At 44.8% G+C, this 128,340-nt stretch overlaps 1 protein-coding gene across 1 annotated transcript; it reads right to left on the bottom strand.

The window, feature by feature from the left end:
* Positions 1-26,235: 26,235 nt before the first annotated feature.
* Positions 26,236-121,915, bottom strand: LOC149433196 (vomeronasal type-2 receptor 26-like). The gene is made up of 8 exons (XM_089664531.1): positions 121,714-121,915; positions 120,253-121,071; positions 87,728-87,935; positions 78,710-79,001; positions 72,108-72,456; positions 46,172-46,482; positions 36,100-36,223; positions 26,236-27,140 (listed from the first exon to the last, which is right to left on the bottom strand). Exons 1-8 carry the CDS (start codon positions 121,913-121,915, stop codon positions 26,236-26,238), a joined length of 3,210 nt encoding a protein of 1,069 aa, XP_089520657.1.
* Positions 121,916-128,340: the final 6,425 nt, after the last annotated feature.

Below are 128,340 nucleotides of genomic sequence, written 5' to 3'. Positions count from 1 at the left end.
TTATTGGAAGTTTGCAAATCATATTTTTTCATTCCCTTTTTTTGTTCTTTTCTGTTTCTATTTTCTGTTATTCTGAAACTCCATTAAAGAATTATTCAAAGTAGAATTTAAAATACAATTTCTGTCATCAGTGTCCAAAAAAATACCCTTTTTTTTAAATGCCTGCTCAAGATATCAAAAATTGTCACCTTTTCAAAAAGGCTCTCTGGTTTTGGTGCAATCCTGTCTTTCCATTTTAGGTGTCCATATGATAATAATGTTTATTCTGTGGCTTTCTTAAAAAGACTTTATAGCTATAGCACAAACCTTAATACTATTGGAATTGCCGGTGACCAAAGAAAGATACTATATTTTTTTTACAGATGCTAATAGCCTGCTCATATTCTCAGAAATTATGCCTTGATCAAAAAGTCTTTCTAGCTGTAATTGTACAGTTGTATGCTATTTCCATCATCAATGTAAAAAAAAAAATACAGTAATATTTTTTTTTACAGATGCTAAATGACTGCTCAGGATTTCAGAAGTTGTGGCGTATTCAGCTGTGCTGCAAACCTGTATGCTATTTGCATCTTCAGTTGACAAAAAAGGAACTTTTTTCTATAGATGCTAAGGCCCTGATTCACTATTGGGCGTGGGCGCATATTTATGGGCTTAAGCCCAATTTTCATGGGCGTCCGTCATTTTTTACCCTGCAACCTAATTCACTATTGAGCAGAGCCCATAAGCAGACGCCCAATCTAATTCACAAAAAGACACACGCCCGAAATCAGACTCACAAAACAGACTTGCTAAGAAGCACGTCTAAAACCATGAAAAATCACTGCAGAGACATGTTCACTTAGAAATTTGCTTTGCCAAATATCAGGACTTCACTTTAAACAATATCTGCTATTTCCAAAAAAAATTAAGAATGTGTTAAAAATCGTTTTTTTCAAGGAAATCGACACAGTAAAAATCTAGAAGCCCATGCAGTGTCTTTGGCAGATACAACTGAGCATGTGCAGAACACATTTTAGACCTCTGCCATGGGCGTTTGCTTTTTAGCCACTGACTAATAGTGAATCTGATTGTGGATTCCTCTGAGAGCCGCCACTCGGTCGCGACTACTGTGTTTAATAAACAGCACTCGGCATATCTTCATGTAATCTAACTAGATTTCCTTAGTTCTAGTGATTCTATTTTTGTTTCTTATCCTTTATAATTATTTCTGTAATGATTTTACTTATTTCAAAGGTCTAGATAATATTTATTTTGACAGCTGAATGTAAAAATAAAGGTCCACAATAAAAAAAAAAAAAAAAAAAAACAGCGTGGGTCCCCCCTCTCATCCTTACCAAGCCCTTCAGGTCTGGTATGGATATTAAGGGGGAACTCCACGCTGAAATTAAAAAAAAATAACAGCGTGGGGTCCCCCTCAATATCCATACCAGACCCTTATCCGAGCATGCAGCCCGGCAGGTCAGGAAAGGGGGGGGACGAGCGAGCGCCCCTCCTGAACCATACCAGGCCACATGCCCTCAACATGGGGGGGTGCTTTGAGGCAGGGGGGCTCCCCCCCCCCAAAGCACCTTGTCCCCATGTTGATGAGGACAAGGGCCTCTTCCCCACAACCCTGGCCGGTGGTTGTGGGGGTCTGCGGGCGGGGGGCTTATCAGAATCTAGAAGCCCCCTTTAACAAGGTTGGCCCCCAGATCCCGGCCCCCCCCCCTACGTGAAGGAGTCTGCGGTAGATGCTCCCGCAGACTCCTTCACAAAAAAAAAAAGTGTGGTGTAAAAAAAACACAGTACAGGGTCTTTGACAAGTCCTTTATTAAAACAATGTCCCCCGAAGTAGATCCAACGTCAATCACGGCGGCGGCGGCAGGGACCCGAAAAAAGAAAAAAAAAAAAGGTTCCGCTCCCGTCGGAGGCTTCCAGCCTTGTGAAGAGGCTAGCTGACAGTTCTTATATAGGTATGGGGCGGGGCCAGCCGGGCACATCATCCCCGCCCCTTACCTATTTGAGAAATGTCACCCTGTCTCTCCGCTGAGGCTAACTTAGCTGAATGCAGGAGACAGTCTGACATTTCTTATATAGCTATGGGGCGGAGCCAGCCGGGGACATCATCCGAGTGACCTGCCCCATGTCACATGCTTGCTGTTCCCGGCTGGCCCCGCCCCATAGCTATATAAGAAATGTCAGACTGTCTCCTGCATTCAGCTAGTTAGCCTCAGTGGAGAGACAGGGTGACATTTCTCAAATAGGTAAGGGGCGGGGATGATGTGCCCGGCTGGCCCCGCCCCATACCTATATAAGAACTGTCAGCTAGCCTCTTCTTCACTAGGCTGGAAGCCTCCGACGGGAGCGGAACCTTTTTTTTTTTTTTTTTTTTTTCGGGTCCCTGCCGCCGCCGCCGTGATTGACGTTGGATCTACTTCGGGGGACATTGTTTTAATAAAGGACTTGTCAAAAACCCTGTACTGTGTTTTTTTTACACCACACTTAGTTTTTTTGTGAAGGAGTCTGCGGGACCATGTACCGCAGACTCGTTCACGTAGGGGGGGGGGCGGGATCTGGGGGCCCCCTTGTTAAAGGGGGCTTCCAGATTCTGATAAGCCCCCCGCCCGCAGACCCCCACAACCACCGGCCAGGGTTGTGGGGAAGAGGCCCTTGTCCTCATCAACATGGGGACAAGGTGCTTTGGGGGGGGAGCCCCCCCTGCCTCAAAGCACCCCCCCATGTTGAGGGCATGTGGCCTGATATGGTTCAGGAGGGGGGGGGCGCTCGCTCGTCCCCCCCCTTTCCTGACCTGCCGGGCTGCATGCTCGGATAAGGGTCTGGTATGGATATTGAGGGGGACCCACGCTGTTTTTTTTTTAAATTTCAGCGTGGAGTTCCCCCTTAATACCCATACCAGACCTGAAGGGCTTGGTATGGATGAGAGGGGGGACCCACGCTGTTTTTTTTATTATTTATTTAATTCACGGAAATAATTTAAAATTCAGCTGTCAGTGGGAAACCCCGATGACAGCTGAAACATTCCTTCTGTCCCTGCAGAGAGCTCCGCTATTATATTTGACATTAAAAAGTATAGAGACTGCAACATTGTATCCATTTGTATCCATTCCGGATATAGATGTTTTTATTCGGATACAAATAGATACAATGTTGCAACCTTTATACTTTTTAATGTCAAATATAATAGCGCAGCTCTCTGCAGGGACAGAAGTAATTACTTCGCTATTATATTTGCAGGCCGTAGATGGGGCGAAAATCGAACAATTTTTTTACCATTGGTGGTAACGTCGGCCCATTGAACAACCAATTTTTTTTTTTTTAAAACGGTCAGTTTTCGCCCCATCTAAGGCCTGCATTTTTCTTTTTCTTATTCTTTTTTTTTATTCTTTTTCTTGCAGGTCATGGCTCATGTGCAGATTTTTTATCTGTTAAAAGATCAGCCAATTTGCCGATCATTGCAGCTAAAATCGGCCGATCTGCAAAATCGGCCAATTTTTATCCAAATTTACCAATTAAAAAAAGTTGCAAAATCCCCAAAAATGGCTGACCAATTAACCCACTAACGGGCTGAAAATCAGCCGATTTTTTTTGCGGACGATTTTAGACCCATGTAAAGCAGGCCATAGATGGGTCTAAAATCGGCCGATTTTTCTGCCGAAAAGAAAATCGAACAATTTTCGGGCCGTTAGTGGGTTAATTGGTCAGCTGTTTTTCGGGATTTTGGCACATTTTTTTTATCAGTAAATTTGGAACAAAAAATTTTCAACTTTACTGGTAAACAAAATATGCTAAAATCCCAAAAAATGGCTGACCAATTATCCCAATAACGGAAGAGGCCCTTGTCCCCATTAACATGGGGACAAGGTGCTTTGGGGGGGAGCCCCCCTTCCCCAAAGCACCCCCCCATGTTGAGGGCAGGTGGCCTGGTATAGTTCAGGAGGGGGGGCGCTCTTTCGTCCCCCCCCTTTCCTGACCTGCCAGGCTGCATGCTCGGATAAGGGTTTGGTATGGATTTTGGGGGGATCCCCAAGCTGTTTTTTTTTATTTCAGCGTGGAGTTCCAACTTAATATCCATACCAGATCCGAAGGGCTTGGTATGGATGGGAGGGGGGACCCCACGCTTTTTTTTTTTTTTTTTACATTCAGCTGTCAGTGGGGAACCCCGCTGACAGTTGAAACATTAACTCATGGCTGTCGCTCCTACAATCCCGCATGAGTTATGTTATCAACTCATGCAGCATTTTAGTAGCGAAAACCAATGCAGCGCTCATGTTTCAGCTGTCGGCGGAGTTCCCCACTGACAGTTGATGTAAAAGTATTGCAGGGAATTATAAACAATTTGTAAAAAACCCGGCGTGGGGTCCCCCCTCCCATCCATACTAAGCCCTTCGGGTCTCATATGGATGTTAAGGGGTAACTCCACACTGAAATTAAATAAAAAACAGCATGGGGTACCCCCCAAAATCCATAACAGATACTTATCTGAGCATGCAGCCCAGCAGGTCAGGAAAGGGGGGGGGGGACAAGCGAGCGCCTCCCCCCCTCCTGAACCATACCAGGCCACATGCCCATACCAAAATATTCAAACATTTGTAAACAGACCAATTAACTGAAATGGTTTGGCATTTGTACCCCAAATATGACGTTCCCTGAGGCGTTGGTAAACCGAGGTACGCCTGTATTAGTATTGCAATCCTTTGTATTGGGATACATAGAACCAACATACATCTGAATTGGCAACATAGCACAACATTTGTGTCACATTGGAGATATCTGGTAGTTATACTGACCATGCCCAGGGACCTAAGATTGATTCACAGCACAGAAATACAGGCTGGATTAGCAATGTAGCTCCGTGGGTTAGTGGTTAGCACTACTGCCTCATAACTCTAGGGTTGTCGGTTTGAATCCCAACCACGGCAAGGAAGTAGTATGATCTCCGTGTGTGGCTGTCTTCAAATAGATGTTCTGTCAACATCTTTGCTTTCTGTCTAAGTGATCCCTAAAATGTGAATTAGAATGAGGCCTTGTCTGTTGAAACACCTTCAAAGCTGCACCTTATGTGAATGTCATACAATGGGGTAAGATAAGAGCCTGGAGCACTAATAGATTTGATAATGATGGTTTACACTCAACCCACTTTTGTGAAGGATTTGGCAAGCAAAGAGCTGACAGAGAGAGAGAAGAGCGAGCCAGTGAGATGAAGAAGAGTGAGAGAGAAAAACATACTGAAGAGTGATAAAGAGAGACATACAGAAGAGTGAGCGAGAGAGAAGAGCGAGCCAGTGAGACAAAGAAGAGTGAGCGAGAGAGAAAAGACTTGGTTGGTGAATCCACACATCAAACTTGTCACAAATACTGGTATGGATTTTTCCACCAAATGCAAAGCAGACCGCACGCCTTCAAAGATTTACTTCCTTTGTTAATTCTCCTGCTTCGTTCACACTATATGCAATTGAAAATTACTGTTTAAGTTGCCAATTTTACTGTGTTTTCTAGAGAATTACTAACTAGTTGTGTTTTCAATTGTGTGTAGCATTGCGATTTCTATTTGAGTCTAGATGTTAAATTGCTAATAAATGGCCAAAATCTTCAAATACCTTTGAACTCTCACTGCAACAAATGGCGTACGTTAATACACTCACATTCACATTCATTATATCCAATATCAGGTACCATGTCAATTCACAAATCGCACCTGAAATTGCACACCCTGGATGCGACTTGTCATGCGATTGGCATGGCCAGCAACTTGCCCTTTGCATGGCAAATTGCACACAATGTTACTGAGGGCTAACACCACTGTCACATCTAATCCGATGCGGCAATTGCCCAACTTACAGTGAAGTTGCACGAGTTCACAATCCAATTGGATGTGAACAGAGCCTACAGTGGCCAATAGGGTGCGACTTGGTCTACGATTTGCAAGTCGCCTGTAATGCCAATTGCATGGCAATCGCAAACAATGTTACTGGGGGCTACCCGGTCACATTAAAGCAGATTTCTAAGTGGTGTTATTGACACCACAGTCACATCATGTGACTTGCATAGAAGTTGCATGATTTCAAAGTCGGGGTACATGGTGATTTCAAGTGCAATTTGCAAGACAATCGACACCGATCTCTCAGCAAATTGCATGAAAAGTAGTGTATTCATTACTCTATTATTACTTGCGGCTCCAACCAAGTTTGAACCACAACAATATGAACGCTCCAATAGCGTGCACATTGAGTGGGACTTGGCATGTGATTTGCACAACATGCAAGTTGTAAATCGTCTGCAAAGTCGCACCCTATTGTCTGCTATTAGAGTGACCACATGGGTGCGTTTCAAACACTGATTTCTATAGTAGTACATGTACTACTTTAGTGGCAATTTGCATAGAGATCTGTGTCAGATGTCTTGAAAATTGCATTAAAATGGTCAACTTTACTGTAAGTCGCAGGATTTGTAAATCAGCTTTGCCCAGAGTGTAATGTTTGGTGATGTTTGATTTCTGGAGTGTTTTGCCAATTGATGGGAAATTCACCATACTAGTCAAATCGATTTGTCATTTTCAGTATTGCAGACAAGATGTGGTCATGTGACTGTCTTAACTCATGGGAGAATCTGGAGGGAATTGTGACCATAGTAGCAATAACGGTTCCAATTGGGGTTCCCTTTCACATCCCTGCTCAATGTTCTGTTGTATGCTGCACACGTACATTTCACTGTATATTTCTTTCTGATTTGTGGGGCCTGTATACCAAGGGTTAATGCAGGTAGGAAGCGGATTCATCAGGTGAAAACACTTTCACTGACCAAATTAAGGTCAGTGGTGGGTGTGGCTTCATTGGGTGTGGGGCCTTGTTTGGCGCGCTCCAAATACAACCTAGCTTATATAAAGATGTGCAGTAGGGAGTGATTTGGCCTGTTACTAGGCCGGGTGGTTTGTGACTAAGTCCTTGCTTGTAGTGGTTTGGGGGAGGAAGAGATTTTGTGCTGAATTGCCCCAGACACCACCCAGGCTGTGTTTGGAAGTGGGCTGGAAATGTTTGCATATTTTTGGCCTTGTAAAGTGTTTGTGTGTTATTGCACAATGATTGTGTTTTTTCTCTTTGCATTGAAAGCCTCACACATGTCAATCGTTTTGTTTAAAATCTGCTCTTGTTTTAATTTTGCTTGCTTATTTAGACTCCAATGCATTTTTCTGACAAACCTGCTGACAAATGTATGTGTAGGGGATTTGTAGAGGTGGGAGGGGATTTGTAGAGGTGGGAGGGGATTTGTAGAGGTGGGAGGGTTTTTTTTCACATGCTTTGTTTTCTTGATATTTTGATCTGAAGACTTTTTTTTTTGAATGGATCTTTATACTAAATGATTGTGTAAGTAAATCCTATGTGCATGAAAATGTTACTTGATTCATCTTCCCCTTTGTTTCCTGCTATAACCTGAGCACACACAGTTCACTAGAAGTATCTTTAGATTGTAAGCTCTTATGAGCAGGAGTGTTTTATTTTTGCCACATCAATCCTATTTTTGTGACTCACCAAGATATTGACTGTACCTACTTGTTCCTGCTGACCAAATAAATGAAGATATATTTGATCAATAAATATTTGACCGATGTTTTTGTGTTTATTTTATGTTCAATATATGAACAACCTTAATAGTTACTTTGTATACTTATATAATCTGCTCAAATGTAGCTTGTAAGAGCGTGAATATGCAAGTGTGTGCAAACTGGCTTTTTCAAAACCAAAAAAAAAAAAACCCACTTGCACCACAATATTATGTACTAATGAATGTCACATTCACTGTGCAGCCAGCTACAGGTTTTCTACAATTCGATTTACAGTAATAAAATAGTCCACACTTTGTTGATTTTTGGCCTTTGGCAACAAATATTAGCCAAGGTTAAAAAAAACAAATCAATAAGAAACACACATTTGCGAAAGCTATCATAGCCGCACATAAAAATGCGCGATTGCAAACAAATAAGCACCAAACAGGTGTCCGCATGGCGCATGAACGGCTATCCTGGAAGTCCGTCATCACGTGCGCACGCACCCGGAAGTGGTTGTGGGGAGTGTAAGTGGATGACAAGTGGTTGGAGGTTTTGTGTTGGTTGAAAATTTTGATAACCTTATTGGCATTTGGACATGGCGAGAGCACAGTTATCAACTGAGGAGATGATCCTTATACAGTCATGGCCGAAATTGTTGGCACCCTTGATATTTTTCCTGAAAATCAAGTATTTCACACAAAAAAGGTATTGCATTAACACATGTTTTGCTATACACATGTTTATTCCCTTTGTATGTATTGGAACAAATATAAAACAGAGGCAGAAAAGCAAATATGACATAATGTCACACAAAACCCCAAAAATGGGCTGGACAAAAGTATTGGCACCCTTAACTTAATATTTGGTTGCACACCCTTTGGAAAACATAACTGAAATCAGTCGCTTCCTATAACCATCAATAAGCTTCTGACACCTCTCACCCGGAATTTTGGACCACTCTTCCTTTGCAAACAGCTCCAGGTCTCTCTTATTGGAAGGACACCTTTTCCCAACAGCAATTTTAAGATCTCTCCACAGGTGTTCAATGGGATTTAGATCTGGGCTCATTGCTGGCCACTTCAGAACTCTCCAGCGCTTCTTTGCCATCCATTTCTGAGTGCTTTTTGACGTATGTTTGGGGTCATTGTCCTGCTGGAAGACCCAGGATCTTGGACGCAAACCCAGCTTTCTGACACTGGGCCCTACAGTGCGACCCAAAATCCTTTGGTAATCCTCAGATTTCATGATGCCTTGCACACAGTCAAGGCACCCAGTGCCAGAGGCAGCAAAACAACCCCAAAACATCATTGAACCTCCACCATATTTTACCGTAGGTACTGTGTTTTGTTCTTTGTAGGCCTCATTCCGTTTTCGGTAAACAGTAGAATGATGTGCTTTACCGAAAAGCTCTATCTTGGTCTCATCTGTCCACAAGACGTTTTCCCAGAAGGCTTTTGGCTTACTCAAGTACATTTTGGCAAACTGTAGTCTTGCTTTTTTATGTCTCTGTGTCAGCAGTGGGGTCCTCCTGGGTCTCCTGCCATAGCGTTTCATTTCATTTAAATGTCGACGGATAGTTCGCGCTGACACTGATGCTCCCTGAGCCTGCAGGACAGCTTGAATGTCTTTGGAACATGTTTGGGGCTGCTTATCCACCATCCGGACTATTCTGCGTTGCAATCTTTCATCAATTTTCCTCATCCGTCCACGACCAGGGAGATTAGCTACAGTGCCATGGGTTGCAAACTTCTTGATAATGTTGCGCACTGTGGACAAAGGCAAATCTAGTTCTCTGGAGATGGACTTGTAACCTTGAGATTGTTGATATTTTGCCACAATTTTGGTTCTCAGGTCCTCAGACAGTTCTCGTCTCCTCTTTCTGTTGTCCATGCTTAGTGTGGCACAGACAGACACACAATGCAAAGGTTAAGTGAACGTCTCTCCTTTTTATCTGCTTTCAGGTGTGATTTCTATATTGCCCACACCTGTTACTTGCCCCAGGTGAGTTTACAGGAGCATCACATGCTTGTAACATTCTTATTTATCCGCAGTTGTGAAAGGGTGCCAATACTTTTGTCCAGCCCATTTTTGGAGGTTTGTGTGACATTATGTCGAATTTGCTTTCTTTCCTCCCTTTTTTTGTTTTGTCCCAATACACACAAAGGGAATAAACATGTGTATAGCAAAACATGTGTTAATGCAATACGTTTCGTGAGAAATACATGATTTCCTGGAGAAATATCAAGGGTGCCAACAATTTCGGCCATGACTGTATGTACAGTAAGTGTGGCCATTGCAAACATGTTTATAACATGTGAGGGACAGGTAATTGCAATTTTGTGGGTGGGGCCTAGCAGAATCTCACTTGGTGCACATGCTACTTATCTGTACATTAGCTCCTGGGTATTGATGGGTCAATTATATTAACCACTTGCCTACTGGGTACTCCTACCCCCTTCCTGTCCTGGCCAATTTTCATCTTTCTGCACTGTTACCCTTTGAATGACAATTGTGCGGTCATGCCACATTGTACCCATCTTAAATTTATATCAGTTTTTTCAGACAAATAGAGCTTTCTTTGGGTGGTATTGACTTGCTGCTGTGTGTTTTACTTTTTGCTCGATAAACCACAAAATAGCTCATAATGAATAAAAGTCTGTTTATATTATAACATTTGGTAAACTGGTAATTTAGCAACACTGATGTGCGTTGATGAGGCAGCACTGGTGGGTGGCACTGCTGGCCACAGGTGGGCGTAACTGTTGGGTGGCACTGGTGGGCACTGATCATCGGGGCCGACCCCTGCTTTGATAACTGCTGGTTCTCGGCAGTACTTTCCACACATTCTGATAGCGTGATGAAAGTGCAGCCAAGACCCGGCAAATGCATTTCCCGGTGATCAGCGTGTCATTGGACATGGCTGATCACATGGTAAAAAGCCGCTGTGATTGGCCTTTACCACATCACGTGATCAGCTGTGTCCTTAGGACACAGCAATCACGGAGAGCGCGTTCTGCCAGGATGTCATATGACACCCTCCCAGAGCTGCCTGGATGCAGTGTAGCGTTATTCGGCTATCTGCGGTCGCCCAATAGGTAACCAGCTAGGCCTTCATGGCTAATCTTTGAATATCTGGACATGTATACTGCGTATAATGCATTACATTCTACAATGTGTTGGTGTACATGGTATTACAGTGTGCAATGCGTTGCTGGATTCTGCATGACAGTGGACAGCGTATCACAGTGTGCAATGCGTAGCTCCAGCCTGCATGACAGTGTACAGTGCATTACAGTCTACAATGTGTGGGTGTACACGGTATCACAGTGTGCAATGCGTAGCTCCAGCCTGCATGACAGAGTACAGTGCATTACAGTCTACAATGTGTGGGTGTACACGGTATTACAGTGTATTACAGTGTGCAATGCGTTGTACACTGCAGTGTGCACTAAAGCATTTTACACTCATGCACTGTACACACTAAAGCATTTTACACTCATGCACTGTACACACTAAAGCATTTTACACTCATGCACTGTACACACTAACGCATTTTACACTCATGCACTGTACACACTAACGTATTTGACATTTTTAGTGTGCAATGCGTTAGTGTGCAATGCCTTGGACAGTACAATACATGTGCATACCCTGAAAAAGGGTCCTGCACATTTTTGGCCCGGATGCGGTGCAATTTGAGGTGTGCAAAATGTTTGTCTCTAATTGCAACGCACACAAATTGCATGTGATTTGCCCAGGAGTGCGGTGTTAGACCACAATGCATGTATGTGAAGCCAGAATAAAAGGATGTGGATTTTGTCTACTTTTACTTGCGCATGTTAACATTATGTAAGTGCATTTTTTTTCTGTTTAACATGCTATAGAAATGCAACATGCATTTGGATGGAGTGTTTTTGTATGTGCATTTTGGAAGTATTCTAAACACACATTGACCCTAGGGCCACACCATATCTTATGCAGGCCATAGATGGGTCGAAAATTGGCCGATTTTTCGTCCGAAAATAAAATCGGCCGATTTTCGGATCGTTAGTGGGCTATTTGTTCGGCCGTTTTTCGGTATTTTGGCAGATTTTTTTTTTCGGTAAAGTTGGAAAAAAAAACGGCCGAATTTGCCGATCGGCCGATTTTCGCGGCAATGATGGGCAAATTGGCCGATTTTTTACTGATAAAAAATCTGCACATGAGCAGTGACCTGCAAGAGGAAGACAAAAAGAAGAAAAAGAAGAAGAGGATGAAGAAGAGGATGATGATGAAGAAGAAGAAGAGGATGATGATGATGAAGAAGAAGAGGATGATGATGAAGAAGAAGAAGAAGAGGATGATGATGATGATGAAGAAGAAGAAGAGGATGATGATGATGAAGAAGAAGAGGATGATGATGATGAAGAAGAAGAAGAAGAAGAGGATGATGATGATGAAGAAGAAGAAGAAGAAGAAGAAGATGAAGAAGAGGATGATGATGAAGAGGATGATGAAGAAGATGATGAAGAAGAAGAGGATGATGATGATGAAGAAGAAGAGGATGATGATGATGATGATGAAGAAGAAGAGGATGATGATGAAGAAGAAGAAGAAGAAGAAGAGGATGATGAAGAAGAAGAAGAAGAAGAAGAGGATGATGATGATGATGAAGAGGATGATGATGAAGAAGAAGAGGATGATGATGAAGAAGAAGAAGAAGAAGAAGAAGAAGAAGATGATGATGAAGAGGAGGATGATGATGAAGAAGAATAAGAGGATGATGATGAAGAAGAAGAAGAAGAGGATGATGATGATCAAGATGATGAAGAAGAAGAGGATGAAGAAGAGGATGAAGATGATGAAGAAGAAGAGGATGAAGAAGAAGAGGATGATGATGAAAAAGAAGAAGAGGATGATGATGAAAAAGAAGAAGAGGATGATGATGAAAAAGAAGAAGAGGAAGAAGGATGAAAAATGAGAGGAATTCCAGTATGGCAAAAAGTGTCCCTGCAGAGAGCTCCGCTATTTCTTTGACAGTTCCTTGACATTTACAGCGGTTGCAACATTGTATCTATTTGTTTCCGAATAAAAACATCTGTATCCTAAATGGATACAAATAGATACATTGTTGCAACCGCTGTAAATGTCAAGGAACTGTCAAAGAAATAGCGGAGCTCTCTGCAGGGACACTTTTTGCCGGCTGTAGACGGGATGAAAATCGGCCGATTTTTTTTTTTACCATTGCTGGCAACGTCGGCCGCTTGAACAACCAATTTTTCATTTTTTAAAAGAAAAATCGGCCGTTTTTCTCCCCGTCTATGGTCTGCATAAGCATTAGTGTGCCTGGGGGAGGGGGGGACCTTTGGCCTTTCCAAACACAGTAGATGCTCCAAGAATGTTTCCTTGAACTCTTGAAATGGTTAAAAAGGAAGACACTCTAGATAGCCTGCACTGAGAATTGACTGTCATGATGACGTGTCAATGATTATTTGCTCTCATTTTTCAGGAGTGGTACTGCTTGCGGTTGAAGCTGGTAGAAATCCACCTTCACGTCCTCCACTCACCTTCACTTGTGGCCAGTGGATATTTTGTGGCCGCAGGCAAGAACTGGCATCGAGGACCTGCATAATGACCCTGGCATGCCAGAGGTGGTTTGGAAGCAGCACAGCAATTTGACCATCCCTTTCCTCTATGTTGGTTTTAGGGGTGCAGAATTGCTTCTCGTTCGTGAACGGACTGTCGCCGGATATCAGAGTCCCCATATTTTCAAGATATGTTTTAGCCATGTTGGCTTATTTTTATGTTATTTTCCAAGTGTGTCGCACCTAACCGCACAGTAGTGTGGTGCCATGCGTATTTGTGGCTGTGAATGGGGCTGTTTTTAATAGACGTGTGTAGGTGCAACAACGTTTTCATCATGGTACCTGCGCACATCTACATAGGGCATTGCATTTCTTTGCTGTGCTGGAAAATGTGTGTTCTTGCATGCGTTTCTGCACCACCAATGGTGTGAACAAGTCCTAAGGGCTGGTTCACACTATAGAAACAGTCTAGATGTGTTCCTGATGGGTTTTTTTCATGCCCTTTTGGCATGCATGTTTAGTGTGTTCCAGTACATTTTGGATGCGTTTTGGACATGTTTACATTGCATTTTTATATCCCTTCCACTTATTTTTTTCTATTTTCTTTGTATTCAATGTAGTTAGGGACATGTGCGTTTTAGTACATTCAAGGACGTTTCAATGTGTTCCAGTACAGTTCTGTGCAGAAACAATGCAGCGTGGTCAACTTTGTTTACAGCACCTGCAATGCACTGAAAATGCAAGTGCTGATGTGAACTATGACATTGACAACCACATAACCTTCTTTCTGTGCGTTTGTGATGCCGAAAAAGCAACTGAAACACATGTAGTGTGAACTGGCCCTAAAGTTTATTAGAGGTCAGGGAACGGGACTGACCAGGAATTGTGAATTCAATCAGACTAGTGGTGAGATACAATCAGCAATTGTATAATAATGTGAGATCTGAGCTGTAGCTGATAGAAAATGAGACACATTCACTTGATCAGTAAATAGATAGTTAAAGAGTGGGGCGGTGATCCATAGATTTGCATATGGGACAGGTGATGGCGGGGTGGGGGAGGGGGTCAAGTTGTATAAGGAGACAGATTTAAAAGAGAAAAATGTTGCAATGAAATATACACGGCATGAAAATGGCACATTTCCTAATTGGCAGAAGAGTACATTCATCCACTTTCTAGTCATTAGGCAAAATCATAATTGTTTGATCAATATTCCTGGCACTGACACAACCCAGAAAATTGATCTCCATTTTTTAGGATGTAGCCATGACCGGGATTAGAACCCATGACCCAAGTGCTGTAAGTTCTGAGCTCTAACCACTAAACCACTGTGGGAGACACAGTTTGAGCTATAATGTAGAATAGTTCCATTGTTTGAAAATGATAGAGCGAGCGCTGGTCACATGATATAGACTACTAAAATGGTATTACACAAGATAAATATAACCACGAACAGTAGTGCATGAACTCGTGAAAGGTCATCCACCCCTGTGACAGTGTACTACACTATTGAGCACCTTTCTGGCTCCTGTGGCTGAGCTAATTCCTCCCCAGGACCATTTGGGCACCCACCCTGATGGATGGATGGATGGAGCTGGATGACTAACCCATAACTGCCAGCATACTGCTGCACCCCCAGATGTGTGGAGTGTATAACCCATACACATTAATACTTTTGTTCTGGTGAGTGTAGACCAGTCCCAAGGGTGGTTTACCTTTCACGAGTTCATGCACTACTGTCCGTCACGGAGAGACCACACGTGCCATTCATAGGCACTCTCTGAGTTGGTACTCTCACACGAAGGACATTCCATTATTCAGGAATGATTCTATGAACTTATTTTAGCACCATTTACAATATTACATCATTGTTGCAATTCTTTGCACTTTTTGGTTTTTACATGCGTTCATTATTGATCACATGCATTTATAGCGCTGCACTTGTCTTTACCATAGAATAGTTACGTGATTAAAGAGAATGAAGATATATAATTATATTGGGAAATTAGAAGTATATAAATTATTTGAGATATAAGTGTGTAAATGTTTAACATTTGAGTACAGAATGTATGACATTCATTAGTAAATGCATTAGTTTCCTGATCATTTTGGAGACACAGCAAGAAAATAAATAGAAGAAAATAGAAAATTCTAATACAGGTGTACAGGTGTATTTATAACATTCTAAGAATTCTTTTGCCATCATGAAAACGCCAATGTAAATAAAGCCCGCGCTTGTGCGCCATCTAGCGAACATATCCGGTATTGCACCTAAAAATGTGCCAGTGATAGCAAAGTAGTCAATAGACGCTCGTCAATGAGCTTGCTAGACGCTGGTCAGACGACTGATTGATTGACCGGAGTCTGCCTGAATGGTCAGTCTCTGCTATTACACTCACATCTTAGTGAATCAGGGCCTTAGCATCTATAGAAAAAAGTTTTTTGTCAACTGAAGATGCAAATAGCATACAGGTTTTCAGCACAGCTGAATACGCCACAACTTCTGAAATCCTGAGCAGTAATTTAGCATCTGTAAAAAAAAATATTACTGGATTTTTTTTTACACTGATGATGGAAATAGCATACAACTGTACAATTACAGCTAAAAAGACTATTTGATCAAGGCATAATTTCTGAGAATATAAGCAGGCAATTAGCATCTGTAAAAAAAATATAGTATCTTTCTTTGGTCACCGGCAATACCAATAGTATTTAGGTTTGTGCTATAGCTATAAAGTCTTTTTAAGAAAGCCACAGAATAAACATTAGTATCATATGGACACCTAAAATGGAAAGACAGGATTGCACCAAAACCAGAGAGCCTTTTTAAAAAGGTGGCAATATTTTAGATCTTGAGCAGGCATTTAGCACTTGTTAAAAAAAAAGGGTATTTTTTTCAACACTGATGACAGAAATTGTATTTTAAATTCTACTTTGAATAATTCTTTATTGGAATTTTAGAATAACAGAAAATAGAAACAGAAAAGAACTAAAAATGGAATGAAAAAATATGATTTGCAAACGTCCAATAATCCAGAGAGTTTTCTGCAGTAACAGGATAGTAACATACCAATAAAAGTAATATACAAGAAGTGTTCAAATCAAACCAGGACTTTTGAGTTTATAAAATGAGGTCAAGGAGTTATTTTTCAACATACTCCCCTGCTACATTCATACACTTATCCCCGGATTTAACATTTTCACAATGTAATGCCTGGAAAACTTTGGCATAGAAAGATTTGTCAGTACGCCTGAACCATCCTCGGACAGCCAGCTGTGTTCACTATTCCCACAGAAAGATTTGTCTTTTAAGCAGTTTCACAACAGGTTATGTGTTGATTATCCAGGATAAGGTGTTCCATACACTGAATGTTCACAAAAATGACTGCTGTGGGCTGGGAACCACCATGGCCAGGATCATCACTGATGGATGTACAGCCATCTATGAAATGTTTACACCATTCAAATGTCTTACTGCTGCTGAGCGTCTCATTACTGCACTGTGAATGAAGTCTTCTGTATATATACAAAGGTTTTACGCCTTGGTTCACAAGAAACATCATCAAAACATGCTGTTCCATACATATACTAACACTATTGTCTGCCATCTTGATTAACAGTCTCTTGACTGGCCCTTTACATGTGCGTCACCTATAAGTAATAGGACAAACTGGCCACTTACTACTGCATGTGGTACCGCCACACAAGCATCCCTTTTTATATCTGTAAAATGAAAAGTCCCACTTGGACTTGAACGCCTCTTGTAGTAAGTATATATGTTTCAAATGCTTAACCAGCAAACAAAAGGTGGATACCAGTGGAGCCTAAGAAGTGTTTTTGAGCTAATTCTCATATAGCCCACTGGTTATGGAAATCTCCTCTTTTTCCATATCTAGAATCTAGATGCTATTATTTTTTTCATACACATAGATCAGGTCAACATGTCTTAAGAACATCAGAAATGTTAGGGACTGCTGAGCTTTTCCAGTTCCTAGTCACCATCAATCTTACTGCAAATAGTACATTCATCACACCAGTCCTAAGTATAAATGGAATGGATTCCATCCCCATAGTCAACAAGGCCAGTTCTGGAGTGGGTGCGTTTGGTTGCCCTGTAATATGGTAACACTGAGTTCCAATAACTCTTTAAGGTTTGAGCAGGACCATAACATATTGTATGGAAAATTGTGCCTACTTGACGGCAGCCTCTCCAGCATGTATTTGAAGCATCGGGGGAGAATTTAGCTACTACATATGGTGTTAAGTGTCACCAAAGTTGGATTTTTTGAGCTGCTTCCCAGTTGTTAATGCAGCGGGAATGAATAGCATTAATAACAAGTGCTTCACACCATTGGTGATCTGTGATGGATATGTTACGGACTCTTTCCAATTTAGTCATTGTGGGCAATTTTGTAAATATTGTTTTGCATTGTAAAAGCTCAAAAAGAGGGAAATGCCTTTTACCTTTGTGGGAATGTCAGTTCAAATTCCTCCAGCTCTTTTTGGGCATAGAAATCTGCAGAATTGAATAAGTTGAAGTTTTTCAAAGGGAAACAATTCACATTTGACTAGTATGGCTGCCAACCAATATACACCTTTTTCTTGCCATTTACCGAAAGAAATGTCATGAATGAGAAACTGAAAAGTCTCCATAGTATGGGAGCATAGAGGGTTTTTTTACCATACATTTTTTATTTATGTTATACAACAAATTACAAGTACAAGTACCAATCATGTTACTATAAAGAATTGAAGACAATAAAAGAGCAAAGAGTTAACTGAAATATAAAGTATGCTCAATATAAGAAAGACAAAGGGTGTACAAGTCAAATGTAGGCCAATAGCCAAAAAATGGTATAAAATGGTATAAAATACCCCAATCCCTACAACAAATGATATCAATCCACGTACAGAAAATCTCCTATTAAAGGCAAAGTAATATCTGTGGAGCAAACCTCATAGCCACAAAAAGGGAGGTTTCCTGCTGGGGTTGTTCGGCTGCAGGAGGCGAATAAGAATATAAATAAAAAAGAGAAAAAAAGAAGAAAAAAAAGGGGGAAAGGAGATGGGGAAGGAAAGTGAAGGGGAAGACCCCGGTATACTGCATCATATTCTGGTCCCCACAACTCCTCCCCCTCTCTAAATGGCCCATACAAGGGATAAATATACAATGTACCCAAGAGTGGGAAATATGATCACAGTACAGTATAGTATTAAGGCCTTCTATTGTATGTATTTCCTGTATTGCTGAGTAGTTAGGCTCCATGCACACCGGGTGTTTTAGTAACGCTGGTAACGCATAAAATCACGTTAAAAACAAGAGTTTTTCAGCTTTTTTAGCATTTTTGCAGTAGCCTTTAGCAGTGTTTTTCTGCATTCACATTTTTAGCATTTTTTTACTTAAAAAAAACAAGCAAAAACACCGGTTTGCGGCGTTTCACCAAGATTTACCTTGTTTTGATGAGTTTTTCATCGTTAGAGCATTTTTACAGCTAAAAAACTCCTCTGGAAACCCACTAATTTTTTATTTTTTTTTTCAGCCAAAAAACGTCCGTGCCAAAAAAACGTTGCATACAGTCTATGTGTGCATGGACACATAGGATAACATGTTGGGGGGCTTACTGGCTGTAGAAAAAAATGTCAAAAGCCAAAAACAGCCGCTGTAAAAACGCCCAGTGGGCATGAGGACTTGAGAAATGAGAGCAGCAAGACCAGACAGTTGTAAATTTGTGTAGTCGATCTTGAGATATATATTGTATATACAGTAGGTATACTTGTCAATCTTTGTCTTGTGCCAAACGTGCCTCAATCAACCAGGTGAAAAACCTGCTCACTCCACTCTTAGACCTCATGAACGGGCAAAAAAATCGCTCATCACATCATAATGTATACACCTGTGTACACCCGGTATAATCTTCATCCAATTTTTACTGATGTGCACTGATAGGTGGCACTGATGAGGTAGCACTGATAAGCTGGCACTGATATGCAACAATGATGGCACTAACAGGCGGCACTGTTGGGCACTGATAGGTGGCACTGATGGGCACTGATAGGTGGCACTGATGAACTGGCACTGATATGCAACAATGATGATCACTGATAGGTGGCACTGATAGGCGCAACTGATGGGTGGCACTGACTTGTGGCACTGCTGGGCACTGACTGGCAGCATTGCTGGGCACTGACTGGCGGCACTGATGGGCACTAATGAGTGGCACTGCTGGGCATCACTGATGTGCGGCACTGCTGAGCACATGTGGGTGGCACTGATGGGCACAGGTGGGTGGCACTCCTGGGCAATTGTGGGAGGCACTGCTGGACACAGATGGGCGGCAATGGTGGGTGGCACTGCTGAGCACATGTGGGTGGCACTGCTGGGCACTGATGGGCACAGGTGGGTGGCACTGCTAGGCAATTGTGGGAGGCACTGCTGGGCACAGATGGGTGGCACTGGTGGGTGGCACTGTTGGGCACTGATGGGCACAGGTGGGTGGCACTGCTAGGCAATTGTGGGAGGCACTGCTGGGCACAGATGGGTGGCACTGGTGGGTGGCACTGCTAGGCACCTTTCATCAGGGCACTGATCATCAGTGCCCTGCTGATTGGTGCCGATCCCTCCTCCGACAATTGACGGTTATCAGCAGTACTTTCCTCACACTGTGACAGCGAGAGGAAAGTGCAGCCAATAACTGGCAACTGCATTTACCGGTGATCTGCTGTGTCATTGGATACGACTGATCACGTGTTAAAAGGCCTCTGTGATTGGCCTTTTTACCACATGACGTGATCAGCCGAGTCCGTAGGACACAGTGATCACAGAGATCGCCGGGTGCAATCTGGCCGGCCACAGAACTGGCCGGCTACAGTGTAGCTGTCATTGGGCTATCTGCGGTTGGCAAGTGGTTAATATGGCCTTATTGTACAGTACGGTATGAAAAAAAGGGGAAGGAGACCCGTATAAACAACGGTCTCTACCTTGTCAATAGGTTGTACTGGTACCGCATCCTTTATTACAGAGACACTAAAAGAAGACAAAACTCTAACCAAGAAAACTAACGGGACTTTTAACCCCCCTGGCGGTATTCCCGAGTGTAGCTCGGAGTAAAGTTTCAGTACCAAAAGCGGTAACCCCCCGAGCTACACTCGGGCTTACCATGCAGCGTTGCATAGGGAGTCCCTGCAGTGCTTACCTTGTCCTTCGCTCCCGCAATGCATCCCCTGCAGTGTCCCCGGCCATCTCCTCCGGCCGATGCCGGCATCCGGCTTCCGTGTTCTGGTCCCTGTGACGTCGGGACGTACGGGCAACGGAACCGGCGGCAAATTTGAAATTTTAAAAAAAATGTCATTTTTTTAAAAATGATTATTACATAGTAAAACATTGCTGTTTCAAACCATTTCACATACATTTTGTCCCGAGTGCTTTGTCCTGTCCCCTGCCTGCATTTTGGCTGTTCTTTCTGCCTGGAAACTGAGAAACGTCCATGGCGTCCAAAAAGCGTCCCTTTAGGTCAAAAGCAGTTTTAGACCGGCTAGAGAACAGCGATAGTAAATCAGAACCACTTGCAGAATTGAGTGATAATGATTCGTGGGGGAAACTCCTCATCAGACACTGAAAACGATTCTGCGACTGAGCTCAGTGATGTGCGAACTTGGCGCTCTATTTCACATTTCAGTGTTTTTGGTTTGATTATATTATTTAATTAAATTTATTATTATTATATTATTATTATTTTTTATGATTATTTATTAAATTATAATTTAAGATTTTGCGTTTCAAGTTTTATCATATCCGGGATGTTTACTAGACTCTTGTCCGGACAGATTTCAGTGAGTTATTTCTAAATTACAGGCCTACAATTAAAAAAAATACATATTTCCATGCAAAAAAATGGTACCGCTTTCAGCACCAAAAATCTGAAATAATCATACCGCCAGGGACGTTAAGGTACCATACTGGGCATCACAGTGGCCAAATGATTAGCAGTTCTGCCTGGCTGGTACTGGGGTCTTCAATTCAAATCCCAACCATTGAACCACCTGCCTGGAGTTTGCATGTTCTCACTGTGACTGTGTGAGTTTTCTCGGGGTACTCCGGTTTCCTCCTACACTTCAAAGACACTGTGAAGCTGGTAAGTTAATTGGCTCCTGTCTAAATTGTCCCTACTATGTGTATGTATGAATGTGAGTTAGGGACCTTAGATTGTACGCCCCTTGAGGGTTAGGGACTGATGTGAATGCACAATATATATGTAAATGCTGCATAAATTGTAGGCACTATATAAGTACCTGTAATAATAATACCAATCATAAATCTTATGTAAAAATTAGCTTTATTATACAATATTAAAAATGCATAATTGCCAGCTTCCTCGGGGAGGTCTGGTATATATTGCTAGGATCATATGCAGAACCATGATAAATAAACAGAAAAAACAAAACAGGATACATTCTACATTGTATGATGATATATCTATATGTCAAAAGAAATAGAATCTGTTTGTTCAAAGTATACAATGCAAAGAAACTCACAGTGATGGAAAACAACAATCACCCATTTTGAAGGAGGACCAATTCATTAAATAGCATATAGAGGAAGCAAATATAGGTTCTATAGAAAAATAAATCTGAAATAAATTGAAAATAAATTGAAATGATCAAAATAAGCAAAGAAAAAAAGTACTTAAGATAGAAGTGACTTGTGGGTCCTCATGTGAATTGTTTGATATCAGTGTTGGGAGTAGGGGTGTAGTTTGGAACTGTTTGGGCCTTTAAGACACTATTGATGGAGTATTTATTACATTTATTTAAGTATCTCATTTTAGAAAGTTACTTCCTTTGTTCCTAATTTTTAAGTACTTCTTTTTTTTCTTTGCCTATTTTGACCATTTCAATGTATTTTTCTATAGGACCTATATTTGCTTCATCTCTATGCTATATATGTTTAAATTTATTTAATGAATTGGTCCTCCTTCAAAATGGTTAATTGCGGTTCTCGTTCGCTGTGAGTTACTTTGCATTGTGAACTTTGAACAATTAGGTACTACGTCTTTGAATATATAGATATACTTTTAGTAAAATGTACAATGTATCCTGGTTTGTCTTTTCTGTTTTTTTCAGTTTGTTTACTATGGTGCTGCTTATGATCCTAGAGATTAATACTAGACCTCCCTGAGGAAGCTGGCTTTGCCCAGTGAAACGTGTCAGTGTTCTATACATCAAAATGTAATCTCTTCATTGACTTAATATACAATCGTGGAGTTATTTACATCCAGCTTAATGTCTCTATTGTTACAAGACGTAGTTGTATATGTTTTCAGAGAGCATGTTTATGCTTAGCTTTTGTACTACAATCATGTCTTGTATTTTGTATAATAAAGCTCTTTTTTACATAATATTTATGATTGTTATTGGTATGGCACCTTTAAATTCCCAGTATTTTTTTTTTTTGGTTAGGGCTTTGTCTTCTTTCAGTGTCTTCTTGTGCTGTACTGTATTGTTCTAAGCTTCTAACCCAGCCCTTTTCAACCTTTTCAACACAGAGGAAGCTTTGAAACAACTTTCCAGGCTCAGGGAACTCCTACTAGAAATCACTATATCTACAACTCATGATACATTAGAATTATATTCAGTGGGAAGAATGCTCCTTTCACTTGTGGTCATTGGGTCATTGTACCTCTTACAAAAAGCTAAAAAGATCAGCGGGACTTTATCTGAAAGCCAGAAATTGCTCATTGCTCAACGAACCCCTAGCAACTTGTGGAGGAAGCCTAGTTGAGAAACCCTGTTCTAAGCAAAGTCTTTTTGTTTTTTACTTTTTTTTCAGATGAGACAGCAGAGCCCAGGAAACATAGTGAGGGAAACCACACTACTGGGGTCCATGGAAGAGATTTAACAGTTGTACAGCTTCCTGATCACTTCCACCTGACAGCCAACAATTGCCTTGTCAGTCAGGAATGAGTGTAAATCCCACCACTGCTGCTGACGTATGCCATGTGGTAGCAAAAGGGTTAAAATGAAGTGATATATCTCTTAAAGTGTGAACTTATTATGAGTATGATTGCATCAACTTGAACTAATATTAAAATACACAATAGCAAACTGCATTTGTTAATATAGCCAGATACATCTACATACAATATATACGGCTCAAAAAAAGTAAAGGAACACTTTGACAACACATCAGATCTCAATGGGGAAAAATCTCCTGCTGGATATCTGTAATGATATGGACTGGGTATAGTGTTGGGAATGTAAGGATGCCCCATTGTTTGCTGGAAATGAAAATTATCAACCTACTGAGGACTCAATGCCTAATGGCAGTCAGGGTGTCATTGTCTAGTATGTAGAGGTCTGTGCGTCCCTCCATGGATATGCCTACCCAGGCCATCACTGATCCACCACCAAAACACTCATGTTGAAGGATGTTACAGGCAGCATAATGTTCTTCATGGCTTCTCCAGACCTTTCCACGTCTGTCACATGTGCTCAGGGGGAACTGATCTCATCTCTGAAAAGCACAGGGCGCCAGTGGTGGACCTGCCAATTCTGGTGTTTAATGGCAAATGCCAATAAAGCTCTATGGTGCCAGGCAGAGAACACAGGGCCCATTAGAGGTTGTTGAACCTTCAGGGCACCTTCATGAAGTCTGTTTCTGATTGTTTGGTCAGAGACATTCACACCCAGTGGCCTGCTGGAGGTCATTTTATAGGGCTCTGGCAGTGCTCATCCTATTCCTCTTTGCACAAATGAGCAGATACCAGTCCTGCTGATGGGTTAAGGATCTTATACAGCCCTGTCCAGCTCTCCTGGAGTAACTGCCTGCTTCCTGGAATGTCCTCCATGCTCTTGAGACTGTGCTGGGAGACACAACAAACCTTCTGACAATGGAATGTATTGATGTGCCATCCTGAAGGAGTTGGACTGCCTGAGCAACCTCTGTAGGGTCCAGGTATCGCCTCATACTACCAGTAGTGACACTGTCCCTAACAAAATGGAAAACTAGTGAAAAACAGAAAAGATGAGCAGGGAAAACAATGTCAGTGGCCTCCACTTGTAAAAAACATTCCTGTTTTGGGAGTCATCTCATTGTTGCCCATCAAGTGCACCTGTTGTTCATTTCATTAACACCAAAGCAGCTGAAACTGATTAACACCCCCTCTGATACATAACTACTGACCAGATCAATATCCCAGGAGTTTCATTGACTTGATGCTATACTTGGATTAAAAAGTGTTCCTTTAATTTTTTTGAGCAGTGTATTTAAAACAATTCTGTCACTAAAACATATATTACAAACAGATTATAAAAGAACATGTTTAATATTTTCTTGTGTGGAAAGTCATAAGTGAAATTTCTCTTTTGAAGACCTATGGGTGGGACTGGTACCTGATACTTGAGGATGCTTTGGATACTTCCCCCAACCCCCCATCTGGTCATTGTGGCTCCTCCCCTCAATAAGTAACTATTGTGCTCTGTAGTGGTGATTTTCAACCTTTTCTAGTCAAGGCACCCTTTAAAATTTTGCACAATCTCAAGGCGCAAATTTCAAAATGTAGAAAATTTAACTAACAATTTCAGACAACGCAACAACATCAGCACATGTGGGGCACTCAACATCAGAGGTGATTTATTTTTTCAAAGCAAATACACCTTTGCACACTGGTACTGGCTAGTATTCCATTGTTTCTCTTCTCCCTCAGTTTCTCTTTCTCACTCAGTTAATGTCTTCATAGCTGACAGAGAGGGGAAGGAGAGGGACAAGCATGGATGCTGTGCAGGGGCCCCATGTCCTTCTTATCAACTGATGACATCATTGGTTGTTTATGTGACATGGATGTCACTCCACTTCCTCAAACTCAAACTTTCCAAACTGAGCTCTTAGTATTCCCCCCAGCCCGTGTCCCCTCCCCCGACTTCTCCATCAAGATCAATAATACAATCATCAGTCCCTCCCCTCATGCCAGGGTACTAGGTGTAATCCTAGACTCCAATCTGTCCTTTCAGCCCCAAATCCAATCACTGTCCAAATCTTGTAGGCTTCACCTCCGCAACATCTCCAAGTTACGACCGTTCCTAACCTCAGAAACCACTAAGCAACTTATTCACTCCCTGGTTATATCTCGCCTTGAGTATTGTAACTCCCTCCTCATTGGCCAGACCTCATCGCAGGCTATCCCCTCTTCAGTCTATAACGAATGCTGCTGCCAGACTCATCCACCTTACTAACTGTTCTGTATCTGCCACCCCTCTCTGCCAATCCCTCCACTGGCTTCCCATCGCCCAATGGATAAAATTCAAAACACTAACAATAACGTATAAAACCATTTATAGCTCTGCCCCAAATTACATAACCGATCTTGTCTCTAAATATCACCCAAACCGTACTTTCCAATCCTAGCAAAAACTCCTACTCTCTAGCTCCCTTGTCTCCTCCCCCGATACTCATCTCCAGGACTTCTCCAGAGATTCCCCCATCCTCTGGAACTCTCTACCCCAATTTATCAGACTATCGCCTACTCTGCTCACTTTAGGCGATCTCTGAAAACCTCTCTCTTCAGGGAAACCTATCCTGCCCTCAGCTAATAATGCAATCTTCTACTCTTCCAACCAGTCCATCCCCCACAGTTACTACCATTTGTACCCCTACCCCCTCCCTCCTAGATTGTAAGCTCCAAGGAGCAGGGCCCTCAAATCCCTCTTGTATTGAACTGTATTGTTACTGTATTGTCTCCCATTATATTGTAAAGCGCTGAGCAAACTGTTGGTGCTATATAAATCCTGTATAATAATAATAATGTTGTCAGCGGCTAGAAAGTTGGGCACCCTGGATGAAAAAGGCTGTTCTGTAGTGATGTGGCTGCCAGTAAGAGGAACCTCTAAACCCAACAGGGAAAAAGGTTTTGAACAAATTCAAAGTGTCAGATATCAGAGATGTCCATAGCTTTTCAGGAGAGCAATAAATAAATGCATGGACCTTTGTAAAAGCCTGAAATATGAAAATGTAACAGAGATCATTCTCAATACACTGAGAAAATAACATTTGCACTGTTATAGATGAAACTGTAACATTAACAAAGTAATTTTCTATCTCTTTCTTTATATTATATAAAACACTAAAAATATATATTATCCTCTGTTTTCAAGCAAACCTGTTTTTGTATTCAGGTCAGGTCTGAACAGAATTATGTAACATTTTTGGAAAAATATACAACCAAGAAGTCCAATGCTTGATGCCGTTATAGCAAAAATTTCCACAGCCACCATGTTTTTCCCTTTAGTGCTCAGATAGGCCGGGATCATGGCAATCCAGACACTGCAGAACACCAGCATGCTGAAGGTGATGTACTTGGCCTCATTAAAACTGTCCGGTAATGTCCTGGCTAAGAAAGCTATAATGAAGCTCACAGCTGCCAGAAGCCCCATATATCCCAGGACAGAGTAGAAGCCGATAACTGAACCCTCATTACACTGAAGGATGATCTTTCCCTGATAAGAGTGAGTGTCCTGATCCTGGAAGGGAGGAGAAATAGACAACCAAGTGACACAGATTATGACCTGAACAAGTGAGAACACACAGATTATAAGATTGGGTAGTTTGGCTCCCATCCATTTCCTCCAGGGACTTCCAGGTTTGGTGGCTTTAAAAGCAATACACACCATGATACTTTTGGCAAGTAGAGAAGAGATGGCAACTGAGAAGATGACACCAAAAGAGGTTACACGCAGCATGCAGGTCACATCTACTGGACGGCCGAGGAACAAGAAGACACAGAGGAAGCTCAGCATGATGGAGACCAGGAGGAGATAGCTCAGGTTCCGGTTATTAGCTTTAACAATGGGGGTGTCCTGGTAATGTACAAATATCCCCAATATTATACCAGTCAGAAGACAACAGAAGATGGAGACAGCTGAGAATACTGCAACAATTGTATCCTCAGTGTAGGAGAGAAATTCCACCAATTTTGGAACACACCGATCCTTCTTCTCATTTGGCCATTCATCATCAGGACATTTCATGCAGTTTTCACTGTCTGCAGGAAGATCAATACAAACACAATGAGCATCTGTGTCAAAGTTTCTAAGAACAAAAACATATGTACTGTTTTGCCTCACAGCTAGCAATTCGATTTCCAGTTCATTGTGGGAGAGTGAATAGTATTTAAATGTCAATGTAAGTTGTATTATAGATTGATCTTTTGTTTTATTTTTTCTCTGGTTCTATAGCTATCATGTAACATAAAAATAGGGTTTCTGGACCTCCTTGTATGTAGAGACTGGCTATGGCCAGTATTAAATATGAAAACATGATTGATGCTTTTAAGAAATTGCAAAGTATGTGAAAAAAGAAAAAAGAAAAAACAAAAATGTAGAGAAAATTTGTTATAAGCAGAAAAAGTAATAAAGGTGGAGCATTAATCCAAAGTGTATGTAAACCTGATAATGAAATTCCCTTATCTGCTACCTTTTGATCTCCTCCAAATATCATCAAAAGAGAAGCGTGGGCTTGTTTTTTTTAAAAAAAAACATACTTACCTAGGTGGATGCAGCATCGGTCCGAAGCTACATCTGTCCCCACCTACTCTAAGTGTAAGAACTCAGCGATCACATGATCACCGATCACTGAGTTCTCACAGCTGGTCTGATCATTGTCAGTCACCGCTGTTTTCTCGCGCCCCCCCCCCCCCCCCCACACACACACACTCACTGGAGCGCTGAGCTGTGGAGGGGTGGGAGCGGCTGGTTCAGGCTCTCAGTGCATTGCAGAGAGGATGAGCCAGGAGTTGCTCCAGACTGGATCTTTCCCCAGTCTGGACCAGGTGAGTAAATTCAGCCAACAGTGGGCTTCAGCCGGCTGTCAGCTGAAAACTGGTCAAAGGAGTGCAGAATGAACTGCACCCCGTGATCCACAGGAGAAGTATTATTATTATTATACAGTATTTATATAGCAACAAAAGGTATGCTCAGCGCTGTACATTATAGTGGGGGACAGTACATGGGACAATACAGTAACAATACAATACACGAGGGGTTCAAGGGCCCTGCTCTTTCGAGCTTACAATCTAGGAGGGAGGGGGTAGAGGTACAGGAGGAAGTGGCTGAGGGGGATGGAGTGGTAGGAGGAGTGGAGGAGAACGGATGTTAGGTGAGGGTGGGGTAGGCTTGCCTGAAGAGATGGGTTTTCAGGGTGCGCCTAAAGGTGAGGAGGGTAGGTGACAGTCTGATGGATTGCGGTAGGGAGTTCCAGAGGATGGGAGAAGTCCTGGAGAAGTCCTGCAGTCGGGCGTGGGAGGAGCGAAGGGCAGGGGTAGGGTGGTATTTGGGTATCAGGTCAGTGAGGTAGTTTGGGGCAGCATTATGAATGGCTTTGTATGTCAGAGTTAGTAATTTGAATTTAATGCATTGGGCAATTGGGAGCCAGTGAAGGGATTGGCAGAGGGGGGTGGCAGAAGTGGAGCGGTTGGTGAGGTGGATGAGTCTAGCCGCTGAGTTCAGGATAGACTGGAGCGGGGATAGCGTGTTTCGGTGTAGGCCGGTGAGAAGGGAGTTGCAGTAGTCTAGGCGTGAGATAATAAGGGAGTGTACGAGTTGTTTAGTGGTGTCTGGGGTGAGGAACATACGTATCTTGGAGATGTTGCAGAGGTGGAGCCTGTCTCAAACTTGCGCATCAGAGATGGACGCAGTGCAACCATTTTGTAGGCATCTCCATCTTCCTACTTATCCTTCTCCCCCCCCTCCCTTCCTGAGAGGCACAGTGACAGATGTGTGTGTGTTGGTTATGGGTCAATGGCAGGGCAAGGCATCCCTAGTTCGGTGCCGAGCAGTCTGCGAAAGTGTAGCCTTTCTCACCTAGGCCAGGATAAGGCCAGTGTTCCCAAGAGAGACAGACCCTCTCTGCCCAAGAACCTGTGTAATTTCTCACCTCGTAACAGAGATAAGGCAGCTTTCCCAGGAATTGAAAGAGGTTTTAACCTCATAAAACCTAGCAGCATAGGTGGCAGAATTAAATGAACATTCCTCAAATCAATTTTTATCCTATGTCTCATATCTTGGAATATGAGAGACATACATAAAAGCAGGACATATCATCGGATGAACAATGAGCAGGCAAATCGTTTAATAGGTTACTCAACTTGTCTTGCACGCTCAAGGAAGCAGAAACATAGATCTCATGAACTGTGCAGCATATAATTTCATAATTCATATCTAAATAATCCTCAGACTTGTCTGTGTAATAATATACCCGCAAGGGGACTATCACTCGTGCAGCTGAGAAGTTATAGACCAGAATATGAATTATGAAAGATGTTGGTTCTAATTTAGGGTTCCGCCCGACAATCCCTCCCTAAACAGAGTATTGGTCAGTTACTCAGAGCGACCCCCCCTGCTGGGACATTTTAAAAACAGGCTAGTAGGCCTCAGTAATTTAAGTTAAAGACATCTCCCATTTTAACATCAATACCACCTGGGGAGACCCTTTCGCTTTGTAACTTGGATCTGCTTACAAGCCAAGGCGTACTGGCAAGTAACTTAACCCTTTAACTTCCTTCCTATTATCTCTTTGCTGTGCTATAGTCTTTATATATGTATATATATATATATTTTAGTTACATATTTTTCTGTAAATATTTTTATTGCACCCGTTTCACCTCTTAGTAATAAATCTTTCCTTCTGAAAGTATTGAACTGTTTCTATAAGCTCTCAATTGCAATTTACGAATCCCTGCCTTTTAAGAGAACGCTACTGTTTGTTTTAACCTCTGTATAACCGGCCTGCAGACCGTTTTATACAGACAATTACTTCAATCATAATAGTGTTATAGCTGAACCCCGGGTTTCCTCTTTCTCTGATAAAAAGGAGGTGATGGCAGTGTGAAGAAGGGTTAGTTGCGTAGTTAACCTGACCCAGTACCAATCGATTCGACGGCTGGTACATCGATCGTTTTCCATTAGCTGGAAAATCGTTGTGCAGGGGGCAGCTGGGTGTGGCATTATTACGCACGTCACATCGCGGTTTTAGATTGGCCAGTCCTTCGGTCACAAGTTTGGTGAGAAGGTCTGGGGTCTGACGCTGCGATCGTGACGTATTTGGTGGTCGCGATCGTGAGATTGTTGCATGTTGGTGGCAGCGATCTTGCGATCCGTGACAGAGCCTGCATGAATTTGATAGTGATTGGACATGAGGTTGGAAGGAAAGGTTTGAGTCCAGGGTGACACCTAAGACTTTGACGTGTGGGGTTGGATTGATGGTGGCGTTGTTAGTCGTGATAGAGAGGATGGGGGGGGGGGGCGCAGACTGGGGGGAAAACTAGGAGCTCGGTTTTGGAAAGGTTTAATTTGAGGAAATGGAGAGACATCCAGTCTGATATGTCGTTTAGGAGGTGGGTGATGCGGAGAGTGAGGGGGTTAGGTGAGGGGTGGAGAGGTAAATTTGTGTGTCATCGGCATAGAGGTGATAGTTGAAGCCGTGGGACTGTATCAGTTTGCCAAGGGAGATGGAGAAGAGAAGGGGTCCGAGGACAGAGCCTTGGAGGACCCCAACAGAGAGGGGGAGAGAGGGGGAGGTGGCAGCGTTATAGGTAACGCTGAAGAAGCGTTGGAATAGGTAAGAGGAGAACCAGGAGAGAGCAGAGTCCCTGATGCCAAGGGAGTGTAGTTTAGTAAGGAGGAGAGGGTGGTCGAATGTGTCGAAGGCCGCGGAGAGGTCGAGGAGTAGGAGGACTGAGTAGTGGCCATTAGCTTTGGAGGTTAGCAGGTCGTTAGTGATTTTAAGTAGGGCGGTTTCGATGGAGTGTAGGGGACAGAAGCCAGACTGTAGTGGATCAAGGAGGTTGTTGTCAGTGAGGTGGGCGCTTATGTGATTGTAGACTAAGCACTCAAGGAGCTTAGAAGTGAGTGGCAGCAGGGAGATGGGTCTAAGGTTGTTCAGGTCAGTGGGGTCCAGGGAGTGTTTTTTGAGTATGGGGGTGATGTGCGCATGCTTTAGGGGGGAGGGGAATGCACCAGTAGAGAGGGAGAGATTGAAGATGTGGGTGAGGGAGAGAATGATGGAGGAGGGGGGTGACCGGAGAAGATGAGAGGGGATAGGGTTCAGGGGGCAAGAGGTGAGGTGGGCTTCAGTGAAGACCTTAGTGACCTCCTCAGTGGTAGCAAGGCTGAAGGAGCGGAGTGTTGGGGAGGTTATAGTGTGCAGGACGTTAGGTGTGGTGGGGGGCAGTGCGGTTGCGAGGTCAGAGGAGGGGAGAGTTGAAGGGGTGATGGAGGGAGGGAGGCTAGGTGCAGAGGTAGATTGTGAATTGACAATGTCCTTACGGATTGCGTCAATCTTGTTTTGGAAATGATTGGCAATCTCGTGGGCAGTGAGTGAGGTACTGAGTGGAGGTGGGGGGGGAGAGAGCAGGGAGTTGAATGTGGAGAAGAGCTGGCGAAGACAGGTGGAGAGGGTGTTAATGAGGGTTACGAAGTAGGCTTGCTTGGCGGCGTGGAGGGAGGAGGTGTAGGTGAGGAATGCGGATTTGTAGAGGGAGAACGCTCGAGGGGATCTGGTTTTGCGCCATAATCGCTCCAGCGTGTGACTGCGTTGTTTGAGACATTTTGTATGGTCATTCTGCCAGGGTTGAAGCGGTCGGGGTCTGATGTAACGTGTGGTTAGGGGTGCCAGGGAGTCTAGGGCAGCCGACAGTGAGTCGTTGTACGCAGTAGTGTCCAGGTCAGGGCATGACAGGGGAAGGATACTGTGGTACAGACGGTCAGCTGCCAAGTGGAGAGGGGCCGGGTTCAGGTTGCGGAGGTTATGGCTGGTGATGGTTTTACGCTTTGGGGGGAGTTAGAGGAGGGGGAGACAGAGAACGTGAGGAGGTGGTGGTCAGAGAGAGGGAAGGGGGTGTTAGTGAAGTTGTGGAGGGTACAGAGGTGGGAGAAAACGAGGTCCAGGGTGTTCCCATTGGTGTGGGTGGAGGACTGTGTGCACTGTGTGAGAGCGAAAGAGGAGGTTAGAAGGAGGAGTTGGGAAGTAGCCGGGTTGTTGACATTGATGGGGATATTGAAGTCCCCAAGGATGATGGTCGGTAGCTCAGAGGAGAGGAAGAAGGGAAGCCAGGCGGCAAAGTCGTCCAGGAAGTGGGATATGGGTCCAGGAGGCTGATAGATTACTGCAATCCTCAGAGGGGTGGGAGAGAAGAGCTGGATGCAGTGGGCCTCGAAGGAGGAAAAGGATATTTATATCCTCACTATACAAGTTACAAGTTTGAAGTGTGATATAATTTTATTATTAAAGTTCTAGGTTTCTCATGTAGTGATGAGCTGAATGTACTTGATTTCCATTCGTTGTACATTCTGTAAACTTTTCGGATTCTGAAAGTGCTACTTAGACTTCAGCTTTCAAGCTACCATAAGGACTGTGACACGTGTCCACTGGGGAGCTGGATGAAGACCATTGGGGGAGCTGAGCCTCATGATCCATGGGAAACCAAGCCTTATTGACTCACTTGTTAATGCAAGGGATCAGAGTTGTCTGATGAATGAGGTGTGAAATCCCTGTTGTCCCTCATTGGATGAACCCCAACCTGAAAACACATCCTTGGAGCACTCTACACTCATCGGCCTCTTTATTAGGTACACCTGTTCAATTGCTTGGTAACATAAACTGGTAATAAGCCAATCACATGGTAGCAACTCAATGCATTTAGACATCTAGACGTGGTGAAGACAACTTGCTGAAGTTCAAATCGAGCATCAGAATGGGGAAGAAAGGGGATTTAAGTGACTCTTAATGTGGCATGGTTGTTGGTGCCAGATAAGCTGGTCTGAGTATTTAAAAAATGGCTGATCTACTGGGATTTTTACATACAACCATCTCTAGGGTTTACGAGAATGGTCTGAAAAAAGAAAAAAAAATATCCAGTGAATGGCAGTTGTGTGGACTAAAATGCCTTGTTGATGTCAGAGACCAGAGGAGAATTGGCAGACTGGTTGCAGCAACATTCAGATGGTAGGGTCCAAATTTGGCCTAAACATCATGAAAGCATGGATCCATCCTGCCTTGTATCAATGGTTCAGGCTGGTGGTGTAATGGTGGGGGGGAGATTTTTAGGCTCTAGCAAAGTGTACCTAATAAGGTGGCCAGTGAGTGTATTTGGCACTATTCATTGGTGTAAAAACTATCACAGAGCACTCACACATTATTGGATGAATCTTTTATTGTGGACTATTCTATGGATATAAGACTTTGATTCATTCTGATTCATTTTATTTTATTTTTTGTCACCTAAATAGAGGGTAAGGTAGCATTGTTGCCCATGGTGGGGGGAGGGGTTACACTGAATGCATTGAGGTGTTGTAACACTTTATAACAGCAGCTTCCTTTATCATCTGTGTTTTTATGTGAGTTGTATTGTTGGCTTACATAGGCAGTGCGGGTTATTTTATGATATCATGTTAGCTATATGGATTGATGTGGAGTTACATTTCTGGGTCTCTACTCCACGCAGGAAGCTTGGAAGGAGGAAAGCTTGGGACTTCACCGGCCCCTTTAGAGAGGGCCACTTGTTAGGCACTTGTTAGGCAGGGAAGGAGCAGCACAGCTAGCAGGCCAGATAGCAGCCACCAACCCATCATCAACACAGGAGAAGGGCTGAGTGAGTAGACCTTCACCCTATGGGCCAGATAGGGGAAGGAGCACTCTGGTGGGAAACCAGATTAGCAACTACCCAAGACTGTCTTACTTTAAAGTGACAGACACTGGATCCCCTGCTCAGGGATTCCCCCAGAACAGCTGGATAAGGAGTATCTAGGGTCTGGGGTGGTACAAGCGGGATGCTGGCTAGCTCTCCAAGAAGAGAATTTTTTTTTGCTGTAAAGACTTGTATAGTTCCAGAAAGCTGACCTCAGTTCCATTGGGCATCCCATACAACCCTAACCCTATCCCAGTTAAAATCTCCTAATAAAACTTCAAAACAAAGCTCAGGGACTGGTCAATGTCTCCTGGATGCAAGTCTGACTGAGGAAATGTGTGTTGCCTGTCTGTACTGGACTATAGGGACTATAAAACTGGACTATAAAAACTTCAGCAGCTCCTAAGTAGGCAGTGTTACATTTTTCTTTGTAAATGCCAGGTTGGTTGCAGTAGCTTGCATACATAGTACAGGGGCATTGCTTCACAGGCAGTTTAGGGAACCCCAGGCTCGGTATTTAAGGAAATGTTGCATTTGTTTAATATTGTTCTTAAAGCATGTCATGCCTGCCAAACAGACATTTTTCAACTTTTTTTTTTGCTTAGGTACATTTCTCGGGCAGTACCCTGCAGCACCCCCTCATGCCACTTACTTGACAATCCCTTGTCTATTAGTCTAGAAAATGGCCACGACAGACTTCTAATTTTTGTCTCCCATGATTTCAATAGGATTATATTTTGGCATCCAAATGTAGTTAAAGTTTGCAGAGCGCACAATGGACCGAACTCAAGTGGGTATGGCTCATCATTACTTGAGAAATCGAGAATTTTAATAGAATTTGTGACAGAATTTCAGATTCGGCACCAGAACTTAGCCATGTTCTTAGATCCTGCTTCAGACTGAACCTAGGTACGTTCACCCCTACCCACATAAATCCATTGCCAGTCACATTATCCAATGCACACAGTCCACCAACATGTACCATTCACAATGACTGCTCGGCACGAATAATGTTTTTGAAAAGTGCAAAAAATACCTTTTGATTCCGCAGGAAATAAAGAGCTGTCCTATCCCAGTGTTGTCTCAACCCTCCCAGTTCTTATCTAAGATTACAGAACAATTGCTCTCTATATTTAAAAGATGGGGAGGGATTTGGTTGTTCAGTACAGTAGCAGTAGTAAAAGATGATTGGGCAGAGCTGACACCATTTATTGTTATTGCGGTGTACAAATCCTGTGAAAATGAGCTTACCTTGTAGTAATGTACTGAGTCATTTTTTTTACCTTCATACACTTTAACTGCTTTCCCACCACCCTATAGTAGAACTACTGCTACAAGGTGGTAGGGCTGCGCAAAATGACGTATGTATACGTGATTTGCATATCCAGGCAGGGGGCGCGCACTTTCACCCTACCCACACCATCATTGGCGGCTAGGGATGTCAATCACCGGGTTTCCACCGGAGATTCCCCACCGACACCTGGAGACTGCCAAGTATCACTGACAGGGGAGAGACCTGTGTGTAAGCAACACAGATCTCTCTCCTTCAGCAAGGACATGCTGCTGTGTATTACTCTGCACATAGGAGAAATACACAGCAGCATGTCTCCCTAGTAAAAACACACTGCACATCATGTAAAACAGCACACAACACACTGTTAACCCTTTGATTGCACCACTCCTTCCTGCCCAGTGTCATTAGTACAGTGTTAGTGCTTTTTATTAGCACTGATCACTGTATTAGTGTCATTGGGATGTCAGTGGCAGTTAGTCAGTTCCCACCCAGTGTCAGAATGCCCACCACAGTCTCGCTATAAGTCGCTGATCGCCGCTATTACTAGTATAAAAAAATTTAAATCTCAGTATATATACCGCCATTTGTAGATGCTATAACTTTCACGTAAACCAAATAATTTACACGTATTGAGATTGACATGTAAAGACATGGAGCAGAATACATTCTGGCCTAAATTTATGAAGAAATTTGACTTTTTTAATTTTTTTACTGGATATGTTTTATAGCAAAAAGTCAAAAATATATATATTTTTTCAGAGTTGTCAGTCTTTTTTTGTTTATAGCGCAAAAAATGAAAAACGCACAGGTGATTAATACCACAGAAAGAAAGCTCTATTTGTGGGAAAAAAGGGCATATATTTAATTTATGTACAGCGTTGCATGACCGCGCAATTGTCAGTTAAAGTAACGCAGTGCCGTAACGCAAAAAATGGCCTGGTCAGGAAGGGAGGGGGGGGGGGGGGGGAATCCTCTGGAGGGCAATAGTGGTAATCTCTATACAGACCAAAAAAACCCACAAACTACCGGAAATGTTGGATATCTCTTCTTCTGGACATGGGACACACTCATAGCAGCATTTGTGAACAGAAGATCCAACCTTTTTTCTGCAGCCAGGTAAGCAGGGTTCTGAGCATCGAGATACTGGGACCTGAAATTCAGATATTATTATTAGTAGTATTTTGTATAGGTCTATCACATCCCATGAGACTATTATCCCATGGTAATTACACTGTGTGCAGCCCGAACAAACGATCCTGTGTGTGGAGGAGCTCTGCACTGACAGGAGGACACAGCACAGCCTTTCTCCTGTGGGGGTGGGGGGGGATTTACAGGTGGGGAACATAATGTGAGGGGTTGGAGGGTAACTTGTGCTCGTAATTCGTGCTTGGAATGAAAGGTAGAGGGATTGGTGAATATCTGTGTTGGGGAGGGTAATTGGGGGGGTATAGTTGCTAAAAGGGGGGATTGGGGTGGAAGGATATGTGCTATTAGGAGGAATGAGGGGGATATGTGCTAGGAGGGGGGATGGGGGGATATGCTATAACTAGAAGGGGGCATTGGGGGAGATATGTGTTTGTAGGGGAATTGGGGGGATATGTGTTTGTAGGGGGGATTGGGGGGAGGAGGAATATGCTAGGACTAGGAGGGGGGATTGGGGGAGATATGTGTTTGGAGGGGGGATTGGAGGGATATGTGTTAGGAGGGGGGAACATATTAGGAGTGGAGATTGGAGGGGGGGATATGTGCTAGGTGGGGGATTGAGAAGGAATATGTGCAAAGAGGGAGTTTGGTTGGATATGTGCTGGGAGGGGGGATTGGGAGTGGAGGGATTTGAGCTAAGAGTGGGATTTTTTCATGCGGGGGGTGCAGGGGGTGGGGGTTTGTGCTAGGAGGGGATGGGGGAATTTGGATTAAGAGGATAGGGCTGGAGAGGATTTGTGCGGGGAAGAGTAATTTGGAGGGGGTTGTGCTAGGAGGGGGAATGAGAGGGGATTGTGCTAGGAGGGGGGATTTGGGGGATAGGATTTGTACTGGGAGAGGGGTTTGGCAGGGAGGATTTCTTCCAAAATGGGAAATTTGAGGATAATATAATGTGTGCTGGGAGGGATGATTTTATGGGGGTGCTGAGACATGATATGAGGGCACTTAACAGATCCTCATAGCCCATAGCTGGATTTGCTTGAATTTCCTTACAGACACAGCTTCTATCTGTAGCCAGCCACACACTGTGCAGATGGATGCTGTGTCTGTAAGGGAATCCAATCTTAGCTATGTGCTGTGGTGTGGAGGAGCTATGAGGCTGTTTACAGTGTGGGGGAGGGAGGAGGAGATCTGAGTGCTCTGCCAGCAATGACCTTGTCCTCTTTTCTGCTGACCATTGTCTTCTGCCCTGCTGACCCCTGTCCTTTGCCCTGATGACCCCTGCCCTCTGCACTGATGACCCCTGCCCTCTGCACTACTGACCCCTGTCTCCTGCACTACTGACCCCTGCCCTCTGTACTAGTGACCCCTGCCCTCTGCACTGATGACCCCTGTCTCCTGCACTACTGACCCTTGCCCTCTGTACTACTGACCCCTGCCCTCTGCCCTGCTGACCCCTGCCCTCTGCACTGATGACCCCTGCTCTCTGCACTGATGACCCCTGTCCTCCATCCTGGTGACCTGATAACCCCTTTTCTCCACCCTGCTGATCCTTGTCATATGCTCTGTTGCCCCTTATTGTCTGCTCTGCTGACCCCCTGTACACTACCATACTGACTCTTGTACATTGTCCAGCTGCACACTGCCCTCTTCTCTGATAACTCCATGTACACTGTCCTACAAACTAATGGCTTCTATAGACTGCCCTATAAACTGCTGATCCTATCCTCTGCCCTGCTGACCCCCTGTATACTACCCTACTGATCTCACATCCTCTGCCCCCCTGCACCCCCACATCAGACAGGCTAGATCAGGCCCTGCTTGACAAGTACACACACTCACACTAAAATGTTAAATGAACTCTCCACAATACCATACACTCTTATTTATTCCTAGAAAACTTTTGCATAAAAAACAGGAATTTTTGGTTCATGTACATTGCAATACATGTTCAAGTTATCCAACTGCATCAAAGTGATTCTTTTTTTTCATTCTTGAGGTTTCCTTCCTTTAGCATCTCATGTGTTGTATATTTGTAAGCCATTAAGATCTGAACACAGACATACACTATATGCCAAAAGTATTGGTTGGCCGGCCTTTACACACACATGAACTTTATTGGCCTCCCAGTCTTAGTCCGTAGGGTTCAATATTGAGTTGGCCCCGCCCTTTGCAGCTATAACAGCTTCAACTCTTCTGGGAAGGCCGTCCACAAGGTTTAGGAGGGTGTCTATGGGAAGGTTGGACCATTCTTCCAGAAGCACATTTGTCAGGTCAGGCACTGATGTCGGGGGAGGAGGCCTGGCTCGCAGTCTCTGCTCTAATTCATCCCAAAGGTGTTCTATGGGGTTGAGGTCAGGACTCTGTGCAGGCCAGTCAAGTTCCTCCACCCCAAACTCGCTCATCCATGTCTTTATGGATCTTGCTGCGTGCACTGGTGCACAGTCATGTTGGAACAGGAAGAGGCCATCCCCAAAATCTTCCCACAAAGTTGGGAGCATGAAATAGTCCAAAATGTCTTAGTGTTCTAATGTCTTAAAAGTTCCTTTCACTGGAACTAGGGGGCCAAGCTCAACCCCTGAAAAACAACTACAGACCATAAACCCCCCACCACCAAACTTTACATTTGGCACAATGCAGTCAGGCAAGTACCATTCTCCTGGCAACCACCAAATGCAGACACATGCATCAGATTTCCAGACAGAGAAGCGTGATTTGTCACTCCAGAGAACACATGTCCAATGCTCTAGAGTCTAGTGGCAGCGTGCTTTACACCACTGCATCTGACGCTTTGCATTGCACTTGGTGATGTAAGACTTGGATGCAGCTGCTCGGCCATGGAAACCCTTTTTATGAAGCTCTCTACGCACTGTTGTTGTGCTAATCTGAAGGCCACACAAAGTTTGGAGGTCTTTAGCTATTGACTCTGCAGACAGTTGGCAACTACTGCGCTCTGTGCGCTTCAGCATGCGCTGACCCCGCTCTATCATTTTACGTGGCCTACCACTTGCTGGCTGAGTTGCTGTTGTTCCCAGTTACTTCCACTTTGTTATAATCCCACTAACAGTTGAGCGTATTTAGTAGCCAGGAAATGTCACGGATGGACTTATTGCACAGGTGGCAACCTATCACGGGACCACGCTTGGAGTCACTGAGCTCCTGAGAGCGACCCATTCTTTCACAAATGTTTGTAGAAGCAGTCTGCATGCCTAGGGGCTTGATTGAATACACCTGTGCCCATGAAGATGATTGGAACAAGTGAATCTGGAGATTTGGAGGGCTGGCCCAATACGTTTGGCAATATTGGGGCGGGCGGACAACTCATGGGGTCCCCGGGCAATAGGGGATCATGGGGCCCCTGTGTCTTCGCCCACACTCAAACCACACCCAAAAAAGCCTATGAAAGGTACCAGGGACATCTCATGGGGCCCCCTACTGACCTCGGGCCCTCGGGCAGTGCCCGAGTTCCCCAATGGTCAGTCCGTCCCTGTGTATCTTTATTTCTACTGCATTGTGCAGGTCAGTGATTATAAGGGCAGAGATATCTCAAGTGACTGGATTCTTTTTTAACTAATAGGAGCAATGCATTAAGCGCTCTGTGCTGTAATCTCCTTGTATTCTGTTTGTTTTGGGGGGTTTTTTGGGGGGCATACCTGGTTGCGAGCTAAGATTCCTGCTGCTGCTGTCCACCCTATATATACAATATATAAATATATTTATATTATAACGTGCTGTGTAACTGTTGGCACTATATAAACTCTCTCTCTCCTGGCTTTTAGTAATATGACAGCTGAGGATTGCACCTCATGCACCCCATGGGCCACTCTTCAGCATGATCTGTCACTTGTTATATCCACTGGACATAGTCACCCAGACTGTCCCCCTGTAGTCTTCTGGGACATGTGACAGGTGTTGCGCATGCGTAGTGGGCACCCGGCTGTAAAGTCACAAGCTGTCACAGCCGGGTGTCCACACTGAAGATGCCGGAGCCAGGAACACGGGGCGGACAGTGAAACCAGTTGCATAGAGGACACCAAAGGATCAAGGGACAGGTAAGTGGCTGTTTTTTAAAAGTCAGCAGATACAGTTTTTGTAGCAGCCGACTTTTATTTTTTTACAGTTTCACTGGAATTTAACAAATAAACAGGCCCATAGCAAAAATGTAAAAATGACTCTGCTTCCTAAGTGTAGGCTTGAGACATCAAATTAATATTTGTACATACAATCTCAGCACATATAATATTGTAATCCAAGACTGTAATAGCAATGTATCTCTACACAGTTCCGATTTTTCTAATTAATCCCAAATTCTTCATCTTTATTGTTATTCCAAGTTTACACTCACTGGTCACTTTATTAGGTACATTTGTTCAATTGCTTGGTAACACAAATTGCTAATTAGCCAATCACATGGCAGCAACTCAATGCATTTAGGCATCTAGACATAATGAAGATGACTTGGTGAAGTTCCGAGCATCAGAATGGGGAAGAAAGGGAATTTAAATGACTTTGAATGTGACATGGTTGTTGGTACCAGACGGGCTAGTCTGAGTATTTCAAAAACTGCTGATCTACTGGGATTTTCCCACACAACCATCTCTAGTGTTTACAGAGAATGGTCCGAAAAAGAGAAAATATCCAGTGAGAGTCAGTTGTGTGGACAAAAATGCTTTGCTGATGTCAGTGGTCAGAGGAGAATGGGCAGACTGGTTCGAGATGATAGAAAGGCAACAGTAACTCAAACAACCACTCATTACAACTAGAGATGAGCGAAGTATTCAAAAATTCGATTCGGCTGATTCGGCGAATTTCAGGAAGAAATTCGATTCGATGCGAATTTATTCGCTACGAAGATAACTTATAAAAAGGGTTTCTAGGCTTCAGAGAGCCTTTAAATTAGTGCAGAACACTGTACCTTTAATTTAAATGCCCTTGGAGATGAGGAAGGAGAAGGAGAAGGAGAAGGATGAGAAGAAGGAGAAGGATGAGAAGAAGGAGAAGGATGAGAAGAAGGAGAAGGAGAAGGATGAGAAGAAGGAGAAGGAGAAGGATGAGAAGAAAGAGAAGGATGAGAAGAAGGAGAAGGATGAGAAGAAGGAGAAGGAGAAGGATGAGAAGAAGGAGAAGGAGAAGGATGAGAAGATGGAGAAGGAGAAGGATGAGAAGAAGGAGAAGGAGAAGGATGAGAAGAAGGAGAAGGAGAAGGATGAGAAGAAGGAGAAGGAGAAGGATGAGAAGAAAGAGAAGGATGAGAAGAAGGAGAAGGAGAAGGATGAGCAGAAGGAGAAGGATGAGAAGAAGGAGAAGGATGAGAAGAAGGATGAGAAGAAGGAGAAGGATGAGAAGAAGGATGAGAAGAAGGAGAAGGATGAGAAGAAGGAGAAGGATGAGAAGAAGGAGAAGGAGAAGGATGAGAAGAAGGAGAAGGATGAGAAGAAGGAGAAGCATGAGAAGAAGGATGAGAAGAAGGATGAGAAGAAGGAGAAGGATGAGAAGAAGGATGAGAAGAAGGAGAAGGATGAGAAGAAGGATGAGAAGAAGGAGAAGGATGAGAAGAAGGAGAAGGATGAGAAGAAGGATGAGAAGAAGGATGAGAAGAAGGAGAAGGATGAGAAGAAGGATGAGAAGAAGGAGAAGGATGAGAAGAAGGATGAGAAGAAGGAGAAGGATGAGAAGAAGGAGAAGGATGAGAAGAAGGATGAGAAGAAGGAGAAGGATGAGAAGAAGGATGAGAAGAAGGAGAAGGATGAGAAGAAGGAGAAGGATGAGAAGAAGGAGAAGGATGAGAAGAAGGAGAAGGAGAAGGATGAGAAGAAGGAGAAGGATGAGAAGATGGAGAAGGATGAGAAGAAGGAGAAGGAGAAGGATGAGAAGAAGGAGAAGGATGAGAAGAAGGAGAAGGAGAAGGATGAGAAGAAGGAGAAGGATGAGAAGAAGGAGAAGGATGAGAAGAAGGAGAAGGATGAGAAGAAGGATGAGAAGAAGGAGAAGGATGAGAAGAAGGAGAAGGAGAAGGATGAGAAGAAGGAGAAGGATGAGAAGAAGGAGAAGGATGAGAAGAAGGAGAAGGATGAGAAGAAGGATGAGAAGAAGGATGAGAAGAAGGAGAAGGATGAGAAGAAGGATGAGAAGAAGGAGAAGGATGAGAAGAAGGATGAGAAGAAGGAGAAGGATGAGAAGAAGGATGAGAAGAAGGATGAGAAGAAGGAGAAGGATGAGAAGAAGGATGAGAAGAAGGAGAAGGATGAGAAGAAGGATGAGAAGAAGGAGAAGGATGAGAAGAAGGATGAGAAGAAGGAGAAGGATGAGAAGAAGGAGAAGGATGAGAAGAAGGATGAGAAGAAGGAGAAGGATGAGAAGAAGGATGAGAAGAAGGAGAAGGATGAGAAGAAGGAGAAGGATGAGAAGAAGGAGAAGGAGAAGGATGAGAAGAAGGAGAAGGATGAGAAGATGGAGAAGGAGAAGGATGAGAAGAAGGAGAAGGAGAAGGATGAGAAGAAGGAGAAGGATGAGAAGAAGGAGAAGGATGAGAAGAAGGAGAAGGAGAAGGATGAGAAGAAGAAGAAGGGTGAGAAGAAGGAGAAGGAGAAGGATGAGAAGAAGGAGAAGGATGAGAAGAAGGAGAAGGATGAGAAGAAGGAGAAGGATGAGAAGAAGGAGAAGGATGAGAAGAAGGAGAAGGAGAAGGATGAGAAGAAGGAGAAGGATGAGAAGAAGGAGAAGGATGAGAAGAAGGATGAGAAGAAGGATGAGAAGAAGGAGAAGGATGAGAAGAAGGATGAGAAGAAGGAGAAGGATGAGAAGAAGGATGAGAAGAAGGAGAAGGATGAGAAGAAGGAGAAGGATGAGAAGAAGGATGAGAAGAAGGATGAGAAGAAGGAGAAGGATGAGAAGAAGGATGAGAAGAAGGAGAAGGATGAGAAGAAGGATGAGAAGAAGGAGAAGGATGAGAAGAAGGAGAAGGATGAGAAGAAGGATGAGAAGAAGGAGAAGGATGAGAAGAAGGATGAGAAGAAGGAGAAGGATGAGAAGAAGGAGAAGGATGAGAAGAAGGAGAAGGATGAGAAGAAGGAGAAGGATGAGAAGAAGGAGAAGGAGAAGGATGAGAAGAAGGAGAAGGATGAGAAGATGGAGAAGGATGAGAAGAAGGAGAAGGAGAAGGATGAGAAGAAGGAGAAGGATGAGAAGAAGGAGAAGGAGAAGGATGAGAAGAAGGAGAAGGATGAGAAGAAGGAGAAGGAGAAGGATGAGAAGAAGGAGAAGGATGAGAAGTAGGATGAGAAGAGGGAGAAGGATGAGAAGAAGGAGAAGGAGAAGGATGAGAAGAAGGAGAAGGATGAGAAGAAGGAGAAGGATGAGAAGAAGGAGAAGGATGAGAAGAAGGATGAGAAGAAGGATGAGAAGAAGGAGAAGGATGAGAAGAAGGATGAGAAGAAGGAGAAGGATGAGAAGAAGGATGAGAAGAAGGAGAAGGATGAGAAGAAGGAGAAGGATGAGAAGAAGGATGAGAAGAAGGAGAAGGATGAGAAGAAGGATGAGAAGAAGGAGAAGGATGAGAAGAAGGATGAGAAGAAGGAGAAGGATGAGAAGAAGGATGAGAAGAAGGAGAAGGATGAGAAGAAGGAGAAGGATGAGAAGAAGGATGAGAAGAAGGAGAAGGATGAGAAGAAGGATGAGAAGAAGGAGAAGGATGAGAAGAAGGAGAAGGATGAGAAGAAGGAGAAGGATGAGAAGAAGGAGAAGGATGAGAAGAAGGAGAAGGAGAAGGATGAGAAGAAGGAGAAGGATGAGAAGATGGAGAAGGAGAAGGATGAGAAGAAGGAGAAGGAGAAGGATGAGAAGAAGGAGAAGGATGAGAAGAAGGAGAAGGATGAGAAGAAGGAGAAGGAGAAGGATGAGAAGAAGGAGAAGGGTGAGAAGAAGGAGAAGGAGAAGGATGAGAAGAAGGAGAAGGATGAGAAGAAGGAGAAGGATGAGAAGAAGGATGAAAAGAAGGAGAAGGATGAGAAGAAGGAGAAGGAGAAGGATGAGAAGAAGGAGAAGGATGAGAAGAAGGAGAAGGATGAGAAGAAGGATGAGAAGAAGGATGAGAAGAAGGAGAAGGATGAGAAGAAGGACAGTTCTGTGACAGTTTCTGTCTATTTCTGACAGTTCTGTGACATTCACTCCATACAGCGGTTTCAACCGCTGTATGGAGGGAATGTCATAGAACTGTCAGAAATAGTCTATTTCTGACAGTTCTGGGACATTCACTCCATAAAGCGGTTTGAAACATTGTATCTATTTGTTTCCATAAATGGATCCATTTATGGAAACAAATAGATACAATGTTTCAACCGCTGTATGGAGGGAATGTCATAGAACTGTCAGAAATAGTCTATTTCTGACAGTTCTGGGACATTCACTCCATACAGCGGTTGAAACATTGTATCTATTTGTTTCCATAAATCACATTCTGCAGATACACTTAGAGGAGCTCTGCAGATACACTTTTTGCCGGCTTGGAATTATTCTTATTTTCATCCTACTTCTTCTTCTTCTTCATCCTCATCCTCATCCTCTTCTTCTTCTTCTGAGGATGAGGATGAAGAAGAAGAAGAAGAAGTAGGATGAAAATAAGATTAATTCCAAGCCGGCAAAAAGTGTATCTGCAGAGCTCCTCTAAGTGTATCTGCAGAATAGAGGAGCTCTGCAGATACACTTTTTGCCGGCTTGGAATTATTCTTATTTTCATCCTACTTCTTCTTCTTCTTCATCTTCATCCTCATCCTCTTCTTCTTCTTCTTCTGAGGATGAGGATGAAGAAGAATAAGAAGAAGTAGGATGAAAATAAGAATTCCAAACCGGCAAAAAGTGTATGTGCAGATTTCCTCTATTTCTGACAGTTCTCTGACAGCTCCTTCACATGTACAGCGGTTGAAACATCTGTATCCTAAATGGAAACTAATAGATACAATGTTTCAACCGCTGTACATGTGAAGGAACTGTCAGAGAAATGTCAGAAATAGCGGAGCTCTCTGCAGGGACACTTTTGCCGGCTGATTGGGAAAAATCCGATTCGCGCACCCGAAGTAGGCAAATATTCGGATTCGACGCGAATCGAATTTTTCCTGAAATTCGTATCGAATTCCGGTTCGCCTGGTTCGATTCGCTCATCTCTAATTACAACCAAGGTATGCAGAATACCATATCTGAATGCACAACACATCAAACCTTGAAACAGATGGGCTACAGCAGCAGAAGACCACACCAGGTGCCACTCCTGTCAGCTAAGAACAGGAAACGGAGGCTACAATTCAAACAGACTCACCAACATGGGAAAATAGGAGATTGGAAAAACATTGCCTGGTCTGATGAGCCTCGATTTACGCTGCAACATTCAGATGGTAGGGTCCGAATTTGGTGTAAACAACATGAAATCATGGATCCATCCTGCCTTGTATCAACAGTTCAAGCTGGTAATGGCGGTATTTTCTTGGCACACTATGAACCTCCTAGTCCTAACTGAGCATTGTTTAAATGCCATGACATCCCTGATTATTTTTGGTGACTGTGTCAATCCCTTTCTGATTACAATGTCCTCATCTTCTGATGGCTACTTCCAGCAGGATAATGTCACAAAACTCAAATCATCTCATACTGGTTTCTAGAACATGACAATGAGTTCGCTGTACTCCAATGGCCTCCACTGTCACCAGATATCAATCCAATAGAGGATCTTTGGGATGTGGTGGAACGGGAGATTCTCATCATGGATGTGCAGCCGACAAATCTGCAGCAACTGCGTGATGCTATCATGTCAATATGGAACAAAATCTCAGAAGAATGTTTCCAACACCTTGTTGATTCTATACCATGAAGAATGAAGGCAGTTCTGAAGGCAAAAGGGGGTTCAACCCGGTACTAGCAAAGTGGACCTAATAAAGTGGTTGGTGAGTGTATATCATGGACTTACCTCATTGCCAAGCTTCCATGTTATGGCTTTAGTATTCATTTGTAATTGCTGATCTTCTGGTGCCCAGGATGTAAAATTTCCCACATCATTATAAATCATAGTGAGATTATCCTTAAATACCCAATTTGTTATTTTGTAATGATAAACAAATTCTCCGTATTCATTAAAAAATGATCTTGGCTCGAGTAATCCAAATTCATATTTAATTTCTTTTAAAAGATGATACAACTTCAATTCGAATATAGAAAGATAAAACGCATTAAGTAAAGAAAAGCAACCGGACAAAGGGAAATCAATATTTATATCCAGCCCTCAGTGTCCATCAGATTATTTCTAGATCTTGTAAGAAAATACTCAATATACTTAGTTGTCACAAACTGAGCATGGTGGAGTGACCTGGACCCTACTCTGACTATGTCTGGGTTCCCTGAGGAGTGGAGTCTGAAGAACGGGCAATATTCACTAGGGACCCCTCACAGAGGTTTGGACTATTTCCTAAGGTTGCTTCCCCAGATACTAGCAGACTGAGGAGGAAGAAGCCATAGGACCACTAGCAGGGACCACTAGCAGAGACGATCAGAACACTAGAGAGAAAACTGAGATACTGGTGGACAGTCGTATATCATATTAGGGACAGATCAAGCAGTGTTTGCAGGGAGAGCTAGTTGCTGCTGTTGATTGCTGAAATCTTATACTGTATATTTACAGTAAGTCAGACACACCTAAAGGAATTCATAAAGAGTGTTTATGACACCAGACAGCCTTCTTATGGCTATAGAAACTGCCCGATGCCTGATATCAATCAAAAGTAGAAAGTGGACATGTGGGGGAACTAGTATCTCAGCGACTCCATCAGGCTCCATCCACTGTGGCATCATTTCATATCTTTGGCGTTCATTTAATATATGTGTTGGCCCCGGTTTATCTGTTTAAGGCTCTGCTATGGATTTTCCTTTATTTTTTAGTAGCCCCCTTAAAATACCAGACTCAGAGTATGTTTCTTATGGCTTTTTTGTAAAATAACAAGCATATTACACTTAACTGCTCTCTACAATTGCATAGAGCAGCCCCAATCCTCCTTTTCTTGGGTCATTTGCTGCCAAATGCCCCCAGAGCAAGCCACTTGCTCTGGGGGCACTCATGCATGCTCGCTACAGAGCCAGCCCTGTAAGTCTATAAGACACACAGAGTTCAGCTTGGCCCCACCTACAGCTCCTTCCTCGCTGGCTGTGATTGGCAGCAGCAGGATCCAATGGCTCCACCTGCTATGCCTGAGCCAATGAGGAGGGAGATAGCTAGGAGAGCAGCTGCTCTCATGCACATATCTGGATCAAGATTGGGCTCAGGTAAGTATTGGGGGGGGGTAAGGGGGGAGCTGCACACTGCATTTTTCTACCTTCATGCACAAAAAGCGTAAAAGTAAAAGGCCTTCAACCTTTAGAACCAGTTTATTTGCTGAAAAATTACATTTCATTACTGGCTTCCTTAAAAAAAAAAATAAAAAGCACACACCAAACAACAGAAACAACACCCATCCAAAGGGCCATTAAATACATAGCAGATGCTAGGAGGGGTCTGAGAGCTGTTTAACCATTTGCCGCCTGGCCAATGGCCGTTTGGCGGTGGCAAAAGTGCTTCTGCATGCCGGGTGCACGCCATTTGGCGTGCTCCCGCACATGCTCAGTTTGCGCAACTGCAGAGCGGCGCAGCAGCGCGTTCTGTCACCGGCCGTGTACCTCGGACACGGCCGATGACAGATCCGAGTACCGGCTCCCGTTGCTGGTACCATGTGACCTGCTGTGACCAATCACAGCAGGTCACATGACAGTTGTATACAATGGATGGCTTCATTCATGCCATCCATTGTATACTAGTGCCTAGCTGTGAATGGTCACAGCAGGTCACATGCACATGTCATGTGATTAGCTGTGACCAAATCACAGCTAAGCACAAAAAAAAAAAAACTGAATGAATCGATTTCATTCAGGTAAATGCTTGCTTATAGCAAAGTAATTCTTTGCTATAAGCAAATTGTGTAAAAAAAATAAAATAAACAAAATACTGATCACTTCCCCAAAGTAGTACAATGTTACTATGGTAACATTGTACTACTTTGGTCATAGTAAAATATGAAAAAAAATCTTAAAAAAAATAAAAAAAATGTAATAAAAAATTAAAAATAATAAAAAAAGTTTAAAAAAAATGTATATATATTTTTTTTTTATACTGTCACCAGTCAGTGTCCCTGTTCACTGCCATGCCAGTTATATGAAGAGGCTGTACTGCACTGGTGACAGTATGTAAAAAAAAAATTGTGAAAATAATTTTTTTAATTTTTTCATTTTCCAAAAAATTATGACAAAAAAAATACAACTTCAAAAAATTCGCCATTCCTCTTATGAAGTACTTTGGACTGTCTACTCTGCAAAAAGGGGTCATTTGGGGGATATCTGTACTATTCTGACATTCTTGGACCTCAAGAAATTAGATTGGCCGTCAGTACTTCAGGATTGATCAATATTCAGATCTATACCATAGTTTGTGAACTCTATAACTTTCCTACAGACTAAATAATACATCCTAATTTGGGTTATTTCCACCAAAGACATGTAGCAGAATACATCTCGGCCTAAATGTATGAAGAACAATTATTTATTTGTAAACTTTTATAACAGAAACAAAGAAAAACGTGTTTTTTTTCAAAAATTTTGGTCTTTTTTTGTTAATTTAGCAAAAAATAAAAACCCCAGCGGTGATTAAATACCACCAAAAGAAAGCTCTAGTTGTGTGAAGAAAATGATAAAATTTTAGTTTGGGTACAATGTTGTATGACCGCGCAATTGTCATTCAAAGTGTGAGAGCGCTGAAACGTGAAAACTGGCCTGGGCAGGAAGGTGTAAAATTGCCCAGTATTGAAATGGTTAAAAACTGGTACTGAAGTGTAATTTAAAATACTTTTGTAAATGTCAGTGATGCAGCTCATTCTGTACAACACAGAGATGTGCCCCTTAATAGGCAGGATTAGGGCACCCCCCAGGCATGTTATTTAAAGGAAATGGACATTTTTTTAATGTTTCACTTTAAGCATTTAAATAAATTACAGCTTCTGGCTGAATGGAATTTTAAAGATTTTTTTTGTCTTGGTACATGTTCCCCAGGGCAGTGCCCACCTCCCATGCTATTTTGTATACACCCCTTTCCTACAGTATAACCCCATGAAAATGAGCATTTTTAATTTTCTCAGATTTAGGTTTGACCATCTGAACTTCTTTAAAGCTCTCCGAACAACACTTAAACCGAATGACACGCTCTCAACACTTTACATATATTCTACACTATATTGCCAAAAGTATTGGTTGGCCGGCCTTTACACGCACATGAGCTTTAATGGCATCGCAGTCTTAGTCCGTAGGGTTCAATATTGAGTTGGCCCCACCCTTTGCAGCTATAACACCTTCAACTCTTCTAGGAAGGCTGTCCACAAGGTTTAGGAGGGTGTCTATGGGAAGGTTGGACCATTCTTCCAGAAGAACATTTGTCAGGTCAGGCACTGATGTCAGATGAGAAGGCCTGGATTGCAGTCTCCGCTCTAATTCATCCTAAAAGTGTTCCATGGGGTTGAGGGTAGGCCAGTCAAGTTCCTCTACCCCAAACTTTCTCATCCATGTCTTTATGGACCTTGCTTTGTGCACTGGTGAGCAGTCATGATGGAACAGGAAGGGGCCATCCCCAAACTGTTTCCACAAAGTTGGGAGCATGAAATTGTCCAAAATGTCTTGGTATGCTGACGCCTTAAGAGTTTCCTTCACTAGAACTAAGGGGCCAAGCCCAACCCCTGAAAAACAACCCCACCCCATAATTCCCCCACCACCAAACTTTACACTTGGTACAATGCTGTCAGGTAAGTACCATTCTCCTGGCAACTGCCAAACCCAGACATGTCCATCGAATTGCCAGACAGAAAAACGTGATTCATTACTCCACTGCTTTAGAATCCATTGGCGGCGTGCTTTACACCACTGCATCTGACGCTTTGCATTGCACTTGGTGATGTAAAGCTTGGATGCAGCTGCTCGGCCATGGAAACCCATTCCATGAAGATCTCTACGCACTGTTGTTGTGCTAATCTGAAGGCCACACAAGGTTTGAAGGTCTTTAGCTATTGACACTTCAGACATTTGGTGACTTCTGCGCACTGTTCTCTTCAGCATGCTGCGCTGACCCCGCTCTCTCATTTTAAAGGCAAATTTGTCTTTATTACTTTTTATAAGAAGACATATATATAAAGAAAAGGGAAAACAGTGAGTGCAGACATATGGGATCAGAGCACTGGTCTAAGCATGAAGACAATCCAAAAAGAGAAAAACAATCTGAACACCACAACGATAGAATTAGTAAACAACATAAGCATTACAATGACATATGACCCAGGTGTGCACCCTAAGGTAAGGCACAAGGAACATTAATATCTGTCACTGGATAGCTCACTGTAGAAAATGTAGCAAGAAGGAAAAACAAAGGGAAAGAAAAGAAACAAGCACAGGAAGTGAGAAAAGGCAGAGGGGGAGTCGGGAACCGGGAAAGGACAGGGGGCAGGGCCACACCGGTGGTCACCTGGACAAATCCCAAGGGGGGGGGGGACATAACAAGTCATGTCTGAAGCAAGGAAACCAGTACCTAGACAAATGACAGCGAGTCCACTAGTCCAAATGAACAAGGTTTGGGGAGGCACAGCAGGAACACACAATTCCCGAAGGGTCGTGGAGGAGAAATGGAGCCAGACCCACCACAATAGCTTATGTTTGTCATAAGTGTCATTGGCAAATGCCAACATTTCTTCCATGCGCATCATATCCTTAATTGTAATGACCCACAAAGAAAGGGGAGGAGGGGTGGCTGTTTTCCAAAAAAGGGGTATCAGTTGGCGAGCCGCAGATAAGAAGAAACACAGTAGGCATCTCTTTTGTGCCGCCAAGGAACCCGGTAATATACAAAGAAGAGCCATCTCCGGGGAAGAGGTCAAGGACTCGCCATAGATTTTATTATAAACATCAAAGGCTTGGTACCAAAAGGGTCGAATTCTATTGCAATCCCACCAAATGTGGAAATGAGTGCCCACAGCCTCAATACAACGCCAACAAAGGTCGGATTTAGAAGAAATACCCTATGCATGGACAAGGGATCCCTATACTGTACCATCATGAGAGGTGCTTAAAATTTTATTCCTGTGAGTAGCAGGATATAGAAGATGTATAGGTAAAATGGAATGACGTAAGCCATTCCCCATGAGATATGTCCCTACCCGGATACTGGGACCACGCCCTGGTATAGGATGGAAGTTCAGAGTGAATTGCGGAATGTAATAATCTGTAGAGGGAAGCCAAAAGATGTCTGGTAGGTTCAGAAAGGAAACATAACTGCTCAAACTCAGAGAGCAGGCGATGGATATGAGAGGAGGAGTGCAAGTGTTTACAAAATGAAGATAAGTGCAAAGCAGTCAGCCAATCCCTGGGACAACCCGGGAGGAGTGGGAGGCCCGTCTGAGGATGAATTAAGTCATGAGCTACCAGCCAGGAGGCATGGTAGAAGAGACTAAGGATAGAAGAACCCATCCCTTGTGGAAAGGAGAGATTGTCAAATAGAGACAACAGTGGGGATGGATCGACGACAGTAGGGTATTAAGGCCACATCTATACCATACACTCATGACCTCCACAGTTAAGGGCGACAAGCCGGGGAAGTGCTGTAAGTCATGGCCATAACCCCAGGGGAAAGTTTGTAAATCGATCGGAGATAAGTCTTATTCCACCATGGAAGAAGCCTTACGATAGGGTCTGGGGAAACAATCAAGCATATGTGACAGCAAGGCGGCTCTGTAATACAGCTCAAAATCAGGCAAGCCTACTCCACCCAAGAGCTTCGGATAAGCAAGTAACTTGTACTTCAGTCTCAAAAAACCACGATGCCCCTTGAACCTGATCGATATAGAACGCAGGGAGAGGAAGAAACTCCTGGGCACTGAAACCAGGATAGTCTGGAAAACGTAGAGCAATTTAGGTAAAGTGTCCATCTTAAGGGTGTTAATGCGTCCAAACCAGGGCAAAGAGGAAGCTCCCCATGAGGCCAAGTCTTTACGCAGACAAGAAATCAGGGGCAGACAATTAAGGGAGTACAGTTCAGCAAGATTGGAAGGTATCAGTACCCCGAGGTAGGAAATATCCTTCAGATGCCACTGAAAAGAAAAATTGGAGTGAAGATGTAACAACATGTTGTTGGGCAGAGTAGTATTCAGCGCCTCCATTTTTGAGATATTCAGTTTAAAGTTACTGTACTAACCAAGCCTATGAAACTCATGAAGTAGACTAGGGAGTGAGATGAGTGGCTGTTGCATGTAAACCAGAAGGTCATGTGCATAAAGAGAAAGTTTGTGATGAGAGGAAGGGGTATGGATAGCCACAATAGCCCGTAGCCCGTGCCAGGTGTTCCATAACCAAAACAAAAAGTAGAGAAGAAAGAGGGCATTCCTGCCTGATGCCTTTCGAGATAGAGAAGGACGAAGAGGATGTGTCCGGTGCATCCAGAACATCCGGCGGACCGGAAGTGTGGGGGCGAGCTCCTGCACGGCAGCGGACCCTAGCGGGGCCCCCACGACTTCCCGGTCCCTGCTCATCGGCCAGGTAAGGCCACAGGATCTTTTCCCGGAGCTCCGGGACTTGCGGCCTGCCCCGCACCCGAAGCCGCGGCCTTGATTTTAGCCGTGGCCGAACCGGATCGCCGGGCATCGGCCCGGGCCGCCGCTGCTCCGTCCCCCGATCCCCGCTGACCTGCCAGCCTCCCCAGGGCCTTCCTCACCAGCCCTGGGTTCATCCCTGACCACCATGAACCAGCTCAGGCCCACTGATAGCTGCTCCACCGCCCAGCTGCTCCGCCACCCAGCCCGCTGGCCTGCCTGTCTCCCTTGAGCCCTCCCCAATGGCTCTGGGCCCACCTCAGGCCACCCTGCACCCAGCTACCGGCACCCAGCTACCACCCCTGGACACCCTGCACCCAGCTACCAGGCACCCAGCTACCACCTCTGGACACCCAGCTATCGGGCACCCAACTACCACCCCTTTACACCCTGCACCCAGCTACCAGGCACCCAGCTACCACCTCTGGACACGCAACTACCGGGCACCAAGCTACCTGCACCCGGCACCTAGGGGCTGCTTCAGACCACCCAGCGCCCTGCAGCAGCCGGCACCCAGCCTCGGACCAGGGACCTCTCCAGGCCACCAAGCAAATTGAGACGTCGCCGCATCTCCGCAACCTGCACCCGGCCCCCCTCCACTCGGCTGCCGACCACCTACACGACAGCATCCTTCCACTGTCATGTCCTGACCTAGCCACCACCACGTATCAGCTCACTGTCAGCTACCCTAGACTCTCTGGCACCCCTAACCATACGCAACATCAAACCTAGACCGCTCCAACCATGGCAGAACGTCCATACTAAATGCCTCAAACGCCGCAGTTGCACGCTGGAGAGACTATAGCGCAAAACCAGGTCCCCTCGTGCGTTCTCCCTCTACAAATCTTACAAATCTGCCTTCCTCACTTACACCTCCTCCCTCCACGCCGCCAAGCAGGCTTACTTCGTAAACCTGATCAACACCCTCTCCACCTGCCCTCGCCGACTCTTCTCCACCTTCAACTCCCTACTCTCCCCCCCCCCTTCCTCCACTCAGTACCTCACTTACCGCCCGCGAGATTGCCACTCATTTCCACAACAAGATTGACGCAATCCGTAAGGACATAGTCAACTCGCAATCTACCTACCCACCTAGCCTCCCCCCCCCATCTCCCCCTCATCTCTTCCCTCCTCTGACCTCACAACCGCACTGCCCCCCACCACACCCAAGACCCCGCTTACCGTAACCCCCCCAGCTCTGCACTCCTTTAGCCCTTCTACCACTGAGGAAGTCACCAGGGTCTTCTCAGAAGCCCGCCTCACTACCTGCCCCCTGGACCCTATCCCCCTTGGACCCCTTCTCTTCTCCATCTACACCTCCTCCCTTGGCAAACACATACACTCCCACGGTTTCAACTACCCCCTCTATGCTGATGACACTCAAATTTACCTCTCCACCCTCCACCTCACCCCCACATTCTCCGCCCACATCACTCACCTCCTAAACGACATCTCTGACTGGATGTCGCTCCATTTCCTCAAGCTTAACCTCTCCAAAACCGAGCTTCTCGTCTTCCCCCCTGCCCGCGCCCCCCCCCATCCTATCCATCACTACCAACAACACCACCATCAATCCCGCCCCGCAAGCCAAAGTCCTTGGCATCATTCTGGACTCAAACCTTTCCTTCCAACCTCATGTCAAATCACTTACAAACACATGCAGGCTCCACCTTCGCAACATCGCCAAGATACGCACCTTCATTACCCCAGACACCACTAAACTACTCGTACACTCCCTGATTATCTCACGCCTCGACTACTGCAACTCCCTCCTCACCGGTTTACCCCAGTGCAGGCTCTTCCCGCTTCAGACCATCCTAAACTCAGCGGCTAGACTCATCCACCTCACCAACCGCTCAACCTCTGCCACCCCCCTCTGCCTATCCCTCCACTGGCTCCCTATCGCCCAACACATCAAACTACTCACTCTGACCTACAAAGCCATTCACAACACTGCCCCTAACTACCTCACCAACCTGATTCCCAGGTACCACCCTACCCGTACCCTTCGCTCTTCACAGGACCTCCTTCTATCTTGCTCCCTGGTCTCCTACTCCCACACACGTCTGCAAGACTTCTCCAGGTCATCCCCCATCCTCTGGAACTCACTACCCCAATCCATCAGACTGTCACCTTCCCTCCTCACCTTCAGGCACTCCCTGAAAACCCACCTCTTCAGGGAAGCCTACCCCACCCTCACCTAACAGCCGTTCTCCTTCATTCCTCCTACCACTCCATCCCCCACAGCCACTTCCTCCTGTACCACTACCCACCCCCTTCCTAGATTGTAAGCTCAAAAGAGTAGGGCCCTCTAACCCCTTGTGTGCTGTTTGTAGTTGCTGTACTGTTTCATGTATTGTACAGCGCTGAGCAAACCCTTTGGCGCTATATAAACTGGATGTAATAATAATAATGTGTCATTCACAAGAACCAACGCCATGGGATAAGAATAAAGGGACATAATCCCGGCAGTATACCTTGATCCCAAACCTATCTGCTCCAGAGTGAGGCGCAAAAAACGCCAATCTACTCAATCAAACGCCTTCTCAGCGTCAAACAAAAGAAGGCAAGCCTTCAGGCGATGCTGTTTGATATAGGAAATAAGATGAATCATTTTAGTGGTGTTTTTCCTAGCCTCACAACCCAAAACGAAACCCACCTGATCCTGGTGAATCAAAGCAGGGAGGAACAGTGACAAAGGATTCTCCATAAGATTAGCAAATAACTTGACATCTAGGTTAATCAGGGAAATTAAGCGATAACTACTGTAGAGGGATGAATCCTTATCCAGTTTAGGAATAATTAAAATATTGGCTGAAAGGCTGGATAAGACAGGTGAGAGTTGTCAATGACATTAAAAGCTTGGGCTAAAAGCGGGGCCAGCAAAGGCGCAAAAGTTTATAGAATCATGGAGAAAACCCATTGGAACCCATGCACTTACCGGATTTGAGATCTTTAATTGCCCCAAGGACTTCTGGAACAGAAAAAGGCTCCTCAAGATCTAAGGAGTACTATGCATCAAGAACCGGCAATGCCATCTATGTGATATACTGAAAGGGGCAAGGGCCAACAGGAGCATTAGGGGTCACAGAGATAAATTATAGAGTTCAAAATAGAAACGTTCAAACGCCAAGGAGATTCCCTTATTATGATAAGTTTTGGTATTATCGGGTGCCTGAATACATTGGATCAGGTGACGGGACGGGCGAGAGTGGAGTACCCACGCCAAGCGTTGGCCACATTTATTGGCTAAAGAATAATGAGTATTATGCACACTATCACATGCAATGAGGGAGGAGGTGTCCAGCAATTGAAGTAGATCCCGGTGGGCATTACACAGATCAACCGAGAGAAAAGGATCCAACGTGCGCTTATGAGTGGACTCTAAGGCCGCGACAACCAAAAACAACCGGTGAATGTCCGAAGCCCGAGACTTCTTTAAGCGGGAGCCGTGCTGAATGCAACCCCCCTGGAGAACACATTTGTAGGCTTCCCATTGCATAAGGGGACCCGTAGTATCCGAAGAACAAAATTCTGGATAGCTTTTGTAACCTCCGCGACACATAGGGAGTCTTTAAGCAGAGTATCATTTAAACGCCAGGAAAAACAATGAGAAGACGTAGAGAGGTTGTGTACGGTGAGATGGATGGGATAATGGTCCGACCATAAGAAGTGACCAAGTGAGGCTGAAATAGGGGAATCGAGTAAGCACTGCAAAACTAAAAAGTAATCAATGCGGCTGTAAAATGCGTGAGCCGCTGAGAAATAACTATTGTCCCGCTCTGAAGGGTACATAACGTGCCAGACGTCCACTGAATGCAAATCATGTAGACGGGTTTTAATTTGAGTTAACACTCAGAAGGAAAAAGACGATTTACCTGAGGAAGTATCCAAGATAGGTGAAAAACTATATGAAAGTAACGTCCCGCGATGAAACAGGGACCACCAAAAGAGGACAATTTGGTCAGAGCCGCGGAGAGAAAGGGACCCTGGTCCTGATTGGGACCATAAATATTTACCACTAGAGATGAGCGAATCGAAGTAGGCGAAGTGGAATTCGAGTCGAATATTGGAAAATTCTCGATTCGCGCTGAATCCGAAAAATAGCCTACTTCGGACGCGCGAATCGAAATTTTTCCTAAAATGGCGGCGGACATGTGCGGCGACGGAGCGGGGATGTCTGGGAAGGCGCGCAGACAAGACGCGCTGACCCATAATGCATTCCTTAATGACATGTGATCGCATTAGCCAATCAGCAGCCAGCCAGCCAGCACTGTGTAATGGTCGAGCTATAAATAGCGGCCATTTTAGAATTCTTCATTTGCCTCCAGTCATTCAAGAGAGGCAGACCGCTCTGTATTAGGGACAGAGTTAGGGCCACAGAAACGTTGCTTGGGGACAGAGAAACGTTACTTAGGGACAGAGAAACATTACTCAGGGACACAGAATTGTTAATGAGGGCCACAGAATCGTTACTTAGGGCCACAGAAACGCTAGTTAGGGCCACAGAATTGTTACTCAGGGACAGACACAGAATTGTTACTGAGGGCCACAGAACTGTTACTTAGGGCCACAGAAACTTTAGTTAGGGCCACAGAATTGTTACTCAGGGACAGACACAGAATTGTTACTGAGGGCCACAGAACTGTTACTTAGGGCCACAGAAACTTTAGTTAGGGCCACAGAATTGTTACTCAGGGACAGACACAGAATTGTTACTGAGGGCCACAGAACTGTTACTTAGGGCCACAGAAACGTTATTAGGGCCACAGAATTGTTACTCAGGGACAGACAGAATTGTTACTGAGTGCCAGAGAACTGTTACTTAGGGCCACAGAAACGTTATTAGGGCCACAGAATTGTTACTCAGGGACAGACAGAATTGTTACTGAGTGCCAGAGAATTGTTACTTAGGGCCACAGAAACGTTAGGGCCACAGAATTGTTACTCAGGGACAGACACAGAATTGTTACTGAGGGCCACAGAACTGTTACTTAGGGCCACAGAAACGTTATTAGGGCCACAGAATTGTTACTCAGGGACAGACAGAATTGTTACTGAGTGCCAGAGAATTGTTACTTAGGGCCACAGAAACGTTAGTTAGGGCCACAGAATTGTTACTCAGTGTCAGACACAGAACTGTTACTTAGGGCCACAGAACTGTTACTTAGGGCCACAGAAACGTTACTTAGGGCCACAGAATTGTTACTCAGGGACAGACACAGAATTGTTACTGAGGGCCACAGAACTGTTACTTAGGGCCACAGAAACGTTAGTTAGGGCCACAGAATTGTTACTCAGGGACAGACAGAATTGTTACTGAGTGCCAGAGAATTGTTACTTAGGGCCACAGAAACGTTAGTTAGGGCCACAGAATTGTTACTCAGGGACAGACACAGAATTGTTACTGAGGGCCACAGAACTGTTACTTAGGGCCACAGAAATGTTATTAGGGCCACAGAATTGTTACTCAGGGATAGACAGAATTGTTACTGAGTGCCAGAGAACTGTTACTTAGGGCCACAGAAACGTTATTAGGGCCACAGAATTGTTACTCAGGGACAGACAGAATTGTTACTGAGTGCCAGAGAATTGTTACATAGGGCCACAGAAACGTTAGGGCCACAGAATTGTTACTCAGGGACAGACACAGAATTGTTACTGAGGGCCACAGAACTGTTACTTAGGGCCACAGAAACGTTATTAGGGTCACAGAATTGTTACTCAGGGACAGACAGAATTGTTACTGAGTGCCAGAGAATTGTTACTTAGGGCCACAGAAACGTTAGTTAGGGCCACAGAATTGTTACTCAGGGTCAGACACAGAACTGTTACTTAGGGCCACAGAACTGTTACTTAGGGCCACAGAAACATTACTTAGGGCCACAGAATTGTTACTCAGGGACAGACACAGAATTGTTACTGAGGGCCACAGAGAACTGTTACTTAGGGCCACAGAAACGTTATTAGGGCCACAGAATTGTTACTCAGGGACAGACAGAATTGTTACTGAGTGCCAGAGAATTGTTACTTAGGGACACAGAAACGTTAGTTAGGGCCACAGAATTGTTACTCAGGGACAGACACAGAATTGTTACTGAGGGCCACAGAACTGTTACTTAGGGCCACAGAAACGTTATTAGGGCCACAGAATTGTTACTCAGGGATAGACAGAATTGTTACTGAGTGCCAGAGAACTGTTACTTAGGGCCACAGAAACGTTATTAGGGCCACAGAATTGTTACTCAGGGACAGACAGAATTGTTACTGAGTGCCAGAGAATTGTTACTTAGGGCCACAGAAACGTTAGGGCCACAGAATTGTTACTCAGGGACAGACACAGAATTGTTACTGAGGGCCACAGAACTGTTACTTAGGGCCACAGAAACGTTATTTGGGCCACAGAATTGTTACTCAGGGACAGACAGAATTGTTACTGAGTGCCAGAGAATTGTTACTTAGGGCCACAGAAACGTTAGTTAGGGCCACAGAATTGTTACTCAGTGTCAGACACAGAACTGTTACTTAGGGCCACAGAACTGTTACTTAGGGCCACAGAAACGTTACTTAGGGCCACAGAATTGTTACTCAGGGACAGACACAGAATTGTTACTGAGGGCCACAGAACTGTTACTTAGGGCCACAGAAACATTAGTTAGGGCCACAGAATTGTTACTCAGGGTCAGACACAGAACTGTTACTTAGGGCCACAGAACTGTTACTTAGGGCCACAGAAACGTTACTTAGGGCCACAGAATTGTTACTCAGGGACAGACACAGAATTGTTACTGAGGGCCACAGAACTGTTACTTAGGGCCACAGAAACGTTAGTTAGGGCCACAGAATTGTTACTCAGGGACAGACAGAATTGTTACTGAGTGCCAGAGAATTGTTACTTAGGGCCACAGAAACGTTAGTTAGGGCCACAGAATTGTTACTCAGGGACAGACACAGAATTGTTACTGAGGGCCACAGAACTGTTACTTAGGGCCACAGAAATGTTATTAGGGCCACAGAATTGTTACTCAGGGATAGACAGAATTGTTACTGAGTGCCAGAGAACTGTTACTTAGGGCCACAGAAACGTTATTAGGGCCACAGAATTGTTACTCAGGGACAGACAGAATTGTTACTGAGTGCCAGAGAATTGTTACATAGGGCCACAGAAACGTTAGGGCCACAGAATTGTTACTCAGGGACAGACACAGAATTGTTACTGAGGGCCACAGAACTGTTACTTAGGGCCACAGAAACGTTATTAGGGCCACAGAATTGTTACTCAGGGACAGACAGAATTGTTACTGAGTGCCAGAGAATTGTTACTTAGGGCCACAGAAACGTTAGTTAGGGCCACAGAATTGTTACTCAGGGTCAGACACAGAACTGTTACTTAGGGCCACAGAACTGTTACTTAGGGCCACAGAAACATTACTTAGGGCCACAGAATTGTTACTCAGGGACAGACACAGAATTGTTACTGAGGGCCACAGAGAACTGTTACTTAGGGCCACAGAAACGTTATTAGGGCCACAGAATTGTTACTCAGGGACAGACAGAATTGTTACTGAGTGCCAGAGAATTGTTACTTAGGGACACAGAAACGTTAGTTAGGGCCACAGAATTGTTACTCAGGGACAGACACAGAATTGTTACTGAGGGCCACAGAACTGTTACTTAGGGCCACAGAAACGTTATTAGGGCCACAGAATTGTTACTCAGGGATAGACAGAATTGTTACTGAGTGCCAGAGAACTGTTACTTAGGGCCACAGAAACGTTATTAGGGCCACAGAATTGTTACTCAGGGACAGACAGAATTGTTACTGAGTGCCAGAGAATTGTTACTTAGGGCCACAGAAACGTTAGGGCCACAGAATTGTTACTCAGGGACAGACACAGAATTGTTACTGAGGGCCACAGAACTGTTACTTAGGGCCACAGAAACGTTATTTGGGCCACAGAATTGTTACTCAGGGACAGACAGAATTGTTACTGAGTGCCAGAGAATTGTTACTTAGGGCCACAGAAACGTTAGTTAGGGCCACAGAATTGTTACTCAGTGTCAGACACAGAACTGTTACTTAGGGCCACAGAACTGTTACTTAGGGCCACAGAAACGTTACTTAGGGCCACAGAATTGTTACTCAGGGACAGACACAGAATTGTTACTGAGGGCCACAGAACTGTTACTTAGGGCCACAGAAACATTAGTTAGGGCCACAGAATTGTTACTCAGGGTCAGACACAGAACTGTTACTTAGGGCCACAGAACTGTTACTTAGGGCCACAGAAACGTTACTTAGGGCCACAGAATTGTTACTCACGGACAGACACAGAATTGTTTCTTCAGGGACACAGAATTGTTACTTAGGGCCACAGAACCATTACTTATGGCCACAGAAACGTTAATCAGGGACACAGAATTGTTCCTGAGGGCCACAGAACCGTTACTTAGGGCCACAGAATTGTTACTCAGGGACACAGAATTGTTACTGAGGGCCACAGAACCGTTACTTAGGGCCCCATAAACATTAATCAGGGACACAGAATTGTTACTGAGGGCCACAGAACCGTTACTTAGGGCCACAGAATTGTTACTCACGGACAGACACAGAATTGTTTCTTGAGGGACACAGAATTTTTAATGAGGGCCACAGAATCGTGACTTAGGGCCACATAAACGTTAATCAGGGACACAGAATTGTTACTGAGGGCCACAGAACCGTTACTTAGGGCCACATAAACGTTAATCAGGGACACAGAATTGTTACTGAGGGCCACAGAACCGTTACTTAGGGCCACAGAATTGTTACTCACGGACAGACACAGAATTGTTTCTTGAGGGACACAGAATTTTTAATGAGGGCCACAGAATCGTGACTTAGGGCCACATAAACGTTAATCAGGGACACAGAATTGTTACTGAGGGCCACAGAACCGTTACTTAGGGCCACATAAACGTTAATCAGGGACACAGATTTGTTACTGAGGGCCACAGAACCGTTACTTAGGGCCACAGAATTGTTACTCACGGACAGACACAGAATTGTTTCTTGAGGGACACTGAATTTTTACTGAGGGCCACAGAACCGTTACTTAGGGCCACAGAAACATTAATCAGGGACACAGAATTGTTACTGAGGGCCACAGAACCGTTACTTAGGGCCACGTAAACGTTAATCAGGGACAGACACAGAATTGTTACTGAGGGACACAGAATTGTTACTGAGGGCCACAGAACCGTTACTTAGGGCCACATAAACGTTAATCAGCGACACAGAATTGTTACTGAGGGCCACAGAACCGTTACTTAGGGCCACATAAATGTTAATCAGGGACACAGAATTGTTACTGAGGGCCACAGAACCGTTACTTAGGGCCACAGAATTGTTACTCACGGACAGACACAGAATTGTTTCTTGAGGGACACAGAATTTTTACTGAGGGCCACAGAACCGTTACTTAGGGCCACAGAAACGTTAATCAGGGACACAGAATTGTTACTGAGGGCCATAGAACCGTTACTTAGGGCCACGTAAACGTTAATCAGGGACAGACACAGAATTGTTACTGAGGGACACAGAATTGTTACTGAGGGCCACAGAACCGTTACTTAGGGCCACATAAACGTTAATCAGGGGGACACAGAATTGTTACTGAGGGCCACAGAAACGTTACTTAGGGCCACAGAATTGTTACTCACGGACAGACACAGAATTGTTTCTTGAGGGACACAGAATTTTTTCTGAGGGCCACAGAACTGTTACTTAGGGCCACAGAAACGTTACTTAGGGCCACAGAATTGTTACTCACGGACAGACACAGAATTGTTTCTTGAGGGACACAGAATTTTTTCTGAGGGCCACAGAACCGTTACTTAGGGCCACAGAAACGTTAATCAGGGACACAGAATTGTTACTGAGGGCCACAGAACCGTTACTTAGGGCCACGTAAATGTTAATCAGGGACAGACACAGAATTGTTACTGAGGGACACAGATTTGTTACTGAGGGCCACAGAACCGTTACATAGGGCCGCATAAACGTTAATCAGGGACACAGAATTGTTACTGAGGGCCACAGAACCGTTACTTAGGGCCACATAAACGTTAATCAGGGACACAGAATTGTTACTGAGGGCCAAAGAACCGTTACTTAGGGCCACAGAATTGTTACTCACGGACAGACATAGAATTGTTTCTTGAGGGACACAGAATTTTTACTGAGGGCCACAGAACCGTTACTTAGGGCCACAGAAACGTTAATCAGGGACACAGAATTGTTACTGAGGGCCACAGAACCGTTACTTAGGGCCACGTAAACGTTAATCAGGGACAGACACAGAATTGTTACTGAGGGACACAGAATTGTTACTGAGGGCCACAGAACCGTTACTTAGGGCCACATAAACGTTAATCAGGGGGACACAGAATTGTTACTGAGGGCCACAGAAACGTTACTTAGGGCCACATAATTGTTACTCAGGGACAGACAGAATTGTTACTGAGTGCCAGAGAATTGTTACTGAGGGACACAGAACCGTTACTTAGGGCCACAGAATTGTTACTCAGGGACAGACACAGAATTGTTACTCAGGGACACAGAATTGTTACTCAGGGACACAGAATCGTTGAATTAAAGAGTATGTCAGACAACATGCAGAGGAGTGGCAGAGGAGGCAATGTTTTAGGAGCGAGCAGACGTGGCAGCAGAGGAAGGGGTCAAGGCAGCACTATTCGCAGCCAGAGGCCAGTGCTCCCGGTGTCATCCAGCGGTCGTGTCTCCACCGACAACCCTGCCGTCATCGATTGGTTGGCTCGGTCGTCTTCCTCTTCCCAGGTCACCTCTGACACCTACAGCCAACGGTCGGTGGGTACGTCAGACACAACCGTTAGTTGGCATGGCCCGGGACCAAGCCCACTGAAATCACGTGTCCTCTACCTGCCCCTGTCCTTTGGTGTTCCCTCACCAAGCGAAGTATCGCATGCTGTGGGCTCAGCCCCACTGTACAGTGAGGAAGAGCTAACAGAGGGCGGTCAGGAACGGGGGGAGACATCCGCCTTTTCAGCAGCCAGGCGAAGAAGTAGTGGCGAGGAGAGTGGCCCGGTAGCCGGTCTAGAGACAGGTCTGTCTCCTGACCCAGACGCAGCCGAGGGGGCTAGTAGTGAGGCGGAGACCCTACTTGATGATGAGGAGGTTGATCGCACTTGGCAGCCTCGTCGTCATCAGGCAATTTCTTCCGCATCATCAGGAGAAGAGGGTGGCAGCTTGGCAGTGAGCGAAACAGTCGGTGGGTTGCCCAGGAGACAGCAGCAGGGTCGCAGCAGTGTCAGTGGAGCCAAACGGCCACGGAGTAGAGCACCAGCTCCACTGCAGCCTACCACCACGGCCAGTAGTGGTGCCGGTGTGCACGGAGGAAGCAGCAGTCAGCCAGTGAGGAGTATCGGGGGCAAAGTTTCCTACTCGGCGGTGTGGCAATTTTTCGTCAAGCCGCCCGAGGAAGTAAACGTAGCCGTATGTCGACTATGTGGCCAGAAAGTCAAGCGTGGCCAGGGGGGCCATGTTGGGACTACCTCGGTGGAGAGTGCCAAGCCGTCATTTCTTCGCCAAAAAGGCAGTGCCAGCCCTGCATTCACATGTAGAAGACATGGTGGGCCAGTCTTTGAGCATGTCGGTCTCTGCCAAAGTGCACGGCAGCGCCGACGTGTGGAGCTGTAACTACGGTCAGGGACAGTACATGTCATTTACGGCCCACTGGGTGAACGTGGTGCCGGCACAGCCGCACCAGCAACTTGGACAGGTCACGCCGCTTTTGCCTCCACGTTTGCACGTCCTTGGTCCACAAAAGATGTCCGCCTCTACAACCTCTTCTTCCGCCGTGTCCTCAGCCGCCACCCCCGTGCCAAGTCCCATTACCCGACCGGCATATCACATGTGCAGGGCGCAACGGTGTCACGCTGTTCTGCACCTGGTATGCCTTGGCGAACGTAGTCACACAGGGGAGGAACTTCTCAGTGTAATGAACAAAGAAATCGACAGATGGCTGTCTCCGCGCAAACTGAAAATCGGAACCATGTTGACCGACAACGGAAAGAACATGGTGTCTGCTCTGCGTCAAGGAAGGTTGTGCCATGCGCCATGCATGGCTCACGTGTTCAATCTGGTTGTCAAGCGGTTCCTAAAATCCACCATCCCACTGCAAGACATCCTTAAAATGTCACGTAAACTTTGCATGCATTTCAGCCATTCCTACACCGCAAAGCACACCCTCCTTGAGCTGCAGCGGCAGAACGGAATTCCACATCATCGCCTGATCTGCGACGTTGCAACAAGGTGGAATTCAACCCTACACATGTTAGACCGCCTTTACGAGCAGCGAAAGGCCATCACCGATTTCCTGATGTTACAAGCGGATAAAGGTACTCCCCTGTGTAACTTCGATGTCAGCCATTAGCAGCTCATGCGTGACACCTGCCGCTTGCTCAGGCCCTTTGAGGAGGCCACGCTATTCGTGAGTCGGCAGGACTATGGGATGAACGACGTCATTCCTCTGTTGCACGTCCTTGAACAAATGCTGTTAACAATGGCTGGTCAGGGTGCGGTAGACGTGGCGCACAGATCTCAACGCCACATGACCCCTGTGGGGGCAGGACAGGAAGAAGAGGAGGAGGTAGAGGAGGACATTGGTGCTCAGGAATTATTGAGTGAAATGGGTGGTTTTTCCACTCAGCGGACAGGAGTGGAGGAGCAGGAGCATCTGGTAGAGGAGGAGGAGGAGACAGAGGACCCAGACGCACCGTGGCAGTATGCTGTGGAGATGGAGGCAGGGAGTCCCTCGCATTCCTTGGCACAAATGGCCCATAGCATGCTCGGTTGCTTGCGTAGCGACAGCCGAATAATAACCATCAGACAGAGGGATGACTTTTGGCTGTCCACCTTGTTGGACCCTCGCTACCGTTCAAAAATGGTGGCCTTTTTCACACCTGCTGAGAGGGAGGCCAAAATAACGTACTATAAAAACCACCTATGTAGTCAGTTGGTCTCTGCCTTTGTGCGCCAACGTCCATCCTCAGACACTGTGGGCCCTGTGCGCTCGCGTTCCGCTGCCATGGCAGCAGGGGAGGGGTGGGGTGGTAGGAGCAGTGGCAGCTCCACCAGCAGCGGCTGCCTCAGTCTGCAGTCGATGATGAGTAGCTTTCTTCACCAGCGCAGTGAGGAAACTACTAACCAGCCGCAGCAGCAGCAGCATCAGGTGGACCTGGAGCAGGACCTCAAACAACAGGCTTGGGCCTACTTGGACAGCACCCTGCCAACCGAGGTAGACAATCCCCTTGACTACTGGGCAACGAAACTTGACCTTTGGCCCCAACTAGCTGAATTTGCCCTTGAAAGGCTGTCATGCCCGGCCAGTAGCGTGGCATCGGAGCGCGTGTTTAGTCGGCAGGAGGTATTGTAACTCCGCGGAGGACACGACTGTCCACCCAAAGTGTGGAGAGACTCACGTTTGTGAAAATGAATCAGGTGTGGATTAGTCTGGATTTCAAACCACCAGTTCCTGACACAACTGACTAAATCCGCCATGAATCATGCCCCAAACATGTGCCACTTTCAGGTCTCCTCACACACTGCTGGTGTGTTGAATTTTTTGACATAGGGTGCTGGCAGATTACGGGCCTCCTATAGCTGCTGCCAGGCCCCTAATCTGCCATGGGCCCCTATATACCGCCTCCTCATGCTGCTGCCAGGTCCAGAGTCTCTCATGGGTCCCTGTACGGCCTCCCATTGCTGCTGTCTCCATCGCCACACTCTGCCATGTGCCACTTTCAGGTCTCCTCACACACTGCTGGTGTGTTGAATTTTTTGACATAGGGTGCTGGCAGATTACGGGCCTCCTATAGCTGCTGCCAGGCCCCTAATCTGCCATGGGCCCCTATATACCGCCTCCTCATGCTGCTGCCAGGTCCAGAGTCTCTCATGGGTCCCTGTACGGCCTCCCATTGCTGCTGTCTCCATCGCCACACTCTGCCATGTGCCACTTTCAGGTCTCCTCACACACTGCTGGTGTGTTGAATTTTTTGACATAGGGTGCTGGCAGATTACGGGCCTCCTATAGCTGCTGCCAGGCCCCTAATCTGCCATGGGCCCCTATATACCGCCTCCTAATGCTGCTGCCAAGTCCAGAGTCTCTCATGGGTCCCTGTACGGCCTCCCATTGCTGCTGTCTCCATCGCCACACTCTGCCATGTGCCACTTTCAGGTCTCCTCACACTGCTGGTGTGTTGAATTTTTTGACATAGGGTGCTGGCAGATTACGGGCCTCCTATAGCTGCTGCCAGGCCCCTAATCTGCCATGGGCCCCTATATACCGCCTCCTCATGCTGCTGCCAAGTCCAGAGTCTCTTATGGGTCCCTGTACGGCCTCCCATTGCTGCTGTCTCCATCGCCACACTCTGCCATGTGCCACTTTCAGGTCTCCTCACACACTGGTGGTGTGTTGAATTTTTTGACATAGGGTGCTGGCAGATTACGGGCCTCCTATAGCTGCTGCCAGGCCCCTAATCTGCCATGGGCCCCTATATGCCGCCTCCTCATGCTGCTGCCAGGTCCAGAGTCTCTCATGGGTCCCTGTACGGCCTCCCATTGCTGCTGTCTCCATCGCCACACTCTGCCATGTGCCACTTTCAGGTCTCCTCACACACTGCTGGTGTGTTGAATTTTTTGACATAGGGTGCTGGCAGATTACGGGCCTCCTATAGCTGCTGCCAGGCCCCTAATCTGCCATGGGCCCCTATATACCGCCTCCTCATGCTGCTGCCAGGTCCAGAGTCTCTCATGGGTCCCTATACGGCCTCCCATTGCTGCTGTCTCCATCGCCACACTCTGCCATGTGCCACTTTCAGGTCTCCTCACACACTGCTGGTGTGTTGAATTTTTTGACATAGGGTGCTGGCAGATTACGGGCCTCCCATAGCTGCTGCCAGGCCCCTAATCTGCCATAGGCCCCTATATACCGCCTCCTCATGCTGCTGCCAGGTCCAGAGTCTCTCATGGGTCCCTGTACGGCCTCCCATTGCTGCTGTCTCCATCGCCACACTCTGCCATGTGCCACTTTCAGGTCTCCTCACACACTGCTGGTGTGTTGAATTTTTTGACATAGGGTGCTGGCAGATTACGGGCCTCCTATAGCTGCTGCCAGGCCCCTAATCTGCCATGGGCCCCTATATACCGCCTCCTCATGCTGCTGCCAAGTCCAGAGTCTCTCATGGGTCCCTGTACGGCCTCCCATTGCTGCTGTCTCCATCGCCACACTCTGCCATGTGCCACTTTCAGGTCTCCTCACACTGCTGGTGTGTTGAATTTTTTGACATAGGGTGCTGGCAGATTACGGGCCTCCCATAGCTGCTGCCAGGCCCCTAATCTGCCATGGGCCCCTATACCGCCTCCTCATGCTGCTGCCAGGTCCACAGTCTCTCATGGGTCCCTGTACGGCCTCCCATTGCTGCTGTCTCCATCGCCACACTCTGCCATGTGCCACTTTCAGGTCTCCTCACACACTGCTAGTGTGTTCAATTTTTTGTCATAGGGTGCTGGCAGATTACGGGCCTCCCATTGCTGCTGCCAGGCCCGTAATCTGCCATGGGCCCCGGTACCGCCTGGTCACGCTGCTGCTGGGTCCACAGTGTGACATGGGTCCCTGTACCGCCTCCCATTGCTGCCACTCTGCCATGTGCCACTTTCAGGTCTCCTCACACTCCTGCTGGTTTCCATTTTGTCATAGGTTGCTGGCAGATTACAGGCCTCCTATAGGTGCTGCCAGGCCCCAAATCTGCCATGGGCCCCCGTACCGCCTCGTCACGCTGCTGCTGGGTCCACAGTGTGACATGGGTCCCTGTACCGCCTCCCATTGCTCCCACTCTGCCATGTGCCACTTTCAGGTCTCCTCACACTCCTGCTGGTTTCCATTTTGCCATAGGTTGCTGTATGGCCTCCCATTGCTGCTGCCTCCACCGCCACACTGTGGCTCCAAACACTGGTTTTGGCCCCGTGACTGGCCAAATGAGTGAAGTGTGCGGTGATTCTAAGATCAACGGCACTCATCTGCATGTCATACTCACTGACAGTATTATTTCTCTTCCCCAGCAGACTCCAAGGGCATTTAAATTAAAGGTACAGTGTTCTGCACTAATATTAAGTCTCTCTGAAGCCTAGAAACACCCTTTTTTAAGTTAAATTCACAGCGAATATATTCCACTCGAATCAAATATTTTCCACGAATTCGCCGAATCAGTCGAATCGAATTTTTGAATACTTCGCTCATCTCTATTTACCACTATAAAGACAAAGTCCTGATGTTTCAATTTAAGAACAATATAATGACTGGTAGGATCTATGTGGGAGTCCAAGACCTCAGGACTAAAGATATTATGGAAGGCCACCAACACCCCCTTAGACCTGGCTTGTGTATTAGTACTGTGGTACCATTGGGTGTAGTAGAGACTTTTGGAGAACCGGAATACTGTCCATATGGAAATGGGTCTCCTGAAAAATTTGGGATCCAGTCTCATGAAAGTGATAGAGCATTTGGCTCTGCTTCTCTGGGGTATTAAATCCTCTGCAGTTGACAGAGGAGAAACTAATTGGGGTCCTACCCACCATAGGGAATAAAGGGCGAGGGAAACAAATGCCTAGGTGGGGAATGTCAAAGGCACATTGAGCAGGTCCTGGTCCAGGCCTCCCACAGGGAAACAGATACCAAGAAGGAAGCTACTCAAGTTAAAGAGCAACCCCTTCATGAAAAATGTGTATAACATACCCTCAGGAGGTAAATGGAGGAAAACAAGCTATCCTCCTCCCCAGAGAAGCATGAGCCCGCGAGCAGTGGGAGAGCTTACCCCACAAAAAGAAAGGTGGGGCGCAAAACCCTCACAGGAAGGATTGAAGGAGCCCCCTACCATTCCCCCCAAAAACACAGGTGGTAGTACTCGGGAGCTAACCCCAAACCAAAACACACAAGGAATGGATAACAAAAAAAAACACATGTAACAATTACAATTCAAGAAAAATAACATTAATGTAGTTATTTAAGAGCATGGAACCAACAGAACTTCGGAAACCACCTAGTAGGGGTGGAGGCCATGCAGTCAAATGCAAACACAAATAGAAAAAGGAAAACCTCCCAATGCATAGCAGCTTGGAAGTCAACCATCTGGAATCTTCTGAGAAGAGAATCTGGAGAGCTTCTTCCTGCTGGACCACTGCCATTGTGGGGCAAAAGGAAGACCTGGAGTTGGCGGATGAAAGGGCCAGTCCAGAAAAGCCACTTGAGGCAGTTCAAAAGTGCCGAGGAAGGTGGGCAAGTCCCCAAGAGTGCGGAACTGCACAGATTTACCATTCTGGGAGGCACTGAGTTGAAAGAGGAACCGCCATTGGTATCTAATGTGTCAATCCTGTAACAGCTGAGTGAGTGGGAAATGTCAGGGAGGAACATCACTGGTATCTCGTTAAACAAGATGGTATCTTGTGTGCTGGCTGCACGCATAATGGCATCCTTGACCTTGAAACAGGGAACCCTGCATAGAATATCATGAACAAAAGAGGGGTCAGGATTCCTGTGGCCCAGAGTGCGGTGTACGCAGTCCAGCTCAATATATGCATCTTTAGGCTGTTGCAGTAACTGGTTGAAGATGGCAGTAACTGCTCCGACTAAGTCCTTAGATTCTATGGACTCTGGAACACCCCTGATCCCTACAGCTCCATGCGCCCCAAGTCATGCCCCCCGCTCTCTCATTTTACATGAAAGTTGCTGTTCCCAGTTGCTTCCACTTTGTTATAATACCACTAAGCATTGGCCATGGAATATTTAGTAGCAAGGCAATTTCACGGATGGACTTAATGTATAGGGGGCAACTTATCACGGTACCACGCTTGAATTAACTGAGCTCTTGAGAGCGACCCATTCTTTCACCAATGATTGTAAATGCAGTCTGCATGCCTATGGGCTTGATTTTATACACCTGCATCCATGGAGGGGATTGCAACACCTGAATCCAATGATTTGGAGGGGTGTCCAAGTACTTTTGGCAATATAGTGTATATGTATAGGGTGTAGCTGAAAAAACATGTTAGTGCCCAATCATACCGGTGCGATTTTAATTGAACCTAATGTGAATTGAAATCACACCTGAAATTTCATCTAATGAATGTGAATGTCAGTGTCTTAACATGTCCGATTTGCTTCAGCGCAATTTCTATAGTTCTTGCATTACTTTTTCTGCAGATTTGTTGCGATTTCACATACATAGAATATAATGTAAATTGCACTGCAAATTGCAAGAAATCATTGAAAATCTTCACAAGTAGCCATAAAGTCTTCAGAAATTGCACCTGAAATTGCACACAAATCTCACAATTTTAAATCGCAGTGGTGTGACCGGTGACTTAGTAGAGGGAAGCCTGACAGAGCAAGGAAACAGTAGTGCAAAAAAACATTTATTCACCCGTTCATATTGCAGCGTGATTTGTCCCTGAAAGTGTCCCTACCATGAATGGGCCAATTGGTGGTGTTTGCCCCCCTGGCTATAAATTCCCAATCCTCCTCTGAATATGTCAACATCACCAACAAAATTGTTTTATTACAGGAACAACTTTTCTTTTTCTTTTTTATGTAGAGGGATTAAATATTTGAAATTTGACCATATCGCTTTTTCATTTTATATTTACCAAAAAAAGAGAGTACTCTACCTTGTGCCTGTAAGGTTGTTTTGTATTCAATGTTCCTTTATAGATCAGGTTCATATAATGCAGTACTTCAGCCATAGCTTTCACTGCATAATAAATCCGTGGAGCGAGTCCTTGATGCACAAAAGGAAATAAATTTGGAACCATTTCTTCCATTATACAATCAGTATAGTTAAGTGGACATGATATGGTACTATTTTCATTTTCTTTGTTTGCAGACATACACTTTGCAATTGATAAAATATAGATGTCTCCAAATGAATTAGTTAAGCTAAAAGTCTTGTCGATTCCATCAAAAAAATGTTGTTTATTTGGAATGAATAAAGGGTATAAATCCACAGCCAAGCTACCATTAAAGGCAGATATTGGATTATCTCCAGAAAAGCTCAAATACCTCAGAGGAGGAAAGATAAATGTTTTTTCAAAGCTAGTACTTACATCATGTAAATACATATAAAATACACTCTGACTGGTAAGTGATCCACATATTACAAATACTTTAGCTTTAGACTCTTTAATAACAGAGATATCACGTTTTATAGCACGCTCTACATAAATGGCATTAGCAAACATATAAGACCCGATTGATATTGTATATTCCACACAAATACTGTTACTTTTCATGTACTTTTTTAATATCTCTTTATCTTTTTCTCCAGCATCATCTTGTGATGCAATTATTCCAACCCACGTCCAGCTAAAATGTTTCAGCAACTTAATAACAGCCATATAATGAACATGGTCATTCTGAACTGTCCGGAATACATGAGGATAGAGAAGCCTGTTAGTTAGAGAATAGTCCGTAGCTCCATAACTGATCTATAGAACAGAAAAAGAGCCATTATTTTCAATGCTGAAGTCGATTTTATGAAATATATCCACAAGATAAAAGGAATTAAATCAGTCTACTATAGTCTAGACTGGGGGTCAGCAACCTGTGGATTGCTATCTATAAGTTGATCGTGGCTAGGTGACTGGTAGATAGTGGTCTGGGCTTGCGGACCCCCCATCCCTGAGCAGCAAACAGAGTGCAATGCTACTTATAAAGCTGGATCTGTAGTAAGGAACAAGAGCCGCATAAGCCGATGCCTCCTCTGTAGTGGCGGCTCCTGTCCCATGATACCCACTGCACTCCACCTCTTATCCCGGCTAGGGGTCTCCAGAGTGGTGCCGGCAGCAGGAAAGAAGAGATCTTCAGGTCATTGTGAAGTAATACACTGGGCAGAATAGTATAGTATTTTTTTATATATAGTAGTAATGGCGGTGATCAGCGACTTATAGCGGGACTACGGCAGGCATTCTGATACTGGGGGGAACTGACTAACTGCCACTGAGATCCACAGTGACACTAATACAGTGATCAGTGCTAATAAAATGCACTGACACTGTACTAATTGCCCTGGGTAGGAAGGGGTTAGGAAGGTGTTTCACTATGTAAGCAGCATGCTGTTGTTTACATACAGACCTCTCCCCTGTCAGTGTTTCTTGGCGATTGCCAGGTGTCAGTGGTCAATCTTCAGCCGGGACCCGGTGATTGACAGCTGTAGCCACCAATGGCAGCGTATGTAGGGCGGCAAATGTGCGCCACCCTGTAGCAGTAGTTCTGCTATAGGGTGGTCAGGAAGAGGTTAAGGTTGCCTACCCCTGGTCTAGACATATAGGGGTTTATATACTAAAGCTGGTTCACTCAGAATCTGGTGGAGCTGTGCATGGTAGCCAATCAGCTTCTTTGCTGCAAGGAGAGGAGAGAAAGCGGTGCGGATTTCAAATCCCTAGACCTGTGAAGTGTTTTTTTTCTCCTCTCCTTGCAGGGATGACAGTACAGGCTAGATGGCATCTAATTGGTCAGCACCGTCCATGTGAGGGTGCTGATTAATCAAAATCCCTCTAGCCCAAACTGTCATCTCTGCAAAGCGAGGAGGAAAAGTGGTGGGGATCTGAAATCCTCACCACTTTCTCTCCTCTCCTACCACTGAGAATATGGAGCATCTGCTTCCATGGTATACATCCCCAATCGCCCACTCTCCGCTCAGCATGGGATGAGTGCAGGGAGGTTTTCCACACCAATCCTGTGTGAACTCAAGCTAAAACAAGCCTGGTCCAGTAGCTTCTAGTTCAGCGTCAACCCATGCTCTGACGGAGTTTTGCTTGTTTGGAGGTTCAGCGAATGAGTCAAACCTCCTGCTGGAGTGGGAAGTGCACCAGTATTGCTAACAGTGAATCATCCCCACCTAACCCATTTCATTGGAAATTCCCAGCTAAAAGGTGAATGTGAACAAAGGGGTGGGGATAGTAAACAGCATGGGGTGCCCCCCAAAATTCATAGGACAGACACCACCAACATTTTTAGGGGGACTTGCCAGAAAGAATGTGGATTCTCTACACCTGACTATTTGAACCTTGTATAGAGTTTAACCTCCCTGGCGGTATTCCCGAGTGTAGCTCGGGGTAACATTTCAGTACCAAAAGCGGTAACCCCGAGCTACACTCGGGAATACCATGCGGCACTGCTCCCGCATGTGTTCTTTACTTACCTTACCCTGCGCTCCCACGATGTGTCCCCTGCAGCGTCCCCGGCCATCTCCTCCGGCCGATGCCGGCATCCGGCTTCTGTGTCCTGTCCCTGTGACGTCGGGACGTACGGGCGCCGCTGCCGCCGGCGGCGGGAAATTTAAAAATTTTAAAAAATGTCATTTTTTTTTTTTTTTCATTTTACACAGTAAAACATTGCTGTTTCAACCTATTTCACATACATATTGTCCCGAGTGCTTTGTCCTGCGCCCTGCCTGCATTTTGTCTGTTCTTTCTGCCTGGAAACTGAGAAATGTCCATGGCGTCCAAAAAGTGTCCCTTTAGGTCAAAAGCAGTTTAGATCGGCTAGAGAACAGCGATAGTAAATCAGAACCACTTACAGAATTGAGTGATAATGATTCGTGGGGGAAATTCGTCATCAGAAACTGAAAACGATTTTGCGACTGAGCTCAGCAATGTGCGAACTTGGCGCTCTATTTCACATTTCAGTGTTTTTGGTTTGATTATATTATTGAATTAAATTTTTTATTATTTTTATATTATTTTTATGATTATTTATTAAATTATAATTTATGATTTTGTGTTTCAAATTTTATCATACCCGGGATGTTGTCTAGACTCTTGTTCGGACAGATTTCAGTGAGTTTTTCCTAAAAATTACAGCCTACAATAAAAAAAATACATATTTCCATGCAAAAAAATGGTACCGCTTTCAGCACCAAAAATCTGAAATAATCATACCGCCAGGGAGGTTAAGGGGTATTCCGACACAGAAGTGGAAAAAAAGCATAGGGCCCCTCTCCAATATCCATACCAGGCCCTTATCCAAGCATGCAGCCTAGATGGCCAGGAATGGGGGGAGGGTACTTTTTCCTCCTCCTGAACCATACCAGGCCACATGTCCTCAATATGGGCCTTGCTTTGAGGGACAACCCTGGCAAAGCACCTTGTCCCCATGAGAACAAGAGTGTTTAAATGTGGATATGCAACCTCTGTACCTGTCCAGATTTCCCAGGCTCTGCAATGCATTATGTGACATTTGTCTTTGTACTCCCTCCAATCACAAACTTCACCCCTGCTGCCATTCATCCTGTTGCTGCTTTCTGTGATCCTGAACCATGTCCTGGCCCAGTTCCTTACCTGTTTTACTTGCTTCTCCTTGCCAGTTATCCTGATCCTGCTTCCTATGAACCTTTATCCCCATCCTCCTGTTCCTACTGCCTGTACCTGCTTCCTGTGTATGTGATTCCTGTTCTGGCCCTGTTTCTGACCAGGGGCGGACTGACCATTTGAGCGCTCGGGCACTGCCCGAGGGCCCGGGGTCAGTAGGGGGCCCCATGAGATGCCCCTGGTACCTTTCATTGGCTTTTTCATAGGGTTTTTTGGGTGTAGGCTAGGACACAGGGACCTCATGATTCCCTATTGCCCGGGGACCCCATGAGTTGTCAGTCCGCCCTTGTTCCTGACCCATCATATCCACTGTTCCTTGTTCCTCCTAATTTACACTGTGTTACCTGATTCCTCCTGCTGCTTTGCATTTAGTTTAGGTAGTTTACACTTGTACATATCTTAGGAAATTTGCATTGGTTTGTAGATTATTTAATTAAAGTGGTAGAAGCAACTCTCCCCACAGCCCCCCTATATACTCACCTGAGCTCGATCTTGGTCCAGCACTGCGCATGTCTGCCATCTCCCACAGCATTGGAAGCCATTGGCTCAAGACCAGTGAGTAGACAGTGGGGGCCAGGCCAAGCCAGGATGTATGTCTGTATAGACACATGAAGCTCAGCTTTGAAGCAAGCACGTACAAGTGACCACCATAGGAAGCGACTTCCTATGGTGCGCAATAAGGAGGGGGGAGGAGCCTGGAATGCCGGCAGGGGACCCCAGGATGGGAGGATTGGGGTTTTGCAAAACCATTAAACAGAGCATGTAAGTATGATATGTTTGTTATTTATTGAAAAAAAAATGAAACTTTAATGTCATTTTAATTGTCAGGTTAGATAGGGAGTTTTGTGTTTTGTTGGTGCTTGTATTTTAAAAAAAAGTGTGCATTCCTAATAAATCTTATTACTTTTCCTGCCTTTCAGTCTGGCCCTATCGGTGTAGCCCTACATACAGTAACTGGTCACCAATACAACATCTGGAGTGAGAGCTGGAACGCACCAAGGACTGCAGCACTGGTGTGATGAAGTCATGCCACGCTGCGTTCCATGATGCGTTCAGTGATGTATTTAGTTCTTGTGCTTCCCTATGCAACACGTAACCAACCCCCCCCCCCTCACCACCACACTCTGCCACCACTGACTGCCGCAACCATGGCCCCCTGGCCTAGGGTTGCCACCGTTTCTTTAAACCAAACCTGAACACTGTAGCGGTGCAGGGCAAATTTATTTACTGAAGTATACACTATAGGATCATAAAAGACCTGGGAAACCTTTAGGTGCCCGAAGGGGAGAGTAGTAAAGCGAGGCACATAGCGTGCCACGGCGAACAGTGGGTGTGGCCAAATTTCTCTTGGTGACATCATCACCCCATTCCCCCAATTATGCCAGTCCTGCCCCCAGCCACCCACAGCTCTTGGAATGGCATTTGTGTGTGAATATTTTGGTTACTTGGGGAGCCACAGTGTGATCTGACTAATGTGTCCAATTTTCCGGCAGACTGAAATCTGGACACATGATTCAAAACCCAGACTGTCAGGATGAATCCTGGACAGGTGGCAACTCTAGGTATTCTATGGATGAGCAGTGAATGAAATAGTAGTGTGTGATCAGAGCTCATCCAGCTAGATGGCACTGGGGGTGTAGGAAGTCTGCCTTACCTCCCAGTACATAGCATGCTGGACATAAGAGCATATAGAGTGGTCACCCTGGGCTCCTCCAGTCTATGGGATCTATTCATGGTATACAGGTCACAGCCATCCCACCCCTAAGTGTGGTCACTACTGGATCAGATCAAATGTCCTCTGCCAGGAAATCCATATCATCCTTCCTAGTGCTCCCCCATGCAGAGCAATTTGGGGCATTCCAAAAAGGAAGCAGGTAATGGAGGAAGAAGAAATCCAACTGAACTATTCCCCCTTCAGTCTACATTCAGTGGTACTGGAGGAGGGGGCATAGAGCCTCTGGTGGGACATCCAGCCTTCACCACAGACTGTTCACACTGGACCAGTTGTGAGATTTTTACATTCACTTTGATGCGCACATACACTGTCATGTGATCTCATGGATGAGGAATGATCATTACTAAGCACTGGAGGATCACACACACTGCTAGAGCCGAGGTCTGACCTCACATGTCACTCATCACACAGACAGGAGCCCGGCATGTGCATCCACTGATGGCTGTCCTACACTCACCACACTGCAACAAGAAGCCAGCCCATCATCATTACCCTCCCTCTAACATTGCTCCCCTGTCATCACCACCGATCCCCACTCTACTTCTCCCCCCCACCAGAGGAAAGCAATCAGAGCATCAGTTGGTGAAACACCAAGCAAGCCAGAATAATGACCCCCGGCTCCACTGATTACAGAAGAGCTGTACTAAATTTTCCTAACAGCCTGTACTAACTAGGAAGGTGCTACACTTGCAAAGACTTTGCTATTCTGGGCAGGGGCTCACAGTGAAAACAAAAGGGGGAGGCTAAGCATTTTATCAAGCAGGATACAATCAGGGGATGGGGGTTTAATTAAAGACAACATACAAAATATAATTGTCCTTTAAAACTTAATACCAGGAGTTCCATGCACAAAACAGTTATTTTCACAATCATTTCAGTTGCATTGAATAACATGATTTTCTCATTGGCTTTATGTTATTAGAATTTTGCACATGACGAAAAGATAAAAGGAATATTATTATTATCATTATTATTATTATACAGGATTTATGGCGCCAACAGTTTGCTCAGAGCTTTACAGTATAAAGGGGGACAATACAGCAACAATACAGTTCATAACAAGAAGGTTAGGAGGACCCTGATCCTGGGAGCTTACAATCTAAGAGGGAGGGGCTAGTGGTACAAATGGTAATAACTGTGGGGGATGGACTGGTAGGAGGAATAGAAGATTCCATTATTAGCTGAGGGCAGGATAGGCTTCCCTGAAGAGAGAGGTTTTCAGAGATCACCTAAAAGTGTAGGCTATAGACAGACAAATTGGGGTAGAGAGTTCCAGAAGATGGGGGAGGCTCTGGAGAAGTCTTGGAGATGAGCGCGGGAGAAGGAGACAAGCGAGCTAGTGAGCAGGGGGTTGTGCGAGGAGCGGAGAGGACGGTTTGGGTGATATTTGGAGACAAGATCGGTGATGTAATTTGGGGTAGAGTTATAAATGGCTTTATATGTTATTGTTAATGTTTTGAAATTGATTTGTTGGACAATGGGAAGCCAGTGGAGGGATTGTCAGAGAGGGGTGGAAGATATGGAATGGTTGGGGAGGTGAATGAGTCTGGCAGCAGCATTCATGAAAGACTGAAGAGGGGATAACCTGCGATTAGGTAAGCCAATGAGGAGGGAATTACAATAGTCAGCATCTACCTGTGTATATCCATAGATTCCCAGTATCTCTGCCATTGGAATTGTTGTCACTGAACAAAGATCTCCAATGAAACCCACCAGTTCAGCTTCTTTAGAACATGAATAATTAGGGACTGTCTTCCGTGGTCCAGATAAAATCCTTAGAACATTCCTTACAGCAAAACTAGGATGTAAATATGAATCTAGTACACGAAATCCAAGTGTAAGATTCGGCAAAATATTTGGATTTTTATTAACATCGCGTATAGCAGAAAGAAAAGCAAAAACATTTATAACTGTATCACTATCAAATCTGTAAAGAAAAAATATTTGTGGTGGATTAGCATACATTTTACAATGGACTTACACCAACTGGCCTCTGATGGCCTCTCCTACATCTCTGACAAAACAAACACTCGTCTTGGTGGCACAGAGACACATTAAGCTATACACTAGTAGATTTTCAAGCAATGTTTGAAAACAAAAACTTGTTAAAAAATTATCAGAACATTCAATGACTTGATGAATGTTGTTCGAAAGTAGTTCAAAATTTAATTTGCTTTTAGCATTCTATTTGGGAACAAATAGACTTTACCAAACGAAACCACATAGTCATCAATGTGGTTAAAAACAAACATCGATTTGACCCCATTAATGATTAAAAAAATCACAGAATGTTCTTAGAATTACATTTTTCCAACAAAATTCCTCCTGGATCTAAGTATACCAAATAGCCTTCAATTTTGCCTCCTCCCAAGCCACACCCCAATAACCTGTTTCACCTGGTCATGGGCCTGACCTCTACGATGACATGATCACAGGGTCCCCCTGTCTAGTTTTATTTGTGTGCCATATATTGAGCAATGGTAGCTAAGACTATGGTATTGAATGGTATTTCCCATTGAGATCACATATATGGCAAACAATAATGGTGACAGAGATGAGAGTATCCCTGCAATGACCTTTAATGATTTCCCTGACAAGATGGGTTTGATCCAGCTAAGCCCCCTAGACCACAGATCATATATATATATATATATATACTACTGTATATTACCAAAAGTATTGGGATGCCTAACTTTATACACACCTGAACTTTATTAGCATCCCAGTCTTAGTCCGTAGGGTTCAATGTTAAGTTGGCCTATCCTTTGTAGCCATAATAACTTCAAAACTTCTGGGAAGGCCGCCCACACGGTTTAGGAGTGTGTCTATGGGAATGTTTGACCATTCTTCCAGAAGCACATTTGTGAGGTCAAGCACTAATGTTGGCCGAGAAGGCCTGGCTCGCAGTCTCCAATCTAATTCATCCCAAAGGTGTTCTCTGGAGTTGAGGTCAGAACAGTCAAGTTACTCCATCCCAAACTCGCTTATCCATGTCTTCATGGACCTTGCTTTGTGCACTGGTGTGCAGTGATGTTGGAGCAGGAAGGAGCCATCCCCAAACTCTTCCCACAAAGTTGGGAGCATGATATTGTCCAAAATGTCTTAATATGCTGACACCTTAAGAGTTCCCTTCACTGGAACTAAGCAAAACTCAATCCCTCAGTTTCAGTGAAGGGAACTCTTAAGGTATACCAAGACATTTTGGACAATTTCATGCTCCCAACTTTGTGGGAACAGTTTGGGGATGGCTTCTTCCTGGTAAAACATGACTGCACACTAGTGCACAAAGCAAGGTCCATAAAGACATGGATGAGCAAATTTGGGGTGGAGGAACTTGACTGGTCTGCTCAGAGTCCTGACCTCAACCCGATAGAACACCTTTGGGATGAATTAGAGTGGAGACTGTGAGCCAGGACTTCTCGGCTGTCATCAGTGCCTGTCCTCACAAATGTGCTTCTGGAGGAACGGTCAAACATTCCCATAGACACCCTCCTAAACCTTGTGGACGGCCTTCCCAGAAGAGCTGTAGCTGTTATAGCCAACTTAATATTGAACTCTACGGAATAAGCCCTGGGATGCCATTAAATATCATGTGCGTGGAAAGGCAGGTGTCCCAATACTTTTGGCAATATATTGTGTGTGTGTATACAGTATATATATATATACACACACAGTTGTGCTCAAAAGGTTGCATACCCTGGCATAAAGTGTGAAATTTTGGCATTGATATTGGAAATATGACTGATCATGCCAAAAAATGCTCTTTTATTGAAGGATGATGAGCATATGAAGCCATTTATTATTAAATAGTTGTTTGGCTCCTTTTCAAAACATAATGATAACAGAAATCACCCAAATGGCCCGGATCAAAGGTTTCCCTCCCCTGGAATGTTTGGCCTTGGTACAGACACACAAGGTGACACACATGGCTTAAAATGCCAATTAGAGGTTAATGTCCCACATCTGTGGCTTTTTAAATTGCAATTAGTGTCAGTTATTAAATAGTCAATGAGCTTGTTAGCTCTTACGTGGATGCACTGACTAGGCTAGATACTGAGCCATGGGGATCAGAAAAGAACTGTCAAAAGTCCTGCATAACAAGGTAATGAAACTTTATAAAGATGGAAAAGGATATAAAGAGATTTCCAATCCCTTGAATATGCCAATCTGTACTGTTAAATCACCTATTAAGAAGTGGAAAGTTCGAGGATCTCTTGATACCAAGTCAAGGTCATCTCCAGAAGAAAATTACTGTCTCAATGGGGTCTTATCAACAATAACATATGTAAATCCAGTCACTCTAAACCTCCTAAATGATTCTCAAGAGATTGATCTCCTGTTGGATCCATGTGATGTGTTTCCTGCACTACACAATCCTAATATCATTCATGGCTTCTTAAGTTTCTTATGGCCCATCTTACTTATAACCATGATCCCAATAAGCTGAGCTCTACTGAATTCCATATCCCCCACTTCTATGAGTTGCAGAATTCACATTATCCTTGCACTCTGCAACCTAAGATACCATTTAAAGTTCTTATTTGTGGATATTTCCTGCTAATTATTTTTCTTTTGTTTATCTACTTTTATGTTTCTTTTATGAAGACAGAGTACACTAGATTTGTTATTTACTGGTGTTCTACCTCTATGGTTATTACTATCTCTGACGCCATACAACTGACTATACTGTACATCTATATGACTGGTTGATTGCTATCTCCCCTTTTGAGTTGTCCCAAGCTTCTAATGTAATTTCAATATGTGTTTTAAAATTACATCCCTTAACGTAAAAAAAGGCCTTAATAGGCCATATAAGTGATCCATGGTGTGTAGGAAAGCTCTCTCTCAAAAATGAAACATTTTGTTATTATTATTCAACACATCCACATGGAGATGCTTTGAGGGGAGTGGTGACGGATCTAGCTCATGGCTGCACACTATAAGAGCTCCCCTCACAGAAGGAAGGGTTCCCTCCCCACCGCTCACACAGCCACTGACAGTTGTACATCCCGACACACTCCAGGATGTCTTCTCAGCGAAAAGAGTGTCCTCAGCCTCAGAAACTGTCCACTTTCTTCCCACCAGCTGGGTCTGCAGGAAGGGGTGTTATTGAAATTTGGAAATTCCTTCAACAATAAGGGGGTCTCATATACCACCTCCAATGTAAATGAGTATTGGGAATATAGTACTTTATCCACAGAAAAAGTAAACAGCAAAAATGCACAGAGTTTTTTTACAAGTTCTGCTTTAAAGGAGAAGTAGAGCCAAAGTTCATTTGGCCTTTCTTTCCCTACAGATCACAGGAGTTCACTTTGTTGTGCCCAGGGCTAAAGTCTGATATTGGCTGGCATCATTCAGCTGATCCAGACTCTGGAGAGATCCCCACTTTAGTGCTGAGATCCACCCAGATGCCTGGATTGACAGCTGGTTCAGATTCTCAGCATGCTGCTGATATCCTGACCCAACTACTCCAGCCCCCTGCATGGCCTGGCATTCCCGTGAGCGCTGGAGGGGAAGAGCAGGGAGCCGGTGACTGACAGTCACCTACTGTGTGCTCACTAAAGACAGAGATCTGATCAATCAGTGGTCATTGATAGCAATCAAATAAAAATGGCGAGCGCTAGAGTCTTGGAGCTGCTTGCAACAAAGATAAGTGACAATACCCAGAGAACAAATAAATCAAGATGGTGCAGTGCTATATATATATATGAGACTACCCCAATAAATACATATGTAAAATTACCACAAATCAATATACAATATATATATATAAACAGTGCTTATTAACCACTTGCCCTCCCAGAGGATTTCCCCCCCTTCCTGACCAGGCCATTTTTTGAGATACGGCACTGCATTATTTTAACAATTGCACGATCATGCAACGCTGCACCCAAAATGGAATTTGCGTCCATTTTTCCCATGAATGGAGCTTTCTTTCTGTGGTATTTGATCGCGTTTTTTATTTTTTGCACTATAAAATAGAAAGACCGACAATTTTGGAAAAAAAACTATATTTTTGCCTTTTTGCTATTAAACATGTTCAGTAAAAAATGTAAATATCAAATTTTGTCATAAATTTAGGCCAAAATGTATTCTGCTCCGTGTCTTTGCTAAACAAAAATCCCAATACATGTAAATTAATTGGTTTATGTGAAAGTTATAGCATTTACAAATGGCGGTATAGATACTGGAATTTGTTTTTAATTTTTACTAGTAATGGCAGCGATCAGAGACTTATAGCGGGACTGCGGCAGCCATTCTGACACTGGGGGGGAACTGCCTTGGTGTCACTGACATCCAATGGTGTATTTAGGTTTTGTGCTGCCCTAGGCAACACAAAAATCGGGCACCCCCATACGGAGAGAGCCTAACATTGACCAACAACACCCCTGCCCACCACCCTGTGACAGCCTTCCAATAGTACCCCCCCACGTTGAGAAAGAGAAAGACACTCACCTTCACAGCTCTGGACATCCCCCAGAACAAGAGTCGGGTTCTCCATACACTATCAAGCAGCTTGGAACCTCTCACGGATCTCACCTGGTCCCCATGCCACATGTATCTCTTCTTCTATCCCTTCTTCCGGGGGAGCACTGCTACCACCCTGAAAAATGCCGCCCTAGGCAAATGCTTTGTTTTTCTTGTGGTAAATACGCCCCTGCTGACATCCCCAGTGACACCAACACAGTGATCAGTGCTAATAAAAGGCACTGACACCGTACTAATGGCACTGGGCAGGAAGGGTGATCAAAGGGTTAACTGTGTGCTGTTCTACTGTGGGGCTGTGTGTTAGCGCTTCACTGTAAGCACACTGATGTGCATGGCTGTGGAGGAGAACTGTTTTGCTTACAAACAGTTCCCCCCCCCCACTGCCGGAGATGCTCGGCAATCACCAGGTAACAGCGAGTAATCACCGTCTGGGACCCAGTGTTTGACAGCCGCAGCTGTGAATGTGCCACGGTTAAGGTGCCCGTGCAATAATATAGTCAAAGTCCTTCATGTGACAGTTCAAAAAAGAATATTAGTGCTTAATCCAAAAAGTGCCACTTGTCTGTGCGGAATCCTCCACCACTATGCTCCTCACCAGGCTTGCTGGGTATCAGATTGTGATACAATATACCTGGAACCTCCGTCTCTGACTCTTAGAAACCACTGATGATACAACAGGAGCCTGAGATATATCTCAGGTGAGCTCTTCTTCTCAGGCTCCTGGTCGTGCCATCAGTGGTTTAACCACTTCCCGTCCAGCTGTTGTATATAAACGACCAGATGGTGGCAGTGCAGGGGCGGGTGGCCGTTTATAAACGGCCTCCCCGCTCCCTGCTTGTGCGCGGTCCCTGGGAGCACGCAGCACTGCGGACACAGTGGAACACCAATCGTTGTACGGGAACTCTGTGCGAGGTCCCAACCATGTGATCACTGATTGGTCAATCAGTGATCACATGAAGAGTAGTAAGCAAGATGTCACTTCTGACATTATTGGTTACTACGTGTGAAATCTGTGAATGATCACCGAGGTCGCATGGTACAGGGCTATTCACAACAGTCTTGTACCATGTGACAAGCTGTGACCAATCACAGCTCACACAGTATTTCTTAATGGCTGCAAGAATGCAGCTAGAGAGAAGGAGAAATGATTGTTTTTACAGCCTTTATGGGTGTAAAAGCAATCAGTGTAAGAAAAAAATAAATAAATAAATCTTCATCACCCCCCACAAGTAGTACAGTGTCACCATGGTGACACTGTACTGCTAGGGTGACAGTATGTAAAAAAAAACACAAAAACAAAACATAAATAATAATATAAAAAAAATAAATAAAAATGTACACAAAAATGTTTGAAAAAATATAATTTTTGGTTATAAACTAATTTGGGTTATTTTTTTTTTTTTTTTACAAAAAAGATAACTGAATAAATGTTGGCCAAGATTGATGAAGAAAGATTATTTATTTGCAAAATTTTATAAGAAAAACACTTTTTTTTCAAAATTATTGGACATTTTTATTTATTTGGAAAAAAAAAAAATAAAAATCCCAGTGGTGAATAAATACTATCAAAATAAAGTTTTATCTCTCTGAAACAAAATGCTAAAAAATTCATATGGGTACAGTGTTGCATGACCGCACAATTGTCATTCAAAGTGTGATAGCACTGAAAGCTGAAAATTGGCCTGGACAGGAAGGGGGTGAAAGTGTCCGGACTGGAAGGGGGTGGGAAAGTGTCCGGACTGGAAGGGGGTGAAAGTGTCCGGACTGGAAGGGGGGGAAAGTGTCCGGACAGGAAGGGGGTGAAAGTGTCCGGACTGGAAGGGGGGTGAAAGTGTCCGGACTGGAAGGGGGTAAAAGTGTCCGGACTGGAAGGGGGTAAAAGTGTCCGGACTGGAAGGGGGTGGGAAAGTGTCCGGACTGGAAGGGGGTGAAAGTGTCCGGACTGGAAGGGGGGGAAAGTGTCCGAACTGGAAGGGGGGTGAAAGTGTCCGGACTGGAAGGGGGTAAAAGTGTCCGGACTGGAAGGGGGTAAAAGTGTCCGGACTGGAAGGGGGTGGGAAAGTGTCCGGACTGGAAGGGGGTGAAAGTGTCCGGACTGGAAGGGGGTGAAAGTGTCCGGACTGGAAGTGGTTAAAAGAGAGAGAGAGACGGAGCTTCCGATTTTGCTCTATTGATATATCTCAGGCTCCTGAAAAAACACTTGAAAGAATGACTTTTATTCCTCTATTTCCCAGATTATGTATGTGAAGGATTAGGATACAGGCTTGTTTTGTCATTAATGATTCTTTACTTTATAATTCATTTTATAAGTGATTGATTTTATTGTTTAAAACTGGGTGGTGGTACTAATTATATTTATATCCACTTGCGGACCACCAGCAATGTACTGCGGACGGGTGGCCCATACAGGCAATGCAACGTACCTGTACACCGCTGGACTCTTCCACCTACAAGGTGAATGTGCGCACCCCCGCCCGCCGATTGTACACAGTGGAAGTTTGTCAGCAGGTCCCAGCCAATGATTCATGGATAGGACCTGCTTGACAATCAACACAGGGCTCTGTACAGAGGGAATGATCTCTATACTTCTACTCCCTACAAAGCAGAGAGAAGAATCAAAGAGATTTATAGTAAAAATCAGAACACATTAGACAGATTAACATGTATTAGGCACACACTTTACCTCTTGATTATCTAAGATGTTAACCCCTTCCCAGCCAGTGTCATTAGTACAGTGACAGTGTATAGTATTATCACTGATCACTGTATTAGTGTCACTGGAGATGTCAGTGTCAGTTAGTGTCAAATTTCCCACAGCACTATCACAGTCCCACTAAATGTCATGATCACCGCCATTAGTATTATAAAAAAAAAAAAATTCCAGTATGTATACCATAGTTGTAGACACTGTGACTTTCACGCAAACCAATCAATATACATGTATTGGGATTTTTTCCAAAGACATGCAGCAATTACATTTTAACCTACATTTATGAAGAAATTACATCTTTTTTTATTGGATATGTTTTATAGCAGAAAGTAGAAAATATCATTTTTTTAAAATTTTTAATTTAAATTTTTTGTCTTTTTTAATACGTATGATACAAAATAAAAACCCAGTGTTACTCAAATGCCACCAAAAGAAAACTATGTTTGTGTGAAAAAATGTATATACATTTAGTTTGGGTACATTGTTCAGTGGTCTATTTTGTGATTGTGCTGCTCTAGGCAACACAAAAATTGGGTGCCCCCCCCCCCTCCCAAATAAAAAAAAAAAAAAAAAAGGAGAGAGAGAAAAAGCAGCTAGCCATTCCCAAAGCTACAGACAGAGAGAAGCATTCTTCCAGCACTCACCTGCACCTCTCCAGAATGAAAGCGGCCAGCCATCCCCAGTGTCGCCCTTAAGCGGGAACGAGAGTCGCCCTTTACCTACACCCTCCAGAAGCCCGCAGCCTCTCTCAGATCCCATGGCGGAGCTCATTCAGTGCCTCACCCGGTGCCCGTCATCTGTCCCCTGCCATGTTAGTCTCTTCTTCGAAGGGGCAAATGTCCTTTTTTGCTTAGCGTTAAATACACCCCTGACAGTGTTGCATGACCGTGCAATTACCAATAAAAATAGCGTAGTGCTGAATATAAAAAAATGGCCTGGTCTCGAAGGGGGTAAAACCTTCCAAAGTTGAAGTGGATATAGAAAGTGCTGTGTAATAATAATATGTGCATCCTGCATAATTATTCAAAGTCAGGGACCGTCTAGACAATGCATAGAGGATCAATATCACAATGACAAAACTTCTGCCCTAAAGGAAAACTGTATTCCTCTGGTTCAATACATCCTGAGACAAAAACAAGCCTTCAGATTAGGAAAGTCAGAATTCTGAAGCCTCATTTTGTCCCAGGTCTGTGATCAAGGAAGGACTGAACCTGAAGGATCAGCATGTTGGCCAAAGAACTAATATTTTTTTAGGAAGGTCACCACAGACAGTCTCATACACTTCAGTACAGGTTTTCAAACAAGTCATCAGATGAAATTCCTATATTTCTATCTTCACAGAATTCCTTGAATTTTTTATCACTGGTTATGGCAAATCCTGGACATTTCATCAACTGCATTCAACAAAAAGAAAAAGAGAACAATGTAAAACAATTCTGTAAAATGCTACTTACCCAATAGTATAAAGGGTTAGGGTATCGTTGTCCACCTTTGGTAGAACCCCTGTAGATATTGTTAACACTCCTCCAATAATAAGGTCACCATCTTGATAATATCCAGTCTCATCTTCCTCATACCCCAACTGGACTTTAAAGAATGGTGGTAAATTGTGAGTCTTGGTGATAAATAATGTCATCCACAGGACAATGCAGAAAAGCAGACCTTTATAGAGATTACATGAAACTAAGATTCTGATCTTCATAGAACATAAAGCGATCTTTGGTATCAATATCATGGATATGGAGATGATACTGAACATTGATCAGTGACATGCCCTCAGTAAGTTACTGACAATGTCATCATCTCTCCTCTCTCCTCTCTCTTTATACATTTCAGTGTAATAGATTTCTCATTGTTCTGAATATGCTATTTTTTCTGTATCTACTTTCAGTTGTTTTCTTTGATAAACATGTACAAGGTTTACTAAGAAACATTTTATAGAAAGCTCAGCAAAGATATAAAATATATTCCTTTTTTAACATTAGCACCAAAGTATATTTAAAAATGTACAATTCTATTATTTATGCCACAATTATACCACTTCAATTCTTCAGTCTCCAACAATGTGGTGTTTAAATGTTGGAATTATATTATTATTAATAATATTATTATTATTGTGATTAACCTCTTGCCCTCCAGAAGGTTTACCCCCCTTCATGACCAGGCCATTTTTTGCTGTTCGGCATTGCCCTAATTCAACTGGCAATTGCGCGGTTGTGCAATGCTGTATAAAAACAAAATGTATGTCCTAATTTTCACACAAATTGAGCTTTCTTTTGATGGTATTTGATCACCTGTGCAGTTTTTACTTTTTGTGCTATAAACAAAAAAAGACTGAAAATGTAGGGGAAAAAACAATATTTTTTACTATTGGTTATAAAAAATATCCAATAAACTCAAAGTTAGTCATAAATGTAGGCTAAAATGTATTCTGCTGCATGTCGGTGGTAAAAAAAATCCCAATACATATAAATTAATTGATTTGTGTGAACGTTGTAGCGTCTACAGTCTATGGTATATATATATTAGAATTTACGTAGCTTTTACTTTCTGACTGCCTATCACATTTCTTGAGGTGCTAAAATAACCCCCCCCCCAAATAACCCCTTTTTGGAAAGTAGACACCTCAAGGATTTTGCAGAGGCATGTTGAGTCCGTGGAACATTTTATTTTTTGCCACCATTTTTTTTAAAAAAATACCATTTTTTTTTCGACAAAGTTGTCACTTTAATAATATATTGCTCATGCATGCCATTGATATATGTGGAATAACACCCCAAAACATACTTCTACTTCTCCTGAATATGGGGATACCACGTGTGAGAGACTTTTTGGCAGCCTAGCTACATACAGGCCCCCAAAATCCAATGACTACCTACCATTTTTTTTCGACAAAGTTGTCACTTTAATAATATATTGCTCATGCATGCCATTGATATATGTGGAATAACACCCCAAAACACACTTCTACTTCTCCGGAGTATGGGGATACCACGTGTGAGAGACTTTTTGGCAGCCTAGCTACATACAGGCCCCCAAAATCCAATGACCACCTCCAGGCTTTCAAAGGGCATATTTCCTCATATCACTTCCCCACTACCTATCACAGTTTCGGAAGGCACTAAAATGCCAGGTTAGTACAAACACCCCCCACCAAATGACCCCTTTTTCAAAAGTAGACACCCCAAGGAATTTGATAAGAGGCATGGTGAGTATTTTACAGATATCATTTTTGTCACAGCATTTTGAAAAGACAAAAAAAATTTTTGTTTTCTTTCTTCGTTTTCCAAAAACATGTGGCAACAAATGAGATCTGCAAAATACTCACCATGCCTCTTAGCAAATACCTTAGAGTGTCTACTTTCCAAAAAAGGGGTTATTTGGGGGGGGTTCTTCTACTATTCTGGCATTTCAGGACCAACATTAGAAGCTTATGCCACACATCACCCACTCTTGAAGACCAAGCCTTTTCTGACACTTTTTGTTCACATGAAAAAACTGTTTTTTTGTTAGAAAATTACTTTGAACATCACTGATCCTGCTAACACTGAATTTTCGGGGACACTATACTAAGCAGGCACTAGTATAGTTCTGTTCATGATCAATATCTTGATCCGTTCAAACACTATACTAGTAATGGGGGTGATCAGCGACCTATAGCGTGAGTGCAATAGTGTGCGGGCAATGCTAGCTGAGAGGGACACTAACTGACCCTGGCTGGGAGGGACACTAACTGACCCTGGCGCTATCTGATGTTGCTAGAGGCAGGAATACAGTGATCAGTGAAAAATGATATATTCTGACACTATACTAATGGCACTGGCTTGGTGACGGGGCAATCAAAGGGTTAAATGTGCTAATCTAACAAGTGTGTGTAAAATGTAGTGCTTTTACTCGATGCCGTGTTTTCTCTTCTGAACCTGGACTGACCGGGGGGGCAGCGGGAGATGCAGGCCCGTTCATACCCCAAAATAGGAAGCGATGCAAGATTACATCACTTTGCCAAGAGCTGCTGTTCACCTGAAAAATGTGGGTGAGCGGTTGGCAAGTAATTAAAAAAAAACCCTTAAAAATATATTTTTTAAAAAATTCTCAATATGGTATGTTTTATTTCATTTTTTTAAACATTTTTTTAAATTTTTTTTGTGTAATATTTTTATCAGAATAGTACAATATTACCATAGTAACACTGTACTGCTGGGCGGGGGGGGGGGGGGGGGGGGTTATCAGGGATGTTTTTTTATTTTTGTATACTTTGCTTTGCAGGAGAAATAAACATCCTGCAATGTAAAGCTGGCTGTCATGAACATAACTCATTCATGAACTGTCATCAATGAGTTAGGTTTTTGACAGCTCAATATAGTCTGTGATTGGCTGGAGCTGGTCACATGGTACAGGGTGCTGTGATTGGCCCCATGTATCGTGTGACAGCTGTGGGCCAATCACAGCTCGCTAGAAAGAGGAGCAGAGCTGTTATGAATGAGATTGATTCATAACAGCTTTGATTACATTGTGATCATGTGATCTCCGGGTCCCATTCACTGGGATCTTCATTCCGTTGTGTCCACCAGACACAGCAGTTGCGAGGGGGGAGCGCTGCGCCCCCTGTGTTAGTACATCCAGAGCGACGTACGGGTACGGTGCTTTGCCTGTAGCTGCCGCCTGGCCGCAGTATATTGCGGGCGGGAAGCGGTTAATATGATTATTATTATTGTGATTATTGTCCCCATGTTGATGGGGAAAAGGGCTTCTGACCCACAACCCTGGTGGATGGGGGGGCCCAACACCGTTGTTTTCTAAATCTTTAATTGCTGGCAATTTTTTTTTTCCATTCAGCTGTCAGAGGGGAACCCCGCTGACAGCTGATGACTCATTGGTTGTTAAGGACAGGGCAACCACCCGCTTCTTAACAACCATAACAGTTACTGGTTGTTAAGGATGCCAGTGGACACCTGCTCCTTAACAACCAGTACATACGGCATGCCTCAACCACTACTTAGTTACAGCATTCATTTAATTATTTATTTCCTTCTGTGAATTGATTTTTAGGTCTTTTTACATGGTATTTCACGAGTGCCTTTGCTATTTGCATTCAATACTGCCTACTAGCAGAAGTGGATTGACACCTGACTGACATAACACATGCAATAATCTTTAGTGAATTGTCCCCAGTGTAGTGTTGGGTCTAGCATACACTGTGGCATACAATGTCATCGTGCAGCCAGTTTCTCTGATCACCACAAAGAGCAGTGCAATGTCACCAAAGTGACATTGCATTGCTTAGGGGAGATGTGGTCTCTTTTTTTTTTCAATCTGATTTCTCATTACAGTGCCAGTTGTAATGAACACTCTGTTCCAGAAACAGCTCAAAAGTGATTTGCCACATCGATCACATGGTACAGGGCCAATCTAATTGGCTCTGTAGTTCAATCTGTTATCTGCTGTGTTTGAAGGACACACCAATCACAGTGTGTGCTGCTGCACACCCAGGAGCACATGAGCAGCAGATGTGGAAGGCTATATATATATATATATTTATATATATATACAGTGGGGATCAAAAGTTTGGGCACCCCAGCTAAAAATTTGTATTAATGTGCATAAAGAAGCCAAGGAAAGATGAAAAAATCTCCAAAAGGCATCAAATTACAGATTAGACATTCTTATAATATGTCAACAAAAGTTAGATTTTATTTCCATCATTTACACTTTCAAAATAACAGAAAACAAAAAAATGGCGTCTGCAAAAGTTTGGGCCCCCTGCAGAATTTATAGCATGCACTGCCCCCTTTGCAAAGCGGAGACCTGCCAGTGTCATGGATTGTTCTCAATCATCATCTGGGAAGACCAGGTGATGTCAATCTCAAAGGTTTTAAATGCCCAGACTCATCTGACCTTGCCCCAACAATCAGCACCATGGGTTCTTCTAAGCAGTTGTCTAGAAAACTGAAACTGAAAATAGTTGACGCTCACAAAGCTGGAGAAGGCTAGAAGAAGATAGCAAAGCGTTTTCAGATGTCAATATCCTCTGTTCGGAATGTAATTAAGAAATGGCAGTCATCAGGAACAGTGGAAGTTAAAGCAAGATCTGGAAGACCAAGAAAAATATCAGACAGAACAGCTCGCAGGATTGTAAGAAAAACAATTCAAAACCCACGTTTGACGGCACGATCCCTCCAGAAAGATCTGGCAGACACTGGAGTTGTGGTACACTATTCCACTATAAAGAGATACTTGTACAAATATGGTCTTCATGGAAGAGTCATCAGAAGAAAACCTCTTCTACGCCCTCACCACAAAAATCATCGTTTGAACTTTGCAAATGAACATATAGACAAGTTTGATGCATTTTGGAAACAAGTTCTGTGGACCGATGAGGTTAAAATTGAACTTTTTGGCCGGAATGAGCAAAGGTACGTTTGGAGAAGAAGGGGCACAGAATTGAATGAAAATAACCTCTGTCCAACTGTTAAGCATGGGGTTGGATCAATCATGCTTTGGGGTTGTGTTGCAGCCAGTGGCACAGGGAACATCTCACGAGTAGAAGTAAAAATGGATTCAATAAAATTTCAGCAAATTTTGGATGGTAACTTGATGCCATCTGTGAAAAAGCTGAAGTTAAAGAGAGGATGGCTTCTACAAATGGATAATGATCCTAAACACACCTCGAAATCCACGAGGGATTACATCAAGAGGCGTAAACTGAAGGTTTTGCCATGGCCTTCACAATCTCCTGACCTCAACATAATTGAAAATCTATGGATAGACCTTAAAAGAGCAGTGCGTGACAGACAGAACAGAAATCTCAAAGAACTGGAAGACTTTTGTAAGGAAGAATGGGCAAAGATACCTCAAACAAGAATTGAAAGACTCTTGGCTGGCTACAAAAAGCGTTTACAAGCTGTGATACTTGCCAAAGGGGACAGTACAAGATATTAACTCTGCAGGGTGGCCAAACTTTTGCAGACGCCATTTATTTGTTTTCTGTTATTTTGAAAGTGTAAATGATGGAAATAAAATCTAACTTTTGTTGACATATTATAAGAATGTCTAATCTGTAATTTGATGCCTTTTGGAGATTTTTCCATCTTTCCTTGGCTTCTTTATGCACATTAATACAAATTTTTAGCTGGGGTGCCCAAACTTTCGATCCCCACTGTATATATGTATACCCTCCAAAACTCATACCCCCCTTATGTATTATACATGGAGATCATATCCCCCCTTATGTATTATACATGGAGATCATATCCCCCCCTTATGTATTATACATGGAGATCATATCCCCCCTTATGTATTATACATGGTGATCATAACCCCCCCCCCCCTTATGTATTATACATGGAGATCATATCCCCCCCCCCCTTATGTATTATACATGGAGATCATACCCCCCCTTATGTATTATACATGATCATCATACCCCCCTTATGTATTATACATGGAGATCATATCCCCCCTTATGTATTATATATGGAGATCATATCCCTCCTTATGTATTATACATGGAGATCATATCCCCCCTTATGTATTATACATGGTGATCATAACCCCCCCCCCTTATGTATTATACATGGAGATCATATCCCCCCCCCCCCTTATGTATTATACATGGAGATCATACCCCCCCCTTATGTATTATACATGATCATCATACCCCCCCTTATGTATTATACATGGAGATCATATCCCCCCTTATGTATTATATATGGAGATCATAATCCCCTTATGTATTATACATGGAGATCATATCCCCCCCTTATGTATTATACATGGAGATCATATCCCCCTTATGTATTATACATGGAGATCCTATCCCCCTTATTTATTATACACAGAGATCATATCCCCCCTTATGTATTATACATGGAGATCATATCCCCCCTTATGTATTATACATGGAGATCATATCCCCCCTTATGTATTATACATGGAGATCATATCCCCCCTTATGTATTATACATGGAGATCATATCCCCCCCTTATGTATTATACATGGAGATCATATCCCCCCTTATGTATTATACATGGAGATCATATCCCCCCTTATGTATTATACATGGAGATCCTATCCCCCTTTTTATTATACACAGAGATCATATCCCCCCTTATGTATTATACATGGAGATCATATCCCCCTTATATATTATACATGGAGATCATATCCCCCCTTATGTATTATACATGAAGATCATATCCCCCTTATGTATTATACTTGGAGATCATATCCCCCCTTATGTATTATACATGGAGATCATATCCCCCCTTATGTATTATACATGGTGATCATATCCCCCCTTATGTATTATACATGGTGATCATATCCCCCCTTATGTATTATACATGGAGATCATATCCCCCTTATGTATTATACATGGAGATCATATCATCCCTTATGTATTATACATGGAGATCATATCCCCCTTATGTATTATACATGGAGATCACATCCCCCCTTATGTATTATACATGGTGATCATATACCCCCTTATGCATTATACATGGAGATCATATCCCCCCTTATGTATTATACATGGTGATCATATACCCCCTTAAGTATTATACATGGAGATCATATCCCCCCTTATGTATTATACATGGAGATCATATCCCCCCGTATGTATTATACATGGAGATCAAATCCCCCCTTATGTATTATACATGGAGATCATATCCCCCTTATGTATTATACATGGAGATCATATCCCCCTTATGTATTATACATGGCGATCATATCCCCCCTTATGTATTATACATGGTGATCATATCCCCCCTTAAGTATTATACATGGAGATCATATCCCCCCTTATGTATTATACATGGCGATCATATCCCCCCTTATGTATTATACATGGAGATCATATCCCCCTATGTATTATACATGGTGATCATATCCCTCCTTATGTATTATACATGGTGATCATATCCCCCTTATGTATTATACATGAAGATCATATCCCCCCCTTATGTATTATACATGGAGATCATATCCCCCTTATGTATTATACATGGAGATCATATCCCTCCTTATGTATTATACATGGAGATCATATCCCCCTTATGTATTATACATGGAGATCATATCCCCCCTTATGTATTATACATGGAGATCATATCCCCCTTATGTATTATACATGGAGATCATATCCCTCCTTATGTATTATACATGGAGATCATATCCCCCCTTATGTATTATACATGGAGATCATATCCCCCCTTATGTATTATACATGGAGATCATATCCCCCCTTATGTATTATACATGGTGATCATATCCCCCCTTATGTATTATACATGGAGATCATATCCCTCCTTATGTATTATACATGGAGATCATATCCCTCCTTATGTATTATACATGGAGATCATATCCCCCCTTATGTATTATACATGGTGATCATATCCCCCCTTATGTATTATACATGGAGATCATATTCCCCCTTATGTATTATACATGGAGATCATATCCCCCCTTATGTATTATGCATGGTGATCATATCCCCCCCCTTATGTATTATACATGGTGATTATATCCCCCCCTTATGTATTATACATGGTGATCATATCCCCCCTTATGTATTATACATGGCGATCATATCCCCCCTTATGTATTATACATGGTGATCATATCCTCCCTTATGTATTATACACGGAGATCATATCCCCCCTTATGTATTATACATGGAGATCATATCCCCCTTATGTATTATACATGGAGATCATATCCCCCTTATGTATTATACATGGAGATCATATCCCTCCTTATGTATTATACATGGAGATCATATCCCCTCTTATGTATTATACATGGTGATCATATCCCCCCTTATGTATTATACATGGAGATCATATTCCCCCTTATGTATTATACATGGAGATCATATCCCCCCTTATGTATTATACATGGTGATCATATCCCCCCCTTATGTATTATACATGGTGAATATATCCCCCCTTATGTATTATACATGGTGATCATATCCCCCCTTATGTATTATACATGGTGATCATATCCTCCCTTATGTATTATACATGGAGATCATATCCCCCCTTATGTATTATACATGGAGATCATATCCCCCTTATGTATTATACATGGCGATCATATCCCCCCTTATGTATTATACATGGAGATCATATCCCCCCTTATGTATTATACATGGAGATCATATCCCCCCCTTATGTATTATACATGGTGATCATATCCCCCCTTATGTATTATACATGGAGATCATATCCCCCCTTATGTATTATACATGGAGATCATATCCCCCCCTTATGTATTATACATGGTGATCATATCCCCCCTTATGTATTATACATGGTGATCATATCCTCCCTTATGTATTATACATGGAGATCATATCCCCCCTTATGTATTATACATGGAGATCATATCCCCCCTTATGTATTATACATGGAGATCATATCCCCCCTTATGTATTATACATGGAGATCATATCCCCCCCTTATGTATTATACATGGTGATTAGAGATGAGCGAAGAAATGAAAAATTCGATTCGACTGATTCGGCGAATTCGTGGACAATATTCGATTCGAGTCGAATAAATTCGCTGTGAATTTAACTTAAAAAAGGGTGTTTCTAGGCTTCAGAGAGACTTAATATTAGTGCAGAACACTGTACCTTTAATTTAAATGCCCTTGGAGTCTGCTGGGGAAGAGAAATAATACTGTCAGTCAGTATGACATGCAGATGAGTGCCGTCGATCTTAGAATCACTGCACACTTCACTCCTTTGGCCAGTCACGGGGCCAAAACCAGTGTTTGGAGCCACAGTGTGGCGGTGGAGCCAGCAGCAATGGGAGGCCATACAGCAACCTATGACAAAATGGAAACCAGCAGGAGTGTGAGGAGACCTGAAAGTGGCACATGGCAGAGTGGGAGCAATGGGAGGCGGTACAGGGACCCAGGTCACACTGTGGGCCCAGCAGCAGCGTGACCAGGCGGTACGGGGGCCCATGGCCGATATGGGGCCTGGCGGCATCAATAGAAGGCCTGTAATCTGCCAGCAACCTATGACAAAATGGACAACCGCAGGAGTGTGAGGAGATTTCAAAGTGGCACATGGCAGAGTGGAAGCAATGGGAGGCCGTACAGGGACCCAGGTCACACTGTGGGCCCAGCAGCAGCGTGACCAGGCGGTACGGGGGCCCATGGCCGATATGGGGCCTGGCGGCACCTATGGGAGGCCGCTAATCTGCCAGCAACCTATGACAAAATGGAAAACCGCAGGAGTGTAAGGAGACCTCAAAGTGGCACATGGCAGAGTGTAAGCAATGGGAGGCCGTACAGGGACCCAGGTCACACTGTGGGCTCAGCAGCAGCGTGACCAGGAGGTACGGGGGCCCATGGCCGATATGGGGCCTGGCGGCATCAATAGAAGGCCTGTAATCTGCCAGCAACCTATGACAAAATGGACAACCGCAGGAGTGTGAGGAGATTTCAAAGTGGCACATGGCAAAGTGGAAGCAATGGGAGGCCGTACAGGGACCCAGGTCACACTGTGGGCCCAGCAGCAGCGTGATCAGGAGGTACGGGGGCCCATGGCCGATATGGGGCTTGGTGGCACCTATGGAAGGCCTGTAATCTGCCAGCAACCTATGACAAAATGGACAACCGCAGGAGTGTGAGGAGATTTCAAAGTGGCACATGGCAGAGTGGAAGCAATGGGAGGACGTACAGGGACCCAGGTCACACTGTGGGCTCAGCAGCAGCGTGACCAGGAGGTACGGGGGCCCATGGCCGATATGGGGCCTGGCGGCACCTATGGGAGGCCGCTAATCTGCCAGCAACCTATGACAAAATGGAACCCTGGGCTGGGGCAGGCAGAACCGCCGTATCTTTATCACGTTTTTCACAGGCCACCGAATGGCGACGCTGCATATGCTGACGCAACGCTGTAGTCCCAACATGGGCCCCCTGGCCACGCTTGACTTTCTGGCCACATAGTCGACATACGGCTACGTTTACTTCCTCGGGCGGCTTGACGAAAACTTGCCACACCGCCGAGTAGGAAACTTTGCACCCGCTACTCCTCACTGGCTGACTGCTACTTCCTCCGTGCACACCGGCACCACTACTGGCTGTGGTGGTAGGCTGCAGTGGAGCTGCTGCTCTACTCCGTGGCCGTTTGCCTCCACTGACAAAGCTGCGACCCTGCTGCCTCCTGGCAGCAGCAATGGGAGGCCGTACAGGGACCCAGGTCACACTGTGGGCTCAGCAGCAGCATGACCAGGCGGTACGGGGGCCCATGGCCGATTTGACCTCATTCATCCCATAGTCCTGCCGACTCACGAATAGCGTGGCCTCCTCAAAGGGCCTGAGCAAGCGCAGGTATCACGCATGAGATGACAATGGCTGACATCTAAGTTACACAGGGAGTACCTTTATCCGCTTTTAACATCAGGAAATCTGTGATGGCCTTTAGCTGTTCGTAAAGGCGGTCTAACATATGTAGGGTTGAATTACACCTTGTTGCAACGTCACAGCATGAGGAGTCAGTACGGGGGCCCATGGCAGATTACGTGTCTGGCAGCAGCAATGGGAGGCCCGTAATCTGCCAGCACCCTATGTCAAAAAATTCAACACACCAGCAGTGTGAGGAGACCTGAAAGTGGCACATGGCAGAGTGTGGCGATGGAGACAGCAGCAATGGGAGGCCGTACAGGGACCCATGAGAGACTCTGGACCTAGCAGCAGCATGAGGAGGCGGTATATAGGGGCCCATGGCAGATAAGAGGCCTGGCAGCAGCTATAGGAGGCCCGTTATCTTGCAGCACCCTATGTCAAAAAATTCAACACACCAGCAGTGTGAGGAGACCTGAAAGTGGCACATGGCAGAGTGTGGCGATGGAGACAGCAGCAATGGGAGGCCGTACAGGGACCCATGAGAGACTCTGGACCTAGCAGCAGCATGAGGAGGCGGTATATAGGGGCCCATGGCAGATAAGAGGCCTGGCAGCAGGTATAGGAGGCCCGTTATCTTGCAGCACCCTATGTCAAAAAATTCAACACACCAGCAGTGTGAGGAGACCTGAAAGTGGCACATGGCAGAGTGTGGCGATGGAGACAGCAGCAATGGGAGGCCGTACAGGGACCCATGAGAGACTCTGGACCTAGCAGCAGCATGAGGAGGCGGTATATAGGGGCCTATGGCAGATTAGGGGCCTGGCAGCAGCTATGGGAGGCCCGTAATCTGCCAGCACCCTATGTCAAAAAATTCAACACACCAGCAGTGTGAGGAGACCTGAAAGTGGCACATGGCATGAGAGACTCTGGACCTGGCAGCAGCAGGAGGAGGCGGTATAGGGGCCCATGGCTGATTAGGGGCCTGGCAGCAGCTATGTGAGGCCCGTAATCTGCCAGCACCCTATGTCAAAAAATTAAACACAACAGCAGTGTGAAGAGACCTGAAAGTGGCACATGGCAGCAGAGTGTGGCGATGGAGACAGCAGCAATGGGAGGCCGTACAGGGACCCATGAGAGACTCTAGACTTGGCAGCAGCATGAGGAGGCGGTATATAGGGGCCCATGGCAGATTAGGGGCCTGGCAGCAGCTATGTGAGGCCCGTTATCTTGCAGCACCCTATTTTAAAAAAATTAAACACACCAGCAGTGTGAAGAGACCTGAAAGTGGCACATGGCAGCAGAGTGTGGCGATGGAGACAGCAGCAATGGGAGGCCGTACAGGGACCCATGAGAGACTCTAGACTTGGCAGCAGCATGAGGAGGCGGTATATAGGGGCCCATGGCTGATTAGGGGCCTGGCAGCAGCTATGTGAGGCCCGTAATCTGCCTGCACCCTATGTCAAAAAATTAAACACACCAGCAGTGTGAAGAGACCTGAAAGTGGCACATGGCAGCAGAGTGTGGCGATGGAGACAGCAGCAATGGGAGGCCGTACAGGGACCCATGAGAGACTCTAGACTTGGCAGCAGCATGAGGAGGCGGTATATAGGGGCCCATGGCAGATTAGGGGCCTGGCAGCAGCTATGTGAGGCCCGTTATCTTGCAGCACCCTATTTTAAAAAAATTAAACACACCAGCAGTGTGAAGAGACCTGAAAGTGGCACATGGCAGCAGAGTGTGGCGATGGAGACAGCAGCAATGGGAGGCCGTACAGGGACCCATGAGAGACTCTAGACTTGGCAGCAGCATGAGGAGGCGGTATATAGGGGCCCATGGCTGATTAGGGGCCTGGCAGCAGCTATGTGAGGCCCGTAATCTGCCTGCACCCTATGTCAAAAAATTAAACACACCAGCAGTGTGAAGAGACCTGAAAGTGGCACATGGCAGCAGAGTGTGGCGATGGAGACAGCAGCAATGGGAGGCCGTACAGGGACCCATGAGAGACTCTAGACTTGGCAGCAGCATGAGGAGGCGGTATATAGGGGCCCATGGCAGATTAGGGGCCTGGCAGCAGCTATGTGAGGCCCGTTATCTTGCAGCACCCTATTTTAAAAAAATTAAACACACCAGCAGTGTGAAGAGACCTGAAAGTGGCACATGGCAGCAGAGTGTGGCGATGGAGACAGCAGCAATGGGAGGCCGTACAGGGACCCATGAGAGACTCTAGACTTGGCAGCAGCATGAGGAGGCGGTATATAGGGGCCCATGGCTGATTAGGGGCCTGGCAGCAGCTATGTGAGGCCCGTAATCTGCCTGCACCCTATTTTAAAAAAATTAAACACACCAGCAGTGTGAAGAGACCTGAAAGTGGCACATGGCAGCAGAGTGTGGTGATGGAGACAGCAGCAATGGGAGGCCGTACAGGGACCCATGAGAGACTCTAGACTTGGCAGCAGCATGAGGAGGCGGTATATAGGGGCCCATGGCAGATTAGGGGCCTGGCAGCAGCTATGTGAGGCCCGTAATCTGCCTGCACCCTATTTTAAAAAAATTAAACACACCAGCAGTGTGAAGAGACCTGAAAGTGGCACATGGCAGCAGAGTGTGGTGATGGAGACAGCAGCAATGGGAGGCCGTACAGGGACCCATGAGAGACTCTAGACTTGGCAGCAGCATGAGGAGGCGGTATATAGGGGCCCATGGCAGATTAGGGGCCTGGCAGCAGCTATGTGAGGCCCGTAATCTGCCTGCACCCTATGTCAAAAAATTAAACACACCAGCAGTGTGAAGAGACCTGAAAGTGGCACATGGCAGCAGAGTGTGGCGATGGAGACAGCAGCAATGGGAGGCCGTACAGGGACCCATGAGAGACTCTAGACTTGGCAGCAGCATGAGGAGGCGGTATATAGGGGCCCATGGCAGATTAGGGGCCTGGCAGCAGCTATGTGAGGCCCGTAATCTGCCTGCACCCTATGTCAAAAAATTAAACACACCAGCAGTGTGAAGAGACCTGAAAGTGGCACATGGCAGCAGAGTGTGGCGATGGAGACAGCAGCAATGGGAGGCCGTACAGGGACCCATGAGAGACTCTGGACCTGGCAGCAGCAGGAGGAGGTGGTATATAGGGGCCTATGGCAGATTAGGGGCCTGGCAGCAGCTATAGGAGGCCCGTAATCTGCCAGCACCCTATGTCAAAAAATTCAACACACCAGCAGTGTGAGGAGACCTGAAAGTGGCACATGTTTGAGGCATGATTCATGGCGGATTTAGTCAGTTGTGTCAGGAACTGGTGGTTTGAAATCCAGACTAATCCACGCCTGATTCATTTTCACAAACGTGAGTCTCTCCACACTTTGGGTGGACAGTCGTGTCCTCCGCGGAGTTACAATACCTCCTGCCGCACTAAACACGCGCTCCGATGCCACGCTACTGGCCGGGCATGACAGCCTTTCAAGGGCAAATTCAGCTAGTTGGGGCCAAAGGTCAAGTTTCGTTGCCCAGTAGTCAAGGGGATTGTCTACCTCGGTTGGCAGGGTGCTGTCCAAGTAGGCCCAAGCCTGTTGTTTGAGCTCCTGCTCCAGGTCCACCTGATGCTGCTGCTGCTGCTGCGGCTGGTTAGTAGTTTCCTCACTGCGCTGGTGAAGAAAGCTACTCATCATCGACTGCAGACTGAGGCAGCCGCTGCTGGTGGAGCTGCCACTGCTCCTACCACCCCACCCCTCCCCTGCTGCCATGCCAGCGGAACGCGAGCGCACAGGGCCCACAGTGTCTGAGGATGGACGTTGGCGCACAAAGGCAGAGACCAACTGACTACATAGGTGGTTTTTATAGTACGTAATTTTGGCCTCCCTCTCAGCAGGTGTGAAAAAGGCCACCATTTTGGACCGGTAGCGAGGGTCCAACAAGGTGGACAGCCAAAAGTCATCCCTCTGTCTGATGGTTATTATTCGGCTGTCGCTACGCAAGCAACCGAGCATGCTATGGGCCATTTGTGCCAAGGAATGCGAGGGACTCCCTGCCTCCATCTCCACAGCATACTGCCACGGTGCGTCTGGGTCCTCTGTCTCCTCCTCCTCCTCCTCTACCAGATGCTCCTGCTCCTCCACTCCTGTCCGCTGAGTGGAAAAACCACCCATTTCACTCAATAATTCCTGAGCACAAATGTCCTCCTCTACCTCCTCCTCTTCTTCCTGTCCTGCCCCCACAGGGGTCATGTGCCGTTGAGATCTGTGCGCCACGTCTACCGCACCCTGACCAGCCATTGTTAACAGCATTTGTTCCAGGACGTGCAACAGAGGAATGACGTCGTTCATCCCATAGTCCTGCCGACTCACGAATAGCGTGGCCTCCTCAAAGGGCCTGAGCAAGCGGCAGGTGTCACGCATGAGCTGCCAATGGCTGACATCTAAGTTACACAGGGGAGTACCTTTATCCGCTTGTAACATCAGGAAATCGGTGATGGCCTTTCGCTGCTCGTAAAGGCGGTCTAACATGTGTAGGGTTGAATTCCACCTTGTTGCAACGTCGCAGATCAGGTGATGCTGTGGAATTCCGTTCTGCCGCTGCAGCTCAATGAGGGTGTTCTTTGCGGTGTAGGAATGGCTGAAATGCATGCACAGTTTACGTGACATTTTAAGGATGTCTTGCAGTGGGATGGTGGATTTTAGGAACCGCTTGACAACCAGATTGAACACGTGAGCCATGCATGGCGCATGGCACAACCTTCCTTGACGCAGAGCAGACACCATGTTCTTTCCGTTGTCAGTCAACATGGTTCCGATTTTTAGTTTGCGCGGAGACAGCCATCTGTCGATTTCTCTGTTCATTACACTCAGAAGTTCCTCCCCTGTGTGACTACGTTCGCCAAGGCATACCAGGTGCAGCACAGTGTGACACCGTTGCGCCCTGCACATGTGATATGCCGGTCGGGTAATGGGACTTGGCACGGGGGTGGCGGCTGAGGACACGGCGGAAAAAGAGGTGGTAGAGGCGGACATGCTTGCTGGACCAAGGACGTGCAAACGTGGAGGCAAAAGCGTCGTGACCTGTCCAAGTTGCTGGTGCGGCTGTGCCGGCACCACGTTCACCCAGTGGGCCGTAAATGACATGTACTGTCCCTGACCGTAGTTACAGCTCCACACGTCGGCGCTGCCGTGCACTTTGGCAGAGACCGACATGCTCAAAGACTGGCCCACCATCTCTTCTACATGTGAATGCAGGGCTGGCACTGCCTTTTGGGCAAAGAAATGACGGCTTGGCACTCTCCACCGCGGTGCGGCACAAGCCATCATTTCTCGGAAAGGTGCTGAGTCCACCAGTTGGAAAGGGAGGGACTGCAGCACCAGCAACTTGGACAGGAGGACGTTCAGCTTTTGCACCGTCGGGTGCGTGCTCGCAAACTGTTGTCTCTTGGATACGGATTCCAAGAAAGACTGTTGACGGAATCCGAGAAGAGGAGTAGCAGGAGAAGGAGCATCTGAACGAGCGGAAGATGCCAAGGAGCGACAACTCCCCTCAGCAGAGGTGTTGGAGCCTTGACTGGCTGATAGAGGGTGATTGACGACGTCGGGTGACGGAGCAAGTAACGGAGCGGGTGATGGAGCGGGTGCTGGGGCAGGCAGAACCGCCGTATATTTATCACGGTTTTCCCAGGCCACCGAATGGTGACGCTGCATATGCTGACGCAACGCTGTAGTCCCAACATGGGCCCCCTGGCCACGCTTGCATTTCTGGCCACATAGTCGACATACGGCTACGTTTACTTCCTCGGGCGGCTTGACGAAAAATTGCCACACCACCGAGTAGGAAACTTTGCCCCCGCTACTCTTCACTGGCTGACTGCTACTTCCTCCGTGCGCACCGGCACCACTACTGGCCGTGGTGGTAGGCTGCAGTGGAGCTGGTGCTCTACTCCGTGGCCGTTTGGCTCCACTGACACTGATGCGACCCTGCTGCCTCCTGGGCAACCCACCGACTGTTTCGCTCGCTGCCAAGCTGGCACCCTCTTCTCCTGATGATGCGGAAGAAATTGCCTGATGACGACGAGGCAGCCAAGTGCGATCAACCTCCTCATCATCAAGTACGGTCTCCGCCTCACTACTAGCCCCCTCGGCTGCGTCTGGGTCAGGAGACAGACCTGTCTCTAGACCGGCTACCGAGCCACTCTCCTCGCCAGTACTTGTTCGCTTGGCTGCTGAAAAGGCCGATGTCTCCCCCCGTTCCTGACCGCCCTCTGTTAGCTCTTCCTCACTGTACAGTGGGGCTGAGCCCACAGCATGCGATACTTCGCTTGGTGAGGGAACAGCAAAGGACAGGGGCAGGTAGAGGACACGTGATTTCAGTGGGCTTGCTCCCGGGCCATGCCAACTAACGGTTGTGTCTGACGTACCCACCGACCGTTGGCTGTAGGTGTCAGAGGTGACCTGGGAAGAGGAAGACGACCGAGCCAACCAATCAATGACGGCAGGGTTGTCGGTGGAGACACGACCGCTGGATGACACCGGGAGCACTGGCCTCTGGCTGCGAATACTGCTGCCTCGACCCCTTCCTCTGCTGCCACGTCTGCTCGCTCCTAAAACATTGCCTCCTCTGCCACTCCTCTGCATGTTGTCTGACATACTCTTTAATTCAACGATTAGGTGTCCCTGAGTAACAATTCTGTGTCCCTGAGTAACAATTCTGTGTCTGTGCGAGTAACAATTCTGTGTCTGTGCGAGTAACAATTCTGTGTCTGTGCGAGTAACAATTCTGTGTCTGTGCGAGTAACAATTTTGTGTCTGTGCGAGTAACAATTCTCTGGCACTCAGTAACAATTCTGTCTGTCCCTGAGTAACAATTCTCTGGCACTCAGTAACAATTCTGTCTGTCCCTGAGTAACAATTCTGTCTGTCCCTGAGTATGAATTCTGTGGCCCTGAGTAACAATTCTGTGTCTGTGCGAGTAACAATTTTGTGTCTGTGCGAGTAACAATTCTCTGGCACTCAGTAACAATTCTGTCTGTCCCTGAGTAACAATTCTCTGGCACTCAGTAACAATTCTGTCTGTCCCTGAGTAACAATTCTCTGGCACTCAGTAACAATTCTGTCTGTCCCTGAGTAACAATTCTCTGGCACTCAGTAACAATTCTGTCTGTCCCTGAGTAACAATTCTCTGGCACTCAGTAACAATTCTGTCTGTCCCTGAGTAACAATTCTGTCTGTCCCTGTGTATGAATTCTGTGGCCCTGAGTAACAATTCTGTGTCTGTGCGAGTAACAATTCTGTGTCTGTGCGAGTAACAATTCTGTGTCTGTGCGAGTAACAATTTTGTGTCTGTGCGAGTAACAATTCTCTGGCACTCAGTAACAATTCTGTCTGTCCCTGAGTAACAATTCTCTGGCACTCAGTAACAATTCTGTCTGTCCCTGAGTAACAATTCTGTCTGTCCCTGAGTATGAATTCTGTGGCCCTGAGTAACAATTCTGTGTCTGTGCGAGTAACAATTCTGTGTCTGTGCGAGTAACAATTTTGTGTCTGTGCGAGTAACAATTCTCTGGCACTCAGTAACAATTCTGTCTGTCCCTGAGTAACAATTCTCTGGCACTCAGTAACAATTCTGTCTGTCCCTGAGTAACAATTCTGTCTGTCCCTGAGTATGAATTCTGTGGCCCTGAGTAACAATTCTGTGTCTGTGCGAGTAACAATTTTGTGTCTGTGCGAGTAACAATTCTCTGGCACTCAGTAACAATTCTGTCTGTCCCTGAGTAACAATTCTCTGGCACTCAGTAACAATTCTGTCTGTCCCTGAGTAACAATTCTCTGGCACTCAGTAACAATTCTGTCTGTCCCTGAGTAACAATTCTGTCTGTCCCTGAGTATGAATTCTGTGGCCCTGAGTAACAATTCTGTGTCTGTGCGAGTAACAATTTTGTGTCTGTGCGAGTAACAATTCTCTGGCACTCAGTAACAATTCTGTCTGTCCCTGAGTAACAATTCTCTGGCACTCAGTAACAATTCTGTCTGTCCCTGAGTAACAATTCTCTGGCACTCAGTAACAATTCTGTCTGTCCCTGAGTAACAATTCTCTGGCACTCAGTAACAATTCTGTCTGTCCCTGAGTAACAATTCTCTGGCACTCAGTAACAATTCTGTCTGTCCCTGAGTAACAATTCTCTGGCACTCAGTAACAATTCTGTCTGTCCCTGAGTAACAATTCTGTCTGTCCCTGAGTATGAATTCTGTGGCCCTGAGTAACAATTCTGTGTCTGTGCGAGTAACAATTCTGTGTCTGTGCGAGTAACAATTTTGTGTCTGTGCGAGTAACAATTCTCTGGCACTCAGTAACAATTCTGTCTGTCCCTGAGTAACAATTCTCTGGCACTCAGTAACAATTCTGTCTGTCCCTGAGTAACAATTCTGTCTGTCCCTGAGTATGAATTCTGTGGCCCTGAGTAACAATTCTGTGTCTGTGCGAGTAACAATTCTGTGTCTGTGCGAGTAACAATTCTGTGTCTGTGCGAGTAACAATTTTGTGTCTGTGCGAGTAACAATTCTCTGGCACTCAGTAACAATTCTGTCTGTCCCTGAGTAACAATTCTCTGGCACTCAGTAACAATTCTGTCTGTCCCTGAGTAACAATTCTGTCTGTCCCTGAGTATGAATTCTGTGGCCCTGAGTAACAATTCTGTGTCTGTGCGATTAACAATTTTGTGTCTGTGCGAGTAACAATTCTCTGGCACTCAGTAACAATTCTGTCTGTCCCTGAGTAACAATTCTCTGGCACTCAGTAACAATTCTGTCTGTCCCTGAGTAACAATTCTGTCTGTCCCTGAGTATGAATTCTGTGGCCCTGAGTAACAATTCTTTGGCACTCAGTAACAATTCTGTCTGTCCCTGAGTAACAATTCTGTCTGTCCCTGAGTATGAATTCTGTGGCCCTGAGTAACAATTCTGTGTCTGTGCGAGTAACAATTCTGTGTCTGTGCGAGTAACAATTCTGTGTCTGTACGAGTAACAATTTTGTGTCTGTGCGAGTAACAATTCTCTGGCACTCAGTAACAATTCTGTCTGTCCCTGAGTAACAATTCTCTGGCACTCAGTAACAATTCTGTCTGTCCCTGAGTAACAATTCTCTGGCACTCAGTAACAATTCTGTCTGTCCCTGAGTAACAATTCTCTGGCACTCAGTAACAATTCTGTCTGTCCCTGAGTAACAATTCTCTGGCACTCAGTAACAATTCTGTCTGTCCCTGAGTAACAATTCTGTCTGTCCCTGAGTATGAATTCTGTGGCCCTGAGTAACAATTCTGTGTCTGTGCGAGTAACAATTTTGTGTCTGTGCGAGTAACAATTCTCTGGCACTCAGTAACAATTCTGTCTGTCCCTGAGTAACAATTCTCTGGCACTCAGTAACAATTCTGTCTGTCCCTGAGTAACAATTCTGTCTGTCCCTGAGTATGAATTCTGTGGCCCTGAGTAACAATTCTCTGGCACTCAGTAACAATTCTGTCTGTCCCTGAGTAACAATTCTCTGGCACTCAGTAACAATTCTGTCTGTCCCTGAGTAAAAATTCTGTGGCCCTAATAACGTTTCTGTGGCCCTAAGTAACAATTCTCTGGCACTGAGTAACAATTCTGTCTGTCCCTGAGTATGAATTCTGTGGCCCTAACTAGCGTTTCTTTGTCCCTAAATAACGATTCTGTGGCCCTCATTAACAAGTCTGTGTCCCTGAGTAATGGTTCTCTGTCCCTAAGTAACTTTTCTCTGTCCCCAATTCTCGTTTCTGTGGCCCTAACTCTGTCCCTGTCCCTAGTACAGAGCGGTCTGCCTCTGTTCAATGACTGCAGGCAAATGAAGAATTCCAAAATGGCCGCTATATATACCTCGACCATTACACAGTGCTGGCTGGCTGGCTGCTGATTGGCTGATGCGATCACATGTCGTTGAGGAATGCATTATGGGTCAGCGCGCCTTGTCTGCGCGCCTTCCCAGACATCCCCGCTCCTTCGCAGCACATGTCAGCCGCCATTTTCTGAAAAATTTCGATTCGCGCGTCCGAATTAGGCTATTCTTCGGATTCGGCACGAATCGAAATTTTTCAGATATTCGACTCGAATTCCACTTCGGATACTTCGATTCGCTCATCTCTAATGGTGATCATATCCCCCCTTATGTATTATACTTGGAGATCATATCCCTCCTTATGTATTATACATGGTGATCATATCCCCCCTTATGTATTATACATGGAGATCATATCCCCCCTTATGTATTATACATGGAGATCATATCCCCCCTTATGTATTATACATGGTGATCATATCCCTCCTTATGTATTATACATGGTGATCATATCCCCCTTATGTATTATACATGGAGATCATATCCTCCTTATGTATTATACATGGAGATCATATCCCCCTTATGTATTATACATGGAGATCATATCCCTCCTTATGTATTATACATGGAGATCATATCCCCCCCTTATGTATTATACATGGAGATCATATTCCCCCTTATGTATTATACATGGAGATCATATCCCCCCTTATGTATTATACATGGAGATCATATCCCCCCTTATGTATTATACATGGAGATCATATCCCCCTTATGTATTATACATGGTGATCATATCCCCCCCTTATGTATTATACATGGTGAATATATCCCCCCCTTATGTATTATACATGGTGATCATATCCCCCCTTATGTATTATACATGGTGATCATATCCTCCCTTATGTATTATACATGGAGATCATATCCCTCCTTATGTATTATACATGGAGATCATATCCCCCCTTATGTATTATACATGGAGATCATATCCCCCTTATGTATTATACATGGTGATCATATCCCCCCCCCCTTATGTTTTATACATGGAGATCATATCCCCCCTTATGTATTATACATGGAGATCATATCCCCCCCTTATGTATTATACATGGTGATCATATCCCCCCCCCTTATGTATTATACACGGAGATCATATCCCCCTTATGTATTATACATGGAGATCATATCCCCCCCTTATGTATTATACATGGTGATCATATCCCCCCCTTATGTATTATACATGGAGATCATATCCCCCCTTAATCTCCTCTTCTCAAGAGAGAATAAATTCAGTTCCTCTAATCTTTCCTCATAGCTGATCTCCTCCATGCCTCGTATCAGTTTGGTTGCCCTTCTCTGTACTTTCTCCAGTTCTCCAATGTTCTTTTTGTGAATTGGTGCCCAAAACTGAACTACATATTCCAGATGAGTTCTTACTAATGATTTGTACGTGGGGGGGGGGGTGATATCTTTCTCTCTGGAGTCTATACCTCTCCTATACAAGAGAGGATTTTGCTCGCTTTAGAACCCGCAGCTTGGCATTGCTGCCACTATTAAGCTTGTGACCTACCAGAATTCCCAGATACTTCTCCACCATTGACCCCCCCAGATCCTTCTCCACCACTGACCTCCCCAGTTGTACCCCCCCAGTATGTATGATGCATGCATATTCTTAGTGCCCAAGTGCAGAACCTTACATTTATCAACATTAAACTTAATTTGCCACATATTTGCCCAATTACACAGAGCATTGAGGTCGGCTTGTAAGTTGAAGACATCCTGTAAGGACATTATTCCACGGCATAATTTGGTGTCATCTGCAAAGACTGAGATGGTACCTTTAATCTCAGACCCTATATCGTTTATAAATGGATTAAAAAGTAAGGGTCCCAACACTAAACCTTGGGGTACACCACTGACACCCCGAGACCATTAAGAGTATGAATCATTAACCACTACTCTCTGAATACCATCTTTTAGCCAGTTTTCTATCCATTTACATACAGATTTTTCCAAGCCTGTAGACTTTACCTTACTCATTAGCCATGTGTGGGGAACTGTGTCAAATGCTTTTGCAAAATCCAAGTATACCACGTCCACCTCCACCCCTCTGTCCACGTATACCACGTCCACAGCTACCCCTCTGTCCAAGTATACCACGTCCACCACCACCCCTCTGTCCAAGTATACCATGTCCACAGCTACCCCTCTGTCCAAGTATACCACATCCACAGCCACCCCTCTGTCCAAGTATACCACGTCCACAACTACCCCTCTGTCCAAGTATACCACGTCCACTTCCACCCCTCTGTCCAAGTATACCATGTCCACAGCTACCCCTCTGTCCAAGTATACCATGTCCACAGCTACCCCTCTGTCCAAGTATGCCACATCCACCGCCACCCCCCTGTCCAAGGTTTTGCTCACCCCTTCATAAAAAGAATTCAGATTTGTTTGACAACTTCTGTCTTTCATGAATCCATGCTGTCTGTTGCTTAAAATATTTTTTTTCCAGCAAGAACTCATCTATGTGGTCTTTTATTAAACTCTCCAGTATCTTCTCAACTATAGAAGTTACACTAACAGGTCTATAATTACGTGGTAAAGATTTTGGCCCCTTTTTAAATATTGAAACCACATTGACCTTACGCCAATCCAGTAGTACTATGCTAGTCATTAAAGAGTCCCTAAAAATTAGAAACAGTGGCTGTGAAATGACAGAGCTCAATTCTTTAAGGCCCCGTGGGTGTATGCCATCCGGTCTAGGTGCTTTATTCACCTTTATACTGTCTAAATATTTCTGGATCATAGCAATTGTGAGCCAATGTGGATCATCTGGAGCTGTGTCAATACCACCCCCCATTATGGACAAGAGCCCCCCCCTGCTCCTTTGTATAAACAGAGCTGAAGAAGGTATTTAATATATTTGCCTTCTCTTTGTCCCCAGTCACCCCCTCTAGATGATCATGTAAAGGGCCTACATGCTCGGACCGAACCTTTCTACTATTAATATATCTGAAGAATTTTTGTGGTTTGTCCTGCTATCCATTGCAATCTGTCGTTCGTTTTCAGTTTTATTTCCTTTATTTCCTTTTTGCATATTCTGTTATATTATTTGCAATGTTTAAACGATGATCGCGTTCCTTTATTTTTATATTGAATAAAAGCTCTTTTCTTATTATCTATAGCCTTTTTACCTTTGCTCGTAAGCCACATAGGTTTGATTTTTAGCCTTTTAAACTTGTTGCCCATGGGAATATATTTTGCAGTGTGTTCACATACATTCTTTTTGAAGAACTCCCATTTCTGTGTTGTGTTCATCAATGCCAATTAGAGATGAGCGAATTATTCAAAAATTCGATTCGGCTGATTCGCCGAATTTCAGGAAGAAATTCGATTCGATGCAAATTTATTCGCTACGAAGTTAACTTATAAAAAGGGTTTCTAGGCTTCAGAGAGCCTTTAAATTAGTGCAGAACACACTGTACCTTTAATTTAAATGCCCTTGGAGATGAGGAAGGAGAAGGAGAAGAGGAAGGATGAGAAGAAGGAGAAGGATGAGAAGAAGGAGAAGGATGAGAAGAAGGAGAAGGATGAGAAGAAGGAGAAGGATGAGAAGAAGGAGAATGAGAAGGAGAAGAATGAGAAGAAGGAGAAGGAGAAGGATGAGAAGATGGAGAAGGAGAAGGATGAGAAGAAGGAGAAGGAGAAGGATGAGAAGAAGGAGAAGGATGAGAAGAAGGAGAAGGATGAGAAGAAGGAGAAGGATGAGAAGAAGGATGAGAAGAAGGATAAGAAGAAGGAGAAGGATGAGAAGAAGGAGAAGGATGAGAAGAAGGATGAGAAGAAGGAGAAGGATGAGAAGAAGGAGAAGGAGAAGGATGAGAAGAAGGAGAAGGATGAGAAGAAGGAGAAGGATGAGAAGAAGGAGAAGGAGAAGGATGAGAAGAAGGAGAAGGATGAGAAGAAGGAGAAGGATGAGAAGAAGGAGAAGGAGAAGGATGAGAAGAAGGAGAAGGATGAGAAGAAGGAGAAGGATGAGAAGAAGGATGAGAAGAAGGATGAGAAGAAGGAGAAGGATGAGAAGAAGGATGAGAAGAAGGAGAAGGATGAGAAGAAGGATGAGAAGAAGGAGAAGGATGAGAAGAAGGAGAAGGATGAGAAGAAGGATGAGAAGAAGGAGAAGGATGAGAAGAAGGATGAGAAGAAGGAGAAGGATGAGAAGAAGAAGGAGAAGGAGAAGGAGAAGGAGAAGGATGAGAAGAAGGAGAAGGAGAAGGATGAGAAGATGGAGAAGGAGAAGGATGAGAAGAAGGAGAAGGATGAGAAGAAGGAGAAGGATGAGAAGAAGGAGAAGGATGAGAAGAAGGAGAAGGAGAAGGATGAGAAGAAGGAGAAGGAGAAGGATGAGAAGAAGGAGAAGGAGAAGGATGAGAAGAAGGAGAAGGATGAGAAGAAGGAGAAGGATGAGAAGAAGGAGAAGGATGAGAAGAAGGAGAAGGATGAGAAGAAGGATGAGAAGAAGGAGAAGGATGAGAAGAAGGAGAAGGATGAGAAGAAGGATGAGAAGAAGGAGAAGGATGAGAAGAAGGATGAGAAGAAGGAGAAGGATGAGAAGAAGAAGAAGGAGAAGGAGAAGGATGAGAAGAAGGAGAAGGATGAGAAGATGGAGAAGGAGAAGGATGAGAAGAAGGAGAAGGATGAGAAGAAGGAGAAGGATGAGAAGAAGGAGAAGGAGAAGGATGAGAAGAAGGAGAAGGATGAGAAGAAGGAGAAGGAGAAGGATGAGAAGAAGGAGAAGGATGAGAAGAAGGAGAAGGAGAAGGATGAGAAGAAGGAGAAGGATGAGAAGAAGGAGAAGGAGAAGGATGAGAAGAAGGAGAAGGATGAGAAGAAGGAGAAGGATGAGAAGAAGGATGAGAAGGAGGATGAGAAGAAGGAGAAGGATGAGAAGGAGGATGAGAAGAAGGAGAAGGATGAGAAGAAGAAGGATGAGAAGAAGGAGAAGGATGAGAAGAAGAAGGATGAGAAGGAGAAGGATGAGAAGAAGGAGAAGGATGAGAAGAAGAAAGAGGATTAGAAGAAGAAGAAGGATGAGAAGAAGGAGAATTCCAAGCCGGCAAAAAGTGTATCTGCAGAGCTCCGCTATTTCTTAGCGGAGCTCTGCAGATACACTTAGCGGAGCTCTGCAGATACACTTTTTGCCGGCTTGGAATTCTTCTTATTTTCATCCTACTTCTTCTTCTTCTTCTTTTTAATCCTCATCCTCATCCTCTTCTTCTTCTTCTGAGGATGAGGATGAGGATGAAGAAGAAGAAGAAGTAGGATGAAAATAAGAAGAATTCCAAGCCGGCAAAAAGTGTATCTGCAGAGCTCCGCTAAGTGTATCTGCAGAGCTCCGCTATTTCTGACAGTTCTGTGACATTCCCTCCATACAGCGGTTGAAACATTGTATCTATTTGTTTCCATAAATGGAAACAAATAGATACAATGTTTCAACCGCTGTATGGAGGGAATGTCACAGAACTGTCAGAAATAGGCTATTTCTGACAGTTCTGTGACATTCACTCCATACAGCGGTTGAAACATTGTATCTATTTGTTTCCATAAATGGAAACAAATAGATACAATGTTTCAACCGCTGTACGGAGGGAATGTCACAGAACTGTCAGAAATAGCGGAGCTCTGCAGATACACTTAGCGGAGCTCTGCAGATAGATACAGCGGTTGAAACATAGGCTATGTTTCAACCGCTGTATGGAGTGAATGTCAGAGAACTGTCAGAAATAGGCTATTTCTGACAGTTCTCTGACATTCACTCCATACAGCGGTTGAAACATAGCCTATGTTTCAACCGCTGTATCTATCTGCAGAGCTCCGCTAAGTGTATCTGCAGAGCTCCGCTATTTCTGACAGTTCTCTGTCACAGAACTGTCAGAAATAGGCTATTTCTGACAGTTCTGTGACATTCACTCCATACAGCGGTTTCAACCGCTGTATGGAGGGAATGTCACAGAACTGTCAGAAATAGCGGAGCTCTCTGCAGGGACACTTTTGCCGGCTGATCGGGAAAAATCCGATTCGCGCACCCGAAGTAGGCTAATATTCGGATTCGACGCGAATCAAATTTTTCCTGAAATTCGTATCGAATTCCACTTCGCCTGGTTCGATTCGCTCATCTCTAATGCCAATATTCCCTCCCAGTCTAAGTCTTGGAGAGCAGCTCTCAGCCTTGGAAAATTAGCTCTCTTGAAATTGGGCATTTTTATTTTTCCCATATGTGCTTGATGTTTACAGCTAAACAATAAATTAAATCATGTTATGGTCACTGCTACCCAGATGTTCTTTTATATGGACGTTAGTAATAAGCTCTGCATGGTTTGAGATTTCCAGAGGGAGAGATATCCAACACAACTGGTAGAGTTCATAGTTGTTGCTGAAATGGGCAGTAGTTGTATCTATCAAGGGATTTATCATGTCTTCTATGTTTTTTATTTACTTATTTGATGCATTCAGAAAATAAAAAAAAAGAAATAAAACTATTCATATTTCAGGTAAATTTAAAATATTCCATATCAATATTTCACATTTCCCTTTTAACTGGCAGATGGAAAGTCCATAAGCACAAATATTTCATAACAGGCAGTAATCACACATTAGTCAGAAGTAACACCTTGGAGTCTATGATTGACAATAATCCATTCAAGCAATAAGTCCATTACTGGCATTTGTAAGTCCATAAAAGTCTCCAGGTTTCAGACCCTATTTGGAACCTTGACTGGGCTCCCATACCCCCCCAGAGGGCGACCTCTAGCACACTGAGTGAGCCTTTTTATCTGCTTTGACATGTAGGGGGCAGTAACCTTGCTAACAATCATGTGAGTCATGTGAGTTCGCACACTTAGAGCCAGAGGGGGTTCTGTGAACACACGAGCAGTTAGAGTGTTCGGTGGGCTATTCGCTTGCCACGCCCCACAATGCACTGCGCTCTGACAGTGCATTGTGATTGGCCAAAGCAATGCACCTGACCACAAGTCAGGTGCAATGCTTTAGCCAATCCCAGCACAATTGGGTGGAGCTAGCTCTGCCCAATTGTTTATATCTGAAGGGCAAATGTCAGATAGAGGCGAGTGTTCAGCAGGTGTGAACGGGTCTGTGGGTATCTGTTTTGCTTTTTTTTTTTTTAATTTTGGCGAGTCAGCATCATCATGACAACCCTTGAAGCCATGACTGACAATAGATTACAACAACGGAACCATATTTTGGGCTTTTTTTTTAAAAAAAAAGGACTGTCTACTGTCATTTTTTTACACTAACCTTTTTTTCTGCAAGAGTAGAACATACTCATTCACAGGGGTGGGTGGGATCTGGGGTTCCAGCGGTTCTCATGAACAGGGTGCAATTCTGATGCGGTGAGCAATTTTCACAGAAAATGCTGTGAATTTCGCACCACATCAGTGTGAACCAGGGCTTAAAGTGGTATTAAACCCAAAAACGGAAAGGTAGACCCTTGTGACAGAGCTTCAAAGGCAGTCAGCAGGCAATAATACCTGGCAAAAAATATTTAAATATATACTCCTGCGCCACAGAACAATCCCCACCCCTAAAGTTTGAAATGCTGCTGTGCACTAGTGTAACCACCAAATAATAAAAATTGTATAATAAACAGCGCAAAACAATACCCAACAAATTTCACATAATAGAGTAATACAGTGAAAAACTCATATTTAGATTTAAAGTGTCCAAAATAATGTGTCCAAAAATTATATATATAAAATATATATATATATATAAATTATATAAAAAAATATATAAAAAGCTTTTCTCCAACTTCAGAGTGCTTTACCAAAAATGAATAAATATATATTGTGGTTATTCTTCTGTGATAAGTGCTTCCACCATCCACCAGTGAGAAAGCCAACATTAATCGCACTTACCAGATAATGGTGAATAGTAAGCCTTTTAGGACTTTTAGGGATCCTACACCCCCTCTTATAGCCCCCAGACCTTCATTCCACCACATCAGACTAGGATGATTCTTCCACCTCCTTTCTCCAAAACTGCTCCACCATTGTGCCAAAGAAGAAATATTGCATATAGTGTGATATTGCTAATGACCTCCTCTTAGGTCTATAATAATAATGCCAGGTCACTCATGGTTCACAAAATCATTAGAGGCTCTTTATTATATAGCCTTTATCGGCCAAACACAGTCAAATACCATCCAGGATCAATTGCAGAAATCCCACAACTTGCTGCGCAGAGGATGACAGTATGCGTGACAGACAGATCCCAAAATGGCCACTGGAACGCACCGCTCGGCGTGCATTCCACTCACCGGAAGGGACGTATGACGTTCAAGCAGCGGACCAGAAGTAAGTTGACGCGTTTCGCCCCTCCAACTGGGCGTTCTCAAGATCCTCAATGGTGGAGCGGTTTTGGAGAAAGGAGGTGGAAGAATCATCCTAGTCTGATGTGATGGAATGGAGGTCTGGAGGCTATAAGAGGGGGTGTAGGATCCCTAAAAGTCTTAAAAGGCTTACTATTCGCCATTATCTGGTGAGTGCGATTAATGTTGGTTTTCTCACTGGTGGATGGTGGAAGCACTTATCACAGAAGGATAACCACAATATATATTTATTCATTTTTGGTGAAGCACTGTGAAGTTGGAGAAAAGTTTTTCATATATTTTTTTATATAATTTATATATATATTTTTCATATATATAATTTTTGGACACATTAATTTTGGACACTTTAAATCTAAATATGAGTTTTTCACTGTATTACTCTATTATGTGAAATTTGTTAGGTATTGTTTTGCGCTGTTTATTATACAACAAATAATACCTGGCAAGCAGGATAATTTCACGAAGGTAGTGTCAGAGTTGAAGGCCTCACCAAAAATCTAGGGGGGTCCACCAGATAGGTAAGGTAATTGGAAATTAGGACTCCATCAGAGGACAATAAATCTGTCAAATTGGTATCCCTACTAGTTTTAAAATGGTGGAAGTGCTGAAAGTGAAATCCTGGGGTAAAGTCGGGATTGCCAAGAAAAGGGACCATGGAGGAGGGGAGATGGAAATAATATGAAACGCTTCCCGGGAGACCCTTAAGGTGGTTTCTTTTACAAAAGGCTTTATTGAATAAGAAGCAAAAATAAACAGACAGTCGAAGCAAAAATTCAATGACCAACAGTTACGTAGTACAATAAATGAAGGGAAGCTGGTGCAAGGCATGTATCGATAAAAGCATAATCTGAAAAGTGTATATGGGTGCCCTGAGGGAAGGGGTAGGGAGGGAGGTAGGAAGGGAACGGGTAACAGATCTTTGTGGGTCAATGATAATGTAAACTTTAAAGAGAAGTTTTGCTACATCAACATTATAAAAAGCAGGAGAGGCCCGAGAAGAGGTCGCATCAAAAAATAAAACAATACATATTCATGACCTAGAGTTTAGGAAGAAATCTAGATTGCATAAATAGTAGTGCGGAAGTAACGCAGAAAACAGCGGGCACAATCCGTAAATTGTGTTGAAGGACAGAGTAAACAAAAGAGTAGAAAAAGACAAATAGTAGAGAGACATGGACAACACACACACAAAAAAAAAAAAAAAAAAAAGGGGGGGAGGGAAGGGCTCCGGGGGGGTCACAGCAGGATCCATCCTCATATCGATAGAAGGGACTGGTCGAATCTTGAGGGCTGAGCTATATCCACCCAGGGACGCCAAATCTGCAGAAATTTCATATGGGTATCCAACAATATGGCCGTCAGTTTTTCATTGACCATTATGAAGTTCATCCGATTTTTGACAGCCTCAAAGCTAAGGACAGGAGTCTTCCAAGCCCTCGCAATCGTCAATTTAGTTGCCATAAATATATGTGATGCCAGCTGCCGCTCAGAGCGAAGAAGGCCCTCTATTGGTTTAAATAGAAGCGCTTCATATGGATTGCGTTTGATGTCTGTATGAAGAATAGTGCGGAGGAGGGCATACACCCTGATCCACAACCTGCTTACTTTAGGGCAAGTCCACCAGATGTGGGCCATGGTACCCAATTGTTGGCATCCTCGAAAACAAACTGGGGAATAGGTAGGGATAAAACTGGCTAGACGTGCAGGCGTATAGTACCATCGGTAAAGGATTTTGTAGGCATTCTCAAGAATAATGACATTCCTAGAACATTTAGATAATGCTTGGGTCATGGTCCGCCAATCCTGTTGATCCAGAGACCCCCCTAATTCAGACTGCCAACGCTGATGATAAGAACGAACCGGGGGGGTTCTATAGGAAATAATGGAAGAGTAAATCAGGGAAATCAAACCCGGAGCATAAGGTCTGTGCCTGCACTGACTTTCAAAGGGGGACAAACGATAAGGCCCTGAATGCATACGTATTAGTGTATTAACAAAGTGACGAAGTTGAAGATATCCAAAGTGTTCCCGCAGAGGAATATTATAAGAAGAACGCAGAGTTTCAAAGGTAAGTATTCGAGTGGGGGCTAGAAGTGAATGTACATCGTAGAAACCATGCGTCTGCCACCAGGTAAACTGCCTAGGGTTATCCCGGCCTGGAGGGAATAACGGGTTATGCAACAGACGTAACAACGGCAGATGGGCAGAAATAAGGCCAGCAGAATACTTGATAGAATCCCAAAGACGGAGCGAGAGCATCAACGTCGGACTAAGAGTAGACGGACGTAGAGAAGTGGGAAGCCACGGCAAGGAGGAGAGCGGTATCGGATGGGAGTCCATCATATCCACAACAGCCCACAAGGGAAAATGATGAGAAGCATGAATATGAGCCAGAGGGGCAATATTTGCTGCCAGGTAGTAAGACTGGAGATTTGGGACAGATAACCCACCCTCACTCCTTCACGCAAATAAGATGTGTTTACTAATTCTGGGTCGAGAAGAACTCCAGATAAAGGACAAAAGCTTTCGCTGATGAATACGCAGTATATGCGAAGGTACTGGAATTGGCAAAACACGAAATAAGTACAGTAGTTTGGGGAGATAAGTCATACGGATCGCATTTATTCTGCCGAACCAAGAAAGCGGAAAATGAGACCAAGAGATCAATAGCTCAGTCAGCTCCTGAAAGACAGTGGGAAAGTTAGCCTGATACAGTCCACCATATGTCGGGGTGAGCTTAATTCCTAAATATGGTAAGGCCGAAAGCCATTGGAAAGGGAACGTTTGTTTCAAAGTCGTCAAAAGTGATGGTGGGAGGGTAATCGACATAGCTTTTGATTTGGCCGGGTTGACGTGAAGACCCGAAAGACTTGCAAAGGAATCGAGAACTGCTAATAAATTAGGTAGAGTAACCCCCGGATTCAAAATTGACAATAGTATATCGTCGGCGAAAAGAGACAATTTATGTTGGGAGCCCGCCACATCAATCCCCTTAATATCAGGATGCATACGAATGGCTTCCGCCAATGGTTCCAAGGCTAGGATAAACAGTATAGGGGAGAGCGGACAACCTTGCCTAGTGCCTCTGGCAACCGAGAACGTAGAGGACTCAAATCCGTAGTATTTAAGCTTCGCTTGAGGGGAAGTATATAGCGAAGAGATCCATCTTAGAAACGAAGGACCAAATCCAAAGTGGTGAAGTACCGATAGGAGATACGGCCAGGATAAAGTGTCAAAGGCCTTGTTGATATCTAAGGATAAGAGCATCATGTCGAGTTTACGAGTATGGGCTAAATGTTGTAATTGTAAAATACGTCTGATAGCATCCCCGGCTTGTCTGTGGGGAACAAATCCCACCTGGTCCTTTTTAATCAGACGAGAAAGGAAGGAATTCAATCGAGTGGCCAAAATCTTAGTGAGAATCTTCATATCAATATTAATAAGAGAAATGGGTCTATAGTTTGCCCAAGAAGAGTGATCTCGATCTGGTTTAGGGATCATAACCACATTAGCGGTTAAAGAATCCGGGGAAAAGTTCGAACCTTTCTTCACCGCATTAAACATAGTGGCAAGGTGAGGAGCGAGCACCTCAGCTAATTTTTTATAGTATAGTGCCGTGTATCCATCAGGACCTGGGCGCTTGCCCGTCTTCAGGTCTGCTATGCATTTCAGAACCTCAGCTATTTGGATATCACGGTCCATTAGGTCCTTATGGGCCGGAGTCAAAGTAGGCAGGGACAGACGATTTAAGAAGTCAGAAATTGACTGAGAGTCAGCCCGTGTAGGGTCAGTATAAAGTTTGGCGAGACAATACCGGAACTCTTCCAAAACCGCTACCGGATTGCTCGTAAGTGTATTGTGACGAGTACGTAAAGATATCGGTTTGGGATGATGCGCAAAAGAACGTAATCTACGAGCCAACATGGAGTCCGGTTTGTTTGCTTTACTATACCACTTCTGGCGTGTCCAGCGTAAGGAGTGCTCAGCCTCATCTGTTAAGCAAAGATCCAATTCTAAACGGGCCTGATCCAACGATCTACGGTTCGACGGGGTAGGTGACTGTTTAAATATAGCCGATATGGAAGCTAACTGTGATTCCAACTGAGATTGTTTAAGCTGTCTTTCCTTCTTACGCCTTGAAGCCAGCTGGATAATATGTCCCCTAAGGACTGCCCTATACGCTTCCCATAACGTTACTGAAGAAGAGACAGAACCCGAGTTTAATTGAAAATATTCCTGAGATTTGCGATGGAGTTCCGCCTGAATCTCCTTCAGCGAAAGCAAGGAGTCATTCATTATCCATGAAGAAAAGGCCGGCCTACTCAGAAGAGGTCGACAGACCCCCAAAATAGGCTCGTGATCAGACCACGGTACCGTGAGAATAGAAATAGAACGAACCAAAGGAAGGTGTTTACGAGATACGAAAGCGTGATCAATTCTGGAGTGAGAATGATGAGGGTGAGAATAGTAAGTATAATCCATCCCCCTAGGATGAAGTTCACGCCATAAATCCACCAGATCATGGGTACGTAACATACGGGTAAAGGACTTTGCTGATGCAGAAGGGTCAGAGCGCTCTGCTGGATATTTATCTAACGCAGGGTTTAACACTAAATTGGAGTCCCCTGCCATCAAAAGAGTACCCCGTTAATGTGTAGCCAGGAGAGAACAAAGGTGTGACAGAAAAGGTCCAGGGTTAACGTTGGGAGCATAATAGGATACTATGGTAACCTCTATGCCGTGGATCGTGCCCTGAAGCAGAAGATATCTGCCATCAGGATCAGCAATACGCCTCACACAGACAAATGGAGTTTTACTATGGAAGGCGACCAAAACACCTCTCTGTTTAGTGGGGCCAGTAGCCTGAAAAATCTGAGGGTAACGAGCATCAAAGTATTTTGGGGCGGAAGTAGTAGAAAAGTGAGTTTCTTGCAAACAAGCAATATCAACTTGACGAGCCCGAAGAAACTTAAAAATCTTTACCCGTTTCTGCGGAGAGTTCATCCCCTGGACATTCAATGATAACCAGTTCAACGACATGGTGATCTATAAGACAAAAGATCAAATCCACCGTGATCCCCAGGAGCCCTAAAAAAATTTTTTACGGAAACACACATGACAAAAGACAAAGAAAAAGAAAAGAGAAAGAAAGAAGAAAACAAAGAGACATCTGATATACAAACGTTATATTTGTGAAGCAGTAAGGTTAATTCAAACATCATAGCAGTTAACTGTGGGTAAAACACCCACATAGAAGCTGGGTAGCAGGCTGGACAAAAAACCATACCGCTAGCCAACTCCGAGGGGGACACGTTAGTCCACCGGAATAACTCGGCATTAATCAAAATAGAAGATATAAAAACATTATGTAAACAACTTAGGCTAATACACCTGTAAATGTTCAGTCCAAAATTCGCAGGACAAGGAAGATCTCGATCAATCTGTGAGAAAATAAACATCTACTCTTAATTGGAAGAGATAAAGCACCTGGAGGTCATGAGACCCTTGAACAACTCTAGATTTAAATCTAGGAAGTGACGGTAGAAGTCCCCTTATGACGAGACTGCACACTGGCAGACAGCCTCTAAACATCAAGTCGCAGAGACTTCCTGAAAACGCTGGGCCTGTAGAGATCGAAGGGCCTGAGAGCCACCTTGACTAGGAGGAGATTTACGCGGAGGCTGGGATTGTCGTGGACGTGTAGAGACTGAAGCCTCCTCACTCTGGGAATGCGGCAGCTCGAGATTAAGCTCCCGAAAGTGGCGTCGAAGATCTCCTGGTGACGAGGCGTGGAATTGACGACCTTGATAGGAGAATGAGAGTTTGAAAGGGAAGCCCCATCTGTACCTAATATCTGCCGATTGAAGAATTTGGAGATAGGGTCTCAAAGTACAGCGTTTGGCAATTGTGACTGGAGACAAATCCGCAAACAGATGAATAGAGTGTCCCTGAAATTCCAAAACCGAACGGCTCCGAGCAGCTTGCAGCAGGCGTTCTTTAGTGCGGTAGAAGTGTAATTTAATGATAATGTCTCTGGGAGGGCCCTCCGGGAGCTTAGGAGCTAAGGCTCTATGAATACGATCAAACTCTAACCGCTCCAGAGGAATCTCAGGGGCTAACTCCTGGAAAAGAGCGGTAGCAGTACCCTGCAAATCTATGATTGCCTCGGGAACTCCGCGAATGCGGAGATTATCTCTACGTGCTCTATTCTCAGCATCCTCCAGCTTATCTTTCAAAGTGTCCAGCTCAGCATGCAGATCCTCCACTTCCTGTTCATGACCCTCTAGGACTGTAGTCGCCAGATCCATACGTTGTTCCAATTGATGAGCATGAAGGCCCAACTCCTTTAGGCCTCTCGTCAGATCAGAAGACAATTTACGTGAGGCGGCGGTAATCTCCTCTCGCACTATAGCACGGAACTTGTGTAGTAGGGTTTCAGGATTTTGTTCAAGGGAATCCACTATCCCCGATGGAAATTGCCGCTGACTATCACCATCAGACTCAAGATCCCCCGGGAGCTGTGTGTTGTCATCAGGTTCAGGTGGGCTAGGCAGCAACTTAGCGGCATGGCCCTGCGGGGGGGATTGCTGCTGGGCCCGATGTTTTAGTTTGGTGCGGGGAGTGCGGTGCATTGCTAGGAGTGGTCCAAAGAGTTCCAGATCACCTTCAGACTATTGAAGTAATATACTATGGTGTGAAAGCCCACTTGCCGAGAGAAATATTTCGGTGGCACGGCCAGGGAGGTCACTCAAGCATTCCCTCCTGGCACGTGTATGTGTCCCCCACCGGGGGGGGGGGTGCTCACATAAGATTCATTCTAATAGTACATCCAAGGAGAAGCAGATGGTTATATCTGGGCCAGGTGTACAGGCTTTGTGGAAGCCATCCATATATGCCCCAGGCACCCCTGATTCATCCACTCAGAATGGGGACTGAAGGAGCCTCTTCACCCATCCAGCACCACCCCCGCAACAAAACCGATCTCCAGTTCCCCTCAGGGACTTTGCAGAAAGCTGGTGTGGTTTACAGGGCCACGGGGAGGACGAGGGGGACTCACCCAGGCTGTCCTAGTATCCGACCTGTCTCCAAGCCCGGAGGAGCAGTGCGGCGACGTAGCGATCCGATCACGGCCGCGATCCGCCCCGGCCACGGATTCAGGAAAGACCGCGGCTTCACACGCCGCGGTAGGCCGCAAGCCTCCCCGCGCCCCTGATGGTCGGAGAAGGGGCAAAGTTGCTCAGTACCCCTCCTCAAGTGTCGGGTAAGGTCCGGGTAGCAGGGGATCTGCAACGGGAGACTGTTTTCCCCCCGGATGGCAGTGGATAGGGGTTCAGAGAGCCGGAGCTCTCAGAAATGCATCTGCTCCCGGCGCTATCTTGGACACGCCCCATCCCCTTAAGGTGCTTTCAAGGGTAGGATACATACGGAGTTCTTTTGGCAATGGGGCAGTTAACTAGTGCCAGTTCAGAATGGTGTCATGCGAATCTTCAAGTTCCATGGCAACCCAGTGCTTGGCCTCTCTCTGACAGTGCTAGTCAACCAGACATATAAGTTAGGCTTCTCTGTAAGTGGAATGAATATCGGTGAGACCCACCTCCCATGGGTCTTAGGCAGGGAGAGGATGTGTAGGGCAAGGAGCAATATCGGGGTTGGTACAGACCACACATAGATGGGGTTCTAACGTTTAGATGAAAATTAGTAGGGAGCGAGGGCACCCCTGCCTCATCACATTTGAGATGGAAAAAAAGTCTGATCTGGTCTCATTGACCTTAATAGAGGCTGAGGCCTGAGAGTAGAGGGAAGTTACTCAAGCCCGATATGAGCCAGGGTCGCCCAGTCAAACACCTGTGAATGAGTATGGGGTACATGGTACCGCTACCCATTCACAAAAAAATGGGTCCATCTGAATGTGGTTGTGTGGATGAGAACTTCCTCTATCCAGAGGAGATAGCTGGGCCGATCCTCAGCGGTGCCATCTTGGATGTAGCAGAGGGAGCCGGGGATGGCACTGTGTGTTGCCGCAAAAGGTAGTGGGTTATCCTCTTTCAGCTCCCTAGCTGTGACTGGAGGTCTCCTGTCACCTGGCATGTGTTACAGTGTGCAAAGTAGGCTAGGCCAGGGATCTGGAATAGCAATCGGGTAGAGCTCCCTGAAAAGCGTGCTCACAATGCCATGTCCAAGCCATGCCCCCCCTTTACCTCCTACTTAACCAACTTACTCTGCAATGTGACTCATGGAGATCTCTTCCCCTCTCTCCAGTGGGTTGAGTGAATCCCATCAAGTGCACTCTGCACACAACATCTCTAAGAGGAACAGCCTTAGCATTGGATGTCCAGGCAGCACAGTGGCTACATGCTAAGCACTTCTGCCTGGCAGTAATAGCTTGTTGGTTCAAATCCCAACCATGGTACCATCTGCCTGGAGTTTGCATGTTCTCCCTCTGCCTGCGTGGGTTTCCTCCCACACTCCAAAGACATGTTGGTAGGTTAATTGGCGCCTGTCTAAGTTGGCACTAGTATGGATATTCATGAATGTGAGTTAGGGACCTTAAATTGTACACCCCTTGAGGGTTAGGGACTGATATGAATGTACAATAATTATGTATATATACACACGTGTGTAAAAAGCGCTGCATAAATTGGCAATGTTATATAAGTAACAAACAAACAAATATCACTGCATAATATTAACATAATAACACTTTCACAATGTACAAAGCTGCAAACACTTTAGGAGGACAACCTCTCTTAATATAATAAATGGCAATTAAATGTTGCGCTATGTGTGAAAAAATTCAGTAAATATACATATTAATCGTAAAAACAACTGTAAACATAATAAATCAACAAAATAGTGTATAAAAGTGATATCATATACGGTCCATGTGAAGGACAATATAATAATTAAAGTCCACATGAATAATATCTCCACAAACAATTTGTGAAAAGAACTTGCGTTCCTTAAGTGCGATAATGATACCATAAATCTTCTTTCCATCCAACTACTGTAATCACCAGCATGAACAGACCACCACCATGTGACTGAAATGGAAGCTTACCAAATGAGGAGACCCCTTAACTATAGGGGGTCATAATAAGCTTTGTATCCATGTAACACCATCCAGACTTCTATGCCATATCAGGATTCAGATTAAATTAGTAACCCATTCCCTTAGCGATGTCGGGACAGTATCATGGAAAATAAAACGTGCCCTCATAGTGCAGGTCAACAGGGCAGTGTACAAGAACAGGAATGGATAGCGGAGTGTACTGGGGGGTCATCAGGTCAGAGGATAGGGGTTAGCAGAGCAGAGGGCAGGAATCAGCAGTTTGTAGGGCAGTGTACCGATCGACTTCTGTACAATCAGCCTCTAGGAACATTTCTGTATGATCAGCACCGCCAGTTATAGCCGGCAGCACTGATCAGTGCTAAGAGATAAGTCTCTCCGCTGCCAGAACACAATACCTCAGCGGGAGTGATTTCCACATCCATCTAGAATGTGTAGATGTGGGAATCTAGTCTAATATATAGACTGTCTTACTGAGCCTACAGTACCATAAGGAAGAATTTTATTAAAACCAGCAACTGCTGAGACAATGAACACCTCGGTCAGGTCTATTTACTGTATAGGAATGCATAATATACAGAGTACAGGGGTTAGGTGTAAGTCATAAACAAAACATATGGAATGCAACAGTTAGGATGAGTGCCAAATTCACATCACTGTCCCCAGAGAGTCACCACCTTACACCAGAGTTGGTCAGAGTCTGGCAGAGGGTCCCCTTACATCAGAGTCTGGCAGAGTGTCCCCTTACAGCAGAGTCCCCTTCTTACATTAGAGTCTGGCAGAGTGTCCCTTTACATAAGAAACTGCAGTTTGGAGGTGTTCTTTCACCTCCTCACCACCTGCTTTAACCCCTAGAATCCCCACTAGTGCACTGGAACCATATTCATTGCACGCAGTTGTGGGGTGCTTGCAGAGGTGCTCCATTCACTCGAATGGATCATGTTCAGCAGGCACTGTGCCCACAAAATGCAACACAGTATATAATTCCTGCTGCAGCCACGAAGCAAAGCATCATAGTGGCAGCATGTGTACACCCCCAGCAGGGGCGGACTGACAACTCATGGGGCTCCCGGGCAATAGGGAATCATGGGGCCCTTGTGTCCTTGCCCAAACTCAAAAAAGCCTATGAAAAAGGTACCAGGGGCATCTCATGGGGCCCCCTACTGACCCCAGGGCCTCGGGCAGTGCCCGAGTTTCCAAATGGTCAGTCCGCCCCTGACCCCCAGCCCTGTGTTGTCATCAATTTGTAGACAGTTTGGTTAAAACAGGCACTTTTCTCTTGGCTAGAGATGAGCGAATCGAACTAGGCGAACCAGAATTCGAGTCGAATTTCAGGAAATATTCGATTCGTGTCGAAACCGAAATTTTGCCTACTTCGGGTGCGCGAATCGAACATTTCCCGATCAGCCGGCAAAAGTGTCCCTGCAGTGAGCTCCGCTATTTCTGACAGTTCTCTGACAGAAGGAACACATGTTTAGCGGTTGAAACATTGTATCTATTAGTTTACATTTAGGATACAGATGTTTCAACCACTGTACATGTGAAGAAGTTGTGAGAGAACTGTCAGAAATAGAGGAACTCTGCACATACACTTTTTGCCGGCTTGGAATTATTCTTCTTTTCATCCTACTTCTTCTTCTTCTTCATCCTCAGAAGAAGAGGATGAGGATGAGGATGAAGAAGAAGAAGAAGAAGAAGAAGAAGAAGAAGAAGAAGAAGAAGTAGGATGAAAAGAAGAATAATTCCAAGCCGGCAAAAAGTGTATGTGCAGAGTTCCTCTATTTCTGACAGTTCTCTCACAGCTTCTTCACATGTACAGCGGTTGAAACATCTGTATCCTAAATGGAAACTAATAGATACAATTTGTATCTATTAGTTTCCATTTAGGATACAGATATTTCAACCGCTGTACATGTGAAGAAGCTGTGAGAGAACTGTCAGAAATAGAGGAACTCTGCACATACACTTTTTGCCGGCTTGGAATTATTCTTCTTTTCATTCTTCTTCTTCTTCCTCATCCTCATCCTCATCCTCATCCTCTTCTTCTGAGGATGAGGATGAAGAAGAAGAAGAAGAAGAAGTAGGATGAAAAAAAGAATAATTCCAAGCCGGCAAAAAGTGTATGTGCAGAGTTCCTCTATTCTGCAGATACACTTAGAGGAGCTCTGCAGATACACTTAGAGGAGCTCTGCACATACACTTTTTGCCGGCTTGGAATTAATCTTATTTTCATCCTACTTCTTCTTCTTCTTCTTCTTCTTCTTCATCCTCATCCTCAGAAGAAGAAGAGGATGAGGATGAGGATGAAGAAGAAGAAGAAGAAGTAGGATGAAAATAAGAATAATTCCAAACCGGAAAAAAGTGTATGTGCAGAGCTCCTCTAAGTGTATCTGCAGAG

Source organism: Staurois parvus, unplaced genomic scaffold, assembly GCF_062004578.1.
Source record: "Staurois parvus isolate SC_StPar_1 unplaced genomic scaffold, SC_StPar_1.0 ptg001938l, whole genome shotgun sequence".
Taxonomy (NCBI): Eukaryota; Metazoa; Chordata; class Amphibia; order Anura; family Ranidae; genus Staurois; species Staurois parvus.
This window is presented reverse-complemented; position numbering and strand designations above follow the sequence as displayed.

Excerpts from the sequence above, each read along its gene's own strand:
- LOC149433196 (XM_089664531.1), bottom strand. The coding sequence starts at position 121,915 with ATGTCGTTGAACTGGTTATCATTGAATGTCCAGGGGATGAACTCTCCG. Across the intron at positions 121,072-121,713 it reads TGGCCCCACTAAACAGAGAG|TAACGTTATGGGAAGCGTAT; the intron begins GTGTTTTGGTCG and ends TCTCTTCTTCAG. Across the intron at positions 27,141-36,099 it reads AGAGATATCCAACATTTCCG|ACAGTGAAAACTGCATGAAA; the intron begins GTAGTTTGTGGG and ends ATCTTCCTGCAG.